At 33.2% G+C, this 127,610-nt stretch overlaps 3 protein-coding genes and 1 long non-coding RNA gene across 4 annotated transcripts; 1 reads left to right on the forward strand and 3 right to left on the reverse strand.

The window, feature by feature from the left end:
- Nucleotides 1–9,200: 9,200 nt before the first annotated feature.
- Nucleotides 9,201–19,052, reverse strand: LOC148599825 (uncharacterized). Its single transcript, XM_088559381.1, has 3 exons — nt 18,563–19,052; nt 17,263–17,378; nt 9,201–11,439 (listed from the first exon to the last, which is right to left on the reverse strand). The coding sequence occupies exons 1-3, from the start codon at nt 18,962–18,964 to the stop codon at nt 9,663–9,665; spliced, it is 2,295 nt and encodes a 764-aa protein (XP_088415507.1). The 5' UTR covers nt 18,965–19,052; the 3' UTR covers nt 9,201–9,662.
- A 13,552-nt stretch (nt 19,053–32,604) lies between these two features.
- Nucleotides 32,605–65,021, forward strand: LOC148599826 (uncharacterized). Its single transcript, XM_088557746.1, has 17 exons — nt 32,605–32,713; nt 35,865–36,039; nt 37,008–37,189; nt 39,212–41,374; nt 42,369–42,439; nt 44,926–44,981; nt 47,173–47,245; nt 48,067–48,133; nt 49,945–50,143; nt 51,926–52,006; nt 52,889–53,088; nt 54,139–54,182; nt 54,866–54,933; nt 57,050–57,142; nt 58,173–58,279; nt 59,120–59,240; nt 61,687–65,021. The coding sequence occupies exons 2-17, from the start codon at nt 35,875–35,877 to the stop codon at nt 61,744–61,746; spliced, it is 3,750 nt and encodes a 1,249-aa protein (XP_088413872.1). The 5' UTR covers nt 32,605–32,713; nt 35,865–35,874; the 3' UTR covers nt 61,747–65,021.
- Nucleotides 65,022–86,273: 21,252 nt separating this feature from the next.
- On the reverse strand, nt 86,274–89,743 carry LOC148599827 (uncharacterized). Its single transcript, XM_088559436.1, has 3 exons — nt 89,653–89,743; nt 87,549–87,615; nt 86,274–86,496 (listed from the first exon to the last, which is right to left on the reverse strand). Exons 1-3 carry the CDS (start codon nt 89,656–89,658, stop codon nt 86,318–86,320), a joined length of 252 nt encoding a protein of 83 aa, XP_088415562.1. The 5' UTR covers nt 89,659–89,743; the 3' UTR covers nt 86,274–86,317.
- A 5,318-nt stretch (nt 89,744–95,061) lies between these two features.
- Nucleotides 95,062–99,230, reverse strand: LOC148599828 (uncharacterized). The gene is made up of 4 exons (XR_015918203.1): nt 99,181–99,230; nt 97,397–97,472; nt 95,949–96,017; nt 95,062–95,354 (listed from the first exon to the last, which is right to left on the reverse strand). It is a non-coding gene; the product is annotated as an uncharacterized LOC148599828 (long non-coding RNA).
- Between the last annotated feature and the right edge of the window lie 28,380 nt (nt 99,231–127,610).

Here is a 127,610-nt window from a genome sequence, read left to right on the forward strand (position 1 = left end):
TGAGCCATTTACAAGTGAATTGATATAATGTAATAATAGTTTATATCATTATTTCACTTTTCGCCAGCATTTATTTTTCTTTTACCTGTACCCACCACGGATAGGTGAAGGTTGGATTTTGAGCAGGATGAGTTATTTAATGTTAAAATGGAAAAAACACCAAAACTTCATTTACAGCACGGAAGAGTCTGTTTAGTTATCTTAAAATCATATAATAAATGAGCAATATATGTTTGTTTACTATAAACCAGCAATCAGTCTACAGGTTAGTCCGAGATTGCTCTGAAATCCAACGGTAGTAGTATTATGAAGTCCTTGGCTCTACATCTGTGGCTTACAGTTCTATATGTCTATTGAGTACAAACTGTTAAACTTATTTAATTTATTATTAAAATAGCGCAAATGAAATACAACCTTGTAGTAAAAACAACATAGCGAACATTGTGCGTTTATTTACTTTATACCATATCATGTTTTTTTATGACCAGTTTCCACTTTAGGATTTTTTTTAATTTTTTTTTTTTTTTTTTTTTTTTTTTTGGGGGGGGGTTACCCTTTTTTTATAAGTCAATAATATTGTTAGAGACTTCTTGCACTCGTAATTTCAGTATTTACGTTCGCATATGATTTGTCTAATTACATATATTACTACTCCAGATTAAGCTGCTGAACGGTACCATGTCTAGCTTCATACGGGATCAAAATGTACTCCTTAAATGTCTGTTATTTGCTTGTATGAGAATGGGAAGTTAACATTAAAGATGAAATGATCGGTTAGCATTGAACATTACCCAGTTTCTGATTCAGACACAGGAGCTCGTTACAATTGGCTATATAGGTCACATACCTTATCAGGGCCCGATATATACAAATAGCCATTGCTAGTTTTTAACCTGGTTTCTAATCTGGTTCCCAGGTCAATATCATAAGCGACCCAGAGATGGCTAAAAATTGAGAGTTGATTGAAAAAATCACGGTTACGAAGGACTGAGAAATCATGGGAACCAAGATTCTTGCGGAAGTCGTCCGATTTTAGAGCATATCGCATTCGTGCCATTTCGGATATTGAAATCAAGCCAAATTCAGTGGCATAGAATATTTGATGATTAGCGACTATGAAGACTTCAGTCTTTGGTTATATTTTTGTTTTGTAATTTTTTGGGTTTTTTTCAGTTTCTTTTTAATTATATTGTATTTTGATATTCTCATAATTGACTGGTTGAGTAAAATATTTATTTTATATGTTGCAATAATTTAAGGTTGATTTGATTTTCTGTAACCAAATTGTATACCAAAGAAGGATAACTCTAGGTCAAAAAGAGAACAAATAGACATCCTCTAGGGTCATGAAATAGTCCGTAATGTAAGCCATTTTAGCAAGTTTTTATTCAAAGGGACATAACTCTTCAACACACGACAACCTCGCTGGTGGTCTCATTAAGTAAACAATTTTCTTTGAAACTTAAACTATTTTTGCTTCAGTAAGTAGCTAAATGGTTTAAAATAAATTTAATTTAGATTGGAAGAAAAGTATATTTTTGCATGAAATCTTGATTTTACACACGTTTAACACTTATAGTACCGTCCATTGGGAAAAATGTGTATTTTGTGTGTAATATCGTGGTTTTCCCAAAAAATTACTTTAAAAAATTAAGCCTTGCTCCAGTCGACAATTGTCAAATCTTGCATCTTGAATCTGTCCATGTTAATTAAAATGAAACCCAAAATTGATACACTCTTTGAATGCATTTTTAAAGAATTTCGAGAAAAATATTAGTATTTATAAATAGTTGCAACTGACATGTTGAAGAGAAGGGATGCTTTTGGGAAAATATACTTGTTTTACACATTTTTTTTACAAACCCAACAATTCGTCAAAACCGACTAAATAAATGAATTTAAGAATAAAAAAAAAAGATGAAGTATGTTTGCCAATGAAATAGTCATCCATCAAACGCTAAGAAACGAACAGTTAAACTTCTACAGGTCACCACACGGTCTTCAATGATGGACAAAACCCATACTATAAAACTTATACAGGTCACCACACGGTCTTCAATGGTGGACAAAACCTATACCATAAAACTTCTACAGGTCACCACACGGTCTTCAATGATGGACAAAACCTATACCATAAAACTTATACAGGTCACCACACGGTCTTCAATGATGGACAAAACCTATACCATAAAGCAAGCCGTAAAAGAACCCAAAAATAGATGAAGTGAAACTATTCCTAATAGATGAAAATCCATTGAAAAAAAAACGTAAAACGAATAACAATCAACATAAAAAAACAACGGCAACCATTGGACTATAGGTTCCTGGCTTGGGACTGACAACCACTAGACTACAGGTTCCTGACTTGGGACTGACAACCATTGTCTACAGGTTCCTGGCTTGGGACTGACAACCACTGGACTACAGGTTCCTGGCTTGGGACTGACAACCATTGACTACAGGTTCCTGGCTTGGGACTGACAACCATTGACTACAGGTTCCTGGCTTGGGACTGACAACTACTGGACTACAGGTTCCTGGCTTGGGATTGACAACTACTGGACTACAGGTTCCTGGCTTGGGACAGGAACATAAAGTATAAGGAAGGGTTTTACATGTTTGTGAGCGTTGAACCCCCCACCCCCCACTCCAGCCCGGGAGAGTGGTGGGAAAACACAACAATAAAACGAACAATAAAAATCTGTCGAATTCGGATTTAACTCTTTCTTAAAATCGATATAGAATACAAACACCTTAACAAATAGGACAAAAGACAACAGGCTGTACTTACCTCGGAGGAGTACTCGCTGTTTCAATACCCTTAAGCAACTGATAAGCATACATAGTTTTCTCAGACAAAAGTATCAATAAAATTACGTCAAAAGGGATTTAGTAAAATTATATCACAAAATGTCTTTAAGAGGCTCTTTTCCATCAATTTTCGAATCATACTTTTTAAAATATGTTTTGTGGAAAACGTCGCCTGAAAATGGGTCATTTTTATAATTCTCTGAATTTCTATGAGTCATTGAAAAAGCTTCTGATTTGAATGCTTCGTTTTCTACTGAACTGTGATAAATGGCACAATCCCCGTCTAATCCCAATCACAAAGTTTGTGTTGTCTAAAAGAGTAAATCCCCATTAATGGTTACTATGTTAGATGATTAAAACGCTAACTGAAAAATCACTATCTTCAAAAATCGGATAATTATATGATATTTATGTGGGACTAGGATCTAATTACAAATAAAAAGACAAGAAGAGGATGTAAAAGAGTAATCAAGGAAACTAAGGTTATAGCGGTAATCAAAAGAATGTAATCCAGGGACAAAGACCAGACATGGAAAACAGGCATACACAACAAAGAACGTGAAGTAACTAAAATCATACATACAAAGTAACAAAAGCAAATGAGCAACTCGGACTCCACTAAAAACTGGGAGCATGGACCAGGTGCACCGGTAGGGTAAAAAATTCAGGGGGAAGAATCAGGGCAATCAAGGAAGAAAAAATAGTCTGAAATTATACCGCAAAAAATCCAGGACACTAAATTAGATTTAATGAGAAAATAAAACATTAATATCAGAAGCTTTTTCAAGGACTGTTAAAGAATGAGTCGTAAAAATTCAGATTATCATAAAATGACCCACTTTCTAGCCCTCCGCTCCCTAAAATGGGTATCAAGCTCACCTTTTTGAGCGATTTATATACGAACGGTGTTAATTAGATGATTGCAATACTATTGATTTTTTTTTCTTTTTAACACATTTGTTTAACAGAAAGCAAGGTTTTGTTAACACTTTTCATACTTACAACTATGCTTAAGAGCAGGGCGTGATGGTTCGCTTTTGAAATTAATTTTTTCAAATATATTTCCGTACTATTAATAATTCAGCATTTGAACATTTGAAATGTATATATATTATGTTAGGAAAGCATATAAAAAAATTACAAACATTTTGTTTTTGAAAGTTGTAACAGCCGAAAAATTCAAAATACATATAAGGGTTTAATTGACTACCAAAGACTGCAGCACGAACATAATAATTTTCTGTACAAGAAGTTAAATGTCAAACAAAACCTACACAGTTGCCATTCAAAAGATAGAACGGTCGTCACTATGATAAAGGATGGTGATGAAAACAACAACTTGAGGTGTCCGGTCGATCTGTAACAAATTCTGCGGTTCCGATATGAAAATTGTTTTTCGTCAATAAATAATTGAGATCATAACTATCGAATCACATTTAGATATCATACCGCTGAGCTCAAATGGATCTAATCGTTATCAACACATACATCCATACGCCTTTTATATCATTTTTAGGATGTATAGGACTTGGCGCCAATATTTTCTACTTGATGTCACTAAAAGCCGACAAGAGAGCCATGAACAACAACGACCGTGTCCAGTGTTTGAAGACTGCCTTAGTAATATTAGCTATTGTATGTTATATTCCAATGGAGGTAGTCTTAATGCAAAATATGGCAGTGACATACGATACTTGCATGCTAAGAGGTAAGTTTATTCATGAACTTTTGTATAATTTAGGGACAGGTAAAAAAAAAAGGGGGGGGAAGGGGAGGACATGTTTATGTTATAATGGATAGAATTTAAAATCGTAGTTTTTTAAATCAAACTTCTATTATAACTAACAAACTTGAAAAATCAATGAAGTATCTATTTTGTCGGTCTTTTAAACAAAGTCCGGCGTCGTATAATTGTGAATCCGGCCGGTTATAGAATGTTAACATTTTGGGTCCGCCTCTGCCTGCAAGTTTTGGTCCGCCCTGGTATTAATATTTATAAATTTTATGAAATTATTTATTTATTAATTAAACAATTATCTAAGTCTAAAGCATGAAATGACATGAAATTAAAAACATTCTTTATCTTTGCTTTAGATGTTTTCCAGTCTTTGTTTCTTGATTCATACCCGGTTGGAATGATAGTAGTTGCTGTCATTAGGCTTCGGATTGCATCCTGCCAGGTAAATTGTGATGTGAGTGTTCGATGGACCTTTTATTGTCTTACAAGTACTGCGTTTGTAGCTATACAGATTTTGTTTGCAGTTAGTAAATTCATTATCTCTGTACTCGTTACGATACCAGCAGAATTCGATAGACACGAGATCGAGGCTCAAATCATTTTTTGCAATGACGTAAGCATGCATGGTCCTGATTACGTCGGAATCGTCTCTGCGTTTGTTTTGTATTGCATTCCATCTTTATCAGTTACTGTAATTTATGTCAAAATAGTTCAGATATCATCATCCTCAATTAGAAGAATTATACAGTATCGTACAAGTGGTGGAACTCCGATAGCTGCACAAACACACAGATCAAGCATACTACCCGTCTTCCGGTCCCCCAATACTGTTTCTCCACTTCATTCACGTAATTGTTCCATAGTAAACGTTCCTATGACCCAGTTCAACGGAAACGACAACTTCCAAAGAGGCTTGAAAATCCAGAAATCAGTTTTTACCATGGTAACCTGTTTTCTTGTATCAACTATACCAGTGAGTATAATGGAAATATGTAGATGTGTCATAAAAACAAGTATGACATTTAACATTGCTCTTATATATTTGAAAGTTTTTATGTGTATTTTTCATGCCATTGGTGAAGGAATTTTGCACAAGGAGAAAAGAGACAAAATCACCTTGTTCATAGACAAGTTTTTGAAGCGAACGTCATTTTACCGTGGACCGAACAGTACAGATCCCGGACGACTTTCGCTCGATCGGGCAAATTTGAATCCGATGTATCCTAGATTAGCGTGTTTATCGACATTAAACGAAGAATCGTTTCAAAATTCTGCCATCACAAATGGTGACGACGTTTTTCTTGACGAATTTCACGCCGATAAAGTACGAAAAAATTCACGACTGTCAGTGGGAAGTTTGAAATCAGCCCAGGGTAAATCGAGTTTGACCGGAACTTCATCAAATAAATGCCAGAATGAAGCATTTCTGGACAATACCACAAGACAAAGCTCACATGATAATGCGATCGATACGATATTTGAAACGAAAGAAAAAGTTGAATTAGAGGCGAAGTCCGAGGATTCCATAGTTATAGAAAGTATCTCTGACTATGACGAGACACCTTCGTATGAAAAAGAAAGAGCAAGAAAGAAATCGTGCGACTCCGGTCAGTTGACTGTTCATCCACGCAAAAATGAAGAACAAAGCTTGCACGATACTGTAATCTCAAAATGTGCGCTGAACGTCTCGGAACAACAACCTAAAGGAACGAAAACAGCAGATAAAACTGACAACTCCCGAGGTCCTTCGAAAAATGGTTTTTATGACAAAACTGCTCGAGGTGATGAAAAATTGAATGAAGTATACTCAAAATCGAAGAACGTTCGTAGCTCCAGAGCAAGCTCTTCAAATCGTACTCGCGTGCAATCAACTAGGTCGAAGTCGCGTTCTGATGACGGAATACACGTAACTGTTCAAACCCCAAGAAAAGTCTCGAGTTCAACGCGATTTTTATTCTTCTACCAATGTGGATCTAGACCGACAAGTCCAGGGAAAACGTCACCGAAAGTAGTCGAGCGGTGCAAAAAGTCCTCACTTTCGTTGTACTACATACCGGAAATGCCACACCATCGGACGACAACTTCAGTTGTAAAATATATGCCAAACGGAAGTAGATTTTCAATCGAAAGCTTCCCATCAAATACGCCCGCCTTTTCCGACGTCACCTTATGTTCAAGGCGTTCAAGCTACGACCGATTGGGAGGAATTTCTTCTGTTAGCGATATTTTGGACAATGATGTCAATACGTGTCAGTTTCATCAGGATGAGAAAAGTCCAGCTTTACTAGAAACTGAAATACCTGGGGATGTAATTGGAAGTTATCATAAAATATCGAACATTTCAGACACACTTTGAATACACATTTTAAACATCCTCTGAAATTCTACCTTACACATCTTTGAAATGTTTTGGTACCGAAGACAGCAAAACTAACCACTAATTTTCGATATATTTCCGTGTATATATCTATGTTTCTTGTTTATATTGTTGTTTTGTTGAATTTTGAAAAAGATATATATTATTTATTTGTTTGTTGCGTTGATGCATGTAAGTGACACCTGTCCTATTCTACCACATGGAACGTTCAAGCTCCAAACAGCGTCTAACGTTCGAAATTCACTCCAGACACTGCAGCCAGAAATTCTGCAGCCCTTTTCACAAAAAATCGTTAGAGTAAAATTAGTCGTAAGTTGTGACGTCACGATATTTAACTCTATTATGACATCATAACTTACGACAAATTTTACACTTACGATTTTTTTTGTGAAAAGGACCTCTGCTTCTCAGTAATTGTAAAAATCTTGCAGTTGCGAAAAAGTGAATGATTTTACGCGACGTTATCCGAACGTCAAACGACATTTTATTTGAATAATGTATGAGAATTTCGAAAGGTTTGTCTGCAGCGGTTAGTAATAACCTGGAAGCTCGGGTAACATTTCCGTTCCACAAGTCTCTCTCTAATATAACCCCGGATAACCAGTGACGTCTTCTGTCTCATGATTGGTTGAGCGAATATGACGTTATTTCATTTACTTTATACGTTCTGACATACAAATTTATAAGAAATACGTTAAAATATTTTTTCTAATTACTTATATCATCTTCCGATACAAATGAACAATGATTAAGTTAATTTAGATATTTCATAAGCGCCAATTTACTCGTACATTGTATATTGTGCATATCCATCGTTGGTGACCTGAGTCTATATTTTTGCGATCTAAGGGTTGCTTATGATATTGACCAGGGAACCAGATTACGGTTAGTAAGAGAGGAGACGAACGTCTGCCACTGCATGGAGCTTGGGATCTCCAAGACTAGTAGTGAATACCCGGGTTGAAATCTTCTTCAGCTATATTCAAAACGCGAAAAACCTCAGAGATTTTGCGCGTGAACGTAAAGAAAGTACGGTGTTTTGGTATGAATAAGGAACAAGTGCTATCTTAAAAAAGAGATAGCGGAGGCGGTAAAATTTTGTTCTTTTTACTTATAATTGTACTTTCATTCAGGAAATAACACATGGCACGCAATTTCGATACAGTTTTTTTTTTCGAACGCCATTAAGTTATCAGCATTTGGCCTATCGGGAAACAGAATTGCGATCATGTGACTTTCCATAGATGGGCGTCTTTAAGGTCAAAGGGTAAAAAGCGAAACTATACCGACTGCGTCGGAAAAACACAGTAAAATTGTTGGAAGATTTGATTGAATATCACATTAACAATATTCTTGACTAGCTTAATGCATGATTAAAAAAGTTTCTGAATCTCTTTTTTTTAAGTAATTTTATTCAGGTTATATGTAAAACTTTGCAGTTTTATTTTTTATTTTATTCTTGTATATTCTATCTTAAATACATTTATTTTATTGAATGCTGAATTGTTTGATTTTTGTTCGTTTTAATTTTTAAATTTTGTTTTGTATTGTTTTTGTTTGTTCTATTTTTTTAATTGGCATAATTGATCGTTGTAATAGGAATAATTAGAAAACACACATTCTAGCTCAAAAGACAAATTCTTCAGACGAACTTTAAATAAACTTATCCGTTTTACGAAATCGCACTTTCACTACACTGGTTCGCGGTTTGATTGATGTAAATATTAAGGATACTATGTAGGAGATCGTAAATAAATTAAAATAAACGTGTATTTGATAATAAGTTTTCCCACTTTATGAAATGCGTTAACTAAAAAGCTTAATAAACAAGGTTATGAAGTTTATGCGTGGAACGCTGTAACCAACTCGCGTCAGAAGTTAGAAAATTTATATCACAAAAGGCCGCTACGGCGTTCCATACTAACGGCCTATACAGCAAGTTTCTACGCGCTCAATGGGAGGAATGCGGGCAAAAAATGGTTAAAAATACTTACATTTCAAACTAGATAGTAAATAGATTGCTATTTCAAGTTGGGAATCTATATAAATTGTTAGAGCTAAGTCTCCAAATTTTCATTGGACTTGCATTTCATAAATAACGTGTTTCTGTATTTTGTCATGTTCTATTAATCTGTTTATCGTATAGGCTAACTCAGAATTTAATTGATTGTGGTCTTTTTTTGTTTTTGTTATTCATTTTTTTTTGTTTTGTTTTTGTTTTTTGGATTGTTACTTATGTATCAACTGATTGCTTGTTAGTAGCTTTTGGTTAAGAAATGGTTATATGTTTATAATAAACAGAATGAACTTTGTTGATCAAAAAAACACATTTTAAGATGTAGCACTACATCAACTTATCTTCCATTATATTCAAACACAACAAAAAACCACAATAACACAGGTCCGTTCTCTGGGATGTTACGTTTTTCATCCCTAATAAATGAAACTTCTATAGACGTCTTCCTATTCTACACCTGCTTTGGAGATTAAATCCGTAAACCACAAGGAAATAATTTCGAAAGTTCTTGTTTGAAAATAATCGCACAACCTTTAAGAGTGTCTACTGTGTTTGGCTCATCAATTTTATTTTAAAAAAATTCTGTCAGGGACCCATCGTCCTAAATTACTTCCTTTTCAAACGCAGACATGCAGGCCTCTTGAGCTTCATGTATCTGACTTCCGGGTGCAGTAGTCAAAAATGAATTAAAACATTTATCACATTTTGGGGGACTTTTTTTAAACTTCACATACAAAAATAATAGAAACTGGATTGTCTTTGGAGTATTTGAGTCCTGGCTTGTTTTGGTTAGCAGCGAAAATGTCTTCATACATTAAAGGTTCTTTGTTACTTATACTGACTGCGCCTGTGCAAGTTTTGTAGACCGGAGGTAAGATGCCAGGAATAAGGCAAAGCGTATGACACGTGTTCCCACATGAATCATAGGCTGATACAAATGTTTCAACTGCTTTGGTCGTAGGTTTCTTTACACCAATTAGATTTTTTGCGGATTGTTGTCTCTGATAAGTCATTGAGTCTTTGTATTTCCCATAATAATTTAGGCCATAAGATTGCACGTAAATTTTTATTCTATTGTTTTGTTCATGAGCACAGTTTTGGCGTTGTTCTCCCAAAGTCGATTGAAGATCTGCAATTTTAGAAATTCTATTAATTTCTGAATTTGATGCGTTTTTGTAAATAACCTTTACTGGTATTAATGCCCAGGAATCAAGCTTGGTTTTACCGTCCAAGAAAAACGTATTTTCGAGTGAAGGTTTCCACCCCGTGTTGGTTTTCTCGTTCAAAGATAAGTTCTCTGGCACACTTCTCTTTGTACGAAAGTAATGAGTCGTCATTGAATCCCCTCTAGTACGCATATCAGTCATATACGGATTAAAAGGCGTAAATGTTACCGGAAATTGTGGCTGGGGATGTGCTGCTGTAAAGTACTGTGGGTTTGGAGATTCTGGGTACACCATAATTGACTCTAGCTGTAATGGTCCATATATAACATCCACTGTCGGTGCCGGAAGTAGATTTCCGAAATCCATGTTCAATGGCGAATAGCTAATGGCTTCTTTGTTTTGGGTAGTCGGAATAGTTGGAAAGTTTCTACTTAGAGTTTCTTCTTGATCACCACTAAACAGGTCGTTTAACTCCCTGTTACTTATCGAAGACGATCCCCTCTGTAGTGCTCTTGCGACTGCTATTTTCTTTCTTAGTGTCAAAGAATCTCCTCTGACCCTTTCGTCTTTTACATACTCTGAAAATACCCGTCGTCGCCTTCCTGTTGTTGCTTCAATCATTCTGTCTGCAATTTCCTGTGCATCCTCGCGATTTCCGGCATACTCATGCGGATTTCTCAATACGCTTATACAAATCCTTTTAACGTGATCGCATACAAGATCAGGACTGTCACCACAATTTGGGCATTCTGGATGAGGTTCATAAATCACCATATTGGCGACCCGATTTGAGTATCCATCGCTGTTATAAAAGGGTGCTAGGCCAACAGATGGGTCTTTTGCAGCCTGAAAAGTGACGTTTTCTGGTGGCTCCGGATTGTCAAAAACCGGATCTACTCCTCTCGTTCGTTGAGTTTTTCTAAAAAGTTCCCATATGTAATCGACGAAAGAATGGTGAGTCCAAAACAATGGATCATGAGGACTAAATTCTTGAGTGTTCATCTGCCCATCGACCCAATTGTGGACTGAGTTGTGCTGACCCTCAAAGCTTACCTTTTCTTCAGCTGTTGGTTCCGAAATTTTTTTCAGATGACTTTTGGTGAAGATTAAGTTCACGTCTCTTTTGTTGAACAATGATCCGTCACTACCAATATTACGAATCAGAGGACCAGCAGGAGTCTGGAAATGAGCAAATGGACCAGTTTTTACTTTTCCGAATCCGTTTCCAAAATATTTAGCGCTCCACATGATAGATTTTGTAGGATCTGGTAGTTCATAATCAATCGTTGAATCCCAGTACGGAATAGGTACTCCTAAAGCTGTCTCAAAGCTAAAAATAAAACGAAGAATTTATGATATTGCTCCTTATATCACTGAAAAAAATAAAACGAAGAATTATGATATTGCTTCTTATATCACTGAAGAAAAGTAAAACAGAAAAGTCTAACAAGTTTTTATAACAAGTTACCAAGTCATTATGTCGAGTTAATTAATCATTATAACCAGATAGTAAGTCGTTAATATGATTATTATGATTTAAAATTATAACAAAACATGGCACTAATGGAGCTTCCGTACATTTTGAAATACTTATGACTGTTTAGGTAGAAATACCACAATATATTAAACACAAATATACGATAGTTACTTAAATTCTCCTGGATGGCACCCGTAGAAAATTCTATTTTTCTGTTGTAAGAAGGAAAAAGGGCATTCCGTATTTCGATTGCGGCCCTTTACATAATGTATGTGTAAAAATACTTGTGTTTTAATACAATGCTACATAACGAATTTGCTTGATTTTGTATAAGGCTTTATTGCCTTCTGAGAATTTTTAAATATTTAAACAAATGGAAAAAAATAAATTTCAAAAGGGGTCATAAAACCCATGGATCCGCTTTTGGTTTTCCCGTGATCAATTAAGTACCAGTCCACATAAAATTCAGACATTGTCAATAGTAAAGTGATTCATGGTGAAGAAAACCCCACCAAACAAACGATGCTTTTTCAGTCTACATATGCTACACTTTCACATGACAACAATTTTTTCTGCATTCAGATCAGCGCTTTTAAGAAAATCATTCATCTCCCACTGAAATCAACCAAATGAAGCCAAATCAAGAATGATAACTCTTCCAAAGCGCAAATTTCATGTACAATCTATATGATTTTTCTCTCAAAAGCGCAACAACCTAATGGAAAATTAAGACTGATTATGTGATCAGTAACTGTTTCTGAACAGTCAAGAAATACGACTGAATTCGGTGGGTTTTTAACATGCACAAATCACCTTCTGCATGCTTTTTAGAAAGACTGGTACTTTGAACGACTTGGTTAGAAAAACGCTTTCACCAAGTATAATAAGAACAAGTATTATCTTTAAAAAAAAAAAAGATGGCTGACGCAGTAAAATATTACTTCTACAGTTTCTACAGTTCTGTCAAGAAAATAACACATGACACGCAATTCAAATTTTCGATACAGTTTTTGAACGCTTTTTCAAGCTTTCGATACCGTTTTTTTTAACGCCACTACGGTATCAGTATTTGGCCAATCGGGAAACAGAATTGCGATCAGGTGACTTGCGTTTCCATAGAAAAGCGTCCTTAAGGTCAAGGGGTAAAAAGCGACACTATAGAGGTCGATCTACGTCAAATAGCCCGCTCCTATAAAGTGAAGATATTGATGGGTCAACCAGTCTCTATAAGATCACACACAATGGGAATGCCGCGTTGACAGGAGAGTTCCACTTATTGGTCACGGGGGAAAGGGGAGATAATGTAATTTTCGTTTTGGGTTTCGTTGTAAAGAAACCGGAAGTGAACATGCTTGCTAAAAAAGCATAAAATACACACTTTTCACAGAGTTAATCGCTAAATTATTTGAAAATAAATGTTTTTCAAAGACTTAAGATATGTTTTAGAGCAAAAACTGAACCTAAAGGTGCAACGATTTGTCGGGACGATCATTTCAAAAAGGGGGGGAGCGTGATTATTTTCTTTCAAGTTTGGAATACCCCTGGGCTATATTTAATTGACACAATTGCATCTCCTGCCTTCGGATTGGTCAATAATGTGATTTTATGATAGGGATGACGCAGAGTTTTCTAAAGAGTAATCAAGGGAACCAAGGTTATAGCGGTAATCAAAAGAATGTAATCCAGGGACAAAGACCAAATATACCAAATATTACCCATCATTCCATGTGAAGCGTAGTAAATAAAGTGGTTGAAAATATGAAAGTTGAGGGGGAAAAAATCGACATTTTGCGGCTGTTTTGCAGCGATTGCAAAGCAAAGGTGAAGTAATGGTTTATTCCACGCCTTCAATATGATTGACGAACATTAAGCAGGCTGATTTTTGGGTCCTCTAGACGATGTTACAAACGATTTGAAGCTATGAAGAAAGATACATGCTGTGAATGTGAAGTACAATTGATACCAAGCCCAAAGCCCAATAGCTCATCATGTGTTTCATGACTTTTTTTTTCGCTATCATAATCAGCTTCCTTTCTCGTAATTCATTCTCGAATCAATCATATTTTTTTTACTCTTGAAGGACAAATCGACGTGAACATTTATTTCTTCTTTATAAATTTGGGGTGTGTGTGGTGGGTGGGGGGGTCTTTTGCGGTGATCTCTATGAATCCCTTAAAAACGCTGGTTGTTTTGATCAGTTTAATTATTAAACAACCGTCTAATATTTTTTGAAAGCTAGGTCTGCATTACAATTGATATATGAAAATCATATTTCTGAAGGTAGTGCATAAGAAAGGGAAATAATTTTCTGTAAAGGACTTTCTTGGATATTTGTTCCTGCCAATGTAGGTCCATATTTGTAATAAATACAAGATATCAAAATATATTAGTTCCATATAAAATATAATGTATAACTGTCAAATTGGTGAAAAATTTTGACAGAGTATGTTTATTCTTGCAGGAAAGTGAATTCTCTTTGTGAGAGGGATAGCTACTCTTCAACAATTATTCTGATATGTTGGCATGTAGCACCAGTACCAGTAACCTCAGATTGTCAAAGACCACATAGATGTAAAAAAAAAAACCATAAATAATTAAGGTTGACTTGTGCATACATGTACATTTGTATTTGAAATACAGCATTCAGCATTCATACATGATAAAAAGTGTCTCAATGTCAGAAACTTAAGATATGGACTTGTGTGATTAACAAAAACAAACTGACACAGATTTCTGTTCTAAAGCCGAAAATACAACCATGAATCTGTATCAAATATTAGCATGTGGAACCTCAGCGAACTACGACTGCTTCTTTTCAATTTAAAATTGGAGATGCTAATAATTTCCTTAAATTAACTTTTGTTTTATCTTGTTCTTAAATATTCATGTTACAAACGAGGAAATACATCATGGCAAGTATTGAATTTTTATACACGCGACTTCAATACATTTGTAATTTCATTGTTTTAACAAATGATTACACATGCATATTTATAAGTGGTGAAGTGTTGTTTAAAATATCTTGAAATAAAAAAATCTACAACTTTTTGACAGGTGGTTTTTTTTTCTTATAGCTTACTTCTGTTAATTTTATGTTCTATTTAAACTGGTTGTTTAATGAAAATAACTAATAATATATTCAGATTGTGATGGTATACAAATGTAAAAATATACTTGTATTTCCTTATCCTTTTCTATAACCGCTGTTACCTTGGTTACCTTGATTACTCTGTGATATATATTATTAATGGGTGAACAGTTCTATGACCAGTTTTTTTTTCATGCCAGTTCACGAACAGTGTAGCTGGACCCTTTTTTATAGTATGACCATCGCTGGTTTGAGTGAGTGATTTTGAGTTCTCACCATTGATGAAAAACAGCCAACACATAGCTACTTTTTCTGAAAAAATGTAATTACAATAATCCCATCTGTCAGATTTGATTTGAAATAGTATGTTAATGCATGTTCATGTACATAAAACATTTTAGTAAAACGGCAATAACACCAGAAATATATTAGCAAAATAAAATAATTACAAGCTGAATGTTTTGTCCTGGATTTCTATGGTATTAAATGAGCCTGTATATTTGTTGGAATAGAGTATACACGTCAGCCAACAGAATCTCAAATATCCACCTTTTGTGTACAAAGGAAGATGGAAACCAGTTAAATACCAAAGATACTACTGTCAACATTCAGTTGTCTGATCTACATCAAAGAAAAAAATGAGCTCGTCCATTGTGCCAAGCCGTCAAAACGGCCGTCAAAATCTTAGTAATATTTCGGTCATGTTAGGAGTTAAATAGAGTTATGATGGGTGTTTCTGGAATCGAGAGACTACATACACATCTTGCCGTCCTATTTATGGTCGTACTTTGTAAAAACAATCCCGGGGATGCAATTGTGTCAGTTATTTCGGAGAGTGGTATTAACCCACAATATTTTTTTCCTTAACTCTCGCCGACGAAGCGCCTGACTATCCAAGTAAATTTTAAAGAAAGTGGGCATAGAAAAATGTTGACAGAATGTCAGTGACTTCGAAAAATATGTTTTCTTATACAAGTCGGTTTATATGAATCTAAATTATCATGATTTATGACATAACAACACAACTATCAGAGCCGCACGATGTAATCAAAGATCAACTGCCAAGACGATACTAGTGCCACCGCGAAAGAATCGGTGACGGACTGATCTTTCCCGTGGACAAAAAAATGACTACTTTTCTACCTCCACCGAACGCGGCGCTCCGACTGACAAAAAATATTCAAATAAGATGTGGCATTACCTTATTGACCTTAACTGACACATACGTATAAATACGTGTATACAAGTAAACCAGTTAAAGTCAGAGATCATAATGATGAACACATTGTAACAGTTTTATTAGCATATCTGGCTTATCGTCATAATAAAAAACGACAATTTGGTACGAAATATCCACCTTTATGGTGACCTGTGAATGGGTACGTAAGTACACCTGTTGGATAACCACAAAATATCGCAAATTTTCAGAATTTTTGTGGATTTTGAGTATGAACAGTCAGCAAATAATAAGTTTATATCATTTTTGTTCTTCTCTTTTCCTATGATTAAATTCATGATGCATTTACTTTACACGGTACAAATATGCACTTGGCGATATAGTCCAATTTAAATAATGCTAAAAATCAAATACAAATTTAGGCCAGTGAGCTATTTAAAGAAATGACTGCCATATTTTTTTAGGGAGGGGGTGTATGAAGAAATAACCTAAATCACGTGGGGCACACTAAGTAACTTGAGTAGTACTCGTGTTATTTTTAAGTGTGCATCAAGGCACTGAGGTCATTTCAAATAGACTGAAAATATTATAGTCATTCCTTATAATTTAACTTTAGTAAATCATTGAAAAATGTTATTTTATTGAAAAAATATTTTCCGTCACATTTTTCACTATAAGTCACTATAAAACAAATCATTTTCCTCCACTTCTCAAATCTCTTGCATTGCTGTAATTGGTTCTCGGATCACAGATATATTGGGATTGGTACATCCTCGGCCAATCCCGGCAATGCTCGGAATCAACGAGATTGACCGAGAAGTTGCGATTGAGATATACAAATGTACTTACACTACTGAGAAAATTGAAAAATATGAACTTGAATATATCGTCTGTGTAATTCAAAGGCGAACTTGTACTAAAAGTTACTTTATAACAAATAAAATAAATAGTGTTATATGATAACAATTTTTACCAAGTTGACTTTTTTTCTCTAGCATTAAGATTTGAAATCAAGAAAGCAGAAATGTAATACTAACGCTGTGTATTCTAGACTCGAATCTTAAGAATAGAAGTGAAGCGAACACAGCAATGATGAAAAACACACAGCGATTGAAATGAACATACAGAAACAAATACAAGGTGTGAAAGAGCAATGTAACTCTATTTAAATTATATTGACCATTTGCACTGGTACGGTTAAACGTTCATGCCAACTCGATTGTTAACGCCATACTAGTACATGTATATGGTATCACACAAAAGTAGTATTTAACTAAGCTGTTCGTAATATTCACGCAAGGCTTGTTTTGAACGAAAAATCTGGTTGATAAAAATTATTCGACTAAGTGTTGTAAATGTACGTAAATAGACGAAATATCAGTTTCCATCGGAAGTTATATATGAAACTTACGTCAGCAAGTAAAGACGGTGCCACGGCAGAAAGTTTGGACCAAAATGTGATGAGTTGATAGCGGTCATGTGGATATCAGCTATAGTGTCATATCGACTCCTTCCGCTTGGGCCTATCTGAAAGCAAAAGTATATAACAGCATTATTAAGTATAGGTTCTTGTAAGAATCAGGAACAATAAGAACATCAGAAACATGCATGTCAAAACTCCACCGATCTAACAATATGATTTCATTCTCTAAAAATATCATTGTTTGATCCTTGCATCACTGGATTTTGCTCAGAAATTTTTCAATAGAATGTGAAAAATTGTGGTTTTTGACAGAGTTGTCTGCCCTCGAAATGTTCATTTTCAGTGCAGCTCAATGAAATTATAACTCCATTTACCAAAATGATATGAAAATCTTTTTTTTCCCTTGATTATGATAGTGCAAGTAGTCAAATTAAACTTTCAATATGGTGGATTTTTTCATACCATGTTTCACTTACGTCCTGATTTTTTTACAGACACTTATTACTAAAGACGTTGCGCACGTTATTAGTACCATTCCGATTTCGGTATATGTTATTATTTCTTATAAGTTATCTCGCTATGCAGCTTCATACATTTTTGTTATGGACGTTAAAATGTGAAAAGCCTATTTAACTTGTGCATGGTGTAAGATTTTAGTTTATTTGAATATTGGTATCATTACCGTGCGCAACGTCATAGTCAAAAAACAACGTAGTTGAATAATTAATTTCCAATACCAGTAAGTTCCGATACCAGATTGGGGCGACGCAGTGATCCAAGATAGAAGTAGCATAAACATTTGGCAATACCCGGATCTGGAGTGGGGTTCCCGTAAATTTATTACGTACAGAACAACTTCGGGGAATATATCAATAATATTTGATCAATTCATATAATTTCAGTCGTATTAATTAGTCGGACAGTAAGTTCGGATGCTTTCCTTTATACTGCATTTTCTAATGCTCTTGTTAAAAAAAAGTTTCTGTGATAAAATTACGAAATAATGGCATATAAAAGATGTCAACAAACAACGATGACGTATGTAACTTTATGGTCAGACTTTGGTATATTAACTAATGTGAGAGAGTTTTGATCATGTTTCTTTGAAATGTTTTAAATTATATAAAGAATTCGTGATGATAGGGCGTTAACTTTGATATTTGATTTTTTTTGGGGGGGGGGGGAACAGACTTCCTAACCATTTTGAAAGACAAAGGGTCAACTTTTTGCTAAAAGGTATATCTAGTCTATGACAAAACGTATGTATTAGTTTTTTTTAATAATTTACCTCTTGAAATTTCAAGCGTCGAACAGCCTGTCTATAGTCATCCCATTGTTTGAAAGGAGCTGCACGGACTTCTCGACGTATTCTTTTCGGAAATAAAGTATCCCTTTTGAATCGATGACGAGAATGAAATGGTCCCTCTGATTCTGAAATGATCTTCCGGTGAAGAGATTTAACATAGTTGTGTTCCTCGTTTGTCAAATTTCTAACCCATGAATGTGGTGTCTCGAAAGTAATAAATTTACCAAGACACAGGTTTTGAATAACATGAAGCGGGACACCTGATCCTTTATTTTGGTCTACCTTATAATTGATACATTCCTCCAAGCTGTCCGGTAAAGGGATGGGCTCGATAACTCCCGAGACTGCGCCTATACATATGGATATGAAAAACGCAATGCACATCTGAAAAAACAAAGCAACAATTTAAACAAATCAGAAAGAATAAAGTGCACCTTTGTAAAAATGAAAAGAATAAACAATGTTAAAAAATAGAGACACCAACATTTATCCTTGCGATGTCCGACAACGGTCTCAAATAACATACAAACCGATTTCTTAACAATTTTAGTGAAGTCCTTGTGACCTATTCATAACTCAAATGTAATTTACATACTTTTTTCATATTTTAATCAAAAGACATAAAATATCAAATGCATTTATTACGTGACATGATCATTACGCAAGCTGTAATAAAAACGTCTTTTTATTGTACATATCATTATAATTGATTTATAAATAAACAAAAAATGATTGATAATTTCTTGTTCGTTACAATAACATAGACAATAATCGTTAATTTTGCATTCAGTATATACATATATCTGACTTCGGCTAAGGGCGTGCTCAATATGCATTATTACGACTAATGTTGATCTAGTAGCTTTATATCCAGAGGAAGTTATTTGATTATATTAGGTAGGCTAAAGTGTGAAAAAAAGGCAACAGTCTAAATCATCGCAAAAAAAAATACGAATGAACAACACCTGGTCCTATTGTCACAAACCCGAATTTTTTGGGTCTTATATGAAATTAATCATGCATGCATGGTTTTGCTCGGGTACAGAGAAGAACAGATTATATGCTATTCTCAAAAGTATTATAGTGGGAAAATAGTTTTGACCATAGTAAAGTGAAAATAACCAATGTCCCAGTGGTGAGTCATGGCAGCCATTTTGAAAAGAGAGTCCAGAGTGATTCAAGAAAAAGGGGGTTGCAGGTTGTTATCTGCGCATTTTTACATAAATTTTGAAAGAGATTAACAAAAGTTTTCAATAAAAGGGGGTTCCGATCCCCGGTCCCGGATCCACCATTGGACCCTCCCTTAGTTGCAAACTTATAACTGCATACTAGTATTGCTCGTAGGTATAAAATTGTTTTGCTCTATGGATCGTAATGACCGAGACATTCGAGATAAAGCTTGATAGTGCAAAAGTTATAATTTTGAAATAAATCAAAATTCCAAATTCAAACCGACATGCAAGTCACACTCTTTTTAGCAATTAAGTTTGAGTTATCGTTTTCCTACTTTTTATAAGTCTAATTCATCTTTCTGAGAAGCATGTTTCCATTTCCTTATGCATGTACTTTATCCGATAAAGTTCAACTGTTTTTATGCAAGACTATTTACAACTCATTCTATTAACAGCGACAGCATCAGAAATAAGGGGAGCTGATTATGAGTGACCCAGGAGGAGTTCCATTCCAGTCATTTCCAGTGATGATTTACATTTCACATTAGAAAAGTGTGACGTCTGCTCCTGACTGCAGCGGTTTATCGTAAATATTTCATGCATTCACGGTACATAAAATTATGCATAATACCTGTACAAGTAGACTCGTGCAAATGAGTCCCCAATTAAGGCGCAATTCAAACTTTGTGATACCTCTGACACAAAAGGACACTTACCGTTGAATATGACCTTAAGCATTATTAAAAATTATTATCATCATTATTTTTGTTGTGTTGTTGATGTTGTTGTGTTGTTGTTGTATTGTTGTTGTTGTTGTTTTGTTGTTGTCGTTGTTGTTGGTATGTACGATATATACAAAATGTTGAATTATTTCTCATTCAGTAGCATGGTTTATGACATTTTTTTTCGTATTGTGAAGTACACAGATATACATATGCTAAACACCTTTCACATATTCATTTATGTATGATTGACATAAATAGTCCCTAAAATCCAAAGTTCGGACGGATTTATTGCTTTGACCACAACTATCTTCTATCGCGAATAATTAGAAATTATATGGGTCATCCGTGACATTAGATTTGCGCCTTACATGTATAAAATAGATCATTAAATTAGAACGAAATGAAACTGCACGTGTATTAAATATAAAATTGACCAATTCATGGGTATAATAGATACGCTGTAAAACTTTGTTAGAAGGGGTATTTCATTGGTACTATAACAATGTATCATAGAAAGAAAATAAAAACGTTAAAATATCTAATGAGGTATTATTTTTTTAAAGTTTCAAGATACTGCGTTATTTACCATTTACAAGAATTGGTTCTTTTTTTACATGTTGGATTAAATATACTGGACAGAATAATTTAAGGAGGTATACCTAGGCAAAAGCAACTTAACTCTTGAAAACAGCTATACTTTATTTGAAACAGAAATCTGACAATCTAGGTTAATTTGAAGCTTACATGAGATTTATGTGAAATGATTTACACAACCATACCAATTATTTGTAAGAGTTATAACCCTTACCGTAGGTCTACCTCCTTAAAGGTGTTCGCTGGCTATGTTCAGCCATAATCGTCAGATTTTCGTACTCCTCTGGTTTTATCCATTTCATAGCAATTATATTTTTTGCACTGTGTCCCCTACTTTTCTTTACATAGTTTCATTAAATACACCTTAAAGTGTTATTTGGGAAGTTTTAATGAAATCCTTGTTATTTCTTCAGTTTGTTTTTTAATAGATAACCTATAAAAATCTAGAGAAATCCTTTTCCCGTCTTAGTTACAAAATGCTTTTATCTCAAAAACGAACACACTAACCCATCTATTTTGAATGATCTAAATAGATTTCACAACCCTTTGAAATTCTTGCTATTCTTGAATAAAGCATACCCTAATTGGCATGAATAAGGTACATCTTTAGAAAGCAAACATGTTGATAGTGGCAGGTACAGGAAATATGAGCAGATGATCGCTCGGAACATCCCCCTTTCCTATCATAAAATTCTTCTCTCTGCGACTGGTTGATACGGATTAAACTGAATAAAACGCAATATCAGTTGATATGATAAGGAAAAACATAAACCAGGTGATGAATCAGCGCAATTCAGAACGTACCACGATTAGACACTACGGTCGAAAAAGGGCCACGTTATCCTGGGGCGGAACCATAGATTTTTTTTTAAAGGAGCGTTTCAAAGTGGATTCATTACAAGGAGGGTTCCAGGCTATTTGCTTATTTTGCAAAAATTGAGCACAAATATTTAACACAATTTTTCTATAATAAGAGGTTTCCACGTGAATTTTCTATATTCTATAATAAACAGGCGCCGGTGACGTGTAAGACTGCAATGACATTTTTTTTTCATCAACAGATCAACTCTTTGATTAATACCAGGTTGTGCTCTTTTCATATTTAAGTTTAAAAAAGCAGTGGCGGATCCTTGGGTGCAGTGGATTGGCACCCTTCCTTTTTATTGGAAAAATTGTCATTTTCATGTGTTAAATTGACAAAAAATGGTACAATAATGACCTAGCACTAGTGATTTTCAGTATTTTCTATATTATCAACTAAACTTTTCGAACATAAGAAGACGCTCTAACCACCCCCTCCCTAACCAACCCTGGGGCCTCTCCAAATATACGTATGCAGAGCAAGTAGTGGTTAGCTATGAAACCTCTCAAAGTGGTGTTTCTTTATGCATCCGACGTTTATGATAAAAAAAAAGTACTTGCTGAATTTGCATAATTTTTAATCACATTCTGATAAGATATAACATGGAAAGATTGACATTTTAAAGATTTTCAAATCTATTATGTTCACAGTTTATTGTCTCGGTTATGATAGTATAATTAGGTATATTGAGATGGATTAACAGTCGAGTGCACCTGTGAAAAAAACCGCTCTTTAATTGCATCATATATCATTAGGAAAATGCAATTAGCAATAAATATTTTTTTTAGAGATTGAAGGAATAGTTGTGAAAAAAAGGTTCGATCTGATGAATTTTTTTTTTCATACAGAAAAAGCCTTTTTACCAACTGTTGTTAAACTGATAAAAAAAAACCCTAACAAATATTAATAACATTAAGATATTATGACCTTAAACAGACGGATGTAATATATACAAAAACAGTAAGCCTTCCCAGAAAAAAAATCATCTGGAATTTTCGTAAAATTAGGAATGTGGTCATGTAGAAAGTCTTCTTATCATCTCGTCGGTTTCGACCTTGATGGGCATTTGAAGGTTAATTGGTGACGGTATGAATAAAATGTCTATTTTATATTTTGAAAATGTAGAATCTAGCAAGTTTACTTTATATATACACACTATAACAGTGTGTAAAAAATAATACTTGATAGTATAAAAATAATTTACCAATACATATCATATTACACAAAACAATCTGATAAAGAACAAAATTTTAAAGTACATCGTTAATTGCAGCTTAAAAAAGTAATTATTAAATACAATATTTACAGTAGAACATTTTCAAAGTCAGTATTGCAGTTACTATGTCACTAAAATGTCTAATTATTTCTGTATGTTTATTGCTTGTGAAATGTTTACTAGTTTGAGAGGCAATTACTTATTTTTTTTTTAATTAAACACGACATTCTTGCGGTTAGACGTATATTGTGGAATGAAATGTAAACGAAACAAAGAACTGACAAAGAACCAAAAAAATACAAGCACATCGTTGGTTGCAACGTAAAAAGATATAGTAATGAATTGTCAATTCATATTTAGTAGCATTTTTTTCAGTGTCAACAATATTGTAGCTAATATGTCACACAGATATAAAATTATTTTAGTAAGTTTATCACTCGTAAATTCTTATTTGTTTGAAATGTAGTTTTTTGTTTAATATAAACACAAAATTCTTGCGGTTAGATACTTTTATATGGCGAAATAAATTGAAAACAGAACAAAACACTCTAAAAATTAGAAAACAAACTATGAACCAATTAATGTAGTTGTAATTTTGAACTAAAGTATAAATTGTACAAAACGAAGATCTGGAGTGGACAACCTTGACGCATACCGTCGTTTAATGCATTTGCAATATTCGGACAGATCAAGCTAAGTTTTAGTTAAAAGTATAAATTGTTATATTGTTAATCCTGAGAAATTAAAAAGCAACTGTTTTTTTCCTACCTTGGCCATTGTCCTTTTTAATATCGTGTCCTAAACCAGCAAATAATCATAAGAAGATGGTTTTTTCCTCGGTCCATATAGAATCGATGGATCACATTTTGTACATATTTATGACCGTTTGATTTATTCTTTTCTAGCTTGACTGATCAGTACAAACCATAAAGTAAGCGGTCATTTTACAAATAGTCACCGTATGATTCTCGCCAATCACTCTTGTACATTTTTATGATAAATAATGCAATATATCATTCGTTAATCGAATTATATGCATGTTTATGAATATATATTAATACATGTACATTTGTATATCTAAAATTAGATGTAATTTAATCCAAAACATCGAAATCAGTCAGGCCAGGTTTATTTTTGAAACTTTTATCTCTAGTTCAGAAACAGTTACAGACCACATTTCCAATGTGTGTTTTAAATAGATTGTGTATGAAATTTTGCAAGAGTTATCATTCTTGATTTGGTTGATTTTAGTGGGAGATGAATGTATGGTTTTCTCAAATATATATATATATATATATATATAGCATATGTAGACCAAAACGCATTGCTAATTCGTTGAGTTTGTCTTCATCATGAATCTCCTCTACTATATCTTAAATAATTCTAATTCAAAACGGAAAGAATATTGTAATACACCTTAAAATTGATTTAAACAAAGTCGTTTGTGAAAGCGCCGTCAACGAAAATTTCGATATCACTACACAGAAATTTATAATGCTCTCGGAATCATTCACGTAGACAAAGTTTTCATCTTGACTTCACTGTTTAATACATCCGATATTTTTCCTCTTAATTTATCGTACTTACATTTAAAACACACACGTACATTGGTCAGTGCAATGAAGTCGAACTAATATTTGGATTGATGTAGATCTTTATCTTTTAAGGTGAGTATTACTTCTTTTTGGCATTTTTCGATATCAATATCCTTAACTTTTTGTGAAATATTTGATATCACTACCTCTAAAAATATTTTACAGGTAGACAGGTGCAATTGGTATTTTGGGAGCAAAAATGTTTTGGCGCACTTTATCTACATGTAATTGTTGCAAAAGTACGAAAGCCCATTGAGCTCATTTTCGTAGATTATTTTTTTTTTCTCATTACTTACGCTTTATAACGCGATTTTTTTAGTCTACGAAAATGAGCTCAATTGGCTTTCGTACTTTTGCAATAATGCCCGGCTTCCCACTATTTTCTTTAAAACAGAAAATGAAATAGTGTATATCAAGTGATTGAGTACATAAATAGTTTAGACATTTTTCAACTGCTGTTTTTTTTGTTTTTTTTCGCGTTATGCAGGTGTCACACTGTCCCAAATTTGACAGTGAACGGTTTCACAATTAAGGAATGGTTCAAATTCGAACCTGCTCGTGGAAACCTCGGCCCAATCGTGAGGGCATATTTATTCGTCGTATGACTATTTCTTGAGTCAGCAACTCCGTGAATGATGGCAAAATTTTGGCACACCAATTTATTGCGGAATGAGCTTTGCGAAGGTGCACTATCGTGTGTCCATTACGCCCATAATAAAGCCACCGTGGTGGCGCATGATGTCATCTTTTAATATCGTGTCATCTTCGTCTTTGCTTCATGTGATCATCGATGCATCGGACATTTTGCGCCACACGAAGACAATACGAAGGAAACAAGAAAATGTCCAGTTGTCTGAGGAAGGCAACACTACTACGCGAAGCCCCCGATAAGTCGTATGCAGACTTCGTAATAAAAATAGAATGATGGTATCGAAATAGAGAAGACAGCCAAATTTGTTGTCTTGGTCGTACTAAACATGCCATTGTAACTCGAACATGTAAAAGAATTTATGAAACGCTACTGAGTTTAAAAAAAAAGAGAAAAGTTTCAATCGCAATCTACACAGCCAGATGTGCCACATATGATAATCATATGGTAATCATATGACAATCATATGATATTTAACATATGATAGTCATATGATTATTATATGATTCTTATATGGTAATTTTGGCTTATAAACATATGACAATCATATGTTTGTGAAAAACATGGTTATCATATGATAATCATGCAATAATCATATGTATACCGAAACATACGATTATCATATGGTGCTCGATTTATATGATAATCATATGATAATCATATGATTCTCATGTGTGGCACAATTGCCTGTGTAGTTTTTTTCCAGCATGGTTTTCTTTGATAGTGTAGTACATGTAACTATGAAAAAGAAGGCAGCATCATTGCTTCTTATGAAAAAAAAAAAAGAGAACAGTATGGGCAACTCTTACAGGCACCTTCTTTTACACGTAAAAACGGCCTTATTTACTTTTTCAAATAATGCTATATTGAAATGATAAAAATGTGGTGTCATCCTAAGGGAGACAAAAGTCGAGGCAATTTACAAATTTCTCTACAAGATTTTTAACAAGAGTAGTAGTCCACTCCTTGTAAAAAGCTCAGAATCGCCCAAATAAATAAAACAAAACAAAGGTCTATATGGGTAAGGAAATAGAAGACAGCGCTATGGCTACTACAGCTCGCTTCTAAATGAACTGAAAACAGATGATGGGAAGGCCTTCTACAACTAATCAGACAGAGGAAGGGAAGCCCTTCTACAACTAATCAAGCAGAGGATGGGAATGCCTTCTACAACTAATCAGACAGAGGATGGGGAGGCCTTCTACAGCTAATCAGACAGATGGTGGGAAGGCCTTCTACAACTAATCAGACAGAGGGTGGGAAATTTATTTTGTATAATTTGTGTTAGATGGCTTTGTTGATTGATTGTGGTTTAACGTCCTTAAAGAGACTTTTATACTTTTCAGGACGATAACTTTTGTCCAGTCGAGCAGACCCTGGTGACGCGCCGAGTCTGATATTTCTTATGTAGAGAAGCAACAGGCCGTAGATAGACTTACCATACCATGCGCATTATTTTGACTCCGAGCTAACCAGTTCTATTCCCAAAGTACCACTTACTTGGCGGGGAAGCCCTGATTACCATTTTAAAAAATCTTTGGGGTGACTAGGTCGGAGATCGAACTTTTGATAATGAAACGTCTGAACTTAAAAAAACTTTTACATTTTGTTCAGCATTTTGAAAAATTGGGTCATACAACATTAACATTAAATGGTCCATCATGTGCGATTAAAAAAAATGATTTCATTTCGCAATAAAGTTTGATTTTTTGGACAAAAAAGCAAAAAAAAAAAGAAAAAGAAACTGATTAATCATGACCACAGGTGCTATAAAAGAACATTACAAGATCACGATGGGACAGATGTGCGTTAAGTGAAGCACTGTTCATTCGCAATCTGACATGTAATATTTTCCCTAGTCGAGGACCAACATAGTAAAGATTGGGATATTTTAGCAGATGTCCCTGGATCCGATCTCAACAAATGTAAGCAGAATTCCTAGTAATCTGACTTCGGAAGTTTGCTCCACAGTTTGTCTGATTTTCCAACAAAAAAATTGTGAACGTTTTCATCGACACTTCTCTCCATTTATATATAAAGAGTACATATAACAGCGAAAACGGTCTATATTTGTTCACTTCATAGGCATTAGTGTTAATTCTAGTGAAACTTTCAAAGAAAAAGTGTTATTGACAAGAAAGACATTCGCAGGTTTTAATGTCGGTGAAAAGGTCACTGTACTTTTTTTTAGATTGATCAATTATTTTTACTGGTCTAAATGTTAATTTTATGCGTTTAATACAATTCATTATTTCATATCCCCCCCCCAAAAAAAGAAAAGGCTATGCGAATCAACGCGAGATTTTTTTCAGGTGTATATGGGTAGAATTTGTGAGAATTTTAAAAAGATTTCATGCAAAGAAATTCAACATTTCAGTGTTGCGTACTTACGAATCCGGGCCTGCAATGATCTTCGACCCTTTCGCGTTAATTTTAGCGCAAGGTCACTAGTATTTTTGTTACGTGTATTCATCAATTCACATTTTTTCGATTTCATGGTAATTGTCACCCCAAAAAGAAAATCTAAGCGCCTGAATTGATCAAATATGTTGGGTACATCATTATCTTAATTATGGATGCCAAAAATATGAGTTCTACAGAGTCAGTATGCTGTGAATAAGAATTATGTTTAATACTGAGACCAGTTTCTTAGGAGTAGGGGTAATATTTTTGGCAAATTTTGAAAATTCATTCTTGAAAATTATTTTTTGTGGTTTATTTATGTAGAAAATTAGATTATTAATTTTCAAAATTTGACAATTTTGGAAAAGTGAATAAATTATTACCTGGACCCCACTCTTTTATAGATTTCTAGATCATACGCCCCTGAAATTAACTGTTTTGGATGAAAAACATCATATCATAAGTTAAATATTTATTATTTTTTTTAATAGTATTACGAGTTTCGAATTCATTCAACTCAGATTCGATACTTTCTAAAAGGTTAAAATCGGTAATAAATACTTCTTTACCAAGCACGCGGTATTTAAGGGGATAGAGTGACGGATTGTTTGGTATTGAGAACCATGTGTCCGTGTGAAGAAACATGTCTACTTGTGGACTTATACTCCTTTGAGCTACAAAGATCGAGCTGGTCGATCGTTTGTCCGACTATAAGCGTGAAATATCTACCATTGGTCGTTAAACCATAGTAATCAATCAACCAAATTTTATATCAATGTACAATATGTATGTCACTCGATTACATACATGTACATGTATGTATAAAATTACTTCCCCTCAGGCTAAATTTACAACATTTAATAAACAGTTGGAGAGTTCGCCAATCTCATTAGTGATGTCATATTCACTAATTTGCATATCATTAAGCGTCAAATTGGTTGGCAAATAAACAACTAAATCAACAATTGACAATTTCATGATTAGAGGCTAAAAACCACTAATTCCACTTTCCATAGGCTTCTATGCTAATTTCACAATATTCAATGGCTTCTCTGGACTTTACCTTAACTTTAACCTGCAGAGGACTATATATCAGCATGATTCTACATATGTCAGCTCACAATCCTCAGAATGGCATGTGGGGTTAGCAGACTTGCAGTGCAGTACTGGTCACCGGAAGTGAAGTGTCTATAAATAGCATGGGAAATCCCAGTGTTTTCACAAGATAGGGGTATATTTAAAAATCATTATGGAGATTAGGTTTCACATCACAAGAAGCAAAATGCACCTATAAAATGTACAGAAATGTTTTTCCTTTCAGAAACTGTTTAAATTTTTTAAATAAGATGAGAACTTTTTTCACAGCACTATGAGGAACAGGGGTAATTTCTGCGTAGGACTATTTTTGCGTACGTTCCAAATGCTCATTGGTTGAATTGGTGGTCTGTAACCTTAGAATCTCAATTTTCAAAACTATAACTTTGTTATTTTATATCCAATTTTGGTTCTGTAAAATGTTTCATTTAGATAAAGTAATTCATATTATGTATGTGAATTTATAACTGTTTTACTTGAAAAAATAAATTTGTAGTGATATTTATATGTAAACCTCTATTTTTGTATAAAACTATAATTAAAATCTTATGTACATATAGTCTAATTACTGAATATTTATTTAAAAATTCCATCGATAAAAAGAATTTTATTTGCAATGTTGAGAACCAAAAGATTTTTTCAATTATATATCTTTAAAAATGAAAAAGTTATGATGATTTAAAGTTGACACCCTATGCCAATCAATGGATTTTTTGTGCCAACCAAAACCAAATTACTGGTAAGTGATGACATCACGAAGAACTCTCCTATATCATAGACTCGTAATTTAATTAAAGGTCTCTGACAATATGCATTTTTTTAAATGACTGTAATAATTATTACAAATGTTCAATGCTTCTTGTATTTGTTTTCGCATGGAAGGATACAAGCATTTGAATGGGGTTGGGCCTAGCAGATTTTGGGAAATAAGTATTCAGGCCCTCAAAAAGTTGAAAATAAATTCTGGCCAACACTTCCTGAAAATATTACATTCTTTCTGACCTTAGTCAAGATTCTTCATACAGTGAAGTGGAAATGAATAATCTTGCCGATGTGGTTGAAAAAAGATTTTCAGAGCCGCAAAATTTCAAAAACAATTATTCCGACCTCACAAAGTTTGCTATCAATCTCAAATATTATCTAGGACAGCCTAAATGGCTGTTCAACAGGATATGATTAGACAAAAGCGTTTTAAGGGGTTCCAATTTAATTATCTTATTTTCCATGATATTGTCCGAAATATTCATTTTTTTGTTTTTAAAATAGTAAAAAATCGACTTATCTGTAACCACGCGCTATTGGAACCTGGAGGTTAATAACCGCCACTTTTGTTTTTAAATTTGGATAATCCGTGCATTTAAGGGCATATTTTGACCAATGATAACATTTAATCCCCACTTTCCAAACTCACTGGCTACATACTTGTCATGATATTTTCCTTTTTAACTACTAAGCCTAATTTAGATGTGAAAAAAAATAACTTATGCCTTGAGGAGAAAATTCTTAACTATTTGTTCATCAATTTCAAAGGCTTTAATTGGAGTTACAATGCAAGTTCAGAATATTCTCAGACCAAGGATCTTTATAGTAATATTTAACCCCTTGCTGAGACTTAAATGGTTTTTTTTTTATTAAAGTCTCGTGGCACCTAGGCCATAAATTTAAAATTTCAATTTTTAAAAAAATTTCACTAAGGGGAAATTTGGTACCGACATGAATTATATAACTAAAATGCCAAACTAACTACACATTATTATTAAGGCAATCAGGCAAGAAATTTAACATTGTTACGAAAGGAGTTTGTTTGGTGGCTATTTTTTTTATACCTTATCCTGTCTAATATGAACCCCTCTCGGATTGATTTTTTTTGTTCGATTTATGCAGGTTCTGGTTTAAAACAGGTTCAAAATTGATTCAAACTGACATAAAAACGTAGAAGATTGTTTAGACGGGTTTAACTGTATTGTTTTTAATCATTACACATGTTACAGAGTAATCAAGGGAACCAAGATTCTAGCGGAAATTAAAAAAAAAAACGTAATCCAGGGACAAAGACCAGACATGGAAAACAGACACGCCCAAAACCAATACAATACACACAAGGCAACAAAAGTAAATGAGCAACTCGGACTCCACTAAAAAAATGGGAGCATGGACCAGTGAACGTGGGACAAGCGTCCTCTGTTATTCTAGAAACACCCGCCGAATTGCTCAAATAATCAATGTCATCATTATATGAATCAAAGAACTTGCAAATATATACGTTTTTTTTAAAGAAAATTAGCCTATCCTTGCGATGAAGTAAAAGAATTATTCCACAAAAGGCACAGAATTGAAAACTGGAAGGCTTTAATAGCGTTTAAACATACCCCAACGATGATAAACTAGATTGTAGCATCCAGATATGATGAACTCCCATCTTTAAGAAACTGTAGACATACAACAACATGAAACAACACCTCCAGAAGTAAAACGACAATGTCAAATTCAATTATTGCAAACAATTCGATAGTTTATCGATGTGCAAAATCAATTATTGCAAACAATTCGATAGTTTATCGATGTGCAAAATCAATTATTGCAAACAATTCGATAGTTTATCGATGTGCAAAATCCAAAGGACTTTTATCTCAGGTTTAAATAGCGACCAATGGTCTGATTTTACACATCCATAAATTCTATAAAAAAAAGGTGTTTAATCCTTATAATTCCTAACCCTAACTTATAAAGCGGACATCAAGGGGCAGTGCTCATGTGCATCGCCCATTGGTGTCCAATGTGGACCGACAATACTCTCAAACACGTACTATTTAAAAAAAAAGATAGCCGACGCTGTAAAATTTGTTCTCTATACTTATATAATTTTCTACATTATATTCATGAAATAACACATGGCAACAATATCAATGTTCGATACTGTTCTTTTCGAATGCCACTAAGTTATTAGTATTTGTCCAATTGGGAAACAGAATCGCTATCAGGTGACTTGCGTCTCCATGTATGAGCGTCTATAAGGTCAAAGGGTAAAAAGCGAAACTATACCGACTGCGTCGGACAAAGGCCCTTAGATTAAACAAGAAAAGAAAAAGAGAAAACCAGTATGACTAAGACAGCTAGAATTCTGCCCCTTGTCAAAGGACAAATTACTTTAACTTTGTTCTCTCAACTAAAACACCTAGTTGTCTCAATTGTAAGACTTCTCATCTTGCCTGGACTACAAATATAACAAAAGATGCATGTATTGTGCTACATAAATATTATATAACATGGTATATGACTCTCGATATTGACTGTGTTATTGTGTAATGTCTTATTATGTCATCTGATGAAAATTAATGTTGAATGTAAATGCCCCCTTATTCATATTTCAGATCGAATCGGATCAAGAGAGACCACTCTAATTTCACAAATACCAATTGGACTTACATATTCTTACATAGAATCTTTGTTAAGACTATCAATAAACTGACTTTACACATACATTTATCAATAATACAGATTTAGAGCTTTCGAGTTCTAGCACTCTGTTTCTGGATGATGCACATTATAAATTGGAAATGGAATTTATTATTTAAATGTGTATTAACAACAATGTCGACAAAGCGTCTCGTCGTATTAACACTTCATATTACATGTACGTTTGAAAAGTACGATGAAGATAAGAGGAACGATTTAAATTGGGACCGAGTCGTCTATATTGTACACATGCGCAGATTGAAATTAGCGCGATATTTGAATTTCCGTCTTGTCAAATAATTGAACTACGACTGTTTATTATTTTTGTCATCAGCAATTAGTGAATGATTTGACAATACATTATTGGTAAAGTATTTAAAAGTTAAAGAATAAGTAAAGTATCTACTTGAAGGAGTTGTCAGTATGAACCTTGAATGATCAAGTTACACTAGCAAGCCAAACTTAGGCAAAGCACTTCGGCACATCCATGATCCTGATTTATCCAAATCACCTGCCTGGTCAAAAAGTAGTTTTACCTTCTTTTGATATTTCCCTGAGTCAGTGGGACATAAAAAAAACCAGCTTTTTAGTATAAATGCCTCAGTATGCGTCATGTTTACTGGTAAGGGTCATCTTGCATTCTCATAGTCCGAATTTCTTCTGCTTCTACTTCTACAATCTCCTGTCAGACCAACATCAACAGGCTCAGATAATGTCACTTATCTCAATGCATGCTATGTACAAATTCCAAACCTAATTAAACTAGTGAATTTAAAAAAATAAACAATAAGAGTGAGTTTAAAAATTGTAAGTTGAAATGGCTGTTGAAATCAACTGAGTCACTCATAACAGTGCTCATTGGTGTCCTGTTCCATAATTTGATGGTTCTTGGAAAGAAAGATTGTTGTCTGACTTGTAACCGACAGTGAGGAATTTGGAAGGTTAATTAGTGTATGTTTCAGGACTGTCTGAGAGGTGGAATCAACCAGTCTGTTTTAGTGATGGCAACTAGCAAATAATTGCTTTTGTGTAACATTATTTAATTAGAATCTTGTGTCTGGTCTTCTATGAGCTAGGCTTCTCTAATTTAAATGTTGTATGATGTATTGTGGTACCTGTTTGTCACAAACCTAGCTGCACGTCTCTGACCCTGCAACCCTCCTCTTATTTATTTGAATATTGATATGTCGGGTTGGGGTCAGAACGATGTGTCATTCATAAAGTTGGAGATTCAGCTGGACTGTGGCGTACTGCCCTTCAGCTGCTTGTAACGACTTTCAAGTTGAAATTGTGCAAGTCACACTTACCTAGTTGATTTTGGAATCATTTTCCTGTATGCTGATACCATATTTGCTTCAAAATTTTTTTATTGAAATTTTGATAATTTTCCACGAGAGACCCTGTTTTGTTGACATTTTGAATCGTATTAGAGAGTAGGCGGAGCTTGTTAGTTTTGGAAGGAATCGTCAATCTGCTCACCCAAATTTTATTCCTTGATGAAAATTGTTGTATGAAAGCTTATTTTTGAGAGCAAAATATCAGCAGTCTGTTAGATGTTTTTCCTTAAATTTTGGGCATGAACTTGTTCCACGGGAGAGGAAACAATCAGTGGACGAGAACTACTCATTGACCAATATAAAAAATCAGTGATCATTCCAGACCATGTTCTGCATGGTGCACAAAAAGTGCAGCATGTGGTCCCATCTGGCACCCAGTATATAAGGTGATCTCTGAATTGCCTGATTTTTTTCGGTTCTGTGTCCACTGTGTATCTGTTATTTAAAAGGCCAATGGCCTTGACAGTTTCGTCCTTAACATGTCTCATGAAAAACAAAAAGTTAAAACTTTTCTTGGGTCAAAAACGATTTATGGAAACCACAGGCAGACAAGGGACACAATGGTTTCTCCTGATCCTTTTGATGGGATCCAGTAAATTTCAGATGAGCCAACCAGCTGAAAACAAACACATGGCCAGGGAACCTAGAGAATTTCAAGTGAAGATGAAACTGTTCAACTTCATTGTCCATGGGCCTGGGCCGGGTTGGATACAATCCCAATAAGAACAGAAAGATTCTTAAGTGGAGCTGCAACATCCATCAGAATTACAATTTGAATCAAGACAGTGCCATAATAAAAAAACAACATATACATGTACTAGTATTTCGTTTTAATCATTTTGAGTGTATGTATACCTCAGTCTGTTATCTCTCATCTAAAATTAAACTATAAAGTCTATACAAACCTGGTTGAAAATCACCTGTTATCTAAAAATGACCCCTTATACTACCATATTGGCTCCCTTTATTCTGAAAACTACCCCGTTTAGCTGTCAAGGGGGCCAGTGACCCCCTTTTGCAATTTTCTGGAATGAACACTGAAAAATGTATGTGGACTTTATCACTGACAATGTCACTGCTGCATTTCAAAATCTTTAAAAATAATGGGTCTGGAATCTTAAATGCATTACTTTCCAGGTAGGGGAACATGAATTGATGAAGGGGTAGCATGCTGACTGGAAGGAGAGCATCACACATCTGTAATTTTCTTTCATTTCAACCATTTTTTTCTGGGAAGTTCTCTATGCTTGTGTACATTGTATAAGTAACAATAACTCATTTGGTAATGAATTGTTCATTCCATATAAGAATAAAGATGACTGAATTGACAACAATAGCTGTTTCAGGAGAGACTTTTCAAGACAAGAGAAAATCAATTTAAAAAATACCATTGTGACTTGAACTGCAATTTCATGCCTTTGTTAATTGTCATCACATCCTGTTGGCAAAATTTCACAAATTTCACCATGACTGCATTATTTAAAGTATGTTAAAATGAAATTGGAAGCAGTTATACTTCTGAAAAGTATATTTTATTAAGGTTTTTGGATTTATACACCGGGTTTTCAGTTATTCAAGGTACCCACACTAGACAGGGAAATTAGATGCTTGCAACAAAGAATGTAAAATAACCAAAATAACACATTCAACTTTAAAGAAACAAAAGTAAATCTGCAACCTGGTGTCAATTTCACAAAAAAGATATAAGTGTAACGTAAGTTATGATGTCACAACCTAAAATAGCATTGTGATATCATAATTTAAGATCAACGTCACACTTTTGACTTTTTGTGAAGTCGATGCCTCCACTAAATACTGAAGAAATGACCAAACATGTAGACATTCCTTACACATGTATGCATACTACATGTATTTTCTTCTCAATCAAAAACAAATGTCTTACTATTTATACCTAAGTTTTTGAGACATACTCATTAAGTTACAGTCGACTCCACTTAATCGCATATCGCTTTATTGCATATTTCGGTTATTAGCATAATTTTCTCCTGCACAAAACCATTTCCTATTATTCTATTAGGGAAAAAATCGCTTATTTGCATAAGCCTTGCAGGTGCATTTCGGTTTATTGCATAGAGAATTTTGCCTCATCCAGGCTATGCAATTAAGCGGAATCTACTGTATTGTCATTAATAATACCAGAATTTTTTTGGTATTTTTAGGTAGATTGGGATGGATTCTAGTAATTTGATGGAGTTTTCCATGCTGGAAGATGAAGAAAACCAGTTTAGAGCACCACCTTTAACACAGACCCCAGTAGTGAAAAACTCCATTTTAAAGCCTTCCACTAAAGATAATTTAATTCAGCTGGCTACACCTATACATAAAAACTTAAAGGTAAAAAAGTTATGCATAAAAATGTAGATACTAGTCATTCAGCTGAGTTTTCACTTACTATATGTACTGTATAATAATTTATTAAATTTTTCTGTTGCTTAGAAAATATGATTCAAATTGACAATCTGAATTTTCGTATTCAAATCTGGATTTTTCAAGTTCAAATCTGGATTTTTATGAAACCAAAAATACAAATGTTTTGTACGTAAAATGCAAAAACTACTGTTAAAAATATACCATTAAACTCGCATAATGTAGCTTAAGCTTTCATAATCCTGGAAAAAACCTTGATATAGTGATAAGGGTGTCCTTTCTTCCATTATGCAGAGAGAGACCCATCTCTTATCAGTTGCTCTTCTTACTCTACTGAATAGAATTCAATGAAACTCACAGAATCTTTACTCAGGGTTTGACACTTAACTTTTCCCAGTAGGTAGATCACAAGACTTTCTGATAGATAAATTAGGAAGTTCTCAAAATTATTTTGCAGGACTGTCCTTAGGACTATAAAAATTTTAAGAATGAACTTAGGTAGTCCAAGGAACTACCAATTAAAATTTCAAGGTAGTCCTCTCTCAGATTTAGTGGGCACAGGACTACCAGACCACTGTAGGTGTTGTACCCTGTGTACTACGAATATACATGTTTCCATTGTGCACCTTCTGTTTTAGATTTTGATCAAAATCAATTTGGGGGTTTCACATAGCAAACCATGGACTCCGTCATTTGTGAATATGGGGACATAGGTGGACCCATCTCTTATCTGTTACTCCTCCTATACCACTGAATGGAATTGAATGAAACTTTCACAGAACTTTTATTACATATTCCCATTGTGCACCTCTTATTTTAGATGTTGATCCAAATCAGTTTGGATGTCAAAAGGTACATGTTTTCAAATATAGGAGTGAGGGTATCAATTAAGTGAGCATGTACAGACACATTGTGACTTTCTTAAACTGTTTCAGGTTAAATTCCAGACCCCACAGACAGTCAAAGTCACTCCCACACGATATGAACAGATAAGAGAATTAGACGATAAAGAAAATTGGGTGGAGAGAACAACAGTTGTACTGAAGACAGACCATGAAGACAATGTCAAAAATGCACAAACAGTTCTCCTGGAACTCATAGATCAAGTCATTGATAGGTATCATGTGACAGTCATGTGATTTGTACAGCAATTATTTATGTTCCTGCAGGGGTTCAATTCAATGCTGGCCAAGGTCAAGAGTTCTAGGTCATGGACTTTTTTTACATCCTTAATGAAAGATCCACCAAAAGAAAACAAATGGTCTTCAATAAGAAATATAAAGTAGATTAGGTCCAGAACCAAGACAAATAAATTTAAATGATCTTGCATCTGAAATTGAGGGTCACGGAGGGTCCCCAAAGGTGCTGATTTGAACCCCTGAATACAAGTAGTGTTTAAGATTAGATATACAAGAAAAAAAATCTGTACTTAAATTTTCGTTTATTTATTTTCCTGGAAAAGTTCTTCTCATCACTGTATATATTCACAAAAATAAATATGCCATGAGAAATGTACAATTGAGGTACATGTAAATGTAATAGGATGTCTATATTAGACCAAGGGCAAGGGACATAAGTCTTGAAATCATTTATACGTTTGTATCAAATTCAGTTTCACCAAAGCCTATCAAGCTTTCATTTGAAACAGAATTAAATCAAGTTACTTTGATGCTTACATGAGATTGATGTAAAATGCAGATTGCAAATGTTCCAAAGATTTCAAAGAGTTGTGTCCCTTTACCTAGGTCTACCTCTTTAAGCAAATTTTCAGGCCATTCACTGATACTTTTAGGATAACCTAAATTTATTTTTCAATGTTGCTTTGTTCTGGTTTCATACAGTATTTCTCACTGATTATATTACATTGAAATCTTCATGGGCAGGGCTCATGCTACTGGGCGATTCGGGCGAAATATTCGCCCTCAGACGACACCAAAAGCGAAGTGAAGTCGCCCTCTCATTTTCAGACATCGCCCATGATTGGGACTGTTCTCCATCTTTTAGCAATATTTGGACCAGAGTTATCTCTCTTCCAATAACAATTCAAACAAAAATGGCGCCCATTCGAGAAAATGAATTGTAAAAAATTTCAAAATCTATCAAATTAAGGGTTGCAAGCAAGTATTGTAATCAGCTTTTTGTTTCATATGTTTAAGACAGGATATGGAATGAACATTCTTCACATTAGCTTATGATAATTAATGATTTACCATTCACGTTTCATTACGAAACTTAAACTTATCTCAGTTGATAATTCGGTAGAAAACCAGAAACGTTTCTTTTGATCTTCACGTTTCATAACAGGACAGAAAATTCTCCATTTCAACGGCACATTTCTTAAGATTGAGACGAGTTCGTATCGACCACTACCTACCATATGTGTCAATAAAGTTTGTCTTGATTTGTCGGTAATAAATTTTTAACATGATGATTGATACTTTTCATTAACTTATATGCAGAGACTGGATATTTGAACAAGAAATCATTATGGATTTAGTGGGATTAAGAAAAAAAACAGAACAAAAAGAAAATTCCAACATAATGTCACTGCCTGAAATTTTCTATTCCAGTGTTGCTAAAAAAGACAAAATTAATAGGACAATACACTTCAAGAAGTTTTGCTTTGCTCAATCATGTATTAATTTTGCTGTAATAAATTTGGTAAGGGGTAGATGTATAGATAAAAAATTTAATTTCATGAATATATGATACAGTCAATCATTCAGTCAGCAGGCTGATTTCATTTTGTCCAAAATATTTAGTTACTTAATATGTAGCTAAAACGAAAAGTATATGAAAATGCTTGCTTATATTGTGTGCATGTAAGTAACATATAACACATAATTTTAAGAAGCATTAGTAAAAGATGGGTGTACACATTCACTTCTCCCTGTTCATCCCCACTTCTCCCTAGTGTCTCTGAAAGAGAAGTCACTTCTCCCTGTTTTTCTCAAGTAGCTTGAGCCCTGAATGGGAAAGTTTAGCATGGTTATTGGTAGCTTACCATGCCTTTTTTTTCTGTTATAATCTGCAATACTGTCTCCATAAAACATGGGATGGACTTCTGTGATTATGATAATATCAACTGGGATGCACACAAGTTTACGTAACTTATGTTTTTTTATTTTTTCCTTTTTAGTTGTGAGGCCAAGAGAAATGCTTTGAATGTAAGTTCAGAAGCACTATCATCAGAGTCAACTGCAAATGAAACATTGACAGAAACAAACGAAGATACAACAACACAAGATCCTCCAAGCACTGGGGAAAATTTGCCTTCTGAAACTGAAAATAATTGTCCAAGTTCGCCACCAATCATCTCTAAAACAGGTGCTTATACAATCGACTTGGAAAATCTTGATAATATCAACCCTTTCCAAACTTCAGCGGGTCTTGCTTTATCACCACCTGTAAAACCGGCTCACGATAAAGATAAAGGTCCTGGTGAGCCGAAAGTTAGGAGTGAATTAGAAAAAGAAGATGTCTCGAAATTAGACAACATTGCCGACATAACGTTTTCAGAAAATAAGACCATAGATGGTTCTGAAACCATTTTATTTGGCGATGGTGACACCACTGTCATTGAAAACAAGGGAGGTAATTCAGCTGATATTACCATTGTTGAGAATGCTGGGAAATCTGAGTTGGAAAACACTATTGTTGAGAATTCAAGTCAAGCAGATGTTGATGTTGATTTTGAGAATATCACTGATCCATTTTCAACAAAGAAGCAGTTGTTGAATTCACCACTTGCAGGTCCAAGTGGAAATTTAGGGAAGGTTGAGAACCCTTTTGCTGCATTGAAGTCTGATCTAGTAGATGACAATGCTAAAGAACAGCAAGATTTGCTTGCAGAGGAAACTGCTGACCCTTTTACCTCAAAGTCAAAGGTAGCAAATTCGCCATTGGGCAAGAAATGTGATGAAAGACCAACCACACAGGTTCCGACTGGGTTGGATGAGGAAAATCCTTTTGCTACAAAATCAAGTGTCGTAAATTCACCTAAAATTGATGTTGATCCATTTGCTACAAAATCCAATATTGCCAACTCTCCAAAAGTCGATGTTGATCCTTTTGCCACTAAAAGCAAAGTTTCAAATTCACCTGCAGTGGAAAATAACTCTGCCACTTTAAATATTGATAAAAACACATCTGATACCAAACCAAAAGACGTTAATACTGCATGTAAAGCTGAAACAGTTTTGGAGGGTAATAAATCTGAAGTACTAAAGTCACCAGTAAAACGAGATACAGAAAATTTAATTACTAAATCACCATCAGTATCAACTGAAGATAACCCTTTTATGTCAAAGTCTAAAGTGGCCAATTCACCAGGTATAGATTTGGAAGAAAACCCATTTTCAACAAAGTCAAACGTGGTAAATTCACCAGCTATTGGTTTGGAAGAAAACCCATTTTCAACAAAGTCAACAGTGGTAAATTCACCAGCTATTGGTTTGGAAGAAAACCCATTCTCAACCAAGTCGAAAGTGGTAAATTCACCAACAATAGATTTAGAGAAAAATCCATTTGAAATGAAATCAAAAGTGACAAATTCACCAGCTACAAATTTGGAGAAAAACCAATTTGCTACAAAAACTAATGTAGCCAACTCTCCATCAGTAAATCCAGATGCAAACCCTTTTGCAACCAAGTCAAAGGTACCAAATTCTCCTGCCATTATAGAGGAAAATTCATTTGCTTCCAAGTCAAAAGTTGCCAACTCTCCAGAGAAAACAGAGCTTGATGACCCATTTGCTACCAAGTCAAAAGTTGCCAACTCTCCAGAGAAAACAGAGCTGGATGACGCATTTGCTACCAAGTCAAAAGTTTCCAACTCTCTAGAGAAAACAGAGCTTGATGACCCATTTGCTACCAAGTCAAAAGTTGCCAACTCTCCAGAGAAAACAGAGCTGGATGACCCATTTGCTACCAAGTCAAAAGTTGCCAACTCTCCAGAGAAAACAGAGCTGGATGACCCATTTGCTACCAAGTCAAAAGTTGCCAACTCTCCAGAGAAAACAGAGCTGGATGACCCATTTGCAACAAAGTCAAAAATTGGAAACTCACCATCCATTGATTCTGTAGAAAATCCATTTATCACAAAAAGTAAAGTTGTTCAGTCACCAACAAAAGAGGAACTTGATCCCTTTACTTCTAGAACAAATAATCCAAATTCTGCCTCTGGAACTTCTGAAGAGAATCCTTTTATTACCAAGTCTAGAGTTGCAGACTCACCTGGATCAGGAGATAAAAAAACAATGGAAGATAATGTACCTGGAAATGAAATGGGAGTTACATCAAGGTATGTATGTTGATTCCACCAGGAAAGCAATTATTATTTTTTCCTTTTTTGGCACTCCTTCATTTTTCAAACCTCACTTTTTTGTCCCCCTTGGGGCGTTGGGAGTGGACATGGAAATGTAGGGCATCTGTCTGTCCATCTGTCCATGTTTTCTGGACCTTTTTTTTTTGTTAAGCTTATTTTTAGCATGTGGCCTATTATGAAGAGTTACAGATTAAGTTCGACTTTGGTTACAGTTGAATGATTATTATGGAAGTTATGGCCGTTGGACTAATAAAATTTCAGTGAATTTACAGTTTTTCACACTTTTTTGTAATGCATTTACCAATTGATTTTATCTTTTGTATGTAGTCTCACTATGAAAAGTTGCAGATTAAGTTCGACTTTGGTCATGGTTGATTGATTTTTATGGAAGTTATGGCCCTTGGACTTAAAATTTTTTTAGTGAATTTACAGTTTTCCACACTTTTTATTTTGCGGGGGACATTGGAACACTTCTTTTATTAGTAAGTGAAAAAAATGATTCACCTTCCCTATTTCCTAAAAAGTAACTTCACCATCCTGTGTGAAAAGGGTAAAGCATGCTAAATCTGCTAGGAGGGTTAGGGCATCCCCCAAGAAAATTTTAGAAGTAAAATCCTGCATTCTGAGTATTCCTGGGGCTGGAGATGTTTTCATTGCTTGAGGGTAATGTGAATTATCAGCAAAAAAGTACCATACTTTCCCAACACAAAGTTTTAATTATAACATTACTTTCCCATGCAAAATTTCACTTTCCCTTGACACTGGAAGTGGGAATCTTTGTCCTCAGAAGAAAACTCTCCTCATAATATTTTCTGGCTACCAACATTGAAAATCACAATTCAAAATTATTGTACAAAAATATATGGGTAATGTATATGTCATAATGGGATTTTAATGAGAAAGTACCAACATGTTTCAACTTTCAGTTTTACATTGAAGATATTTTCCATTTTTTTCTCCGTTTGAGCAGGGCACCAACAGCTACCAACAACGTTGAAGCTTTGGGAATTGATGAGGACCAGTTTAAACCTGCTACTGATGGTTAGTTATATAAATAGAATTAAAAAAGCAAAGCTTTTGATTGAATTTGCCATTTCTGAATTTTAAATACAATGTATGTAGAGGGAAAATTCACAGTGAAATTTCATTTCCTGATGTTTTCTGTGTTAAATGCCATCTTACATGTAAGCCCTAATTATGGTTTTCATATTTGTTCATGCCATTCCTAACAGGTTTATTGCCAATTTGGATTCTTAAAAAAATGTCTTTTTCCTTAATTTGTGAAAGCACGACTCAAAACACAGTATGTTCTGGTTCTGTTTGCGATTTTTTTTTTCAATTTCTCTATGTAGAAAACTATCCAAAGCAACCCAGTTAAAGCATTTATAGTGTGCATTTGCTATAAAAACAGTTTTATGTATAAAATGTCAGAATTATATTTCCATTTTATTTTACCTCTCTGTGTCAGATCAAATGTGATATAATACTGTGGATAAATTAAACTTCTTGATATTCACTGAATGTTCACGATAACATAAGGGGTTTTAGTCCCCTATCGACTTTAGCCGAAGAGAACTTTAGATTTGTATGTTCGTCCCTCTGTCTCTCTGTCTGGGAAAAAATGACAACACTTTCTGTCTTGCCTGCGCCGAAAGTCATGGAAGGCGACACTTAGGTTTTGCTTTTCCAGCGACGGAATGTTAAGTTTTCTGATATGTTCAATTAAACATGAACCCCTTATGTTAGGACAGTTATGTTTTTTGCACAGATGCATTTACCATCACTGCATCACAAATTCATGCCAAGTTTTACACATATAACCCTGCAGTCATAGTCTATTGACTTAGAAAAAAAATTAATGTTAAAAGTTCGATGCTAAGTTTTCTGATAAGTTCATTTAAACATGAACTCCTTATGCTAGGTCAATGATATTTGGTGTACAGATGCATTACCATCATTGCAATTCATGTCAATTCTATGCATATACCCTGCAGTCTTGGTCTGTTGACTTAGAAAAGTTTAACATGAAGGCTTCTTCTAGTTCATATAGACATTTTTATTTGAATTCCATCTTTACTTAAATCCCTACTACCTCAATGTGATGCAATAAAAAAACAATTGATTCCCAGCTACTTATATTTTTGCCTTTCATAATCTTATTATTTCAGAAAGAATTTTCTACTTGAAGTATTTCACATCTTTAATTTGTCAGATATTCCAATTCCTCAGTCCTTTCCTATTTCATAATATTATATACATTTAGTCATCAAACATATTGTAATTATCTGACAACTTTTTATACCCTGTCACAGGAAGTGGCAAGGTATTTTGTGATGGCCTCCAGAAAAGTTTAGTTGAGTGTTCATCCATATGTTGTCTAGTGCATTTTGTAGTGCTAACACAAAAATGATAATTTTATAATTTCATATTATTGTACAAAATATAAAAGCAACACAAAAAAAATAATATTTAACAAACACATCATTATATTGACAATATTGAACAGGTGAGACTTATCTCTGTAATAACAGTTTATTTTCTAAACGTTTGCAGATATTGAGCTGATTTTTGGTACTAGTATGTGAGTCAACCTTGATGAGTTAAGATCAAGCTGAGTTATGACCCTTGAAAATTGGCCAAAATTTAAGTCTTCCACACTTTTCTTCTAAATGCTTTCAGATATTGAGCTGGTTTTTGGTATGTGAGTCTACCCTTTTGAGTTTAAGTTTTCCACACATTTTTTCTAAATGCTGATTTTTGGTATGTGAGTCTACCCAGATGAGTAACAGATCAAGTTCACATTTCATTTTGCTTTGCTGATTTTTTCCAAAGTTACCTACTCAGTTTTACGCAATTTTTTCTAATAAAAACCTATTAACATTATCTCAATGTGACAATATGTTAATATAACAAAGACCGGATAATTATTCATCTTGATTGATATTGAATATGAAACCTAATCTGTCCAATTGTCAGGTGCATAAAACTTTGAAATCTGTATCTGTTCAGTCTTTCCGAAGGTTCAGTTTTTTTTCCATGCCATTCAGTCCTGTGATGACATACTATTTTCAGGATTGAACCAAGTTTTACCATCCATTTTGACCTGTATCAAGAATGACTAATATCGGAAATTTTCCAGACTTCTGGTATGGTGTTCTGGATTTTTTTACCCGTCCTGTCACATTTTCACCGGTGATATCTGACAAACCTTCAGAAAGACTGTCTGCTAAATGGATATGAACATCTTTCTTTTCTTGGTCCATGTCCCTTTCTTCTGTTCAAAATCAAGGTTATTCCTCAGTTTGTCGTTTATACTTGATGATCCAAGGTAGTATTTGGTTCAGTGACATAAACAGCTGGTAGTTGACTATGTATTGTTTTGCAATACTCTCAGAATGGTGTTTCACAAGAAAGTTAAAGCAAGCTGCAGTTTTGTAATAATATTATAAATACATTTATCACAATTTATATAAAATTTTGATGATGTATTTTGCAGTAATTCATACCTTGATTTTTTTCTACTTTAGTTTTCAATGACACAGCAGCATGGGATGCCCTTGAAAACTTTGGTTCTTCATCTAATGTAAGTTTTTGATAATAGGCTAAACCCTTATGTCAAGTTAAATCAGATTGATAAATAATCCGACAATTGTGGAATAGGTTGAATTCATTACTCAAATGTGAAAGCAATGTTTACAAAATGCATGAGGTCACATGACTTCAATGATAGATTTTACATGACCAAAATTGACCAATCTCTCAACAAGTTATGGTCACATTTGTTTTGTGTTGAAACTCAGCATGCCCAAATGGCAGAACCAACACCAAATGGATGGATTGTTTTTAAATTTGGTATGTGGCTTTATATAGGCCAGGTGTATATTGCAAGGGATTTTTATATGCCGTCTTAAGACAGGATGTATTATGGTATACTGTTGTCTCTCTGTCTGTTTGTCCGTTGTCAACACTTCGGACAATAACTCAAAGCACTTTCACCAACTTTTATGAAACTTTGGTGAATTGTTCATATCTATTGACGTAAGCTCCCTTTCGATTTTTATAAATTTCAGATTTTTCATTTCCATGTTATGAATTTTTATGCTTAAAAAAAAAGGCTGAAATGGCCAAGGAAATTTATTCGTTGAAAAATTGATGAAAACGGACCATTTGTTATGATGATCGACTAATCAGTGATGTCACTAAGTTTTTAAGTAGCTGGCTAATTAGATAAAGTAGGTGGCGAACCCGCCCATTACGGCAGGCGGTCCGGGGGCCGCTGAAGGCCCCCGGAAGCTCTGGGGTAAATGGTGCAATATCCTGCATTCTAGGGCTCTCCTGGGCCATTGTACAGGACAATAAGATTACAATTTTTATACAAGTTTCTGTTAGTTAAGCCTAAAAAATGTGATATTTTTTAAAAATTTTGAACAAATTGTTTATTATTGAAAAGTTCCCCATTGCATAGACCCTTCTTTTTTCCACTTAAGACAAGTGACAACAAAGTCAGAATCCAATGGGAACAAAGTCCAAGGAGCAAAATCAAAGGGGAAAATCAAATAGACAAGTTACGAATCCATGACTGCACACACAATGTACAGATCAACTGGTGAAATCGTCACATTCATGCACAAAGTAATATTACTGTCTAAATAAAATAAATTGTTTTGCTAACTAGCATAATTAACCGCTCCCATATCAATCTTTTCTCTCATTACACACTTGAACCATCAATCGATCCAATCTTGTTGAAAATTTTGTTTTGACAAAAATGGCACTTGTCATACCCAATGACCTTGCTAGTATTTTATCGAATTAAAATAAGATATTAAATATCATCGATAATATGATTGTTAATTTATATCTACCATTGTCACTGTCTGTCTTTTTGGCCTTAGCTGGCCCTGGTGACAAAAAACTACAGATAGATTATTGTCCCTGTGTCACAGGCTTTGACCTTTTACGGCCCAACATGTTGCTTTTTGCTGACCGGAAATGAAGTATTTTTAGTTCGGTAAAAATAAGAAAGTCTATATTTAGAAACAGGGAAAAAACGCGGACTATTTATTTTAGCAACCGAACAATGCATTAAAGTTACACCGATGCGTGCAATCTTTAATATTTGTGGATGAATATTGTCAGTATATTATATAAAGAGGGTCTTGAAGAATATTTCATGAATTTTATTTTTGTGGGGTACGAAAGTAGCCGGCGATTTTTGCCGGCTGCCGGCTTCTAATGACATCCCTGCTAATAAATATAATAGGTACTTGGTAACCTTGTGTTTTGAACAAGATAGAAATTTATGGGTGAAAAATCAAGACAACAAACTTAAACTTGAGGTAGCCTTGATAGTGCCAAATTTTTTATTTACTTTTTTTAGGGGAAGGGTATTTGACAGGGCTCACAGTATTTCTAGTTGATCATATAAATTCATTGAAAGCATAAGGACAAGTTAAAAGGGCAACGGGCTTATCATGTGCTTAAAGTGCAGCTCTTTATTATTTTTGTTAGATATGATATTGGAAGATTCCATGATACAGGAAGTTGATATCATATCAACTTCCTGTATCATGGAATCTTCCAATTTCTTCTATATATGGAAGGTTAGAGAAAATTTTCATCACAAAAATCTCAGCTTCCATTGGAAGGTATACCATACAAGTTGGGTATACCTAGCAAAACTACCTGTTCTATTTTGTTTTTCTGTTTTGTGTGCCTTCAGTGGTGTAATGTTCCCAAATTAGTCATGATATTTTAGATGTCTTATTTTGTAGGATGGTCCATCAGCACTTAGCAGACAGTCTCTGTATGTCAAGTTTGATCCATTGGTTAATCTTCCTCCTGATGGTAACGTATACAATAAAAGCAAATTCATGGTCATTAAAGAAGATTATTTCATGACAAATAGTTATTATATACATGTAGATAGTTGTTTATTCAATTTCTTATGTTATAGATTTCAATACTTCACATGTAAAATAAGCTGTGTAAAACTTGTGTCTCCCTCTGACTTTTTCACGCTGAAATGTCACAACACAAATATCAATCTGCTGATCACAGTATTTAAAATCCTTGATGAAAAATTTGGAAAAAATTTATATAAATACTTGTGCCAAGAACGCTTGAAGTTTTTGTGTGGGGTACAAGTTCTTTGCTCATATAAAATCTGGGTGTTCTTCAGTATGTGTGATATTTTGGTTTTTCACTCTTTTCTATTAATTATCTAATTATTATCATTGGAAGTTAAAATATCAGTCCAACTTATTATCATGCAAAATTAAAATTAAGAGATTCATTGGAAAATACATTTCATAAAAAAAAACAAAAAAAAACAATAGTAACTGAGTAATCTTGTTCATAATTAAGCAAGGATTGAAGCACATTGGTGAAAACCTATTTACTTTTATTTGTTTGTGTTTCTCTTAAGGCCTTTACAAATTGAATATATGAGTAGTGTCCTCTATAAAAATAGTAAAAATATCAGTTGATGCAAACTAGGAATAAATTAACAGTACAAGCACCTTTCCTTAAAAAAATAAATTTTTACATGTATTTCTCTATATGTATAGAGTACATGTAGTGACGAAAGTTATGTTCTTAACACCATAATTCTTTCTAAGTCTGATGTTACTTTTTGTTTAGTGCATTTGTTTATAAATGTATTTTAGACCCCAGGAGACAGAGTATTGATCTCAGAAGGGCTAGCATGAAGCTGGAAAGACTACGGGAACTCAAGTAAGTTACACTGTTAATTCATCATACACAGCCGATTGTGCAACAGAAAATATTCATATGGTGTTCCAATCATGGAATACTCATATGATATGGAAGGAGCATCAGCTATGTCATATTTATGTAGAATGTAAGAACGAAATAATGAATGGCTTAAAAATATTTGGAAGGAAGTATATTATTGTGCAATTGCAGAGGCGTTGTTTTGTCTTGAAATACTTTGATGGATATGATTTTATATTTATTTAATAATAATTTGGAAATTATTGGCTGTATAGAAATATATTAACCTTTCCCAGAAAAAATGATTCAGACTTTCCCCATAGCAACAAGGCAGTGCACTGTAAATAAAGAATGAGCTCTGTCCATCATAGGCATGGCTTAAAATCATATTAATTTACATACGATAGTCTTATGATTAATTATTTGGTTCTCGTGTAAATTTTGGCTTGGAATCATATGATAATTATTTGTTTGTGAAAAACGTATGATTATCATATGATAATCATGCAATAATAATTGTATTCTGAAACATATAATTATCATATCATATCCATTTGATAATCATATGTTGCAAACCATAGGATTCTAATATGTGGTACTTTTGGATGTGTAGAAGGTTTTAAAGATCATATACACAGTCAAAGTAACATTGGATGTATTATGGAGGAGGAAAATTGCTTGCATCATGCATGTGTACTACATATGAGTCTAGGGTTAAAAATTTCCTTTTAAAAGTGAAAGGTCCTGCAGCCCTTTTCATAAAGAAAAGTTGTAAATGTATAATTAGCCTTAAGTTGTGAGGTTGTAATACTTTGATGTCATTACTTACAACATTTTGTAACAGGGACTGCTGGATTTTTGTGTAATTTTTATGATGTCATTACTTACAACATTTTGTATCAGGGACTGCTGGATTTTTGTGTAATTGTTATGATGTCATTTTCAGTTGATTGATGTGTCCATTAATAATTCAAAGGAAAAAGTCAACATATTTTTCAGACTAAAGGATTACTGGGAAATATTTTTTTTACAAAATTTTATTTATAAAATGAAGTGAATGATGCAGTAGCCTAAGAATAATGTTTTAATATGTTACAGTACTCAAGATGTATTTTTCAACAAAATGTGTGAAAACCTTTGGGGTTGGTTGTTGAACTGGTTCTTAAAATAATCATTTGATGGGTTTTATTTACTGTTTGAAAAGCTAATTTAAGGAAGTAGACCTAGGGTAAGGGACACAATTCTTTCAAATCAGTGGAAAGTTTGTACTCTGCATTTTACACCAATCTCATGTGAGCATCAAAGTAACTTGAATTGATTTCATTTTAAAATTAAACTTAAATTTAAAGTTGAACAACTGATTAATCATATGATTAAATTTAATCAAATGATTGGTGAATTTTCATACTGTGTAAGTGACATTTTATTTTTTAAAAGTTTGTCAGTGTGAGATTCATGAGTATATGATTATATTTTACGGCAATCTAATCATTTCTGTCGTTTACCCTTTTTTTTTAAAAATATATTTATCAGTCATTCAGCATGAAGTATGCTGACAATAAAGATTAGCTTTTTTTTAAGAAATCTGATTATAGTTGATTAAAAAAAAAGTTGAGGGTTGTTCCAAAATTAGTTGTAGGAGAGGTCAGTAAGCACTTTTTTCTCTCTGATCAAGATGAAAAATGCTACTATACCAACCACCAATTATATATTTATAAGTGCCTCCTGATTCCCCTACATACACATGATTAGATCTGGAAAAGCCCTAAATGATTATTATATACTTTAAAATTTTGTTATTTTATTACCAGTAATGCAGAAGAAAGTTTCCTGTTGCTTGGTACCCCTCCTAAAGTCTCATCTGTACGTAATGTTGGCATAGTGGCGCCCTCTGTAATAGAAGGGAAGAAAAAGACACCAGCCAAAACACCAGTGGAGGCATTGAAAAGGGAGTTGGCAAAAGACTTACTCACCGACTCTCCAGATTTACTCAGCATGAGTATGGATGTGGTGAGCTACTTGTCAATAAACAGATTCTCCTTCAGTAACAAGTGGGTTTTGACAAATTTTCAACTTAAGATGGTCAATTTTTTATTTTTTACATGCAAGCTTTAGTGAGCATGTTTAAAGGTAAATTTTACCATAGAGAGTGGAGAAATAGTTTAAGTCAAGAATTGGCTGAAGGGGATTCGTTTTTCTTCCATTAAATCTGAAGAAAACATTGCAAAAATGAAAAAATATTTGGGAACCTCTTGTAATATTTAATTCCTGGGTAAATAGACAATGTGGTAATTGGTGATTTCAGACGATTGAACACTTCTCCCTACAAAGGGCAATCCTCAGTAATCATCAAATTTATTTAAATTGAAAAATTATAATTTTAAGTGCTGTTTTATTAAAACGTATTATGTGTGATGGGAAGACACTTTTTGAAATATATATATAGATGGGTTTTAAAATTTCTTACAAATCAAATGCAGTATTGTGCATTAGCTTAAATTTTTTTCTGTGGTTGAGTTCCTGTTCCATTTAAATATACTTTTTTAGTGCCTCATCCCAAGTACCTCGTATATTTAAATGGGACAGCCCTAGTTATGCACTGATAGTTGAATGTCTTTTTGCTTCTGACCCATAAATAGACTCCTTCCAGCATCATTTTTTTTAAGTGGACTGAGAACTTTTTTGTATGGCCTAAAGATTAATATTTTACAATTATGGGAACATTTTTACAGGTTAAAATTAAAATTTGTTTTTTAAATGCTATAGAAATAAGAAAAATTCTGTTTTTTTGTGCATAATTAAACCTTTGTTAATGTCAGTGATTCATTTTTCATTTTTATGAAGTTTAATCATGCATTGTCGTACTATAGTCAAGTAAATATAATTTTCAAAAATCGACATTGTTTTGAGAAGAAAACATGCATAAAGTATTTCAGCTGAATAATAATAATACTGAATAAAATATTGTTTAAACTAACTAACTAAAGCATCTTACACGCCTCTTTCTTTTGAATTCCATAACTGGGTTATACATGTAATTGTATACATGTAATTGTAGTACTAACCAAACATATAACCTTGATATGCCATAATGACTCAGTATTGTTATGGATGGTTACTAGTTTACCTGTTTTCATCATTCTGTCATTCCATTACACATTTTTGTAACAAAATATTCAGCTTCTGTAGCTGTTCATGTTTTTGCAAAGGTTCATGGGTATATTGAATTGTGGAATGCGTTTTTGTACTCTCATCACTGCCAAAAAAAGGGGGTATCACCAGTGTTCTGTCTTTTACAGATTTCTTTTTTTTCTTCATGTTAATGATTTAAGTAGCACTCCAGATAATAATCATGCAAAATGTGATTCATGGGTAAAAAGCCTACATATTTTTAATTTCGATATTTTGTTTGAATTGCCATAGTAAACAGAAATTATCATTCAGTTTTTCATATTACCCTTGCTCTTAGGAGATAAAAATTGTATAGAATGCACTGTAGATTTCAAAATTAAGGGAGATAACTCTGTAAATGACACTCAAATACAATAGAATCTACTGGATTTTCAGTGTTGATTATCTCCTAAGATCAGGCAGATTTGAATGAATAATTACACATTTCATAGTATAGACCCATAAAACAACTTAATTACAAAAATAAAAATATGTAGCCTTTTTAGGGTGTATCACATTTTTCAGATTTTGCATGATTCTTACAAAGACAGCTACTTAACACATTATTTATCTGCTCATTTGGCTGCTTTCTGTACATTGTATTTTTTAAATTAATTTCAGAGTCGTTTAGGAAAAGATTCTGGAGAAATCAAGATGAACATGGCTGACATGATTCTGGGCAGTGATGCTGGAATTGTTGAGGTATATTTTAAGATGGTACAAGCTCTAATAAGAACAGATTTCTATGGGCTTGTTAAAACCTTATTTCACACCTCCTGACATGTGAAAGAAATGTAGATTCTTTTTCAGTGGTTAATGATTTGATTTATTTCTCCACTTGAGGTGATGAAATTTTGGATTTCAACATAAGAGATTAAGTGATCATGTTAAAATATAGATTTAAATTATTTTCATAAAAAAACAGATGGAATAAGAATTGGTTTCTGCCATGAAATTAGTGTAAAAACTTGGGAATTGATTCACAGAAATTTTAACACCCCAATGGTTAACAAATCAAATGCATTTTTAATCACCTGCTTAGAATGTGTGAAAAAATCTTCCACACACTTGAGAGTTTTTTGTTGTAGGGAGATATTTGTAATGTCATCAGACCAGGTTTTATTTAATCTACTGTGGAAGTCCTTTAATTCGTGGATACCAATTTTCGTGGGTTAGGAAAGAAACACACATTCGTGGATTCCTAAATTTGTGGTTTTGAACTTTTCAGTACACACATCAAATGAAACCTTTTTTGTTTGGAACCAAATTTTATGGTTTTGCCTACCTAAAAAACCATGAAAATTGGTACCTCATGAACAAAAGTATTTTCATATTATGATGCAGCTCACTAGAAGCACAACTTTTTTGAAGTTGCCAAGAATGGTTTTTGTATGTACAAGACATTTTAGAAACAGGCGTTGATTTCACAAAAAGTCGTAAGTGTGAAATTGATTATAAATTATGATGTCACAATGCTATTGTAGGTTGTGACGTCCTTTCATACGATCAACTTTACACTTACGACTTTTTGTGAAATCGATGCCAGAATCCTCAGCTGTCAGTTTTGTTTTTTCCCTACTGTAGGTTTTAAAGTATACAGAAGCTGACCTACAGAAAATACAACAGGCCATTTTGATGGAGGCACAAGGGAAGCTACTAGCCAAAGATCGGGAGACAGCTCAGATGAAACAACAGTACGAAGAAAAGCTGAACAAATATAGAGAGGAGATTGTCAAACGTGACGAGAAGGCTAGAGATAGTGCTAAAAACTTTGATGAAATGATGTAAGTTGTGTGATTTTTGTAGGTTTAGGAAGAATTTGTTTAAAAATATAAATTGTCATTGTTCATCTTTGCATATATAATATTGTTTTGAATCAGGAGGTGTAATACTTGAGGTGTATTTTTTTTCTTCTGTGTTTGCAAAATTAGACAGACTTTATTTTCTTCTTCATTCCAGTTTGCCCGATTTAGCTTTACTGTATAATTGAGTTCCAGATTTCTGCTTTGTTAGATGGTGTCATAAAATTAGGTCTGCCAAACTATATATTGGTAATGAATTGTAATAAAGTATGATGTAAATCGTCCTAACCTTGGTCAGTTAGGACAATTTTAAAATCAAGGATGCTTATTTTGAATTTTTTTTTTTTTCTTTTTTTAAATTGCTTGAATTCTTTCAAGTGTTCATCTGTAAATGTTCAAAAGGTTGAAAATGGATCTTCTTATGAAAGAAAATAGAACAATATCTTAAGTGTAGAGAATAAAAGCTTGACATAGATCTTGTTTGTAATCTGATATAATCATAAATGTTAGAATTGTCGAAACTGTTAAAATCTGAGGTTCCTTTATGCAAAAAAGGTCCATAATATAAAACCTAGCATTGTTCATTTATTGATATTAGGCTAGGGTTTCATAAAGAAAGATATAACCTCAAGTTGAAAATTTCTTCAAATCTGAGTTTTTTTTTTCTCTAATCTTCAATTTCAAGTCGTCAAATTTGAGTTGAGAAAAGATTTGAGGACAATTTTATGAAATCAGGCACAGATCATACAGGACTATTAATTGTTTTTTTTATGACAGGACGAAATTTCAAACTCTGCAAAGGACTTTTGCAGATTTAATTGTGAGTGCGGAGTTGGGAGGCACGTCTATTAAAATTTGATGAGTGGTTGTTATTTAAGATAGTTAGCTTAAAAATGAAAGAAAATAATCAATTGAAATTGTATGCATGGTGGGGTCAAATAGAAAGTGTTTCCCGACCCCCAATACATTTTTTTTCTAGAATAGCCCAAATTATTTGCAGTATAATTAATCTTATTCCTGTTTTATTTTCAGGGTTATTTTAACTGAGTATGAAAAGACCATTGATAATGTGATAAGTAAGTTTAATTAAGATTCAGGGACTGTTATTCTAAAATTTTAATTTTGTTGTTTGATATGAATTTCATTATTTTGTGGATATTTGAATTAGTAGAATTCATTAGACTGTAAAATTTACATTTTTGTTAAAATATTAATTTGTGTTTTGATGGAACTACATAAAAAAAAAATGTGTAGCCCCCTCTTCTGTCTCACACAATCAGAAATTTTTTTTCTGTCAATTTAAATCTGAAATCCTGATTTTACCATATGTTTTTTTATACTGTATATTTACTTATGTTTTCGCCATTTAAGATTTTTTTTGGCTGGCTAAGTAAAACCATGTCTGAACAATGAAAATATTTATTGAACTGAAAATTACATAGACCTGAGCATTTCTGTTGTGATAAGAAATCCCCCACCCCTAAAGAGAAATGACAGAGGTTAAATACATTTTCTTTCATTTTATAAGTATGCTAGTTACTGATATTAAACACAAACACACAGACAAAGGGAAAGCAATATACACCCCCGCTCCTTTTTGAGCGAGGGTATAATGACAAAGGCAAACAATGAAAATACATATAGTGTCAAGCAGCTTGAACATTCTTCATAACAAACTAATGGGTTTTTTTACATTAGTTTACAATGTAAAACTGAAACAATTTGTTTGTGCAATTTTTTTCATTTTTTTATTTTTCAGATGAAAAAGAGAAATTGAAAGAAGAAAAAGATGCAGAAATAAAAAAACTTAAGCACAAACTTGAACAGGTATATAGTCTCTGAAATTGGGACCAGCCCACCTGCCAATGCTAGTAAAAATAGCAGAAAATTTGCTTCCATGCCAATGTATCCCATATAAAATTCTTTTCAGATTAAGGGTAGGGGTATGTTGTCTGAAACTGAGATGACAAAGACTGGGTATAGACATGCTTTAATATTTGACAGGTTCAAATTGTTAAATTTGATATAAAGTAAGTAAAGATATTAATCAATATCTATGCTAATTTTTGTTTGACTCAATTTACCGAAATTGAAGTTTTCCACACTTTTTTTCTAAACACTTGCAGATATTGAGCTGATTTTTGGTATGTGAGTCTCCCTTGATGAGTTACAGATCAAGTTAAGGTTTCATTCTGCTTTGCTGATAGTTTCCATAGTTACCAACTTTCAGTTTTATGCTCTATATAAAAAAAAACAGTTTTACACGCTTTTTTCTAAAGACTTGAGATTTTGAGTCGTTTTTTTGTTTGTTTGTTTGTTGTTTTTTTTTGACAAATCAATCAACCATTATTTGAAACCTAACCTGTCCTATTGTCGGTGCATAAAACTTCACAAATCTGCATCTGTTAAATGGATTTGAACATCTTTCTTGTCTTTGTCCATATTCTTTCTTCTGTTCAAAATCAAGGTCATTTCCTCAGTTTGTCGTTTATACTTGATGATCCAAGGTAGTATTTTGGTTCAGTGACATAAACAGCCTGTAGGGAACTATGTATTGTTTGCAGAATGCTAGTTTCCATGGTAACAAGGGACTCAGACCTTTTTGAACTGATTTTTAGGTGTGTTTAATTGTGTTATATTTTTCCCACAGTGGCCCGATTTTAAAGAGGGGTGTGACCATGCCAAAGTACTTTAACACCACCACATTTTTGCACCTGCCACAAATCAGGAATTTCTAGCCTCTGTATGTCTTGTTTGGTTTTCTCCTTTAGATTATTTTTTATGTTCCTTGGGTACATAGGGGCAATTCTTACTGTATCTGTGTATAATGATGTTTTGGGCCAGCCGCAGCCTGCCTTGTGGTATGAGGGTTTCTTTGTTGTTCATTGAAGACCAATGGATCGTTTTGGGTTGACATTTTCATCTAGTGGAGTTGTTGTCTCTTTGACATATACACCATATCTATTCACGTTACATTTTTCATTTCATACTTCATTTGCAGTCATCCACAGTTCCTGTATCTGAATAATAGTCAAAAACATACCTGTTGGTATGCCTCGCCATTTTGTTGCCTAAGCCTAAAAGTGGGTTATTTTTTGTTTACTTTTTCATGGGTTGGAAATTTAGTCCCTTCGTTCGAGGTAAGGGTGTTTTCATTTAGGTTTATTTAGGTGTGATTTTTGTAATTATTTAGCACTGGTTATTCCATCTCGGGAACTTTTTCTGAAAAATCTCATTTGCTTTTGTAAAATTCCTCACAAGATGGACACCTGTCTTCTTTATATTATGAACACAGAGTATTTGGTATACAGTCAAACCCGTCTTAGTGACCACCTATATTCAGCAATAACCCGTCTTAGTGACCACCTATATTCAGCAATAACCTATCTTGAAAAACTATGATTACAGTATTAGTATTTAGTTCATTACATGTAAAACTATTTGTCTCTTATGGCCATGATTTTGGTCTCTCTTGGAAGGTCGTTTTAGACCATTTGACTGTAAAGATTTGATTTGATCAATTTCCTTACTGGAATATTAAAACTACATTTATTGTGAAAAATGTTAGATGTTAAGCAATTTTTTTTTTATTGAGTCCTGGTTTTTAACCTGAATATTGAAAAATTAACCAACTTTGAGAATCAATCAATTATACAGAATTTTAATAGATTTAGAATTGTAATATTAAGTATGCAGAGTACCTGCAGTTTTGAAGTCAAGGCAGAAAATAACAGTGAGCCCAATAGAGCAACAAATGATTTTTTGATGAGACATTCAGAACTGGAGTATTGTATTTATCAATTATGTCACAATGAATTTGACTGAAAATTTTCATTGGAAATTGCCAACATTGTTAAGTATCATTGCAGTAATCTGTGATAAATAATATTTGCCTTATGAGAAAGCTATAAAGTGTCAATAAATTTTCATATTATTATTTCAGCTGAGTAATGATGAACAGTCTATAGAAACAGCCTACTCAGATTTACACAGAAGATATGATAAAATCAAAAGTGTCCTACAAGGATATGTTACAGTATGTACTTAGCACCCTGTATTCATACTCTTCAAGCCTTGTTCCAAAGGAGAAATATTGTATTGTAAATGCTTAAATTTTCATGTTTGCTTATTTTTGTGGAATTGGTCAAATGAATATATTCGTAGGTTTCAATTTTTACATTTTCAAATAAAAAGCTTCGCAGAACACAGCATAATACGACCACAGTGGTCCAACCCTGAACAGTGGTGGCAAGTGTGGACACAATATTAGTTATAGGGAGTTAAATTCATTGTGGAAACAACAATTGGTTTGGACACTATATTGCATAAAGTTTGAAATTCAAAAACAAATTTTCAAAATCAGACCAAAAATTAAAAAGTTGATTTATTTGGGTGTGGCCCCTTTGACCCCTATTAACTTAAAAAAAAATCTGCTTTGATATATTAGTTTACAAGAAAGAGTTAAGGAACACAATAAGAAAAGATTTATGAAAATTGGATGTAAAACAAATATTCTTCATGGGTTTTAATAAAACACTTTTTTTTACCCTTTTTGACCCCTTATTCTAAAACAATAGAGCCCACAAACTCCAAATGTAATAGAAATCTTCCTAACCTTATGAAAATTTCATACAATTGATCAAATACAACTAAAGCTATCCCGTGAAGACTAAAACTGACAATGATAGCACTATACCAATATACAACTGCAAATAGAAGAAAAAATGATTAGTGGTCTTTTTGGGTTTTTTTTTGGTGTTAAAATTCAGTTGAATGGGTACTGTTTTTTGCACCTTTGTGTTGGCTTATCTTACTATAGAGATTGAAGAAATCTGATTTCTATGAGTTGTACTCTTTCCCAAATTTCTTTTTCTAAAAAACGGAAATTTACATTGGTAGTTCAAATTCTCCCAACCTTTGTAATTACCGTCATTAATTGGAACAACTTGTTTTGATGACATGAAATTCGACCACAACCACATAGATTGAAAGAGATAACATTCATGTATTTTCACAAAAAAAAAGAAGTTCGGTACTCTATTTTTAAAAACAATTTCTATTATTAGAATGAGGAAACCCTCAAGAAATACTCAGATGAATGTTCTGCGAATGTCAAGGCCACAGAGGAAAAGATGATGACATTGAAAAAAGATGCCGAAGCTAAAATTAAGAAGTAAGTTTTATTTTTAGGTAATTCATCAAGTTTCTGTACAAGTATAATCACTAGCAGTAATAGGTTCACAGGTAGAAGTTGAAGATATAGACTAGAAATATCTTCCTTACGTATTAAGGTGGACCGTACCTAATATTTTTTTAATATAAATTTTCATAATTTTTCTCCAAGATGACACTGAATGGACACTGTAAATTTTTGATATGAAAAACATACATGTAGGTCACCAGACTTGATTTCAAGGTATTTGAACCGTATTGTAATCAATTGTTTTCACCATATTTAATATAGATTCTGTAGGAAATTTAACTATTTTACAAACTGAAATTTATGAAAAATTTGTATAGTGTATAAAGAACACTTATCTAGCATTCATCCTATTTTAAAAAAGAAAGAATAGGGTCATCAAATTTTTTTGTAGAATTTTTTAAAAAAATAATTTAAAGGTAATTTTATCATTTAAATAACAATTTGTTTATTGAAAATACATCTGTATGATTTTGCAAGATGGAAGTAAAAAATGTTTTGTGTAATAGGTATGATCTACCTTTTAAAGTTAAACAGAAAAAATTAAATAGGAAATTTGAAGGATCTATTTGGCCCTAGTGCTACAAAATTTGAAAAATTACTGAAGTCTGTGAAAATTCTGAACTGTTTGTGACATCAACAATTTTAAAGAATTCGATTTGAGTTACAATGGAAGTTAAAAATATTCTCAGACTAAGTATGTTTAAACTTTTTTGTCCAAAGGGCCTGAAATGTTTGGTATAAATTCCTTCATTGTGGTAAAATTGTCATGTTTGTAGATTTTTTTATACAGCATCAAGTTATCTTTTACAGAGCTATTACAGAAAAAGATACATTAAAATCAGAACTCGAGGCTGAGACATCAAAGTTAAAAGTAACATTAAAAAGAAAAGAAATGGAATTACAAGGAGTACAGAACCAGTTAGATCAGAAGGTTAGTACCAAATATGGACCAAGAGATTGTGATGTAGGGTGATTTCTTTCCCCTATTTAGCAGATTTAAAGTTTCCACATGGTATTATGTGATACAAATTAAACATGTAAAAATGTAAGTTATACCATGGCGATAGGAGTAATGGTTTTAACCAAAAATGGGTTGATGCAGAATCAGTTTCTCCTATGAAACCTGTAGAAAACTCTGAAAATGTAAAATGGTAGGAAATCTCACCAATAAATTTTTATCACCTCCTGGTGGTTGAAAAGTCGTGCATATCCAATCACTGGCTTAGAATGGGAGAAATCTAGTTAAACATTAGGAAAGGACTCATCTCACACAAACAAAAAATTATATATTGAAGACAATGTGTACATGTGTTTTTATTTAAATCACTGGTTTTTTTTTGTTTGTTAACTGGTTATTCCTGCAGATGATATTTTGGTGGAATTAAACTTATTTATATACCTGTTAATTGCATAAGAACTTAAATTAGCACTGAGGTCAGGTTTGAATTTCTTTGCAATTAACAGGATTATGATTAGTTGAATCCAGTTTATTTGTAAAAGAACAATAATCACTAGTGATAATACCTCAGTTTTTATATATAAGAAAAGGCTTTACAGCAACATTTTCTCTGCTTTTTTTTTTGACTTCTGAAACAGGTGCCTACTTACATGTGATAAAATAATTTATCTCTCAAATCTAACCAGTCGAACTTGCAAAAAATGACTATATTGATAATTATGTTCCCCCAACAAAGGGAACATATTGATTTTACTTGTTTTAAATTTAATTTCTTATAACCCCCATCTTGTCCAAGCATCTCCTCCAAAGGGCGAATAGATTGAAAGCAAACCTGGCACAAAAATAGACCACTATATGTAGATGTGCACAAAGGTTTTAAATTTCAAATATAGCCACTATTTCAAAATGGCTGCCGTCCAAACTTTAAAAAAAATTTTTTTTTAAAAATAGTAGAAGGTTCATACTTGGTTCAAAAATAGGTCACCACAAGGGTATCCCATTGGCCATATTAAAATTTTGAAATGGCTACCATTTCAAGATAGCCATCACTCGAAAAGTTTTAAAATATCAACAACAAAAAATTGAGAAAATTCATTTACCCATAGAAAATGATTTAAAATGCTCCTGTTACAATGGGGGAGCTGGGGAAACATCCTGTTAAGCTGTGCAAAACAATTACATCTAGTTTCAGGTAATTTCATAATGACCATGCAATGAACAGAAATATTGTTATAGGAATCGATTGTATTAGTAGAAACAAGGGAATTTGTTTTATTGACATAATTATTCCATAATTGTCAGTATTCTACCGGATTGTCCATATCATTTTGGTAAAGTGAAATATTTTATTGAAATGCATTTCAAATGAAAATTTCAAGGGCAGATCACTCTGTCCAAAACATCAATTTTCTAAAAATTCTTATGAAAATTTTCAAACATCTCCAGTATATTGTCAGATTGTTAGTTCTAACATGTTTGTTTCAGATTATTCCTGATTTTAACACAGACTTGTTCTTAATCATAATTATTAGCTCACCTGGCCGAAGGTTATGTGAACTATTGCCATCACTTGGTGGCCATTGTCGTCGTCTGTTGTTAACAATTTTTCAAAACTCTTCTCCTCTGACACTACTCGACCAATTGGAAACAAACTTGGTATTAATATTTCTTGGGGTATCCTGCATAGAATCAATGTGGGGATTTTTGATCCGTCGAAAAACATGGCCACTGTTACTAAAAATGGAACACAAGGGTCAGACAGTAGTTTTTCATATATGTATCTCCAAAACCATTAGGTTTATCCAAATTCTAAAAGTGTTCAACATGATGAGAACTATCAGTGGACAAATTTTCATTTTAATCTGTTGAATCATGTTGGAGTTATTGCCCATTTTTGACGTTTTTTTTTGCTATTTATAATGTTACTTCTTTCAAAAATCTTTTCCTCTAACACTACTCGACCAATTAGAACCAAACTTGGTACGAATGTTTCTTGGGGTGTCGTGCATATAACTGATGTGGGGATTTTTGATCAGTCATAAAACATGGTCGCCGTTACTAAAAATAGAACAGAGGGGTCAGACAGTAGTTTTTCACATATATCTCCAAACTGTTAGGTTTAGCAAAATTGTTTCTGTTGCTGAAATGACCCTTATTATAAGGCCTTCAAAAGTCTTCAAGGATCAAAGTTGTCAGGTGACTCCTTGTAAGAGTTATTGCCCTTGAAAGAAACTTTAATTTCTGAAATGATCCTTATGATAAGTCCTACCAAAGTATCTTTGGGTCAAAATTGTTTGACAACTTTTTCTTAATTTTATTGCCTTTGAAAGGCAAAATTCAACCAGGTGAGCGATTCAGGCTCCTGGAAGCCTCTTGTTATTGACATTAGGTCTTAATTTTGTTTTTCCTTCTTTTTCAGATTAAAGAAAACACAGAGTTAACAAGTTTGTGTGATGAATTGCTGGCTAAAGTGAAATGATTTTTTTTTTACTTCGTGTAAATAGTATAACCTTCAAATTTAGTTGTTTGGTTCGTAGGAACAGAAATAGGAGAGATTTTTACAGAGGTTACAAGACTTCATCTATGCTTTTAAGTACATATATTCATTCCAGCATTCATTTTACAAAATATTGTGCATGTAAAATATAAAGATCTAATGTTGCACAGAGCTTCTTACATTTTAAGGAATGGATTGTCAGATTTTTTCCTATGTCCCATTGTCTCATGCAATAGATTTTGAGGTAGAAGGAAATTGTTTATGTAAAAAATCTTACATTTCGATGTTGGAGATTATGAATTATTTCTTGATTTTGTTAGAGTCTCCCCCTAAATGTTGGAGGGTTAACAGGTTTAGTAAAATGTGTCTACCATAGGAGAGTAGGAATTGTACAATATACCTTGATAGTGTAGTGTACTTACCAAGACTTGTGTTATAGAATATTTTTATTGTCTCTTTTGGCTGTGCCAGGAAAGAATACATGGGAGTCGGCACATCAAAGCATAATAGAAGCACCACCAATAACATTTAATTACATTTGAGTATTTTGACTACACTGTTATCAAAGATCATTGCTTAGATCATAAAAATACAAGTGAGTTTCAAGCCCCTGTGTCCTCTCCTGGAAAAGCCCTTGTGTATTATAGTGAAATGTATTACACATATTAGTGCAATTTTGTATAGAAATGTTTTCTCTCCTCTATTTTTCTAATTATTAACTTTCTTAAATGTTTATCGTTAATGATAAAAAGTGCTTATATTTTCTGTAAGCAGGATAATTATATGCATGTGAGGATGTTTTGCATACTGCTCAATTTCCACATTTTTTATTGTATATATTCAAGCAACCCCCCCCCCCCCCCCCACACACACACACACACACATACACACTTTTCTAAGGTAAACATATGTCACTGTTAATGCCTTAGTTCCTATGTATTCCATGTTTACGTATCAGAATGAAATGCTAAGGTAACTTCTTAGACGTTTCCTAAAGATCTCACCTATGATTTTGGGTTCATAAAAAAATCTTAGAATTCCCACGTCATTATTTTTTTTCTGAAATTTTCTATTATTAATTAGATCTATGTCATATAGAATTTATGAAATTTAGGAAAATCATTACATGTAACTCCAATTTCTTCAAAAATGTTTCCATTGGACCTTTGCAATTGCTCTTCCTGTATATTCATTTGAATATTAATTGTACACCCCTGTTGTCAAACTATATCATACCCCCACTTAACCAGTGGGGGTATATTGGAATCACCTTTTTTTCTTCAGTCATTTTGTATATGGATTGATTTCATATTTTGGTGTTTAGCTTCATATAAATGAATAGAAAATTTTCTTCACATCTTGGTTCCCTAAAAATGGATTGGTTTTATATATATAGGGCATATGTTGTAAGTGGATATCTGGGATTCAAGAATCTTTTATCAATATATTACATATTTTGCATTTTTCCTCAATGTTTGCATTGTTAAGTGAGTATACAAGCATGCCTGAACATATTTTACATGTGAGAGATTAAAAAAAATAGAGGCAAATACTTACTGTCTGTTTCCTGCATTTTTTAGTCAGGTTCGTGATATCTCTTATGATTTTCGAATTATAAGGGGTCAAAGGGACAATTGAATTTTTCATATTGGGCCTGCCCCAACTGTTCAGGGTTGGACTACTATGGTTGTATCATGCGACACTCCTCGAAGCTTTTTATTAATACTGGTATTAAACAATTTATTTAGTCAACATTTGATGTCAGGAATATTATTTGAGATTTTTTTATGAACTAGACTGTTCTAAAAATATTCAAGGGATTAAATCTGTGGTGGCCTGGATTTCATAAAAAAAAAAAAACCCCGAACTATTAAGACTTTCCTCAAATCATTTGATTATTCAAAATTTAAGTTGAGGAACATCTTAAAATTTTAGATTTTTTTTTATGAAATAAGGTCCAGATGTTCATTTAAAAAAATATATTTGTATATATTACTCCAACTTCCATTAAATTTGTCCCATTGTAACATTTGCCTTCTCCCTGTAATTGATATATCCAGTTATCTACCCATTTCTGAGACAGCCTTTCTGTAAGACTGTAATATTAGTAGTTGCTTTGTTTTGTTTTGATGTTTGTTTTTGTTTAACTGTACTACATACTTTGAGTAAATTATACAATGTATATAAATCATCATTGTCATCTAAAAACTACTTTATTGATGAAATGTACAATACAGAACAAAGAGATATAGGTGTAGTATCGCCTTAGTTCATGCAACATATAAGTTAAATACCAAATAATAAAAGCAAATTTATGAAAATATCTTCAAGGCTACATTTTGGATCAATCATCCATTGGGTTATTTCTCAAGTGTATTGTTATCAGTAGTACAGGAGCTGTCATTACTATTCCTTAATAGAATCAAACTAAATATTCACTAGTAATATTTTCTGAACGTAAAATATTAAAATACTAAATAACAAAATGAATGCAGAAACTACAAAAAATGACGAAGTTAAAGTAGTATGTCACTTAGATTTGATATTCTATATGCAAGAGAAAAAAATCTTTCACGTAATCCTTTCCTGGTTGATTCACAAAGTTCAGTTAATTCTATCTAACGCCAAACGAAAGGCATCATAATATGTTTCATTTGGACTGATTTTGTAAAGTTGAATTTTCAGACCTGGTCAATTTCTTGAGCATTTCCTGAAGGAGAAGTGCTTGATTTGGAGAATGAAGCACGGCCTTTTCTAATAAGTTAAAACCGCTTTCTCCCGAATTAAGAACTTCAGTGAGAACAGAACTAAAGCCGAAGTTGGGGCTTTCAATATCATAAACCCAGTGTAATGTTTTGAGAATGGGCGAAGAAGACACCCTTTTGAGTAAGTACCGTTTTCCAGGTTCGAAAGGTGAAAATTGAACGGTACAAGCTCTGGCATAACAATTATTTGTATCAATTTGGCCATGGTCAAAAGCTGCCTTTAAAATGTTTTCAAAATCTGATTCCTGGAAACAGTATGTTTCCAACAAATGTTGAACACAGGATATACTTCCAGTTTCAAATGACAGCTACAAACACATGTTTACATCGATTATTTGTTTAGAAATAAAAATCGAGATTATTTTTCAGATTTCATTACCTTACAAGCACATTCAGAATTTCTGTTAAGCGTCTCTTGGTAATTAGTAACAAAAACTTCGCTGTTATCTTCTTCGTTTCTACAAGCGCAAATAAATGCCTCTTATAAGTTTATTGTCAGCTTCATCTCAATCTAATACGCCAGCGCATGGTCAAAAACAGGTTGACAATTAGTTTTGCATGCTATATTAAGCTTGGTTTGTAAACGTACCACACTTGTTTTCTTATTCTTGAATGAGTTCATGTATCCTGCAGTACTTTGTCTAAATAGAACGTATCTTGAATTAACATTACTGGAGACAACCAACATTCATGCATAACTAGTGTATAGGTATTCCTGATAACACAGGTCTAATCATTTCAATTATGAAGTCAGCACTTAATCTAGAAAGCTGCATTGGGCATAATAAATCATGAGTGCTTCCGATATAACTGTTGATTTTAATAAACTCCATTTGCATACGTGAAATACTCCTTTTCCATTTCATCTGCAGAATCCCTCACTTTTTGTTCATTAAATGTTACGCGTCTGCTGCTATAGACCGATTTCATAATTTATTTAGAGCACAAAGATCTACATTGTATCTCGAAATTTTATCATCATTTTGGGAAGCATACACAAGAGTAATATAACTTAACTTGTACTGAAAATTTTCATTACAAACATTTTGACCTTTTTCTTTTTGATATTTCTCTATGTCGTTAAAAAGAGTCATCGAAAGATGTTTAAAAAAATCGTAGACCAGCTATAGTAAAATATTGTACCGAAAAAAATAAATTACAATTTTCAGGAAAACCGGACTATGTTACGTACAGACAAATATCTATTAACAATTGTTTCTTTACAACATTCTGGCGTCCATTTCTGGAAACTAGTTTCTCCTCTCGTGTTTCTGTTTTTACGATTAAAACCGAACTCGATCTTGAATATTCATTTTTTTCTTAAAGTGTTAAATCAAAATCTTTCGACAAATCAACCACCTTGAATGGAAGCAGAAGTCCATTACTCTTTAGAGTATTTTTTAATAAATCATTATCTAGCTTTTCGTCAAAGGTAAACATCGTTCTTCCAAAAATGTCTTCAAGAACACAAGCGAATGAAGTGTTATCACAAAGATACTTTAACTGGTAGATGTCTTGTTTTGTCAGTTTCAGACTTGTTTGTCTACCCTTTCCTCGTTTGTCTACCCCGGACTTTTTATGAGCAACTCGGCGGGTGTTTCTAGAAAAGCAGAGGACGCTTACCCTACCGGTGCACCTGGTCCATGCTCCCAGTTTTTAGTGGAGTCCGAGTTGCTCATTTACTTTTGTTACTTCGTATGTATGATTTTAGTTACTTTATGTTCTTTGTTGTGTATGTCTATTTTCCATGTCTGGTCTTTGTCCCTGGATTACATTCTTTTGATTACCGCTATAGCCTTGGTTCCCTTGATTACTCCTTCATACAATTTCAGTAGCTGAATAACCGTCTTTGATTTCCCAGAACCGGCAATACCAGTGAGAATTACTTTTCTGTGTTTTTCTATAGTCTCTTTAGCTTTTCTCAATCCTGATGTTTCAACATAAGTTTTCCTGCCAACATGTGTATGTATCAAATATCTGGTGAAATCTGAAAATAATTGCACATACAATTTAGCATCGTACACTCTCGATTTTAGTATGTTGATAGTTGTACGTTCATAGAACACAGTAACTGGTTGTTTTAAGTAAAAAGTTGATTTTTTATGATAAATAATCAAATCTAAGAATCCTTATTTTGTCACGTCCCAAAAAATGAAAAATTGAAAAAAAACCACCTTTTTCATTTCATCAAAGTCTTTAAATAGTGTATTAAGTGTTTTTAAATCTCATTTAAATGTCACGAAATTTAATCGGATGGTTGCCTGCACTCATAGTTGAGATGCATTTTACGTATAAAAAAATTCTAGTTTGTAAATTTACAAAAAGTCAGTTGTTTCTGAAAATCTTATCAATATCATTTTTTGTTGTTGTATTGTGAAAATACTAGGGCATTCTGATGACTATTCTTTGAAATTTAAAATTTATATATAATGATTTTTTTATTTCAGTGAATCTGTTCTTTTGCGTTTGGGTATATATTATACACATAAACGTTATAATCCAATCTAAATACAAACAAACAAAACACATTAATTGAAACTTTGGTTTTCCAACATTCAGTCATCAAAAAGTTATATTCTGGCTAAAGTAAGTAGCAAATTGGATAAGCACAACTAGACATATTGAGGAAATCCTAAACAGTTTTGTCAATTAAAATCAAGTCGATATAAAACATTTCTTGGAAAAAATTAAAATTTCAATGAAATCTTACCAATTTGTCGAACCATCCGCTTATTCTATTCCGTCGTATTGCAGAGTTTGAAACAAGGCGATTAAATTTTATTTACAATATGAATCAAAGGAACTTTTTTTTTCGAGTATTTTTGTCTTTGATCAGAGAGTCATTTTTCCCTATCCCTTTCGTAACGTGAGCATTCAGTGACTAAAATTTCCCAAAATTTAATAGTGAATTTAACTAAAATTTCAAGAATAGCTTACAATTGCTTTACTAAATTTAACTCGGAATCGATACACCTTAATCTGCTTGCTTTGATTTTGAAGTCTTTGGATTGTCCTCCTGTTTTGATACTTCGTTATATTGTTTGTCAATATTTACTAATAATATGTAGATATTTACTATCAATAGTTTGGCTTCGAGCTTCAGACAATTTTTCGGTCTGGGTTTTTATCAATCTACTACCCTTTGATTCATCCAATATACTGCTACCCAAGCAATCTATCAATGCTTGTTTAACTTCCTCCAAGTTTTTGTTGAAATCTGTTGTTGGCATTCTACATTTTCCCATATGCGAGGACATTTTTTCTAAACTTGCATAGCTTCTCTATATGTTTCTTGATATCACTGAAGACTTCCAGCTAGATTTTCTGTAAATTCTTATCAAACTGATGAAACGTTACGATCGGAACAGCACATCGTAGGTGGAGAATAAACCATGTGCAATATACATGAATTTCCTTCACACGGAGACAATCTTGAAGTCATTTTCCGTAAGTATGTGAGCATCACAAGGAAAGACATTCCGACAAACACTGGCAGCATGAGGCGTTCTTCCCTTTATATACATGTAGATGATATATAATATGTTTGTTTCGAAAATCCCTAAATGTTTGACCACGCAAGCAACATTCCCAGAGCAAATTAAAACAACAGTTTCCTATTATGCAACGTAAGAGTGTCAAGTCGACAGTTTCTAGAAGAATGCCTTCTTAGTTTTACTGCAATATAATTTTGGACATCTTGTATAAGAATGGTGGCCAATAAATTTGTAATGAGGATCAAGGAGCACGGTAAGTCCATTCTTGCATAAGGTTCGTCTAGCAGGGAGATGGTAATTCCCCCTTGGACGTTGAGAGCACCTTATCTTATTGCAACACAAATGATACAAATCATGTTGTACAGTAATCAGGAAACCCTCGAATGTTTGATTTTTTCGATCCAGATAATGAGGCAGAACAAATCCAACAGTTTCAGCTGAAATTTCATGTGAACAGGTAATAAACCTGTTAAAGTTATTCCTCTCTTCTATCTCTGGATCGGTGTCTATTTTAATCTGAAAAAATCAATACAGTAAAACTCGGTTATAACGAATGGCACTTAAAGCGAATTAAAAAAAATTAAAGCCAAAGTCATCCAAAAAATATTATACAGTGAAACATCTCTAACCGAATGTTGAAATAACCGAAAAACGTGTCTTTACCAGAAACTTCTAAAGTGCCTATATATTATTTAAAATGTATTATGAACCACCTTGGTAAACCGAACACCTGTCTGAAATGAACACATTTTAAATTCCAAAAAAGTTCGGTTTAAACAGGTTTTATTCAATTCATTGTGGTTTATTAGGTTTATTAGAATTTACCCATTCGTGACCAATAATTACACTGTATATTGACTGTGGTTATAACGAGTTTTAAGTGCCTAAATTTAAATTTGTCCATAACGTATCTTACGTCGAATGGTAATAAATCTTATGGCAATTACATTTTAAATGAGATTTAAGTCATTCCTATTCTTATTGGCGTGCACATATTACCCCTCCGACTCCAAAAAGAAAAGCAATTTCCTTTAAAGATTTACGTAATCTTGATATTCAAGTTACCTGCACAGAATCACAACTAAAATATTATTTTGTGGAAAGGAATTTACAACTTGGATTAATATATTTTTATTCAATAATTGGATATCTAATTCAATAGTTATATTAATTTTAGCCAAATAGTCTAGCTGGCCGTGTGGTCTAGGGCGCTGTTGCCATAGATGTCACAGCGATACGAGTTCGAGTCCTGCGGAGGGAAAGGCAAAAAAAAAAATATCGTTAAAAAAGTTTCAGACCCTTCTATGCTTACGTTGTCTTCCCTGCATCAACGTGATCCGAAGGAGCAGTGTAACAAATAGAGTCGTCACAATCTGAGACGTATATGTATTGTCTAAAGTGAGCTAATAACCAGTTAACTTAAAGGTATATGTATCGGATCGTCGAGTCATGAAGATATAGCACAAACAAAACAATTATGTAAGTCTAAAGGATCGTACAACGATATAAAAAAGATGTGTTAAGAAAAAGTGATCAAGGAACCAAGCTTCTAGCGGAAATTCAAAAAATAATCCAAGAATAAACACCAGACATGGAAAACAGACAAATACAACAAACAACATGAAGTAACTAAAATAATACATACAAAGTAACAAAAGTAAGTGATTTTAAAGTTTCTTATACACTTCATGCACTCTCAATAAAAAATTATCTGATATTATTGCACAGCATCCAAATATCGGTTAGAATTCAGTTTCTGTTTTGTAGTTCAGCACTTTTTGGCAGTCTCGTGTCAAAGTTTATTTGGAACATTTGTTTATTAATAAGAATTTTGGAAATGTACGACGTAGTCACAAACCATTCACAAGAAGTATTGAATATAACTTCTGGGTGCCACCGTTAAGGTGTCCATAAAAAGAATGGTATACAAACTGGAATATATGATCAAATTATATCAAAAGTTCTGCTGAAAATTTTAGTAGATCTAGCTTACAGAAACAGGAGTACCCTTTCAAGGTATGAACAGGATGTTGCCTTTTGTCCGATTTGTTAAGGTGTTTGTATTCTGTATCGATCCAAAGAATTAAATCTGAATTCGACAGATTTCTATAGTTAGTTTTATTGTTGTATCACTAACGCAGGTTAGGGGAGAGTTGAGCGCTAACAGACCTGTTTAACCCCTTTACATATTATATTTGCCTGTCCCAAGCCAAGAACTAGTCTAGTGGTTTTCGCTGGTTTTGTTTATGTTCATTGTTATTCGTTTTACATTTTTTTTATAGATAAGTTCGATTTTTGTCTTTTAAGAATAGTTTCACATCATTTATTTTGGACCATTTACAACTTGCTTTATGATAAAGGTTTAGCCCTTAATTGGAGACCGTTTGGTGACCCATAGAAGTTTAATTGTTCGTCGCTTGGCATTTGGCGGAATACCGTCATTGGTAATCATACCACATCTCCTTTTTATATAATTTGTGTATGTGTTTTTTACACATTGCTATTGATTAAATGTAAATGATTGATATGTTAGTTATAAAAATATACTATAAGTTTTATTGAATCGAAGTCATGTGATGTATTATAGATTTTTTTTTAAAAATACAGATAACGATAGCCCTTTAATGAAAAATATACATTTTGTTAACATGGTTCCGTAACTGTTTATAAAGCAGAAATACACGCTAATATTGACGAGAATGTATTTCAATTTTAGTTATATAGCAAAATTTACCAGAAAGAAAAAGCAAACAAAAATATCAAATTGTTTTCAATTAAGTTCAATTTTTTCATTTAATGTTTTTATGTACACGATTGAAACATGATTGCATTATCGCCTTTGTTGTATTAATAAACAACTTTAAGTGTATCATCAAATAATTCATGCATCGGTACAACTCATGCGCAACAACAGACGCAAATGTACTTCTGCGCTAAGAGGTAAATAAAATTCAAAATTAAAGAAGAAAACTACTCGATCTTTCAACTAACAATCAAAAATCTTGATTAAACTACATGTACAAACCATGATGAAATTTTATTAGAATTCATCTAAGTGTTATCTTAAACAATCTGTTTCGCCGGGAGGGAATTTAAACATTCTTTATATTCTCCACAAATAAAACATATTTTTAGAATACTTAGGTTAGACAATAATGTTAAAAAAGAAACCTCTTAACTGACTAGGGTGTTAAAAATGGAAACTTTTGATACACATTATAGACTAATAAATTACCAATAAGAGAGGTTAGGTAACTTTTGCCAAACCCATCTTCATACTAAACCACAGAAAGAAAATAAATTGACGGATATACTCTGCCATCATAAGATTATATGACAAATTGTGACCAACAAGTTTGTAATGTGTATCTACCAACTCGAAACGTTCCTCCTCGTTTAATACTCGTGTGGTAATTCTCCGGACATTGACAACACATTTTTCTATCGAAGCACAAATGATACAAATCATGTTGTATAGTGTTTTTTTTTTATGATGCAGATCAAATAATCCTGTAAAACAAAGCAAACAGTTTCAGCTAAAAAATCACGCAAACAGGAAGGCACTTGTGCTCAAGGAACAAAACAATCAAATGGAATCGGTATCATTTTCTGTATAATCTAGCTGGGAGAAAGGAATGATAAGGAGCATGCATCCAAAATGAAATAATGACGGTACCACCATTTCGCAAAACCTCTAAGACTCTGAACTCGGAAAGCAACTATTTAATCTAGTTAGGCAATCAGGGACTTCTTGGTCATTTATTTAAAGCAAAGCCTCTAACAGGAAATGTATCTCCTCTTAGAGAATATAATTCAGGTTTTAACTTGGTAAAAACAATTAGCTCTGTTACAAATCGAACTGTTTCTGTCTTAAGTTGTGCATGTTTAAAAACATAAGCCACATCATAATCATTAAAGACTTAAAAGAGTATAAAAAGGGGTCATGTGTGAAAAATATGCAATCTACTGGATATTTTTGACCCCATTGGTATTTTAAAAAAAATGACATTGCTTATCATACAAAAATAAATGAAAATTTTTAAAACATAATCGTGTTCCAGTTATGACGTCCTTTAATTAAAAAAAAAGAAATAGTTGATCGAGTAACAAATTAAAATAACTTGAGAAAGACTAATTGTAATAAAACAAGGAATATACCTAAAGTTTGATTCATATTGCGCCTAGAATTAGTGTTTATTCGAGAAGGCAAAAAAAAAAATCCCCATCAACTTTGTTCAGTATGCAGTAAACTTACTAACAAACTGTTTCTATTTTTTTTATAAATATATGACTCAACCTTGCATTGTCTGATTTCGTTACTAATGCGTTCCACTTTGTTTTTTAACTAATCTATAAGTACTCATATTCATAAACAGAAGTCATGCCATCACATTTTGTTCAATACAATAAACCCTAAAATGTAACCATTTACTTTTCCGAAAGAGATACTAACGATTTTTATTTTTTTTAAATACTTGCCGACACATATTTAATTATGGTATCCTTTGGTAACCCGTTTTCTTTAGATAGTACAAAAACACCGCTGTTAAATATAGCAAGGGGGATTTTAAATCTTCTGCTCACCTGGTTTAAAGATCTATGTATATAGAGCTCAACATTCATTACTTTGGTAGTTATAGAAGTTAGGCCAAAAGTTTAATTTTGTAAGACTGACTGCAGGATAAAATCTTTGAAACAGAGGAATGGTATACATGATATTTTCTGTTTACGGGTTTCCACTTAATACTCCCTTCACATACACTAATCTTTGTTACGAATCCTTACGAATAATCAAATCAAAGTCATTCACTAGCATTCGTATTTAATACGTCGGTATCCGTAAATAACCCTTTTTCATTAGCAGACATTTGTGTCGATTTGCGAAAGAAATGAAATTATTTTGATATGTTAACGAATGTCCACGAATATTTATTGATACTTTCATTTGAAAAGAGCTCGTAAAACACCATCAACAATTCATAAGACACCACTAACCGATCGCAAGAACCTGTAAAGCATTCTTTAGAACTATTTGATTTGCTGTTTAACGTGATTTTTTACAGTTCAATTACAAATGATTGCGAGTAGTTTACGATATTTTGTCGGTGGAAAAAACGGAAAAACACGAATTAGAGCCAGCATTTAGCGAATATTTACAAATACTTTGCCTAGAACGAAGAAGATTAATTTGGCGTGCCAGTGGAGGAAACAGTCAACAGATGTTTTGGTATAATATTGTAACATGAATCTTCTTTTTTCCTTTGATCTTTTTATGGAATAACATGGAGACGACAAGCATGTACCAAAATGTATTCTCTAAATTGAAGCAACCAAATAATATTGCATGAAAGGTCACATGGGCCTATATAATGCAATGAGGAAACAGCCATGAAATAACCAAAACACTAAAACCAATATTGCATGGGTAAGCTCCGCCTCTTTGGGAAAAGATTACGCCTACAAAAAAGCACACATACAAATGTCAATTTTATTAGGTTTCATATAATAAAATACAAATCTTTAAATCTCTGCAGGTTTTCTTTGCCAGACAGAGAACAAAAAATATAATGTCTACTCAGAAAGTTATATTAATTTGCGACAATCTAATATTCTCCTCTATTGTTGCCGACGCATCTGCTAATGATATATCTTCCTCGACATCTTGAAGAACCTGCAAAATAGTAAACAATCGTTTTAAAAAAATGAAATATCTATATTTCCAAAAATTAAGGGCCAATATAGGGCATATAAATGACATCACATCGGAGAAAAATTTTACCGATTTCCGATCAAAAGCACAGGTATTTTGGGCATGGACCCCCCCTTTTTTGGGTCCCAAGGTAAAACAATAAAATCTTTTCACTTGCGGATCGTGTGGATAGTAGAAAAGGTATTGTAATCGACTGGTTATGGAGTTTTGAGACTTGTTATATGCCTACATATTGTAGAAAATTGTAAATATGGAAAAATAAATAGATTTTTTTTACATTTGGGCCAAAAAAGGGGGTCCATGCCCCGAATAGTTGTGTTTAAAAGCCTTCAAAAAGACAATTAGTGTAAATCAGTCTAATTCAATTAAAAACTACACACCTGAGAGAAAATCAAATCATCGCTTTCTACATTTTCAATGTCAAGCCAATCTGGTAGAGAGAATGCGTCTGCCATACTGCCTACTGTGCGGGTTATTAGATTTTCCCGCCAAACGTTATTTTTTTCTGCACGGACTGTCATGGGCGTGTCATTCATGTTACAAATCATTTATAGCAACGCCTTCCTCGTTAGCCAAATAAACTTCTCACGCTGCGCGTTCGAAAATTTATTTGTCTAACTCGGAATACTATGCGATAAATATAACTTATATTGCTGCTTTCGAATCTCCCTGAATCTTCTATTTAAGAATGCCCGAGGCTGTATGGCTTACATTTGCATGAGTGATTGCAACCATATTGACAAATCATTACTGATACTGTACGTAAAATAATCGTCACTAAACTGCAATTCGTAAAAAGCATTTTCGCGATTTAATAGAAAACCTACCGCTCGCAAAAAAATGAAACTATGTGAAATTGTTATGTAATACTCACGAAAATACATTTTGAGTTTACTTGTAGTTGAGTACGTCTTAACAGTGCGATTTCTCAGTGCCCAAAATTGTCTCCCTTGTACTTTTTAATCAACTTTTATCGCCTTAAATGCAGGACGTCGTCGTGTTCGGACTACGGGATTCAGGATGCAATTATTTTAGTGTTGTTGTTATAGGTAAGTATATAAATCAATAGACTTTCGTGATATTGGCATGTGATATTCTTGATCGGGCAGATGTAGGGAGTGTTATAATGACACAAAATGTTACTAGGGTGACCCAGGAACCAATGAAAAATTCCAGCGGGCTCAGATTTGCGTGCACCTCTTCCAAGTTTTGATGTGCCTTTTAAAAAATCAATAACCCACAAGAGTAGCAAATAAATGCAATCCTCTGACTTCCGGCAAAACAAATATAGCATTTTATTTTGGTGTTGTTGCTAGGTATATCAAGGATGATAATGTTACGTTTGGTGATTTAGTTAGGATATGTTTGATTTGTTATGGTACATTGTTCCGTTTTTAAATTACATTGTTACACTTTTGAAATTGCATAATAATGATTTTTTTTAAATTGTTAGACTAGGAAAGTGATGGAAATCTCCAAAAAGGGGGATGAATGAGAAATTGCGCTTAGATTATGAGAATTTCAGACACTGAACTTTATGGAATTCATTGCCGTTCAGGGTCATATAACACAGAAAAAATATTGCTCCCAGTTGATGGAAACAATTAAACAGTGTCATATTTGTGATCTAACTTGTAGTAAGTAAGCTATTTTTTTTGTTATTCTAATTCAAATTGAGAGATCCATGAGGCTAAAGATCAGGTGAATATAGCAAGACTGGAATTGGTGCATCTTACAAAGAAAAGTCAAAAGTCAAAAGGAGGCCCATGTGTCTTCAATTAATGATGAGGACACTACAGGGCAGGCTGCAGCTGGCAATGTTCTGAATTATTATTAACAAAAGCCACAAAAATACTAAAAAAAATGTTTAAACAAACCAAATAAGTTTTAACGGCATTGAAATTGCAAATTGTACTCCACAAATGACATCGATATCAATCAGGACGATGAATCATGTACAGACTAAGAACCAATTTATTTACTTAACATAAAACATATTTTATTATCCAAATTAATCATAAGACAAAATCAAACTTTTTATATAAATCTAATTTAATCTTGATCAATTAAAAACAATAATAAACATTCATTTTTTTTACATATATTTGTTTTATTAATTTGATCATTACGTGATTTTATTTATATAGGAAGCGGTGTGTTCGATAGGTTTTATTTGTTATCGAGGCCAATTTTAATTCCTGAGTGCGCGACTTTGAAAATAGCTTTAAATGACGTGGAATTTATAATATTCTCTATGCATGTTTTTTTTTCAAAACTTTTAATTTCTATACTCACAGCTGTCAAAGAGGGTCTCCAGTCCTACCACGACACTTGTTACTCCCATAGTGGTATTAATTCAATGTGGATCCTAAAAATTTCGGAAGATCTTCTGGAGACACCCAATTCAATATTATTATTAGATTATATTAGCTTTTCAACCCTTTATACTTCTATTCCCCATACTCAGTTAAAACCCCGACTCAAAAATATTAAACAGTGTTGGTACTCCAAAAACGATGCTACACCTGGATAAAAAAATAGCTCTTGATAGAGATTAATTATACTTTGTGAAACATAATTTCAAATCATTTTCCACTTAGAGACCGATTGTAAAGGAAAACTATTGACCAAACTATACGACAAACGCCATGACTTCATTCCGTATTGTCAACTTTCCTTTCATCTCTGGCAACATTCCTTCAGCACCTGAGAATGGATTGTTCATATCAAAATTCATACGTTATGCCAGAGCTTGCCGTAACTACGCAGACTTTTTGTTCAGGAAAAAGTTTTTTCATAAACATCCAATATAATTTTAAGTTATTTGCATGATTTCATGCAGGTTTAGTAATCCTAAAGCTTTACCAGGGTTTTAGATAATTCTTCATTGTTAAATCTGCAGTAAATTTTTGTTTCTGTTGAAATATACCTTAACTTTGAATTATTTCTACTAAATTGTACTTTTCCTGTATAATGTCCACAAATAAAATGTGTTAATTACATGAAATAGGTGTCTATATATCTGTTGTCTTGCAAGACAAAAAATCGACCTAGATAAATCCGTATGCATGTGACTTCTGGTGACCTTAATCCACGCATGTGCTGTAAGGGTCTCTTTTTTTCAAAACTGCAAAGCGAAAGTGGTAATCAGTGGCAAGGAAGACCGTCGGATTCAAGCCGTAAAAGAAAAAAGTTCGAATATAATGCAAGGATCCTTTTAAAACTTGCGTATTGTGATATAATGTGGCACAAGTATGGTCAGTAACTGTCATTATTTATTTGAAAACTAATCAAGAAATAGATTATATGAAATGTAAACAAGACACGTGTTACCTGTGTATCCGTTATCGTTATTTTTTTTACCAAGGTTAAAGTATTTTTAACCCTGGTTTATGTCCTGTCGGCAATCTTCGGAAGTAATGGCGAAAAATAATTAGATCTGAGCTATCGATCTTTTATGATAAAAAAACGTTGTTTTCCCAGTATTCTGCAGGAATTATCGACATGTATTGTTTCAATTGCATTACTACAAACTTATTTCATTTAAGCAGCAAAGTTCAGTAGAATCATAACTGAACAAATTTGGCAGCTAATGCAGTTTTAAATTATTTTGTTTGATTTTTGTATAATTCAATTATAGAAGTAACACGCTTTCTGATTGGATACAAAAATTTCTTCACCATCTCATAGACCAAATCTTGTAATGTGACTTTGACATAATCAACCTTTTAAAATTATTTACTTGTTTTTGAATTTTAAGACTGAAACTAAATTAAATGGGAATAATTGTTATTTTGGGGGGTCTATTTGAAATAACCTCAATGATAGTGGTGTACATTTGAAAATAACCTGTTACGCAGTTTAGTGTGCACAATGTGATTGAATTTATTTCTTCATAGGCCAAAAAATATAACAGTCATTCCTTAACAAATGCAAAAGCAAGGTAATTAATAAGAAAAAATGAATTTGATTGATGAGAAAGGGAATATTTCACAAATAAAATGAAATTAAATGGGAATAATTGTTATTTTGGGGGGTCTATTTGAAATAACCTCAATGATAGTGGTGTACAATTTTCCAAAAGGAATTTGGAAAAATCAAGTATGAGAAAATTATATTTTTAACAATACAATATTAAGCCTTTTCGAATCCGCACATTTAGGCTTGTTTTTTTTTTTGTTTTTTAAATTTTTTTTAATTTTCAATACTACCACAGAGTTTATGCCTTCATTGTTAATTTAACTTTAATCATTTTCTATACCCTATGTTTTAAAGTCCGTAAATATTGCATCTAAAAGATAATGATCGAATAAAATAGAATAAAACAGAATGTGAACTAGAAGAAAGAACGAATTTTAATAGGTTACACAGAAAGAAATTTCAACTGAGGCTGTAAGATTTATTTTGAAAAATACTTGGACAGAACCAATCAAACTTTTGAGGACTTTTTAAATAATACAGTACAACATGATTTGTATCATTTATATTCCAAGTCAAGATGTTGTCAATGTAAGAAGGGGACTTATCTTCTGCCTAAAGGACATGTGTTACGTGAAAATCAACTAACTGTTTTGTTTGATCATAATACAAAGTTTGCTTGTAATCACTCATCTAGATCAGACCTTATTTGCTGTAAGGCAAAAATGAAACTCTGATTGAAACTGAAAACCTGGATTTGATACTTCTACGCTGCATTATAGCTCCTTACGAGGTCAATCTTTAGGAGACTTCCAACAAACATACCATATACCACCTCTTCAAAACCAATGTACCATGTTGTCAATGTCCGAAAGAATATAGCTACCCGACTATTAAACCGATTTCAATACAAAAATCAATGGAATACATTGTTTGCATGTAAGGGAAATCCATGCTCCCAGCACTCGCTTCATACATCACTTGCATTTTGTTGTTCTGTTGACGTCGATCCGTCCATAACTCTAGCCCATATTGATACACATACACAAATGACATTGTTGCTTGTCTTTAGTGATTTAATGAAGTGCATCGAAACTCTTTGCAAATTCAGGATTATGTATTCACATCGCAGAAAAAACTCGATATCAACTACTGAGTTTCATCAAAACTGGACATCGGTAAAACAGGCAATATTAAATTGTATACATTCGGGAATTTTAGATAGTGGTAAAGCTTCAGCTTTGGAAGAATGGCTGACAGACAAGTTAGCGGTAGTTCGATGTCAAAAAATTTATGGTAATAATTATATTAATGCAAAAAAAATACATGTTATTATTGGTTAATTCTGTGATAAAATATGTTTCTATTCTAAGTTATTAATCGTTAACCGGTAAACACTTAAGTTCTTGGGACTCAAGGAACTTCCTCGTCCTTAAAATATAAGTGTATGTTTTTGTACTGAAACGTCTATATGAAGTGTTAACAAATATATTTCAGATTCTGTGATAAGGATGAATCGAATTGAAGTTCATATTTCACTAGTATGAGCTTTCTAAAAATGCTTGCTTTCCATTAGCATATTTCTTTTTTTGTTGTTATAATCAACGATGACTTGCTTGAATCACTATCTTCTACACACTTTGTACATGGCAAATACTTTCCTCACGTTTTGTTCTGAGGAGGCTAAGTTGCTTCTCTTAATTTTAATTGACGCACCTCCAAATAGAAGAATTATCTTTCAATTGAACGCGTACGATTGTCCATTGTATTCTAATCTAACGAAACGAAATGGTCTTGAACAAAGTCCAAGATCAAAGCGTCACAAAATTCGCAAACAATTTTCGAAATGAGAAGTGAACTGAGTATTTTAGAAAATGACTAAATTATTTGTAAGCAAGTGCTACAATATATCTTAGTTATTTAGAAAATATCTTATTACACCTTTCTCTTTTAATCGGGACGGACGGTATACAGAGATCACGACGTTCATAATGTACTTATAAGAAAATAGGTGTGGTACAAAAAAAGTCGTTTAGCTACTGACTCTTCTGGCGCAAAACATGAGATGCAATATAATACAACACCATGGGTTATATGAAAGTTTTTATTAAAAACAAATGAAAACAAACAGTTCCTTATCAGTCATTGTGTTTACTGTATAATTCTGTTATTTTAATGCTTTATTTTCTGTGTGTAACTTGTTAATACATTTCCATTATTAATAGTCTCTATCTGTTCTTTCTCATCTTTGTGTGTCCCTGGATTATGGATATCCCGTTCCTTACTCTTATCATTGTCTATTTCCTTTACCTGTCAAAGAAAAAAACATTAGTTCATGTTTTCGTGCACATACAAGTTTTATTTTTTATCCGAATGAATTTAATTTTTTTTATTTGTATGAGCTGAACTATACATTTTTTCTGATAGATAATAGAGGTTACTTATTTAACATCTGCAAATCCTCATAAACACCGTAATTTATTTAAATTAAACCTTGGGGAAACGAGTATCAAGCATTACAATTGCTCGTGTACCTTTTATACAGTGCACTGAAGACAATACCCGTATTTGGACTTCGCCATTTATCCAAATGAATCTCCGTTCTGTCGATGTTATGCATTTGACCACTGATCAGACTAGGTAGATATAAAATGTATTTATATTAAAATTGTAATCAAATGAAAATTCTCTAAAGTATTTCCATAAAAAAACTTGACATAATGATTATTCATTTGTGAGTTATGTGTCACAGTAATGTTAGTTCATATTTTTATTAATTCAATCTTGTTATTGACTTTAATGTTACAACGTAAAAGTATAATAAAGCCTGATGAAGCTATAAGATCACTTCAGGCTTGCTTCTTACATACATGGAAAATAAACTGATATTTCCAACGCCTAACATCACGAGGATATCTCCGTACTCAAAGGATGTCCATGCAAAATATGTTTCTTTCTTTAAGCTTGCTCTCCTGAAATATATTACCAATGAAAATACAAAACAGTCCATGTTATGCATGAGAATAGTCTCTCTCTTCGTCAATAGTCCTTCAATGTCAGTTTTCTGTACTGATTTCATCATGCTTGGCGGGCTGCTTTCTGTGAATAGTTTTACTTTATTGATCAAATTGTCAGTTTATTTTTATATTCATGCTGACTTTGTTTGTTTTGTATATTCTAAACTGATATTGTTAGTCTTTTTCTGCTGTTAATGAATTTGGTAGAGCAAACTCGAGGTATGACAATAATACTGAATAACATAGTTCATTTTAGCTCCTGCTTTGAAACTTTATTCACAAAAGAACTTTTCTTATAACAATAGTTTGAAGCTTCAGATACATTTTAGACCGTGTGTGTGTGTGTGTGTGTGTGCTTTTTAATTAAAAGTTTCAGAACTTTTACACCCGTCAAATTATTTTTAGCCGGTAGGGGGGGTATTTCCAAACAATAAATTTTAGATGTTGGTTGAGTCTATTCTTACTGTCTTTCCATGAATTCCTGTTTACAATATTCTAAAAACAACAAATGTATTTGATGTTAGTCTATATTATATCAATTCATTTGCAATCAGTTTTATTTCGCGTATTTTTCAGTCGAAACAATTAAAACTCAAGCCATTGACAAAATATTTTAAACGCTTTCTTTCTTTGAAAAAAGTCAATTATGAGATGAATGTTATATTTTTCGTCTTTGAAGAAATAACCTCAGTCACGTGGTGCACACTAAATAACCTGTGTAGCACCACGGGCACTGAGGTATTTCGAATAGACCGAAAAAATAGAACACATTCCTTATAATTTAATTCTAGTATCAAAATTTGAAATTTTAAAAAGCTGAAGATGTCATAGTCACATTACAAAATTTGTCCTGTGAGATGATGGACAAATTTTTTTATCCAATTTTAAAGCGTGTTACTCCTGAAATTAAATTATTATTATTTAGTAAACAAATGAAACACACAATGAATTGATTTTATAGCCCCTAGACAATTACCTGGACGTGTATATGTAAAGTTCATGGTTTTCTATATAATATGTATAAAATAAAAAAAAAGAATGATTGTCGACTTTTACTCAATGCATTGATAAAGCCGAAACTTTTAGTCAAGAGGAATATTATAATTCTTTTACGAAGTAAAAATTAATAACCTAGCCATGAAATGCATTGCGAATGTCAGTTTTCAAAAAACCAATAAGACAAGTTTTTTTTTCATTTTTTAGTTCACTTGGCCTCCGGCGTCGTCCGTCGTCGTCGTTAACAATTTTTCAAAACTCTTCTCCTCTGATACTGCTTGACCAATTAGAACCAAACTTGGTATGAATGTTCCTTGGGGTATCCTGCATAGAAATGATGTGAGGATTTTTTATCCGTCGAAAAACATGGCCGCAGTTACTAAAAATAGGGGTCAGACAATAGTTTTTCGCGTATATCTCCAAATTCTGAAGGGGTGAACGTGTTCATCATGATGAGATCTATCTGCAGTCAAATTTGCAATATAATCTATGTAGCCATGTTGGAGTTATTGCCCTTTTTCAAAGTTTTTTGCTATTTTTAATGTTATTTCTTTCTAAAATCTTCTCCTCTGACAATATTTTACCAATTGAAACAAAACTCGTTATAAGTGTTCCTTGGGGTATCCTGCATAGAATTAAAGTGGTTTTTTTATCCGTCGAAAAACATGGCCACTGTTACTAAAAATAGAACATAGGGGTCAGACAGTAGTTTTTCGCATTAATATTGGAAGCTGTCGTCATTTTATATGCTAAGTGCAACTTTCAAGGGCTTAGTACCTTGCTTTAGAACTGACTTTATTTTAGTGATATTAAACCTTAAACTTATAAGAAAATGTGCAATGAAGTAGTTGTATATTGCCAAATGAACATTACACTGACCTAGCCAATCGTATATTGCAGACTTTGTCTCAAACCCGACAGTGTCCTTCATCGAATTTACTCTTTCTAAGTGTTCAGTTATGTTCGACACCAAATTTGTCGCAAGCTTGTACAGGCATACAACAACGAAAACAAACTTACATCCTTCAAAGATCGGTTTGAGAATTATATTTTGTACTCGCTAATTAATATTTGTAGAGGTTCAAACGAGGATTGCATTAAACTTATTTGGGATTATATTATTCAGGAATCCCGGAGATCTAACACAGAATCTATTCTCCGTAAACTGTATTCATGCTTTCAGCTCATCGAAAGTCATAAGAATTCTCAACTTCTGGTCTGGCTGTTCCACAATAGCTCGAGCTACTTTCGGGAATATTGACTTTCTCATGTAATGAGGTCTAAAAAGATAACCTTTTATCTTCAAAAAGTATTATCAGACACACTAAACGCAACAAAATGTGGAGGCAAAGAAATCGTACCTCTACAAACACTGCTCAATTTAGCATGTAAAACCAATTCTATGCAAATTTTCACAGAATGTTTTGCCGTATATGACAATGGTAGTACTTCCAATGAAATCAACATTAAAGAGACTTTTATTTTTTCTTGTGAAAATGATGACGATGATAACGAAATTGTTCATTACTTTTTACAGAAATTTCCTGTTCTGGTGGAGGAAAACAAAATAGACGCCTCCAGAGCAGCAATACGATCGGACAATGTGAATATATTGTCATTTTTTATTTCCGAAAAAAATAATTGATATAAAAACTAGCATGATGTGAATATTTGAAAGTGGAACTATTCGTCTTCTAGAACGTTATTTCATTAATCATACGGCAGTTGAGTTTGAATTTGAAAAGGGGTTGCAGGTTGCATTTGTCAAAAATCAACTGGATTTCATAGTTTGGTTTGTAAAAGCTTGTATAACCGATAATCCACTATTTAAAACTGTCAAACGTCGACAAACCCAGCATTTACCACTTCTTTATATCTGCTATTAGGTTTATGGAGTATAACAAATCAACTTTGAATCTGTTTTTACAACCATTCGTGAATTGGGAGAGCTTGGAATAAAATTGTTATTCAAATCCATTTATAACTCACCATGCAAGAAAGGGTTTTTAGAAAACGACATTGGAAACTATTTATGCATTTCGTGATTACCGTGTTCTAGAATATTTCATGTTAGAATGCTAAGCTGAACCAGATTATCCTTACATTCAGTGTTTATTAAATGAAAATGCTTTAATTATAAGTTTCATACTTCAATTTTGTCTTACTGAATTTTGTAACTCAGATTACGATAAATGCTTAGATCATTTCATGAATTATTTGTTGATTCAGTCAGAAAAGCATATTAAGAACAACCAGTGCTTTAAAGAGGAAGTTTGGACACATGCTGTTAATCAAAGATATTTCTATTGTCTCGATTATATTGTAGCTCGTACTTTTATAAAGATATATCTTTACTGTCAAAGATGAAACTGTAAAGCACATTGATCTCATCGAGTACTTGTCTAGAGTCATAAATATAAGCAGTTTAGCCCAAGGCGGAATCGTAAAAGTACAATCGAGTAGATGTACTGACTTTCTAGATTTTCTTTTGAAAGAATGTTCCATGGATCAATCGTTCCTTTTATCAGCATTTCAGGAGGACGACCTTGCACCAATATGTAAACAAGTGACAAAACACTTGCCAGATGTTAAATTAAATAGTAAATGTTTTTTACAACATAGCAACTTGTAAGAGCACCATGTCAAACATTTTTTTCGATGATGACAGATCATGCGCTTCATAATCCGTGTTTATTTACACGTTTTCCTCATGAATACCGATATTTTGTATACGTTCACGAATTCAAAATTGCAGATATGTGTGGTTGTGGAGTAATCACAGATCTTTTTGAGTTTATCAAACAAGTATCACAAGCGGTTGCTGAAAATTTTGATAAGTTTTGTCACCTTTTGATATAATAATCTATCAACGTCTCTTTGTTCACCAACAAATATTATACCTGCGTGTTTTTTTGGAGCAAGGACTGAGTACTGGCATTGGAAAAGAGTACTTGGGAATCGGTAATGTTTAGGCACACATATAGCACATTTTAATTTTTACTAATAATTTAAACATTAAACTTCATATAAATAAATAATGTAATAATTTCGTATTATGCATAACCCAATTTCATGTCACTTAGAAAATCATTGCTCTATTCAGGTGAAAATCATGTGAAATTCGTGTGAAAATCATATGAAATAATTTTGCCTGTGTATCTATTGGACATATGTCGAGGCTCTAGACTTTCTAAACTTTCTCATTGTTTATGACGTTATAAAAACCAAAGACTTTGGATGGTGGGATAAACTACCAAATTTGACAAACGAGAATTATATAGTTTGTAAAATACGACTATCATACAAAACGACCTTGATATAATAATCATATAACTAGCATTTGTAAATTATCATATGAATATAATATACTTACCGAAATACGTATTTTACAATGTTACAAATTTCTTCTGTTGTTGTTGTTGTTGTTGTTTTTTTTCTGCCTTTTTGTGATTTTGTGTGGTGTACAACGCGAGAAAAAAAATGCCACTTTCGATTGTTGAATTCAGTTTATTTCGTGACATTTTTCATATCGTATAATTTATAATTAGGAAAGAAATGCGTATGAGACAATTTTTACTTGGTAAAGAATAAAATGTGTATTCATTTTGGAGTTGAATCCTAATTCGCTCCTTTGTTCCACCTTTTTACGCTTCTTTAATCGTTTCATTTTTCATGGAAAAATGTCTGCAGGCTTTTGTAGCTATGTAATGAAGTACACCGGAAAAAATTGGGAAATGAGTTTTATCTGGAATCTGCAACATCATTAGATTCCGGTTATGATTTATTATCAGAAGGGAAACTATTTCATACTTCAAAGAAGAGATTCATTCATTTTTGTGAGAAATTGTGTTCAGTAAAGACGCGTGACGCTGTTTGTTCTACTGCAAGCTTGTGATTAGTTTATTTAATTCCAGGTGGTGCTTAAATTTCTGCAAGAGCTTTCACTCCAATTTTCATTTTCCAATTTTTCTACTAATTTCATTGGAGATACTATTCTCCTACAGCAAGCCCATTCATAATTTACACTATTTCTCCAGTATATTTGATAAAATTAAGATTTTGAAATGCACACTTTAGCTCCCATGCATGTTGAAAATCTTAATTTAACCATCTCGAAGGGCAAAATAATTTGACAATAATTTTATGCATTACCAAAGGAAAATTAAACGCACTCTGTAAAAAGTTCTACAGCTTATTCCACGGGTTCTACCATTACAGTCCAAATTGCCTAATACGAAACAATTGATCATGAGAAATCTAAAGATCTGCATTGTCAATCAATTTTGCATAGTACAAAAACAAATTTTTATCTTTCACAAGAATCTGCCTTATCCAAGCAGTTTTCAGCTAGTTGCAAGGTAAAAACGTAAGATAACCATACCTAGAACAAAGAATACACAATCAGATAAAATACAAAGCCTAGATCAGGACAACAGCTAAAACAACACAAATAAAACAATTTAACAAAACGAAAGAAATACAAACAGAACCTAGGAGAAACCGGCAATGTGGACCTGGTGTATAGATAGGGTAAGATGTGATGAATTAGAAATGTTTCACTATATATATATATATATATATATATGGCATGCAATCATTGAAACGGAACATATTTGTCTGTTTATATTTCTGTTTCTTATCTGGTCATACTGTTTACAACAGGCAGTTTCTGCAACAGCAGAAAGAGTTCTTAATGCATTCTCCTACAAGGCAAAACAGATGTTGCCAGCAGTTTTGCCTGCAAACTTGGGGTGCAAATCCGCAGTCGAACACATAATAACAGTTGAATGGTCCACATCGTGATCTTGCACCGAGTCCTTTGGGCTGTCTTCCTGCAAAAGTTTAAAAATAAAGTAATACGAATATGAAATAAAAAAAGTTACCAATCGAAATCAAACCATCCCGATTCGACCAGAGTTCGGGAAGTCGTTTAGACACTGCTTCACAGGCAAGCACGCGGTATGAATGAGATAAAGCGACGACTGCTTGGCTCATAGTAATAATAGTGAGTCCGAGATGGACGACATGTGTACTTGCGGGCTTAGCTGTTCTGAGCTAGATCAGACTCAGCGTGTCGGACTAGTACAAAGCAGGGTCCGTTAATGTGATCTATTGTTATCGTCCTGAAATACGTGTCATATAAAAGACAAGCACACATATTTATTTTAGTGTGTAAGCTTTGAAACTATGCTTTTTGTCTTACTTTGGTATTTTAAATGTATGTGCTGTTCCAAATTTGATGGTTCAATGTTACTCAGTGTGACTATGGGTGCATTTTGTTTATTCCGATCATAACCATGATCATGAATCACGATCATAATAGTAGCATTTTGTACATTGATCATAAGATAACAAGATGTATGAGCCATGATCATATTATGATAAAAAAAAATGGCGCAATCATTTTTAACATTCAGTACACAAATGTCGCTTGCCCAACATGTGTTATCGATATTGGAGGATGTTCTAACTTGGGTTAAAGTGGCTTTGAAAGTCTATATAAGGGATAACTTGGTACACCGTCCTCAACATACCTTTGAATTCTTACCTTATAATTACTTTGTCATGATTGCAAAATTGTCAAAACTGTCATTATGTCAGAATTCATATATTCTTTTTCTTTAATATACTGATTAATTTGTTGATTTTGTACGTATAGTGTTAATAAAAATGTATTGACACCTGCGTCTACCATTTTCTATATTGAACATAGATGCATTTAAATCTGATCAAAAATGATCATGTTAAAATGATCATGATCACGATAGACTGTTTTGACAATTTTGTTATCATGTTCATAATCAAAAGGTGATCATGAACATGATCAGAAAGACAAATGTACCCATAATATACTAAAAATATAATTTTGAAAGATGGTATTTACCTGACGAAAGAGCTAGCACAGAGACCAATAACAATAGGACAACCAGACGTGTCATACTGAAGAATGTCTGAAAAACTGAAAAAAAATATTTGAATATAACAGTTGTAATATTCAGATTACCCATTTTTATTTCCACAACAATTAGACAACATCATTGGGTGGTCATTGACAAAATTTCTTCTTCCGAAGACAGAAAACAAAGGACATGAATAATTCACTTGTACGTGTCGCTTGGAAAATACAGCGAGCGCTTATTCCGTCTCTAGTCAAACCTGCCATTTCAGAAGTACATACGATAGGAGAGATTGAAAACCGTTCAACTTTAAAAGAATCAATGTTATTTGTGTGTGTTTTTTTTCAAATTAAGTCCATACTTACCCGATTTTCTGTACTTATCAATATTATTTCCGAAAGAATCAAGCTGTTAAACTCCTGGCGTCGTTCTAAACACAGTATTTGTGGTGATAAACTTTCAAAATATAGTTATATGGATTCAAAAGTTATGTTTTTGTATTAATTCATCTTTAAGACTGACTTATAATTTGTACATTTATCTTTCAAATTCCTAATTCATCTTATGAATGATTGTGTTCTTTTACCAAAAATAGCATAATTTAAAGAAAAAAAAAAGAAAAGCTGTTTTGTTTTGTCAAACACATTTATCATTCCTTTTCACCGTCAAAATCGACAAAGTTTCCAATGGATTCTACATACGATTACTTTGTTTCTTTAATTTTAGGCGATGGAATCTGTTAAATCAGGCAAAATTAAGATAATTAATCATGCACAGTAATAACACAATTATTTGGCAAGAAAACAACAAAAAGTTCATCACTTTCAGATGTTTTTAATTAATAGAACAAATAATTTTGACAATATTTGTTTGATAAGGGCATGAAGTTATGAAATGGCTTAAAAATCCAATAGTCACATACTAGTAGCAACTATCGTGGCACCAATTCAAAGCCAAGATACAGGGGCTATTCAAGATGCCAAATTGTATTGATAAATTTTTATAGTCCAAAGAAAAACGGACTTTTAAATTTAAAACAAAAATAATTACACAGCAAAATTCTATTTCTACCTTTTGGGTTCAAACTTCGGTAAATACTTTTAAAATATCCGAACCATTCTTATTCAAACAAATTCATAAAAATTAGGTCCCGGTGTACTTTTAAATCACCTGAAAATTAAATCATTGAGATTTGTACCCGGTGAACTTTGTACTACTTAGCAATGGAATGGGTCTTCAAACTTGTATCTTTAACAACGAAAATCCGTATAAAATTGGCAATAACTATCCAGCATGACCTAATAAGAACAAATACATACATTGATAGCAAAGTTCTTGAATCTCAGTCCTAAATTGGACAGAAAAGATGCAAACATTAAAAGTAGTCAAAATCGAGAACAAATTTGAAATCGCCCATTTTTCCTCCTCTGTCAGATACATGTATCAAATGCATTGAATATTATTCACAATCTGTGTCATGAAATCAATGGATACATTTCTTACCCTACTGGTGCACCTGGTCCATGCTCCCAGTTTTTAGTGGAGTCCGAGTTGCTCATTTACTTTTGTTACTTTGTATGTATGATTTTAGTTACTCTATGTTCTTTGTTGTGTATGTCTGTTTTCCATGTCTGGTCTTTGTCCCTGGATTACATTCTTTGGATTACCACTATAACCTTAGTTCCCTTGATTTCTCTTGGAAGCTTTTCACAATAAATAAGACCAGGTATAGCAATCAGTAATATACAAGTTGCAATTGAAAATAAGCAATATGTTATTTTTATAGGGGTAGGTAAATGAAAACTTTATACAATTCAATTAACTTAATGGTTTTTAAAACGAGTTTAATGTAAGTAACAAATAAAATTGAAATACCTTACGTTTTGACTTGTTACTGATCGATTGAAAGTTAAACGCCCACCAAAACTAAACTAATTAATTGCGAAGATGAGTTCCAACCTACTTTAGTTGAATCAAGATAAAACGGATCTTATTGTGTACGCTTCAAAACATCAGCTTAGCAGCTTATCCAATTTTTGCCAACATCAGCTTATCCGATTTTTGCCTCGCCTTCGATGGAACTATACTTACCGACATTCCGTGTGTATAAAATCTTGGTGTGTTCTTCAATAGACATTAAGTATAAAACACCAAGCAATTTCTATCAGTAAAGATTCACAAAAACAAAAACATCTGACGTATTCGACCATATATAACTGAAAATGCCTGTAATATGTGTTCATTAGTTACTTCTAGACTGTCTGTATGCTTTTTTTTATATGGCGTCAATAAAAAGTTGAATGGCGAAACTCCATAGAATTAAAAATTGAAACAAGAACAAAGAAGCATGATCTTGTTCTTATAACACTTTCTTTGTTACTAAAACAGTATCGCTGTCAGTACAACATTTTTACATTATGTATTCGAAGCAATCAATCATGTTCAAAACTGGTAAAAATACAAAGAAGCATGATCTTATCACACTTGTTAGTTTAAACATATTTATTCAGTAAGAAAACACATGTCATTTAATACAAAAAAATTTCATGTCTGACAGGTTCTGGAAACAAGCCTCAAGGCATTACAAGTCCATCTCTTGCGATATTGACAAAAATATAATACAAAGATTGCATGCTCTTAATAACACAATTTAAACTGTTAACAATTAGTGGAAAAGGAAATGGTGAAGAGTTCAATTCGAAAAAAAAAAATGAAATTAATCAAGTTGCAAGTCAGTTAATGAATCTCTTACTCTTTAGAATAAATTTCTGCATCTTGATAAAAACTTATTTTGATCATCGGTCATCTAATCAGAACCAAATAGTAAAATATCGGTATTTAACATTACTGGTAAATTAAGGGAAAATAGAGTCTCATTGCGAAGTTCTTGATATCTACCACAATGTAACAAGAAATGAAATATTGACTCACTTCTACCGCAAAACGCAATTCGGTGAATCCACAAGGTTGCGGGAAAAAATGTTCATTTAAAGAACTACAATCATTCGCAGTTTACCATGTAAAATCTGTCCCATTCTTGATCCGCTATGATAATAGGCATGAACTTTTCAGCAAACCTTTGTAAGTGATCGTTAAACGTGTTTAAAGATCTGGCATTGCGTATACAATGAGCAAATCTATTCCATAATTTAATGGCGGACGGTAAGAAATATTCTGAATACAAATTTGTGCGAGTACGCATCTCAGTTATATTCCGACGTGTGTTATGTGTATGCCGATCTGCGACTAAGTTTAGTTTAATTTACGTAGATTAGCCGGTGTATCATTCGTCAAATTCTTTTGAAGTAATAGTAATCTATGCCATTCTCGTCTTAAGGAAAGTTTTTCCCAATCAGTCTCCTTATATATGTTCTATCGATTGAGGTAAGTTTTGTAACCCCAGTTTCAATTCTTGCGGCGTCCAGTTGATCGTTTCCAACTTTATCGATGAGGGACTGGTTGTTACAATCCTAGCTTAAATCCCCATATTCCAAAGTAGGTCGAATATATATTATCTGCAAATTATATCTATCGACAGAGAATTTGAGTTTTCTAATTACGTTTAATCGCTTATATGCTTTTTTAACGCTATATTCAATATCCAGTTTTCGATACTATAACGCTAAGGTGCTTATGACTAGTTACCTCTTGTATGTCATGTTGATTCATTGTCAACGGCGGGTGAAGTGGTTTGATTTGTTTACGTGAAATGACCATTGGCTCAGTTTTTTGCGGATCAAATTTTACTAAACACCTTTCTGACCATTGGTGAATTTTATCGATATCCCTACTCAGTATCTCTACCGATTCAGCTGCATTATATATACTATAGATAAAGACTTGTATCGTCCGCAAATAATTAAATAGAGGCAACGATGTCGTCCACAATATCATTACTAAATATCAAAAAGAAAAGTGGTCCCAAACTAGAACCCTGTGGAACACCTGCATTTATTTCCCTCCAATCGGACTTTTTCCCGTTAAGGACTACTCTTTGTCTCCTACCTGTGAGGTAATATTTAACCCAATTTAATAAATTGCCAGATATTCCATATTTTTCTAGCTTAAATAATAACCCCTAATGTCAAACAAGATCAAAAACTTTGCTAATATCGCAAAATACTACAAGAATTTCCTTCCTGCTGTCTGATGCCCTACCAAAGTCATTTGTAATATAAAAAAGTTGTTTGATTGCTGAGTCACCGCAAGTGAAGGCCGACTAGTTAGGAGTAATAACATTATGATCTGAAAGAAAATTTTGTATATATTTATAAACACATGTCTAGCCTACATGTCGCGAAAATATTGTCCTTTACATATACAATAATTCCGCACCTAATTTTTTGGGTCCTCTGTCTCGGCAAAACGGCTTTTGAAATTATTCAATTCTGTTGATTCATCGGAATGATTAGAATTTAGCCACGTTTCGGTAAACGGAAAAATATCAAACTCGCTGTATTCTGTTACCAAATCAAATTTTGGCATTAAGCTTTGAACATTGAGATGAACAAACGATACGGAATTGGAAAATATCGAAAACATATCGGAGTTGTCGAACGAGTCATCAAGAAAAACGTTCGAAGTTTCGTCGCTATCACGGTGGGAATTTGGACCAGGGTTACTTTCGATTCCGGATATGATTAATAAAAATTGGAAAACAAATATGGAAGAGTAAATTGCAAACATAAATATATCATATGTCTTTGGACCTTTACAATGACCCAAGCTATTGTCGGAATTTAAATATTTAACATGCATACATAGACATAAAACAATTCTAATAGCATTTTGTTTGTTAGATGATGACAATAGCACAACATTGATACACAGGAATTCAAAAAGATTAAGACGGTTTATTTTTGTCCCATGAACGACCTTTGGTAGAATATTAACCATGAACGATAGAGCAATATTTACATACATGTACCTATTGACATGTGCAATTTAGCAAATTCAATACATAAATCAATATTAATCAATGCATCTTGATATCTTGAGGCAATTAATACTCTCGGCTCGCTTGAGTCAACATTTTTACAAACAGTGTTTTATAATTTTAAGGTAATTAAACAAAACCTTAGTCAATGAAAAAAAGTTTATTCATGGAGGCAATGTTTTTCTTTAATCAACATTAAATTTATGACTGTTGCAGCTGCATATAGCATATAGCTTCATCGGTTACTAATGAGTACACAATTTTACTTGATACAATGAGCAACCCATGGAACAGCACTAGCACACCTCCAAGAACTGATTTCTATCTATAGACCCTCTAGATCTTTACGCTCAGATAACGATAACATTCTACAAGTCCCAAAAGTGTGAAAATCGGTAGCGACCTTTCGGCACAATATGTCTTCCTGATCACGCAAAGTATCAACGCTTGATGCTTTTTTTATCTCTCGCCCTTGTATTAACTTTCTTAATCTGAAGTTTTTTACCTATAACATTTAAATATCTTTAATATCTTTATTGTATATATTTGTTTATTAATATAATATATTTAGTTAAATATTGTCTTTTTACATTAGTCTAGTACCTTACTTTTTATTGGTTAATTTATATATTTTTCATACCCTCTTTACTTTTTTGTCAAAGATAAATCTAGTTTTAAATTTTACGTAATGTCCACTGACATGCTATTAATATTCTATTTATTTTGATATTTTAAATTTATAAATAATATTTTTATCTATGCAATTGTGCTCACTATTACATATGTCTCTTGTTTACTGTTTTTCTATTGGCCGGAAACAGTACACGTGATATTCCATTTTTTAATTATATTGATTAGCAAAAAGATGTTTCTGTGCAATAAAATATCATATTGCATTCTCGAGCTAAATTTATGAATGAAAGTACGTAACACCGTCAATGAAATTGCAATAGTCAATTAAAATAGCTTCTAATAAATGAATTGATCAAATCAAATAAATTGTGTCGGAAGCTTATCGGAACTTGTTGTTTGCAAAATGGCTTCTCCTCGTTCAATACTGCTGTACTCTGGTCCATAAAATCTCATATTGATCTTGTTCAAGTGCAGTAATTGTATAATATTTTTTATGTATGCTATTTATTTTTTACATATAAGTATATTGTAATTATTGCATATGTAATTTACATGTAAAGTGCATAGAATAATTGTATAATTAAATAATGCGCTTTACTAATGTTATGTAATAAAACAAAATATATTGGAATTTAAATACACGTACTATTTATATTTCCAATGTAGCTTTGATGGTGTTTTATAGATGATTTGATTCACTTATGGTAATAATTTGAACATATATGATCATATATGACCTACAAACTTTGCTGAGATTTGGCAAATATGTTAAAGAGGCTGGGAAACACCAAATTTTTTTGCAGTTTTTCACTCTTTTAACTATGGCCACATGTGTTTTGACTCTTGTGCTACATTTATTTTGTACAATTGTCAGTTACAACTCGTGTAATAAATATCTCGCGTCAAAAGATGTGTGGCCACTTCCGTTCCACACAAAAACCATTTAAAAATTGATTGGATAAATGTTTAAAGTTAAAAATTTCTTGTAAAAGTCGTCTAAATGTATACTGTTATTTCTGGAATAATGTCATAAATCTCGTCAAAAACATAGTATATGTGCGACCATTTTACTACTACCTAGAAACCAGCTTTAATCAAATGTTCAAATATGCCCAAATTATGAGCCCAAAAGGGGTCTTTACCGAATATTCTCATGTACTATGTTAACGACTTAAACTAGACTCTACAGATACAGATTCTAACAATGTTCATAGAAGATATTGTACCACCTCAGTGGTCTCCTGGTAGTATTTTGCCAACTACAATCATCTAACTTAATGACTATGTCGATTTACCATTTTGTAAGGATAGAAGTATTTAAAAAATGTAATTAAACTCAAACCTGTACTTGTAAAACATTTTACACTACTTTTAGATAGTCCCTTTTAATGGAACGAATTATTGCCCCGTAAGCATGCTCGTTACTAATTTATGAACACGAGAGAAATTTCTTATTCCACAGGTTCTACCATTACAGTGGAATTTGTCTAATACGACACATATGACAAATCTAATGTTGCATTTTTTTTAAAATTTTACATAGTACCAAAATATCCTGTGTAATCCAAACCATACCATTTTGCTAAACTATTTTCTCAGAAATACAGATCTGAATACAAAAAGGATTATCGTTAGGTAAATTATAGCTTATGTATACCGAAAAAGCATCATTTCTTTGGTGTCGTTTTTCTTACACTATGAATCATCTGTACCATCTGCCGTGTTTGAATTTTATACGGATTGGTACTTAAGTAAGGTAATCATAACAAGAACGAAGAATATACGTTCATAATTAGGGGACAAAGCCTTGACCAAGAAAACAGATATGAACATAATAATACAACTTATTGAAACTAAGTGAATGAATTAAAAAAAAATAATAATAATAAGAAGAAAAACTGAGCAAACACTGAGAGTGTAGACCAGGGGTATGATGAATTAGAAAGATTTTATTATTCATATCAAAAGGATTCAATCATTGAAATGGAACGTATTTTGTCATTTAAAATCTACTCATTTTGCTGCATTTTATCTGGTCATAATTTTTACACCAAGCAGTTTCTGCAACAGCAGAACGAGTTATTGATGCATTCTCCTACAAGGCAAAATAGATGCTGCCAGCAGTTTTGTCTGCATACTTGTGGTGCAATTCCACAGTCTAGCACGTAATAACAGTTGAAGGGTCCGCATAGTGCCCTTGCACCAAAACCTCTGGGCTGAATTCCTGAAAAAGTTTGAAAAGTAAGGTAATACGGTTAAAAAAGAAAAACATTTTTGACCATGCAAAGTCAAATCGCCTCGATAGTCTCGGGGTAGCACATGCTGCTAACGTCGATCTCGGGAATGCAAGGGTTTGATCCCTAGACAGGTCACACCACAGTCTTGGCTCTGAGTCATGTAGGATAGTACGAAGCAGGAGTGATCAAACATTCCCGTCCTGAAATGAATGTGTCATTTGCAATGGAACGTTAAACCACAATAAACTATGCAGCGCCTATTGTTACTTTTTGATGCCAAACTTGGCCTTCAATTTTCTTTAATTATACTCTATTCCGACAAAAACCCGATATACTTACATTGTAATCTCGATAATATTTGTCCTCTCCGTAAATAAAAAGCCAAGGTTATTTTATAGAATATTTTAATGCTAAAACCAGTAAACATGGACAGTAATAATTTTACATAAATTATAACCAAGGTTTAAAGGTCCAATCTGTAAACCCATTCTATCTTAAATCTGGTATGTAAAGCGTATTAAAGTTTCAAATTTAATAATTTCATTTAACAGTTTTATTTTTATTTGAAAAGAGGTACTTACCTGACGAAAGCGCCAACACAGAGACCAACACTAACAGGACAACCAACCGTTTCATACTGAAGAATACTCCTGAAAAGTAATCAAAGTTATTAGGATTTGCCATTGTTATTTCAAGCAATTACTAAACACAATCGTCTGGTGGCCGCTGCCAGACAATGAAAACAAATCACATTGACAATTCACTTCCATGCGTCCCTTTAAAAATACAGGGAGCGTTTCGTCACTAGTCATTTAGAAGTTAGGCCGAATTATTTATTAGTTTATGCACCATCACTAAGAAAGACCTGGATAAATAAAATTTACAGGGCATTGTGGTTTGCACCGAAGCATTAATTTCTTTATTTTATTGAGAGGTCAATTTATCGATGTACTAGTACAAATTGTGCAAGATACATGTTTAAACAGAAATTGCGATTATACTACCATGTTTTAAGTGTTAACAATTGCTTATAATTCTTACAATTTTAAAGGTAGCATAGCTTGTTTTCCATTAACCGGTACGGTAAAAATAATTGTAAAAATGCTAAAAATACATCGATCTTTAATTTGAAAAAAATAAACAATTGAAATAATTCTTCTATTCACGACTGCAAACAATTTATTGAAGCATGCACGGAATCATAGGATATTTCCCAAGTTGACAAAACAACTAGAATTCTAAAAAATAAGCTTCTGGAACAGGGTTGCTACAAGATTGAAGTCATCACTACAGAAGTTTTATGGTCGTCATCATGAACTCGTGGATCGTTACGATGTCATGAAAACTGATATGTTCAACGTGTCATACTTTTCCTCTTTCGTCTACCACAGACTTGACTTTTTATGAGCAACTCGGTGGGTGTTTCTAGAAAAGCAGAGGACGCTAACCCTACTGGTGCACCTGGTCCATGCTCCCAGTTTTTAGTGGAGTCCGAGTTGCTCATTTGTTTTTGTTACTTTGTATGTATGTATGAGTTCTGTAACTTTATGTTCTTTGTTGTGTATGTCTGTTTTCCATGTTTGGTCTTTGTCCCAGGATTACATTGTTTTGATTACCGCTATAACATTGGTTCCCTTGATTACTCTTTCAAGGTTTAGTAAACAGTAGAAAACAAGCTATAATCGCTCTCTCATAAATTTATATCACAACTTTTAGTTGGTATTTTGAATATAAAATCCTTTACCTGTAACAGTATTGTATTTAGCGTGGAAGTCTTAACTTTAAATCTTAATACCAAGTTCAAATGGATATCTACCTACTTCACCATACACCATGAAGTTTGGTGTGGATGATCATAAACCTAGAATACGTTTACAAAAGGGTAAATGAACTTTTTCAATAATAGTCTTGTTATACGATAGAAGAGATTGCTATCCATGTACTTTTGCAGAAAATCATTACAAATGTATGTTTGCGAAATATTTGTCTGTTTGTTTCATGCTTAAAAAAACACTAAGTCCATACTTACTTAGATTTTGTACTTATCAATTCTATTTCAAGAAAAGACGAGCTGTTTACTCCCGGTATCGTTTTGAACACCGTCTCTGTAATAAAAAAAAATACTTTCAGATATAGTTATACAAGATTTCAAAGTTTTGTTTTTGCATTAATTCATCTTTAAGATTGATTTTATGTGAATATGTTTGTCTCAAGTTCTTAATTCATTTTATGAATGATCGGGTTGTACTTCCAAAATAGCAAATATTTGTAGAAAAAATAAAAAAACTGTGATTATTGTTTTGTCGAACACACTGATCAATCAACACCAAGTCAAGGTCGACAGAATTTTCAATGAATTCTAAAAGTGGTAACTTTGTTATATCCTTTTCTGGAGGAAATTGCAATGCATGTTATATTATTTCTGATCCTTAGAAAAGAAACGAATGCTACGTTTTGTAATTCAAATATAATTTTTAAATAACATTTCATGGAGTGACTTGAGTTTTTTTTTTTCTCTCCATAATTCACACACTGTCCGACTCTTACAAAACATACTTTGCAATTAAAATTAAAAAAAAATACAGTCATAAATTAGAACGCTTATACACAGGCAAACGAATTTCACATGCTTTTCACCTGAATTGAGCAAATAAACTAAGTGACAGAGTTCATGTGAAATTCGGGTGAATGGAGTCTTCACGTTAAATTCACACGAAATGTTCACATGAAATTCCTGTTTAGTGAATTTCACATGAATTTCATGTGAAGCTCGATTAACATGAATCTCAAGTGAAAAATATTTGCCTGTGTATAAATTTAATGTCGACTCATACTAGCAGGTATAGCTAGGAATTAAATGCTTCATTTTTTATGTTTCATTGGCGGATAAACGTATTGACCTTACCACATTTTAAATTAACCTCGCTCTTATATGTGCGACCTGTCTGCGCTTTTGAAACATAAACATTAAACGTTCATTCTTTTCTAAATTTAAAACGAAGATCGGAATTGATAAAGCATTCCCATGTTATTACCTGAAATTATCTCATACAACGCCGAAGGAAAATAATTTCATTAGCATACCCCGTTAAGGTTGAAATGCACATACTTAGGCCCCTTTTACAAATAATTCTGAAATATCAATGTTAATTCCAAGTCTTTTGCGTCAAAAATTCAACCCAATAACCCCCCTTTTTAACTACAGATTAATTTGAGTAAACAACGCTCCAATTTAATATAATTGTCATCTAACAACTTATCAGTACATGTTGTCCCTTACCATGCCGTAAACCGCCGTCACTGTTGATATTCATTTGATACGTTATAACAAAACTTGTTTTTTTAACAACTTCATAATAGAAAGACCATTTTGCATGCTCAGATATCACAAGAAATTTATATTGACAAAATAAATGCAAAAGAAATAAAGGTATCAAAAATATATAACCCATTGTGACAATTGCATATTGCATGTCTGATGATAAGGTACCTTTATTGTTTTGAAAGTTTGAGAGTCCTTGATTCAACCCTAGAATACATAGAATAATTAGAATAATCTTGCAAACTTCATAATTAGTGATAAGATACTGTGGTCCTTTTCACAAAAAAAAAATCGTAAGTGTAAAATTAGTCGTAAGTTATGACGTTATAGTAAATAAGTATTGTGACGTCAAAACTTACGACTAATTTTACTCTTACGATTTTTTTGTGAAAAGGGCCACTGATTGAAAATCATGTCTAAGAAAGTGTGCATTTTGACTTATCATAGCCAGTGTCCATTTCACATACAAAGATACATCAAACAATACTTACAAAAATAACAGGACCACTTTACAAACTTTTCATTTCTCATCCAATCCTGCTATGGAACATTATTTGCATTCAAATCTATATGAACGTTGTGCCACCACGTGTACATTGGTTCCCTTGGTTACACTTGTATACATGTTTTTCTAATAAACAAAGTTTACAAAACATATATCCGGTTATATTTTGTACATAGTAGTATCAACTTGATGTCTGAAATTGATGTATGGATAATATGTTCGCGATCACTTTCTTTTTCTTCAGGGTGTTTTGAGGAAAGTTACACGTAGTATATATTATATATTTTTCTGATATCTCATTGAATTTTGATATGGATTTCATTCAACATTAAACATCATGATAATGGAAAACTATTGTGTTATCTATTTGTCTTTTGTCTATCAGGTTTAATACACCATCTCCATCGGAAAAGTCTGTAGTGGCTAAACCAAGTCAGGACCGTTACGGTAGTTTTCAACGGCCTGGTTTTTACCTTGATATTGTCATTTTTTAAACAGACTTTCCTCTGAGTATTGCCAAGAATTTATCAGACAGTCATATTGTCATTACCATCATCTTAACTTCATGTATTTTTTAGGTACTTTTGATATGCTTCTAAAAAGAAAAATAATGTGACTAGACTAGTTTCACAATATTTAAATTCAAACAAAGAAGTAAATATTCGCTCCATTAGAAAAACTCCTATCTAATTCTCAGGAGTACTCCTCTTCCCCAATCAATTTCTTTGCAATTAAATAGGACACATATCGTATATCGTATTTAAAAACAAACAATAGAGTATATTGTACATGTAGTAGACCACAGAGACGGGTTGATATCCCCGACTTAGATATTTTAATTGTACACTAGATATCCAGGATTGACTTCAAGGCCAAAACGATAAGTTATTTTCTGCTTCAAATCCTAAAAATAAATGTCATAATCATAACGGATTTGTTAATTCAAATAACAAGTCAAGAAATTCACCAGAAAATCCTGGTCGCTTCATAGATTTCCCCCAAGAGATGTTGGTAATTGAAGGGCACATATCTGTATTTAGACTTCGTCGTGCACTAAACACTTAGAAAATATGTATACATTTTTGTTTAATACAAATGCATTAAATCTAAAGATCCACCCGTTTTTTCAGTATTGAAAAAAAAACTACCTTCATGTAAACAGATTGCTTTTTGTACGGTTATCACCTAATGACATCGGAAGAATATACAAATAAATCTAAATTGTGCCTTGATGGTGGTTATTCGTTTAACAATGCAATTTTCTCAGGAATTATGTTATTATATGGTCTGGTGTTATTGCCATTACTAATAATCATCTTTTTGGCTGTCTGTCCACGGTCTTAGAAACAAAGTATATGTTACTCAAAAAGTAGGTGTATCAAGGATATTATATGATAACAGAGCTTACCAAAAAGGTACTCCAGGACCTTAAATGTGCGTGACTAGTGTTTTCTTCAAAGGACGTTTTTGTTGAAACTTTGTTCTTGATCTTCGGCGTTGACGTTAATGTACATGTCTCTGGAACTATGTGCCCAGTAAGTAAGCGCTTTTACAGGACCCAGAACTTTATTATTTAACTTTATTGTACAATATCCATTTAGCGACATTGGTTTTCAAAATGCAGTCGTCGTATAATGGTATCATGCTGTTGTTGCCGACAGTGATGTTGGTGATGACAGTTGCGTCGTCGGCCGCCCGTTGACAGTTGATAGTAACAAGTGTAAGTGTATTGACCTTCACAAAATTGATCCACAAGGTGCCATACCAGAAAAGAAAAATTGGTTGATTTTCGGGGCTGTCACTTGAATTGTTTTGTAGTTAGGGGGCCAAAAAAGGACAAGAAACACGCATTTTTATGTTATCCATACAGTTATTTGACTATAATAGATCTCTTTAACCACAATGCGCTATACTGCAAAATAAAGGCTGGCATTGGTTCAAGGGGTTGGGTTGATACGTAAAACGGTGTAGAAATAAGGGGCCTAAAAGAGGCCAGAGACCAGCATTTTCACGATCATATCCGGACATTATTAATCCATATTAACGTATGGATCTTTATGAAATTGTACCGGTTAAATACAACAAACAAACGTCTGGATTGGAATGTATTTATTTATTTATTTTGGGGGCGGGGGTGGTGTCACTTGAATCATTTATGAATTAATGACAAAAACAGGGTCACTTTGGTTCTAGTGTAATATGTATCCTGTGTCAAATATTAAATCCTAATCAAGATTCATGGCTTTGTCAAGCTTGATGTATTGTCATACCTGTTAAAGTTTCGCTCTTTGCGCGATCGTTTCAAGCTGTATCTAAAGAAGTATTTTAATGTAGAAAGCTGACGTGGAATACTGTGGTCTACTTTAGTTTTGAAGTATATTCGAGCAAAAATACGAGAAATAAAGTAAAGTTTATTGTATCATAATTAATTCCATGCAGTTTTGGGGTTGAAACATTCTACGACCTCAGAAAATACAGCTGAAAATAATTGAAAATAAGAATGTTCCATGGATCAATCGATCCTTTTATCAGCATTTCTAGAGGATAATTTAACATTGATATATAATAAAGTCACAAAACACTTGCCCAATGTTGAATTAAATTGAACATGTTTTTACACTTAGTAATTTATAAGAGCACTATTTGTTTATAGAAAAATTGCATTATGAGTGGCTTTCATTGAAGTAATCACTACAGAAGTTTTATGGTCGTCATCATGAACTCGTGGATCGTTATGGTGTATCCATCAGCACTATGAAAACTGATTTAAACAACGGGTCATAGTTTTCCTTTCCTCGTTTGTCTACCCCGGACTTGACTTTTTATGAGCAGCTCGGCGGGTGTTTCTAGAAAAGCAGAGGACGCTTACCCTACCGATGCATCTGGTCCATGCTCCCAGTTTTTAGTGGAGTCCGAGTTGCTCATTTACTTTTGTTACTTTGTATGTGTGATTTTCGTTACTTTATGTTCTTTGTTGTGTATGTCTGTTTTCCATGTCTGGTCTTTGTCCCTGGAATACATTCTTTTGATTACCACTCTAACCTTGATTCCCTTGATTACTCTTTTGAAACAATACATGCATTCCTGCATGAATATCAAGACAACCTTGCAGCAATTTGTTGTTGTATCAAGCAGTACCACAGACGTAAATTTATCGATTAAGAAATAGAAGCAGTTGTTTACAATCAAAAAAGTATCTTTGACAAGTCGTATTTGCCATTGATTGAAAATATTTTCCCACGTCTTTGCGCATCATAAACATATAAATAAACTTCTAGTTTTGCATATGATGATATTAATCTGCATTTTTGTCGTTCTGATTGACGTATGTACAGGAAGTTTTTAAAATATGCCGAGGCTCTAGATTTAAAAATTTCTCCTTGTTTTTTAATGTTTTAAAATCCACCAACTTTGATAAGGTTACAATTTGAATTAGATATACTTAAAATTTAATATAATTTTTTTTTTATTTATTTTACTTATTCCAGACCTGTCGGAACTATTGGTGTCAATATTTATATATAAATGAATCAGACCATATGATTTACAGTGTTAACATTTTCTGCAATAAACTGATTAACATATTGATATAGAAGTTGAATTATTCTTACTAGGGTGACAGCGAGTGTCAAAATCTCTTATTCATAATGCTGAACTGTAACTTCTAAGATTTTCCGCTATAAATAAACAAAATGTTTGACCGATTTTTCTCTTGACTTTTCATAGGGGTAATTGCTGAATTCGCAAACTGTGGTGGGCTGATATTGACTCCCTGATACCCTGAATATTCTACAGAAATGCAACATTTAACTGCAATTTTCAGTAATTCAGAAGTTGGAATTGAAGAATATACTTATAATGTAAGTTAACCTTCTTCTCTATTGGTGTGTGTGGGTGTCTGAACAATGGATAGGCTTTAATGAGTGTCAGTATATGTCAAAGAAATAATATATTGTTTTATGTACCTTAAACCCGGTTGCATTTCAGCACAATACCGACTTATACAATTTTGTATTAACTCAAGTCTGTCTAAACAACCTGGTCTTAAAAGACTTACAGTTTTAAAATTATTCAAATGTAGTGACGTTCTATGTACGATGAACCTGTATATAAAGACCACCTGCCTTATGTTATTATAATTTTATTCTCCCTTGGATGGACAGTTAAGACAGGCTTCACATTTTATAGATGTCTTCCTTGGAAGACAACTAGCTAATAAAATATTTAAAGGGGTTCATAAATAAAATTCCCAAACACATAAAAAATCAAGATTTTCTTTCTTTGCCTATTTTTTGTATAATATCAAAACATTAAAATATAGACATATTTGTAGTAAGTAAGAGCTTTATTATTTTGATTAAATTTAAGTTTTCGTTTTTTTTTTTAATTCATTCAGCTTTACAAGAAAATAATTTTATGGTTGAGCTAGCAAGAATGCTTGAAAATTACAATGTGAAGGAAATCAGTTGTAAACATCAGATTCCCGATAATCAACAATATCCCGTATACATACCCTAGTCAAAGCGGTAGACTAAGACGTATTCAGAAATTTTCCCGTTTTTTTTCAAATTTCGATTAAAATTGTAATATTTTTTTTGTCAAAACAAATTGATCTCGAATCTGCGTCTAAGGCTATTATCACTATTTTGATATAGGGAAACATTTCGGCATGTCATCTGTAAGAGATGTGATGTCCTTACAAATTGTTGGAGTGAAATCGGATTTAACATAAGTTCAAAAACTACAAGTATATATATCCCCAATCAATGAGTAGTTGGTGTTTTGGAATCACATTGCCCGCCCGTCCGTCATTCCGTCCGTTCTATTTTCATCACAAAAATTGGTGTTTATTTCAAATTTGGTGCGTGGATTCATATAGAAAGGCATACGTTCTTAAAGATTTTGGTTGCTGCCTGTATATGTTGTGACAGAGCATGAAACTTGTTGTTTTGAGTTGAATGATGACGTTTAACCCTTTTTCTTACATTCTTAACCAGTGATCAAAATGCACGTGACTTTTAACAACAGGACAGCGATTAAATTTGTGACAGATTTCCCGCCAATGTTTATTTTCCTAGTTTTCTACAGATTTCATGGGAGAAACCAATTCTCCTTCGGCTTGTTCTGAGCTGATTTTAAACATTTCTTACTCACTATCATAAATTTTAAATTTTAACATTTTGAGTAAACAATTTACCGTGCTGTGTTACAGGATCTTGTAGTTTACTCCATGGGTTCTATCATTACAGCGGAATTTTTCTTAAGTCCATTCAAACGAGAAATGTAAAATTCTCAAATTCTGCATGGTCTATCAATTTTAACCATAGCTAGAACGAATAATGGACATTCAAAAGGAAGGACAAAGCCCATACCAAGGAAACTGGTAAAACGCCACAAATAATAATTTAAGTTAACAACACTAAAATAATGCTTACAAAAAGAAAAATTGAGTAAAAATTGGCAATGTGGACTTGATGAACTCATAGGATAATGAATTAGATATATTTTACTATGTATATTTATGGCATTCAATCATTGAAACGGAAGGTATATTGTCTTATAAAATCTTCTCACTTTGCTGTTTCTTATCTTGTCATACTGTTTAAAACAGGCAGTTTCTGCAACAGCAAAACGAGTTATTAACGCATTCACCCACAAGGCAAAAAAATTGCTGCCAGCAGTTTAGTCTGCATATTTGGGATGTAAATCCACAGTCGAACACGTAATAACAGTTGAATGGTCCGCATCGTGCCCTTGCACTAAGTCCGCTAGGCTGTGTTCCTGCAAAAGTAAAAAAAACCTGGGTAATATAAATGGAAAAATGAAAAAAAAAACTCGGCCAGCTAGGCTATATAAAAGTATAGCTTTTGCTGGCCGGGTCATTCCTCCTCGTAGGATTACTCTAGCTACTACCATATTACCATACATCGTGTATTAAGTTACAGTCCTAGATTAATCCTAAGAGGAGGAATGACCCGTTTAGCGAAAGCTATATATTTATAAAGCCTAGCTGGCCGAGTGGTTTAGGGCGCTGGACCTTGTGCAGGCGGTGTTGCCATAGATGTCACAGCGGTACGAGTTCGAGTCCCGCAGTAGGAACGCCCAAAAATTTGCTTTGCAAATTTGACAGTTCTATCACTGTCCTTACAAGCGTGCAACGAGTACTGGTACCTGTTACTGTCAAAAGACGTGTATTGTAAACTTGCCCTTATTTACTTTTATGATCTCATGTCTTCTCTGTGTGAATAAAGCCTGGGTTTATTCACTAAAAGATTTAATGCGGTGACGGACAAATTAAACTGGATGTTAAGGATAGGAAATTTCAAATCTTACCATTGGCGGTCATTGGTGTCATGGAGACGACATAAAAACAATAACGCCCACGAATGATAACAAACGTTTAGATGGGCTGAATTTTCTACGGTTGACGGGGTCATTGTTCATACAGACATTTTTTTCCAAAATACCATATAAAGTAATACATAAAGAATTTACTTTATTAAGTTTGTTAACATCGAACCGATGATTCGTCCTTGACTTCTGTGTGCAATATGAAAATGTGGTTACGAACTCGATGGTTCACCGTCACTATATATTTCTTAACAAGATAGTAAAATTCAGTTCTTTTTATTTATAAGTTAACCCATCGACCCGCGGGATGATGTAGGTCAAGGGCTGATACGGCATGTGGTACAGATTTTGACATGTTATGTCATTATATGATATATTTTATACTTTTGTTTGGTTTATGAAGGGGTATGATATAGGGTATGCGATATGTCTAGGGGTGTGATATAGGATATGCTACATAGGGCAAACGTTATAGGGTTTAATCAAACACATAATGCATATACAAAAAGGTATATTTTTATCTAGATATATAATATAAAATAATAATACATATAACGCAATTTAAATTTTCTGTACAATTGTTTTAACGCCACTTAGTTAAATTTAAAAGTATTTGGCAAATCGGGAAACTCGTAACCCAGAATACAGTCTCCAAAGAAGAGTGTGAGGTCAAAACAAAAAAATTAAACACTTCCAACTGCTTTCGGAAAGAATGGCATTTACCTGAAAGCGCTAATACAGACAACAATACAAACAGGACAACCAGACGCTTCATACTGTCGAAAATTCCTGAAATGGAAATTAAGTATAACATAGTGGCCATCAATATTTGCCATTTTTATTTCCAGCACAACTGAACGACGCAGTTGGGAGTCATTGGAATTTTTATTCTTTTGCAAATTTACCATAAAATAAGGACAGGAATCCTCAATTAATTGACATGTGTCGCTTTACAAATACATGCTTATTTTTAGAAGCATATGAAATTCGTCTCCTGTCATTTGGGAGTCTATCAATGCATGCTAAAACAATAAAAGAAGGTCTTGATTAGAAGATTTACTATCAACTGAATCACAAACTTAGTTTGCCATGAAGTGTTATTTTGTTTGAAAATATACAGAGCCTGTTCACATCGAGACCGATTGCGATCGATTCAAATTTTGACGGCTTCAAATTATACTTGTTTGTATTCATATCTATAAAATTCGAGTCGATTGCGATCGATTGTAGTCCTACCGTTTTCATTGGAGCGGATTGCGATCGGTCTCACTATTGTACACTTACTAGCAGCCAATAGTTGCCTAGATACTAATGCAAATTTTCCAAAATACCAGCTTTGACAAAAAAAAGCAATTTGTGACATCAGTTGCATTTTGTATTTGTTAAGTTCTATTGCCTGTTATACTTTAGACGGAAAGGGGGAAGGGCCCGTAGAAGACAAGGTTCCAAAAATACGCCTGTGCTTAATTGGACGCATCTGAAGCGATCAGTTACAACCGTTCAAATTAAACCTGATATCGGCTTCATTTTAATCGATTGTTAGACCACATCTGTAAACTGTACCAAAATAAATCGATTGCGATCAATCGAACTATAGTATGAACAATAAAAGTCGATTTGAATCGATCGCAATCACATTAGATCTGAGAAGTGTGAACAGGATATAAGAATGTCAAGAGAGATTGATCAATTTATCGATATACTAGTAAACGGTATGTAAGATATATGTTCAAGCAAAAAGTGAGTTTCGATATTGGAGTGCCCAATCTCTTGAAGTGTATGTAGGTGCGTAGAAAAACTTATATAAATATTCATGCAAAAATATTCATACAATTTTAAAAGTAGCGTACATGCCGCTATACCAAACGCCTGAATCAATATAATCCTGCTACGAAAGCAAACGAAAAGAAAACCTTCCATTTCAGAATTACATACGGAATGAAAGCTGGCTAATCGTGCATCTTTACCACAGCATGTTTGCAAAATGTATTTTTTTCCTTTTGTTCTCTTGATTACCCTTTTAACTAAGTCCAGAGTTCTTCATTTTGACATTATAAATCCTATTTCCAGATGCCATTGTCTGTTTAACTCCTGGTATCGTTTCGAAGACTGTCTATGATAATAATTTTTCAAATATAATAATACGGATTTAGTTTTGTTTTGTATCTATTTACCTTTAAGATTGATTTCATATGAACATTTATGTTTCAAATTCATTATGAAGGATTGTATCGTTCTATCAAAACAACAAAAAAATAGAGAGGAAGAAATGAGAAAATTGCGATTTTTTTTAAAATTCAAGTAGTTTGGCCAGTCACTACACCGTCAAGGTCGACAAAGTTTCCAGTGGATTCTAGATGCGATTACTTTGTTTCTCAATTTCTAAATGCTTGAAAATATAAACATCAAGCAAAGTGAAAAACGATGAATCATGCTCAGAAGTAACACACAAGTACACATAGTTTATGGTTATGATAAACTGAAGACGAATTTACAGTTCATTCGTGTTAAAAATGTCAGAGGATGCACAAAAGTTACAATTAAAAGATAGTGGGAAGTGCGTTATCTCCCTTTGTTGGTAAAATTGACACATTTCATGTAGTTACAGGTAACTAAGAAATAAATATATCTGCATTTCAGTTGCCATTCTAAATAGGATTTCATGGACAGACTTTGGTGTTTTTTGTTTTTATTTCACCATGATTCATCCACTGCCCTTTTCTTACAGACTGCGGAAAGCACTAAAAATAAAATAGAGACGGTGACGCTGAAATATAACGCTCATATAAATGTTAGGTCGACTATTACAAGTGACCATAGTTAATACTGATCAAATGTTTCATTTCTTTATGTTTTATTGGCGGATAAACGTTTTAACCGTAGCACATTTTCAACAAAGCTCTCTCTAAATTGGGTGATCGGTCAGCGCTTTTGAACGCCGACGAAACATAAAAATGTAACCTTCAATTTGTGTCAATTTAGAGCTAAGATCGGCACTGATATAGCAGTCGCCTTTGTTTTGGTTTAAAACTGGTTTGCGGACCTATAGTTATTTCGTACACCGTCGAAAAGGAATGTTTGTTTGTTTTGTTTGTTGGGGTTTAAAGTCCGAGCAGCCATATTCAGACGATGAACATGAAACTGATGATAAAATGAACATGAAATGATGATGAAATGAAAAAGGGATGGGACACAAGGACAATGGGGTCGACAAATTCTGATTACCTCTAGAAATGGGGAGAGGTGGGAAGGGTCGGGCAATTTAGCCTCCTGTGACGGAGCCCTGTGGTTCCTACTCCGGGAGAATACCACAGTAGGGTTCTTTAACGTGCGAGGAACGTGGCATCTTTCCCAACACGGTGCACCACTATGGTTTGCGGTCAGGTTTTCCGTATAATAGCCTGACAACCCCAGCATGTAACACGCCAGGGGTATCCCATTCCACCACCTGAGGCACACATCCCAGTTGCTCTGTGGACAGAGTGCCCTAGCCCCCGGCTAGGGTTCTGAGCACTATTTAGTCGCCTTTTACGACAAGCTTAGCGATGCTGCAGGCCTATTCATTTGACACCCGGACCTGCACTTAGACCCCCTTTATAGGTGATTCTGAAATATCAAGGTTAATTCCATGTTATTTACGCCAATAATCAAACCCAATAAGCCAATGTTCCTGCGAACTAAATAGTTTTGATTTTCAATTAATGCTGATTAATTTGGTTTTAATGAACAACGACTCAATTAAAATAATTGACCTCTAACCTCTTATCAGTACATGTTACCCCATCTTATACCGTATCCCGAATTGTCGATATTCTTTATATGACATTTGATGCAACATAACGATTTTAAAAACTTATTTTTAGCAGCAAATTGAACTTCATAGCACAAGGAATATTTTGCATGCTCAGATTTCACAAGAAATTAATATGGAAAAATAAGTGCAAAAGAAAAACAAACATCAAAATATGTAACCCATTGATACAAATGAGCCTAGCATGTATATTATTAAGGTATCTTTGTTGTTTTGAAAGCTTTAGAGTCTTTGAACAAATAATTAGATCTTTCTTGCAAACGTATTAAATAGTGATAAGATACAGATTGAAAACCATATGTAAGAAAGTGTGAATTTTGACTAACGATAGCCGGTATTTTAATATGTATCTATTTCTTATATTAAGACGAACCAAACAATACTTACAAAAATAACCGCTACGGAAAAAACAGGACCACTATATAAACGTGACTTGTCAATGCTATTCCAAACTTCCGGTTGAACACAGCTTGCATTTAAATCTTCATGCGCCACCAGGTGTACATAAACAAAATATATTTTCACTGTATGAAAGTTCACAAAACGTATTGCTGGTTATATGTTGTGCATAGTAGTACCATCTTTATGTCTGAAATTGATGTATAGGAAACATGTTTGGGATCACTTTCCTTTTCTTTTGGCGAAATGTCTCACGTAGTATATATTATATTTTTCTGATATCTCATTGAATTTTGTTAAATGGTTTACATTGCTCTCTTCGATTTATTTTTAAATTGACCATTCCGCTTACGACGGATATTATAAAAAACACACATCAAATTTATGATACATCGTAGCAATGCCCCAGTTTTCGTAATATTATGGTTCAATGTCAGTTAACATGGAACAGCTAGATTAATTAACACAAAACCCTCCGACATACTGCGTAATTAAAATACAAACTACTAGTTGGTCTTTCCAAGTTTCTAAATTTTTAAGTAAAAAATCAATTTATCGACTTCCAGGTCGAAACTGTCTGTCAAACCATTCAAATTTTCGCGACAATCATTGAAATGAATCATGTCTTTAGATACACGACCCTTACAACTAGCTACATTCCTCAGTTGATAAGCTTTATAGCTCGGGCGCCACAATTACCGCACAGACACCTATCTGTCATTTAAAGCAATATCACCTGGCCACAAACTGGCACTATTCCCGCGAAATGCATTATTAAAATTCATATGCCACGGTCTTAGTAAAGTTTCATTTTTATTTGTTAGTTATCTCCAGGCGGTAACCGTGATGGAAAATACACGATACTGTGAGTGATACAGCCAGATAGTTTCTGGGATTATGCTGCCCTTCTGTAAAATTTGGCAAAAGAAATGAGCGGCAAATAATAGCATGGAACCCCTTGCTTTATATATGTTTCTTTATTGGATCCACTGCTTCATTTTTTTTATAAATAGTTTGATCCGACAAGGCCTTATGAAATATAGCTCTTTCAATAAGTACTCAACATTCCTCTTCATATTTCATTTCTATGATTTTCATAGAGCTTAAGATCAGATTGTTATATTTTGCGTTTAAAATTAAACAGGCCACTTGAATATATTATATATCGACAGATAACGACTTGTTTTTTTTTTTTCGGGTAAATGCATAGAAATAAACAAGTACTGATAAAGGTTAAAGGTCATCTATTTTAATAGAATCGTCGTTAAAACAAGCCTAACTAATCATCTAAGTTTTTACTAAGTTCGCAGTAAAGGTTGTTTATTTGGTTTGTTTATTGGCATATAATAAAATTTTATATATTAGAAACGGACCTGACCATCTGCATTTGAATCGTAACGGGGTATGCTTTTTAATTGTGAGATAATTGCAGATGCTATCATGCTTTACAGTCCTGACGACTGCTATATCAATTCAGATCTTGGATCTAAATTCATAAAAAAAACACTACTAGTTTTATAAACATTTGTATTAAACCCATCAGGATGTTTGCTGGTCTTTGTGAAATGGTGACAACTTTGCGGTGACATTTAATGGTTAAGAGCAATAAATGAAATTTAAGAGCATTGCCAACCTTGCTTTGAAAAAAAATCACTGGCCTGAAGGATGTTTGTTGGTTTATTCAAGAATAACAATGATTTTAGAGGGTTAGAGGTTAGAGGTTAGAGGTTAAGGAACAAATAGATAGATAGATAGGTGTGCTTGTTTTTGAGATATAGGCATTTGAAATTTTGACTGAAACAGGATTTCTCTCGATTTTCCATAGGTTTCATCATAGTAGGTTTTACCCTTTAAAACCATTGAATAAATCACAAGGATTTCATAAAAAAAATTAAAAGAAAAAAACATTATATGGTATGTTTAATGGATTAAGAAAAGACAATTGGAGTCACTTCACAAAACGTATTAATGCTATGAAATTGATAAAACCTTGGGAATTCAAAAATCTGACAAAATGGTGGAACTTAGATTTAATCAATGTTGATTAATTTGTTTTTATTTTAACAACAGCCCCATTGAAATAATCGACCTCTAACCTCTTATCAGTACACGTTGCCCCTTTCAATACCGTATCCGGAATTGTCGATTTTTTTTTATAAAACGTTTGCTGCAACATAACGATTTTTAAAACTTTTTTGAACAATTGTGTCATAAATTCTTGAATTGGTTATAATTATTCCCCCCCCAAAAAAAAAACGTCAAGCAATTTTATTGGTCGACATGTTAGTTCAGAAAGCATTTCAGAAAAAAAACTTTTTGAAAACCGGATCCAGACATAAATTTGATTACTTAACTAACATAAGGGGTCTCTAAAGAAAAGCAAAAGAAGCAACAGCAAAATAAATTCAATAAATAATATACTTGTAATCATCATATATTTTATGCTATCTCCAAATCGATCATACTTCAAATATTTATCTCTAGCATCTTCGTAGATATCCTGTATGCACGATTATTTCAGAACCACGTGTGCATCGCTACCAATTGAGGTGTAAATCTGAAATAAATATTATTCATGTTCTAGACGTTACTTTGATTTTGTCATAGAAAATGTGTCATACAGATCAACTTTGAAAAATAATTATAAATCTTAAAAAGACCCGTTACAAACCCTTGGTCTGAAAGTGTAAGACTGGAGGTTACTAAGGAGTACAAACAGTAGGCTGTTATTAAGTTATAAGGCAAGACAGAACAATTTCAAAACAGTATAACATTGTCACGTGATACAGGAAATTTTTCCCTGGAAACTTTTTATATTGAACTTGATATATAGATATTTTCTAATCCTTTCGGTTATGGAAACAATACACATGTTTTTACTTTCTGGTGGTTCGTTTTCTTAGACATGGTTTTGTTTGTCAGGAAGAATTATGTAAATTATCTTCTGGATAATGTTTAACATTATAAAATTCTATTTTTAGTACAACAAAGAATACTTCTATCTGTTTCATAAAAGACCCGTTTGTTATTATGTTCAGAGCAGGCTCAATTGGTACTTACAAAATATTGCAGTTTTCACTATTTTTTTCTTACATAAAAAACATAGTCGGAGCATTCTACACAAAAAGGGGATCACTCATTCTTTATGTAAGTATAGTTACCCATAATTAAAATCTATTTTTTAATTAACGCAACTCCAAAATGTACGCTTGTCGCCGCATAATGAACTAGATGATGTTATATATCTGATTTTTAAATCTATTTGATCCGCTGTAAATATATTAAAAATTGTTAAAAAAGTTGTGATGTCTTTTTTCGTCCATTTGATAACACCTCTTACAAATCAATGGAGCGTTTGAATTCTCCATTTTACATCAATGTCATGACTGATTTCATTCTGTGTCAAATGAAAGCTTGAAAGGCTTTGAAATTTATTGTTTTTGACGAAGTTTATGATGCTGGACTGCTCTTTGTCTTGTGGTTTTATTTTTAATTAATCTGTGTTCCGCGTTGACTGTAGTTTCCAAATACTGTAAACGTACTACTTTTAGCTAATTTTTTCAATAATTCACGCGAAATTGATTTTCAACACTATATCACGCTTAACGTAGAAAAAAAAATATGTATTTTTTTTAATTCCAAATTTCTTGTTATTACATGAAAAAAAGTATTGAATGTAGCGCAAAATGTTTAAATTACTTATTCACATGTAGGTGATTTTACAGATACAGTCCCGTACTTCCATACATCGTGTACTAAGTTACAGCCCTAGATTAATTCTACGAGGAGGAATGACCCGGCCATCGAAAGCTATATCTTTTATATAGCCTAGCTGGCCGAGGGGTCTAGGGCGCAGGACTTAGTGCAGGCGGTGTTGCCATAGATGTCACAGCGGTACGAGTTCGAGTCCTGCGGAGGGAACGACCAAAAATTTACATCGCAAATTTGATAGTTATAACATCGTTGGGAATTTTTCAGACATTTTTATACCATTACATTATCTGCCCTGTATCAATTTTAACCGATGTAGCAGTCTAGCGAATAGAGTCGTCACATAAATGTCTATTTCACATTGTCCTTAAGCTAAAACTTGGCGTTTGCACCCGATCAGTGTTGCACAAGAAAGACCAGATCTGGATAAATGCACACTTATTTACCAGAAGCTCAGTCTAAATTATATTGTGTGGTTAAAATGCACCAATTTAGGCACCGAGTTAAGTAAGCTTCTATTTTGATTTCTTTACTTAACCAACCTAATGAACTAATTTTGTGAAGCCAAACTGCGTTCTGTCACTATTCATTGGTTTAGACGTTTTCAACACTTACATATTGATAAGAGTTATAGTTGTTGCATCTGAGGGGTCGTGATGTGAACATGGAGGTACAAATCACCGCACATAAACAACATCATAATAAAGCATATTTACGTAACGAGCAAAACCGACTGTTTATGCTCTTACTCGTTTGAATATATTTGTGTCCTGTTTAAATATGGCTCGAAATTTGACTCGGAAGATGTGGCCTTATAGTGGAAAGTGGAGGAGGAATTTTAATTACGAAATAGAAGCAGAAAAGGGTAACCAATGTCCTTATTATAGATTATTTTGGTGAATTCTACCAGACAGTTGAATAATTCTAAAAAAAAATATCTTTGGGAGCAAAGTTTGGCAAAAAATCATATTGTGAATTATTGATACGATCAAAATAGACTGTATGATCCACAGAAGAATGTCTATTTCCTAACCAAACAGAGGGATTTAAAATCAAGAAAAAAGAGTGGAGAATATAAACAGGTATCTTCATTTAAATGACAAATCTTTGTCAGAAAGTTGGGTAAAATGTTTGCCTAAGTCCGGCCTTATTGAGAAACAACATGTCCTGCTCCGCCAACGGAACTCACAATAGTGCACGCAAGTATAATACCGATATAACCTAGAATAAATAATGAGGTCAAATACAAGTTCAATTCTTAAAACCAAACATTAAGACTTTTTTTCAAAAAACGTGAAAACCAGAACTGAATTAACATGCAATCGTAAAAAATTAACTTGTAGTATTTTTCAAGAATGCCGCGTTCTTTCTGTGATTTTTTACATCTAGATTACAACGATTATACTTTCAAAGTTAACATGTTTTTGACTGTTCATGTTTGGCGTAATAAGTAATGTGAGCGTGAACATAGTGGAGTAAAATACTCCTTACTCAGTTATGGCAAAATGTATATATTTGATTCTGCCTTTTTCGTTACAATTCGTTACAATGGTTACAACTTCCTATAATGGCAGCTATTGCGCATCGGTGTTTATCTTAAAACCTTTTGATTGGTACAGGTTCATATTGCCCAATGAAAATATCGGGTTTTTCCACTTAATTTTCAAATCCCCACACTTTTGTCCAGATTGTGAGTATCATAGGCCTTTGCTTTTATTTCACAACAACGATACAAAAAGTTAGATTAGTTTACTCAAATGTTCTTCGTATAGAGTTTCAATTTTCTTCCCATTTATCATGCTGCAAAGCACCAGCCTCACTGTTATCCTGTATTTTCGTAAACTGACAGAACATTGACTTGTATGTTTGAAAAAAAAAAGAAAACAAAAAAAACATTTTATTTCCTGGAACCAAAAGCTTATGATAAAACAAGCTACTTTTCCGTCAGGGTGTGAAATAGTAATCAAGCAGAACCAAGATTCTAGCGGAAACCATAAGAAAGAATATCTTCCAAGGATGAAGACTAGACTAGAAAAAAACAGACAGACAACAAGAAACGTGAATTCACCAAATAACTCGTACAAAAAAACAGAAATGCCCAACCCGGACTCCAATAATACATACATGGAAGCACGAATCAGGTGTACAGGTTGGGTAAGCACCCTCTGAAAGGCTTAAAAGGGAAGTTTTTGGATACGGTTAAGGAAATGTTACTGCTCTTAGGTTGGTTAGCTAACACAATATTCATCGTGTAAAAATAAATTTGGAAAGGAAATTCATGATCGAATAATTCCTTATTTTACCAATTAAATATTTATCAATTATCAACTGCATTTGGTTAATCATTATATACTAATGAATTATTGCAGTGGACATGTCTATTTAATTATATACTATCAATATCTACTTGAAAATTAGACAATATATTAATAGGGGTTGTGGTATGGTTGCCAATTAGACAGTCATCCACCAAAGGCCAAATAACGACCAATTAAACCTCCATAGGTCACGATACGGTCTTCTATAATATGTAAAACTCATACCATAAATAAGATGGTCACTCTATGTTTTTTTGTTTCATTGGTTAGTAATCTTGAATAATAAATATGTTTGTTTAGTAGCTTATTGAAGACTGATACTGACTGGGTAACTTTTTTGACGCCATGCATATTGTTTAGAAGTTGTCGTAATGTAGCCCGTTTCGTACATTGGTTTAGTGTCGGTCAATGAACTGTCAATTTACCAAAGTAACATTTGTAGCATCAACGGTTTGTCTGAATCATTTTTTTCAGCATTAATCAAACTTCAATTTCATCCTTTAAAATGAATTTGTAGCATCAATTCCAATGAAAATTTTTCCCACAAAAATCATATTTACAATAAGCTTGATTGTATTGTACATTTTCAAACCCTAATCAATAAGCAACTCACTAATTGCCGTATGGCGGGTTATTTATTTTTTGCAATTTTTTAGTAAATGATAATAATGATTATAATAATAAAAAAAAAACCACAACACTAATGGTAAGAAATACGTTATTTAGAGAAAGTAATTCTTAACATATAACCACATCGACAGAAATGAAATATTTTGCTTTAGTGATAACAAAAAAATACAAAAGTGGCAAATCTTATATAAACATGATAAATATAGATGTATTTTTTTAGTAAAATTTCCTCAGCATTTGAAAAAAAAATATAAAGGAAGATATCAGAACATAAATAGTCTGCAAGAAGTATTTAATAAATGGCTGTTATATTTTCGGTCTATGAAGAAATAACCTCAATCACACTAAATAAGTTGAGGTTAATTCAAATAGACCAACAAAATAAAACAGTCATTCCCTATAGTTTAGTTTAAGTATCAAAATTCAATGACAAAATAATTTTTAAATAGTTTGATGACATCACAGTTATTACAAATTTTGGTCTATAAGATGATAGACGAAATTTGTTATCCAATCAGAATCCGAGTTACGTCCGAAATTGAATGATTCAAAAACCAAATTTTGAAAGGCAGCCAAATCCAGCACCAATACGTTAAAATTGTTTCGCCTTAACGTTCAATATGGCAAAACCGCCTAAAAAGGATGCTTCTTAGATAATATGAAATGAATACAAAAGAAAATGTATGTACTAGAATCACCAATTTGTCCTGAAAATACAAATCTAATATGGTCTCTGTTTTGTGTCATTAGAAATAAGGTTACAAACTCCTGTTTTCTTCTTGAAGGAACAGTTGGTTCTTACTCTTGGAGAAATTGTTAAAGCATCATCACGTCAAGTCAGAGACGAAAAGACATATCTAAGAACAATTTGAAATAGAGGATTGGCTTATATACTGAGTACTAACTGAACTCTGTACGAAAAGCATAAAAATGCGAAATATTTGGGTTACTTATGACAGCTTATATCTTAATGGTAGAAACAAGCTAACGGGAGTAAACAAATACCGTTTAATTTTTCATACCACTTTTACAATTTACACAACCTCCCCTTCATAGAATTAGAATCCCCCTCCACCACCATCACCACCACATCCTCCTCCTCCACTGCATCCCCCTCCTCCTCTACTCCATCCTCCTCCTCCATCCCATCCTTTTCTACCACCTCCTCCACTCCATCCCCCATCTCCTCCACTCAATCCTCCTCCTCCTCCATCCCATCCTTTTCTACCACCTCCTCCACCTCTACATCCTTCGTATTTGCGGCAGCAGACAATTATTAACGTAAGAAGGAAAACAATTCCGACAATACTGAAAGTCAATCCTAAAATTAGTCACTTTCACATCTCCCATCTTCAAAGATTTTTCTGAAAAATAAACATAGTCTAAACTGTCAAAATCGAATAGCCTTATTTGTTGTCAATAATCAAAAGTGGCTATTTGAACATTTGGGAACATTGAAAATGTATACATGTGCCCTAAAAAAGTAATAAATCTTCGAATATAGCTTGTAGGTGTACATCCCGCGTGATAAATACAAAATTACTTTGCACACTATTTTAAGACTTGAACAGGCGGGTACTACTAAAATAGTGACACTCTGTCTTTCTTTCTTTCTTTCTTTCTTTCTTTGTTGCTTAGTTATATTGATAAACAAACCCGTTGGACTTAGTTATGACAAAATGATAGCGTGTGTAGTTTCTTTTATCTTTACATGGTTTGGCGACCCGTGACACGGGGTAGATGCAAGTGTATGAATTCGGTAATAATTGAAATATAATTGAATTTCTTTTGATTTACGGATTTTGAAATAAAGCAATTAACACGGAGAATTTGACACAATACACAGTATAATGTATATATCAGGTAACCCTAGGTGAGTTAAAAGGAGCTTTTCTGGTGAGGACAATATCGTTTTAAAGGTCAGTTAAAATTATTTTTTACTTTAGCAAAAAGATTGAGAACACAAAGAAGCTTCAGCGCGGAACCCTTATGGGTTATCAGATAAAATTATCAAAACCCAATACACAATAAACATTTTCGTATCATCCTCTGTACTTGCAGGGACTGTATAAAACTCCCTGGTACTGGTACACTTGTCAGGTGTAACTTTCTGTAAAAAGGAGTGAAATCAATATTTATTGAAGATCGAGACAGTTTTGGAACAGTTTAAATCTTAGAATATGACTTTAATTTACTTTGTGTAAAAAGTTCAATCTTACTCCGAACAAAAGTGTGTCTTTTCACTGTGGATTTTCTAGTCTTCATACATTTACATGTAATATTTCTGACATTTTTTATCATTTTCTGCTCAAAGTGGTTTAAATTGATACAACTGTAAGTATATATGTATATTTGCTGGCAAGCAAAAACTTACAATATTTTCATTGGTGAAGAAATCATGTAATAACGCATAAGTACATAAGTACTACCCATTCCAACCACTCGATCTATGAACTGAGAACCTATGATGTCACATGTTCACGTGACCACATGGCTTTTTAAAATTCATATGGCTTGGGTCATCGTCGATTTCGAAACAATTTACTTTTATCACTATTTTTATTGCATAAGCTTTTATATAGCACTTATCTAACAACTATATTACGCTAAGCGCTTTATATTACATATATAATACAACATTGTTAAAAAAATTCAAAATGAAAATGAATCATTATCTAAATAATAATAATAATATATGAAAGCTCTAGAAAAAAAGAAATTTAATTCAAAATTCAAATTAAAACAGATGAAGGAATTTTTAAAAAATTGTATATATATTCTGAAATAAATGAGAAAAACTCTCAAAGAAAATAGGAAGCGTGCTCGAAAGAAAATGATCGATAAAACAAAACACAATATGAACAGCTAAGAATCTGGATATGCAAGTCTAAAATGGTAAGACTTGAGAACGTTCATTTCGCAAATTGACAGGTAGGCTATTCCAAAGCATAAGGGCGGCTTTGTCAAAACATCCCTCGCCGTTAGTCTTTGTTCTGGCACGTGGTGGCTCTGTTCCCCGAGCGTAACGAGCGAGCCGGATGGTATCGAATAACTAGTTCTTGTAAATATGCGGGAGTGGTTCCGTAAATAGCTTTGGAAACATACATCAGGATTTTATATCGGAAACGGTAATATGCTGGAAGCCAATGTAGAGAGTTCCGAGTTGCGTTACGTGATCGTGCTTCTTTGTACTTGTAATAAATCGTGATGATGTATTTTGCACCCCTATATCTTGCTCATCAGATTAGATAGTAGTCCGTACAGCATTGCATATCAATGGTCTAATCGTGATGTAACTAGTGAGTTTATCAGTGTCTTACAAGCATTTTTCAGCTTTTCAGCGATGTAATTACGGATCCGTCCAATGTTTCCGATTTGATGAAAACATAATTTTGATTTCGCACTAATTTGTTTTTTCATGCATAATGTTTTGTCAAAATATGCACCCAGATTTTGGACACATGAAACATCGCTAACAACAGAAAGAACTCTCAAATACGAGTTAACAATCCCAAAAAAAAAATTTTTTTCACGGTGTTTGGGTGCAAAAACTCAGTTTTGTCTTGGTCAATTTTACGGAAATTAGTCCTCATCCATTTACCATCAATTAAACGACATACGTGACTACAAAGGGCGTTTTGATTGTATATATTTGGTGTAATAAAACAATTCAACCAAAAATTTAAAAAAAATACATTTTTGTGTCACTTCTCCTTTAAATCATCTATTGGGTATAGGTGGCTATTTTCCTTCTATTGAATAGCATGTTAATGTGAATAAAGTTTACCTTTAAAAGAGTAATCAAGGGAACCAAGGTTACAGCGGTTATCAAAATTATGTAGTCCAGGGACAAAGACCAGACATGAAAAACAGACATACACAACAGAGAACACAAAGTTACTTGAATAATACATACAAAGAAACAAAAGCAAATGAGCAACTCGGACTCCACTAAAAACTGGGAGCATGGACCAGGTGCACGGTAGGGTAAGCGTCCTTTGCTTTTCTTGAAACACCCGATGAGTTGCTCATAAAAAGTCAAGTCCGGGTAGACAAAAGAGGAAAGGAAAACTATGACACGTTGAACAAATCAGTTTTTGTGGCACAGATGGATAGACCGTAACGATCCACGAGTTCATGATGACGACCATAAAACTTCTGTAGTGATGACTTGTACTAACACAACCCTGTTCCAGAAGCCTATTTGTTAGATATCTAGTGCGATACACAAAGTCTGGGTAGTTTCGGCACACATAGGGAACATCTCAAAACATTATCCAGACTTGGTTCATTTTCACTCTCTGCAGAATTATTCTACTTAAAAACAACAAATGTCAGGCCAGTTTTTGATATACTTTTACATAAAATGAATGCAACTATCTTATATCTAGGGAATGATATGCCTACAAATTTTTTCTAGATACACGTTTGTCTGTAGTGAGACGGAAATTAGTGGTAAAATATAGGCCATATTTGTCGAAAGGTACTGATGTATCTAAAACGATTTAACATTACAAAATAATTTGAGAAATAAAGTTTTGAACAATGTAATTTTAAATTGGACTTCAAGTATTTAAAATGTAAAACACCCCCCTCCCCTTTTCTCCATTGTATTTTTTTTTTTTTTGGGGGGGGGGGTAATAACTTAAACAAATTAATTAGACCTATCTGTTGTTTATTATTATTTCTTTTGTTTAAACTTCTATTCAAATGCATCCGTGATGGTTAGGCAAAAAAAATTGTCGGACCGTCAAAAGAAAAGGTATGTAATATGGAGCGAATATGGAAGAGGCTGTTATTATATATTTGAATTATAATTAATAAACGCAAAATATTTTTTCTAGCTCTTCGTAGATTGTTCAAATGAATTTAAAAAAAAATCAATATTAGCTATATTTTTCATTAGCAACACAAGCAACAGCAAATTCAATAAGATAAATAGCACATTTGTATTCATCTATCATCTATTTTATGCCATCTCCAAATCGATCATATTTCAGATATTCATCTCTAGCATCCTCATAGATATCCTGTATGAACGATGCTTTCAGAACCTCGGAACCTCGTGTGCATCGCTACCAACTGAAGTGTAAATCTGAAATGAATATTTTTTTTTTCATTTTTCAGACACTACTTTGCTTTGATCACAGAAAATATGTCATACAGTAATCAAGGGAACCAATATTCTAGCGGAAATAATATATATATACTCACTGAGATCCTCGCTTATACTCTCGTAATAAAAATCGATTTTGTTCCTTGGGAAATAGAAGAAAATGGTTTAATATATAGTAGTAGCACCTTACCCCCATCCCCCAAACTTTTCCTAACTTTTCCCCTTAGATATCAGATGGTTGTTCCCTAAGTCTGAATTTCCTGTCAACTTCATAAACAATGAAAATCATATAGAATGTAACATTGATGATAAAAATACCAATTAATAAAGTGAAATTAGTCCGTATAGTTAAATTAAATTCTATTGAATTTTTTTTGTTTACTACAGATTACTTTGTAAAGACTTTGCACCCTCTGCATTATTCTAAGGCGAACCTATAGTTGATTATGTCTTTTCGATGTTAACACATAAAGAACAAAATGCAATTGTAATAATTAACCCTGAGGAACATGCAGTGTCATGTGGTACGTGTGAACCTGATAATGTCGTGTAAACTGAATAAAGAAACTTCAAAAACAAAGAGACAAACAATAAAAAACACATGTATTTCTTTTGATAATTTTTTGTTATTACTTGAAAAAGATAAAACATTGAATTTAGCGCTCAACGTTAGAACTATTTTTTTTATATGAAGAAGAGTTTTGCAAATTATTTGTTTAAAGTAAAAACAAGAATACCATCGTATGAATCAGGAACATAACTTTCTAGAAAAGCAGAGGACTCTAATCCTACGGGTGCACCTAGTCCATGATCCCAGTTTTTAGTGGAGTCCGAGTTGCTCATTTGCTTTTGGTACTTTGTATGTATTATGTTTGTTACTTTATGTTCCTTGTTGTGTATGCCTGTTTTCCATGTCTGGTCTTTGTCCCTGGATTACATTCTTTTGATTACTGCTATAACCTTGATTCCCTTAATTACTCTTCGATAATCCGGTGACAACTATACCAAGAAACGAGAAATGAGATATCCATCATTCTGGATAACTACATGTAAACCAAGGAATGAGAAACAGGATTTCCATGATCTGGGAACATCTTTTGTGTAAAAAGAACATTCGTGATACCAAATGGCTCTTAAGTTTGGGTGATTTTTCCCCAGCATTCGTTTCTGTCTATTTTTAATCTATAAAACAGTGGCTGATCCGGGGGGGCACGGGTGCCTCCAACCCCTCCTCCACCTTTTGTTGAAAAATTGTGTGAATTAAATCGTGAAAAACACCCAATTCGTCATCCTCACCGGTGATCCTGTCTAGAAATTATTTTTGCCCTCCCCCCTTTATAATTATCTAAACCTCTGGATCCGCCACTGTGTAAAAATAATAAGTTCTGCAATCGAAACTTGACGTAGGTCTGGTAGGTGTGGATATAATTCACATGTGTATTCAAGTATATATAAATGTTATGGAATGTATCTACCCCGGAATGGAATGTTATTTCGCTGCGTATCATATGTAAATATAACTTTTTCCCATACAAAAAGGTTTTCCGCTATAAGTTAGGGAGTTGAGAAAACGACGAAATAATTTATGTCAAACGTTTAATGAATTATTAACTTTGTTTACGGATATGACATTTTATATTTTTTGTTCTTTTCCACGAACGAGGAAGTATAATGTACCTTTGACAATGTACTTCTAGCGTTTAAATGTAGTTACCGTTCTTGCGGATCTTGGATTGAATGCTCTATCTTGTGTTTGCGACTTTTCAGAATTTTACTATTTGAACAATGTAGTAAATTAACATTCCAAAAATCGTTTTTAAGGTAATTGAGGAGAAATTCAAAACCAGTGTAATTCGTCATCTTTGTACCAGTTTTCTTACACCATGTGGATACAACAAAAACTAAACGGGGTGAAGTAACATGCTTTCATTTAAGTAGCTGAAGTTAAAAATTTAAATAGATGTTGAATGTCACTCCCCCCTTTAAAAATATATACTCTCAGAAAACAGCCTGATATATTTATCATGCAAATACAGATGTACTTGTAAACGATTTATACGTGCGGCTATCTACTAGTATTTTTTTTTTGTAAATACTCTTCGCAGAGCACGAAACTCATTTCGATATATACTCAAAAGGTGACTAAACCATTGAATAAACTCATTCGTAAGCCAGTTCCACGAAAACAGTTTTAGAGCCAACTCTACAAGAGCCGGATATGCTAGACATGTCAGAAGGGCAGAACTGTTCTAAGTATGTCATCTGATGTCTGACATGGTGAAATGGATTTTTACCGAGCTAAGGTAGTACGAAACGGTTAGTTCTGAAAAATTGGTCATATTTTGTTGAAATAGGTCTGTTTTGAGGTAGTCCGCGCAGAATTTTCAAATGTTTTGTCATAAAAAGGTACATGTTTTTCTAATCGTTGGTGTGTGGAGGTTCGAGTAATTTTATAAGTAATTTAGTGATTATTGTTATAAAAACCAGTAATCATGGTACATGTAACATACGGAAAAAAATATTACTGAGTTTTAGTACAAATCATGGAAGCCTTTCCAAAACTACAGCCAAATACTATGTTTTATAAAATATCAGGCACTAAGACACTAGCACATGATTAAAGCACGCATGGAGGAGGTGGAAAAGGGTAGAAATAAAAACACCTTTTTTGATTCATTTTGTCACAATTTTAGTTCCGAAAGTTCGTGCGAAATAAAGTTTTCTGAAAATCAGCCAGCTGATGCTGACGAGAGAACCTAATACGGAAGGGGACTGGAACGTTCCGGATACCATTCTTCATTTAAATTACACCAGTGGTTTACTTTTTAACATATACTAGTATTAGATCTGTCTATGCATAAATTCTTAACTATATTTTAACAGTATAACCACCAAATTTTAATTTATCAGTTTATCAAATTTGACCGAATCAACCGGTGTGCGAAACAGTTCGTCTAAATGTAACTGTATAATGCACCCTAGGCCACATAAGGATATTACGTAGGTTGACATGTCACCCCACTTGGACACGTTATTCTGACTTCGGGCCAACCCATCTTCACTCGATCTCACTTGGCGTAGATTGATTGATTGATTGTTGGGGTTTAACGTCCGAGCAGCAATATTTCAGCTATATTCAGACGATGAACATGAAGTGGATGATAAAATGAACATGAAATGATGAAATGAAAAATGGGATGGGACACGGGGAAATGGGGTCGAGAAATTTTGATTGCCACTGAAAATTGGGAGAGGTGGGTAGGGTCGGGCAATTTAGCCTCCTGTGACGGAGTCCTATGGTTCCTACTCCAGGAGAATACCACAGTAGGGTTTTTTAACGTGCGAGGAACGTGGCATCTTTTTCAACACGGTGCACCACTATGGTTTGCGGTCAGGTTATCCGTATTATTGCCTGACAACCCCAGCATGTAACACGCCAGGGGTACTCCATTCCACCACCTGAGGCACACAACCCAGTTGCTTTGTGGGCAGAGCGCCCTAGCCCCGGCTAGGGTTCTGAACACTATTTAGTCGCCTTTTACGACAAGCTTAGCGCTGCTGCAGGCCTATTCTTTTGACACCCGGACCTGCACGGGTTCACTTGGCGTAGAAGCAGGAATTAAAATTTAATTTTGATGTTACCTGGGTACGACTTCCTACACTCGTGGGGAGCATTCTCTAATGAGACCACCGTAGGATTACATTATAACGAGAGCGGATGTGGTTAATATGTCAAAGAGACAATAAGCCCACCGATATGAAAAATACCGCTCAAAGCTGGGCATGGGTCATCAATGAATGACGAGGAAACCCTCTTATCACAGGGCAGGCTGCAGCTTGGCCAAAAACAACATAATACACAGGTTCACCAAAATAGTTGCCCTTATAGACTCCGACAACATTAGGAAAACTGAAAATGAAACCGAAACAAGACATTCAGAGGCCAGAAATTCCTGACGGGACAGGCGAAAAAAAAAATCCGACGGGGACAAAGTACTTTAGCGTGATCACAACCCTATTCCTTTTAAATCTGGCCAAAGTGGAAAAAATGTTACACAATTAAATACAACTTTTATTCAATTTAAATGATATGAGTCGCTTGTTAAAACAGAAAAAAAAATTTTTTTTTACGCTACATAAATGCACAAACAAAAGACTTCTACAAGTTAACAGACATGCCAGTTCTACAACAGTTTAAAATAAAAAAAGGTTATGTCGTATGCAATTTTTCTCATGTAGGGTTGAGAACTACGGTACATTATTAGTATGTCGTGAGGGCTTAACCATTGCTATGCCGAAAACTGGTTTTAAATGTTATGTGTTAGTTTCTTGGTAAACTCTCAGACCTTTTTACGGAAAAAAAGTATATCGGAAATGGCCGAGTAGTACCGATTGAGTAAAAACCCTAAGAGCGAATCAATGTTAAAAATGCTATATTTAACGACTTTAGTACCGTAAATTTGGAAATTTAGCTGTAGTTTTATTTTGGTTTATTTGGCACCTCTCTTAAAAGCGCCAAAAATTAAACGCACCAAACTATAGCGTTTTTGAAAATTTAGAAAGCCAATACATATATGATAGAACAAGTTCTCGTAGGGCTGACTCTAGTAAAACAACAGTTCTTGTTGAGCTGGGTCTAGTAGTAGAACAGTTCTCGTAGCGCTGACTCTAGTAGTAGAACAGTTCTTGTAGTGTTGACTCTAGTAGTAGAACAGTTATTGTAGAGTTGGCTCAATTACAATTGCTCTCGTAGAATCGGCTTTTCTGACACTTATAGTAATACAACAGTTCCAGTTCTCACACAGTATTAGAAGAGTTCTTGTAGAGCGATGTTTGAACTGAAGAATGATCTTGTTACACGTTCAGCAAATTATTTTCTGTCATCAATCAATAGTATAACCATGCATTTTAAGTTATTTCTTAAGAATGGACGAAGGCAAAATTACCTTAAAATACAAGATAAAACATCCTTTAGAATTTGGTTATCAATACTGCATTTTTGATAGGTACAAAATATTTACAATAAGTACTCATATTAATTTTTAAAAAAGCGCTTCATGAGGGCCATCTCTCAAGTCATTACTGTACTAGGTGAGTCAATGATGAAAGAGTGTGACAAAAAGCAGATTTCACCTTCTATGAAATAGTTTTCCTCTAACGCCCAAACAACAATTTAAGTACCCCTCCGTCTAAGAATCAGGCAAAATGTGTTTCAGGAGTGGCACATGAAGAAAAAATACGCAGGTATTTTATTGCATTATCCAAGTATTCATACCTCATTACCTCAAGAAATTAATGTCAAATTTTTGTAAAGCTTGCGTTTTCAAGATATCGATAGGTCAAATATAGTTGAAATGCACTATGGAAAAATGGCTGGAAAATTTTAAAGTATTTGCTTATATAAGCAGTAAAAAACACCTACGTAACCAATGTTTCAGGACAAATTTAAATACCTTAATAGTTGTTTTCTAGATTATTTGAATATGTTTGAGGCAAAAAAGACCAAATTGAGAATTATGATGTGCCACCCCATGCCTGATTCTTACACAGAATGATACTTAAAGCTCTTTATGCATTGTCACGTTGATTCATGCAATCGTATTCGGGTATTTAAACTCCATTTAAGTGATAATCCCTTGATAAAGAAAACATTATTCACTTAAAGTGTTAGACTTGACTTCATATGATCTTACTATAAAAAAAAGAACGGAAACGATGAATGCAACAAAATATTGAAGTCTCGATGACAGCTTTAATCTACGTCGAACAGGAAATATTTACTCACGTCGTCAATCAGGGAGAACTTCCACATTATAATTTCACAATGACCGTATTTGAAGAAAACATTTATTTGTAGTATTATGAAGGGTAACAATTTTTTATGTTTTTAGAATAGAAAATAAATGAACATTACCCAAAATGTAAAGGCAAAAGAGAACTAAATACTGATAAATATTAAACAAAAACAGAAAGATAAAGAGAGTGAGGCCTAATTTTTTGGACTTAATATCACATATTATGTGTTTGTAAATGTCATATATATTAGCAATACAAAATTTCTTTTCAAAATGTTTTGATCC

Source organism: Perna viridis, chromosome 13 (assembly GCF_037379345.1).
Source record: "Perna viridis isolate PV_CMFRI_1.1 ecotype Kerala chromosome 13, ASM3737934v1, whole genome shotgun sequence".
In the NCBI taxonomy this organism is placed as follows: domain Eukaryota; kingdom Metazoa; phylum Mollusca; class Bivalvia; order Mytilida; family Mytilidae; genus Perna; species Perna viridis.

What these genes read in the sequence shown, in the direction of transcription:
- LOC148599826 (XM_088557746.1), top strand. Translation starts at nt 35,875, where the DNA reads ATGGATTCTAGTAATTTGATGGAGTTTTCCATGCTGGAAGATGAAGAA. An exon ending in CTATACATAAAAACTTAAAG is followed by an intron (nt 36,040 to 37,007) that starts GTAAAAAAGTTA and finishes AAACTGTTTCAG; the next exon opens with GTTAAATTCCAGACCCCACA. An exon ending in AGAACCAGTTAGATCAGAAG is followed by an intron (nt 59,241 to 61,686) that starts GTTAGTACCAAA and finishes CTTCTTTTTCAG; the next exon opens with ATTAAAGAAAACACAGAGTT.
- LOC148599827 (XM_088559436.1), bottom strand. An exon ending in TGTGCTAGCTCTTTCGTCAG is followed by an intron (nt 86,497 to 87,548) that starts GTAAATACCATC and finishes AAACTTTTGCAG; the next exon opens with GAAGACAGCCCAAAGGACTC.
- LOC148599825 (XM_088559381.1), bottom strand. Translation starts at nt 18,964, where the DNA reads ATGTGCATTGCGTTTTTCATATCCATATGTATAGGCGCAGTCTCGGGA. An exon ending in GACGCTTGAAATTTCAAGAG is followed by an intron (nt 17,379 to 18,562) that starts GTAAATTATTAA and finishes TTTTGCTTTCAG; the next exon opens with ATAGGCCCAAGCGGAAGGAG. An exon ending in CACCGTCTTTACTTGCTGAC is followed by an intron (nt 11,440 to 17,262) that starts GTAAGTTTCATA and finishes TTTTATTTTTAG; the next exon opens with CTTTGAGACAGCTTTAGGAG.